Source organism: Cyprinus carpio, chromosome B3 (genome assembly GCF_018340385.1).
Source record: "Cyprinus carpio isolate SPL01 chromosome B3, ASM1834038v1, whole genome shotgun sequence".
Lineage (NCBI taxonomy): Eukaryota > Metazoa > Chordata > Actinopteri > Cypriniformes > Cyprinidae > Cyprinus > Cyprinus carpio.
The window spans coordinates 25,478,423-25,594,661 of NC_056599.1; the positions used below are offsets into that span (position 1 = coordinate 25,478,423).

At 37.0% G+C, this 116,239-nt stretch overlaps 5 protein-coding genes and 1 long non-coding RNA gene across 7 annotated transcripts; 3 read left to right on the forward strand and 3 right to left on the reverse strand.

Annotated features, from left to right (window-relative positions):
* The first annotated feature begins 863 nt into the window (after window positions 1–863).
* LOC109102416 (cytosolic Fe-S cluster assembly factor nubp1-like) lies at window positions 864–31,286 on the forward strand. The gene is made up of 11 exons (XM_042720409.1): window positions 864–1,018; window positions 1,461–1,565; window positions 2,657–2,796; window positions 17,415–17,483; window positions 17,573–17,605; window positions 17,690–17,780; window positions 24,707–24,861; window positions 26,200–26,310; window positions 27,236–27,338; window positions 27,666–27,749; window positions 30,727–31,286. The coding sequence occupies exons 1-11, from the start codon at window positions 988–990 to the stop codon at window positions 30,774–30,776; spliced, it is 972 nt and encodes a 323-aa protein (XP_042576343.1). The 5' UTR covers window positions 864–987; the 3' UTR covers window positions 30,777–31,286.
* On the reverse strand, window positions 23,553–24,141 carry LOC109089686. Its single transcript, XR_006154228.1, has 2 exons — window positions 24,024–24,141; window positions 23,553–23,670 (listed from the first exon to the last, which is right to left on the reverse strand). It is a non-coding gene; the product is annotated as an uncharacterized LOC109089686 (long non-coding RNA).
* A 117-nt stretch (window positions 31,287–31,403) lies between the features above and the next one.
* LOC109060257 (MHC class II transactivator-like) lies at window positions 31,404–48,219 on the forward strand. 2 transcript variants are annotated; one of them, XM_042720407.1, is made up of 20 exons: window positions 31,404–32,669; window positions 37,762–37,812; window positions 37,917–37,970; window positions 38,060–38,086; window positions 38,807–38,884; window positions 38,972–39,022; window positions 39,129–39,263; window positions 39,344–39,436; window positions 39,536–39,586; window positions 39,672–39,785; window positions 43,517–43,582; window positions 43,664–45,347; window positions 46,083–46,262; window positions 46,414–46,479; window positions 46,563–46,643; window positions 46,769–46,852; window positions 46,969–47,052; window positions 47,164–47,247; window positions 47,440–47,523; window positions 47,857–48,219. In XM_042720407.1, the coding sequence occupies exons 1-20, from the start codon at window positions 32,348–32,350 to the stop codon at window positions 47,930–47,932; spliced, it is 3,465 nt and encodes a 1,154-aa protein (XP_042576341.1). In that variant the 5' UTR covers window positions 31,404–32,347; the 3' UTR covers window positions 47,933–48,219. The 2 variants fall into 2 exon arrangements, with proteins under 2 accessions (XP_042576341.1, XP_018932956.2); XM_019077411.2 differs by lacking the exon at window positions 31,404–32,669 and adding an exon at window positions 36,644–37,350.
* A 705-nt stretch (window positions 48,220–48,924) lies between these two features.
* On the reverse strand, window positions 48,925–50,327 carry LOC109060256 (dexamethasone-induced protein homolog). Its single transcript, XM_019077410.2, has 2 exons — window positions 49,455–50,327; window positions 48,925–49,381 (listed from the first exon to the last, which is right to left on the reverse strand). The coding sequence occupies exon 1, from the start codon at window positions 49,890–49,892 to the stop codon at window positions 49,623–49,625; it is 270 nt and encodes an 89-aa protein (XP_018932955.1). The 5' UTR covers window positions 49,893–50,327; the 3' UTR covers window positions 48,925–49,381; window positions 49,455–49,622.
* Window positions 50,328–50,421: 94 nt separating this feature from the next.
* Window positions 50,422–104,095, forward strand: LOC109053832 (protein CLEC16A-like). The gene is given in 25 exon segments (XM_042720408.1): window positions 50,422–50,627; window positions 51,295–51,423; window positions 51,514–51,647; window positions 51,740–51,888; window positions 54,061–54,166; window positions 55,821–55,826; window positions 56,599–56,722; window positions 56,863–57,037; window positions 57,657–57,707; window positions 57,818–57,931; window positions 67,774–68,005; window positions 69,260–69,380; window positions 75,179–75,279; window positions 75,655–75,774; window positions 77,826–77,935; window positions 78,796–78,840; window positions 80,371–80,421; window positions 81,204–81,292; window positions 81,294–81,330; window positions 82,344–82,464; window positions 92,391–92,542; window positions 93,642–93,846; window positions 94,206–94,343; window positions 96,252–96,392; window positions 102,129–104,095. Coding segments are annotated over 25 exon segments (3,171 nt in total). The 5' UTR covers window positions 50,422–50,553; the 3' UTR covers window positions 102,575–104,095.
* Window positions 104,096–110,765: 6,670 nt separating this feature from the next.
* LOC109056470 (suppressor of cytokine signaling 1-like) lies at window positions 110,766–112,168 on the reverse strand. The gene is made up of 2 exons (XM_019073674.2): window positions 111,986–112,168; window positions 110,766–111,723 (listed from the first exon to the last, which is right to left on the reverse strand). Exon 2 carries the CDS (start codon window positions 111,650–111,652, stop codon window positions 111,047–111,049), a length of 606 nt encoding a protein of 201 aa, XP_018929219.1. The 5' UTR covers window positions 111,653–111,723; window positions 111,986–112,168; the 3' UTR covers window positions 110,766–111,046.
* Between the last annotated feature and the right edge of the window lie 4,071 nt (window positions 112,169–116,239).

The window sequence follows — 116,239 nt, forward strand, 5'->3', positions numbered from 1 at the left end:
AGGAAATCCTAAATAAACAATCCTGCAGTTATATCATTCAATAACTTTCTCCAAAATACGTTCACACTGTTTTAAAACATAAATTACACACAATCATACCTCAAACATGAGTTTTAAAGCTGCTTTATTTATTTTTATTTTATTTTATTATTATTATTTTATTCATTAAGTAAATATTAATAATAATTAAATGTTAATATTTTATATGATTGTTAAATAGTTAATTATATACAGGCTATATAAGCTTTATTTTTATATTTATATGTTAAAGACTATTAATTTGAGATAAATCAGACATCCACTGCAGGCTATGTAACAGTTTGTTAAAAAAGTTGCTAAATTCATTTTTTTGGTATTGTTGATAAGTTCATGGTAGTCTTATTACTTATGTATTTTACTCATAAATCGAAAAATAATATTCTAAAAAACCCACAGAATATTAAACATATTTTGTGTGAAAATTATTTGGTGTAAAGTGGTCTACAGTGCGACTTGAGAACACACAGTCAAACGCTTATTTTTATCTGGAGTTAAATTTATAGTTTATCATTATGAATGCATCTATAATAGTAAAATAGTTCAAACAGACTTTAATATTTTAGGGGAAAAACAGGGGCACATAAAACAATAAAAGAAGAAATAAAAAGCAGTTTAAAAGAAAGAGATAATTGCTATGTTGCTCATAAGGTATTTACCTTCATTCAGTCATTTATGTGTAAGGTAAGTGCCAGTATATGTGTATTTTGTATGGTATTTACCTTCATTCAGTCATTTATGTGTAAGGTAAGTTGTGTGTGTGTACTTTTGGCCGCCACAGAAACCAAAGCCACACTGTGTGTAAAATGTATGACTATTAGTTATTATGAGCCTAACCAAATTTACCGCAATGCCCTAAACAGTGTCTGCGCGGAACCTCCGACACGCAGCATCATCCGGGGAAGTTCATTGTCATTGCACCAGTGTCAGGAAGTGCGCATGGTTTGAAAGATGGCGGACGTTCCCAATGATGCACCAGAACGTAAGTTCTATGAATGTTAATACATGTTCACATTAAGCGTCTAGAACCCACAGTTTCCTAGACTGCCATCTGTGTACAGTTTAAATGACGCTTTCGCCAACTCTACACATATCCGACACGTTTCGCTGCGCCTCTCTGATGTTTATGTCATGTTTCAAATCAGAGAGTCTGTCACAACAGCTGCTTGTGACAGCTGCCTAGACCTTTACATTACTGTTTACGTTAACATCCATAAATACAGTTACACTTACAATATGCTGTCAAGCTAAGTGTGGGAAGTTAGTTGTGGTCTTTCTCTGTGTCCCCCTGTCTTTCTTTGTGTTTATTATTTATGTTTGTTGGAGGAAGAGGGGGGGTGGTAGATAATGAGGAGTCTTTTGTTATGATACACACTATATATTTCTGTTTATTAATCGGTTAAATCTGTTGTCATTCTCTCCAGACTGTCCAGGCACGAGCAGTGACCAGGCTGGTAAATCATCAGCATGTCAAGGATGCCCAAACCAAAACATATGTGCCTCTGGTGCTGCCAAAGCTCCCGATCCAGGTATTTATACATGCGTACATACATAAATATTAAACTACCAAGAACCGAACCCCTCAGCCAGCTGGTCTCAGAACTGACTTTGCAATCCGAAACCCCAGCTAGACTAATTCAGATCATTAAAACACAGAAAGAGAAATAGCTGAAACACTGGACAGATGCAACAGCTCAACAAAGTAGATTAGAATGCTATCTGTGTCTAAACAGAGAATATAAATTGGCAGAATACCTAAACACAGTGGCAGACCCTAAACTAAGAAAAGTCCTGAGCATGTCCAGACTGAGTGACCGTAACCTCACTATAGAGACAGGCAGACACAGACAGACCCGGCCACCAAACGAAGACAGATTGTGTCCACACTGCACACAACATGAAGTGGAAACAGAACTGCACTTTTTAACAACAAGCCCTAATTATACACAAATTAGGGGAACTTTCTTCCCCCGATTCACAAACCAGCACAAAGACTTCAACCAGATACAACAAAAGGACAAACTGCAGTACATTCTGGGAGAAACCTCAGCAAGCTCTAACCTGGCTGCAAGGTACGTCAAGTCCTGCCACGATAAAAGGACAAGCAGCAGAACAGAAGCACAAGTCACAGCCGGAAGAAAACACTGTACAACACACATAAACTGACATAACCAGATCCAGTCCTTCTCCTGTCTCTTTACTGGAATTTTTATTAGTACTTCCGTTTTACTGTATACAGATATATAGACTCTATATGCTGTATACTTCTATTCTTATGTATATTTTGTTCTAAATGTCTATTTAAATGTTTCTATGCTTTAGCAATGTAAAGATACTTTCTTACCATGCCAATAAAGCTACTTGAATCTGAGTCTGAATCTAAATATAATAAAATTAGTCGGCTCTGTGTGAGCAGTTTCCTCCAAGATGCTTTGAATGTTGATAAAGAAAGAAAAAAATTGAATTAAATTAAAATTCAGGTTGATGGCATGTCATACCATGACTTGTCCTTTAGATTTGTTAACAGATGACGATGTACAACGCTGTTCTTTTTCTATTAAAATAGCTTGCTGGCTCTATCTAAATCTGAAGTGTGTGACTTTGTTTTCTCGCATTGCAGCCATAGAGGAAATCAGACAGAAATTGACCTCTGTGAAGCACAAGATTCTGGTTTTGTTTTTGTATGGAAGGGGGTGTTTTGGGAAGAGCACGTTCAGCGCACATTTGTCTCATGCACTGGCTAGTGATGACTCCAAAGAGGTAAGACCAAAGGATGCTGCAACTTTGTACTATGCTGCAGATTTTTTTTAAAACACTGAGTAATGCAGAACTGCAGTAGCTTTATACAGTTATCACTTGTTAACTGTAATATATATATTTATTTGTACCATGGTCTGTTTGAATAGTACAAATCGGTTTAATCACCGTTCTGTATTAATGTGCTGCTTTAATTGATGCACACAAGCACACACACATCATTAGCACACAAACAAACACACATAGAGAGAGAGAGAGAGATCGCAGATTGCATTGCGCACGCACAGAAACATTTAGTAGCACAGAGACTTGTCAATGCTACCCCATGACTTTTAGTAATAAAATTGCCTTGATATTGGATCGCTACATTATATTCCTCAGCAACAAGGTGGTAAAATTGCTGTATTTTAAGTAACAAAATACAGTGTCATTGTTTGTAGAGAGAGACGCACAGATGCAGGTGATTCACACACACAGCTGTCTTCTCTCTCTCGATAGATTGATAATTAATAAAAAAAAAAATGGTGTAATTCATTCAAATAAATGTGGTCTTACTGCTAGTGGTCGACCGATATTTCACCAAGGCTGATATCGGCTGATATTTGGCTTTTTTTAATATCCGCATCAGCCGATAAGTTTTCCTGTTTAGCCGATGCGTTCAAGGCGGGACTTTTATTTTGATGGCGCTGAGAGCGGCAGCCAGCACCTGAACACAGTGCTTATGGTGCGTTCAAGTCCTCCTGGGAATTTCGTACGTACGTGGAGGGAAGTCGTGCTGACGACGTGAGGTGCGTTCAAGTCAGTTTCGTCGGAGCAAGATGGCGCTGTACCTTCTTTTAATGAATATCAAGAAATTACAGCAAGGTTTAATAACTCTGCTTATAGAAAAATGCTAAACGGAGAGATAAAAAAATAATGTTAAAGCCATGTGCAATGTTGCGAATCAAACCATTTCTCATCTAAAGGTGCATGTGCATTCAACTCGTAAATACGATCGATACGAGATGACTTGAACGCACCATTACATTCTCCCTCTTGTTCACTGTCATTGTTAACAGTTCTGTCCACGGACAGAAGTCTGTCTAATCAGGGCTCACAAAATTGCTAGCCTGACGTCCCGGGGCTATTGTGTTTTCTAGTCGGGCTACCAGAATGTATCAGCACTCTGCCCGACGGGCTACCTTAAAAAAAAAAAACTCCTAAAGTGAGTAGTTTCAAACTTAAGGCCATAAAAGTTTTAAATACGTTAAATGGTATAAAAAATGTCTTAATTATAATTTCAAGAGGTCTTACAGTTGGGGACAGAAAGGCGGTTCGAGATACGGCTGGATTAAACTTCAAAAGGCAACAATGTCATTCAATAAATATGAGTGCTGGACATTTCAAGTCATGAGGTCTTACAGTTGGGGACAGAAAGGCGGTTCGAGATGGAACCAACTGTCCTCAGAAACATGTCGTTGGCGTTTTAATTTCATTTTACCTATAATTCCTGATAAAGCATAATTTATGAGTGCAGCGCTTCTTTGTGTACAGTAGTTACCGGTGAAACTGCAATATTTCAGCACTCCTAAAGGGCCACCTCCTGGCAGAGAATGAATTTGCATTTTCAACAAGCCTTTTATGGTCAGATCAATGCAAATATCAACTAACTTTTTTGCAGCAAACACACAGAGTTGTAAAGGAGAAAGAAGTTAATGTGCCCCCTAAAAACGAAACAATTAAGACAATAATATTAATACGTTTTAAATTTACAGTTTATATGGTTGTTTTTTAGCTTTTCTTGAGAGTGGTCTAGTGGCTGTGATTGTGTTTTATTTTGTTTTAGTTTTTGTGAAAACCTGTATCTGAACTGTAAATCATGTAATTTTATGGCTCAATACTGTATTTTACCATAGACATTGTCCCCAGCACCACTCATACGGTGTTTATTTTACTTGTGGAGCTCTTAAAATGGGTCATACATTGTCTTAAATTAAATAAATTTTCGGGCTACCAAAATCTGAAGAGAACCTGGCCGAGGGCTACCAGGGATTTTGAAATTTTGCTAATAATCAGAACTGTTAAACAAAGAAATTAAAATGTATACAAAAAAGTATTATAACGATTGCTTTTATATTGTTAGTAATAGAAAGGCAAACATTATGATACTTTCTCGTTTAACGTCAGCATTGAGCAAATACGCATTTATATCATTTAAACAAATCTCTGAATGACTTATGAACATCTAATTTTAAAAACCTTGCAAACTTAGTCGAATCCAGCTGTGAGATCTTATGAAGTGTGGATATGTGTCCTGCACGATTGTGTGCCCTCTGCGTGACAGTCGGTCCGTGCAAATTGAATACTGTACGTACAGGAAGAGAGTTCAGCTTTATTGAGACGCATGATCGACAAACTTTAAACTCGTGATATCAAATTATACTGCGCTTCATGCTTTTGCCCAATGTCATATTCATGTCATTTTCATTGTGTGCTGTATGTAAAATGAGTGTTACCTTTACCTTTATTTGAAAAAAATATGATTCCCAATGCACACAAACTTCCTAGAATACTGAGTGCCCTGTTGGTTACAGTGTTTACTTCCTTTTAATTATATTTTTATTAAATATTTATTTATTTGTGAAAAATACATTGTCATTTTAAGTATAAGCATGTTTATTTTACACATTTATGTATTCGAAATGATTTCAAATTTCTTAAATATCAAATAAAATATATAAAATTATATCGGCCACCCTGCTTTGCAAGATATCGGCTGTCAAAAAAACAATATCGGTCGACCACTACTTACTGCATTATTTCATCTCTGTGTCTGATTTGAAGCGGGCAGAATGCTAGCACCAATGAGCCATAACAGATGAAAATAACCATCATTTTTACCCTTCCAGTCAAATATTGCACTGTACAATAAATTGCAAATATTGTTTGTACAGTCTTGTAGCAGATGAGTTTGTTGACCTCTTTAATCATGTGTTGTTGGTTGGTTTATCCAGAAATTCTTAAAGCTTACACAGAAGGAAAACATTTATGTTGGTGTTCAGTTGTTTTACTTAGTTCACTTGATGGTTCGTACAGATTTGGACTTCAGATTTTAACATATTTTGGATTTATTTGCTAGTTTATTTACATTTTGATTAGTGCTGTCAAACGATTAACTGCATCCAAAATAAAAGTTTTTGTCTACATAATATACGTGTGTGTACTGTGTATATTTATTATGTATATATAAATACACACACATAGTGTATATATTTAGAAAATATTTGCATGTATATGCATTTATATATTCTCATATTTTATATTATATATAAATATATAATATATAAATAACATATTTTTCTTAAATATATACATGCATGTGTTTGTCTTTATATATACATAATAAATATACACTGTACACACACGTATATTATGTAGACAAAAACACATGCACACACAAATTGTCAAATATTTCCAGTTTTTCTTCTTTAAGTACAATCCTTATTAGAAATAAAGTCTATTGATTCATAGAAGTAAAATATGTACAAAAAATGTTAATTAAATGTTAATTAAAATGAAACATTTTAATTTTTTCAGCCAACTAGGTCTACACATAGGACTGTGGCATGTCAAATGGTACATTTACACTGCCTTTGACTAAACTGACTAAATTATAGAGTGTTAGTAGAAAGGATGCTAATTCTGGCATAGCTTGATGTCTTCCTTCCTCTGCCAGAAAAGTTAGCATTGTTTAGGTATCAGACACAGCTATTGTTTTGTCCAATATTTGTCTCACTATTATTGTGATACCAGTCAATGTTTTTCTATCAAGACTCAATCATGACCTGCCCTTTTTGATTAAAAATGCCTTTTTGCACTCATTGTAATATGTAATGCCACAACTAATTTAGATGTGCTGCAAGCCCTGTTCATATTGTCATATTGAATTTTTCTTTTTTTATATATATATATATAAAGCACTTCATTTTGATTAATTTTCATCATAGCTTGTTGTTCAAGTGGATTGTTTTTGCCTTACAGCACTATGAATGTTAAATCACATCGCTCAGAAAAGATCCTGAAATCATATCAGACATTTTAAGTGCACTGCCTTTAGCAAAACGTTATCATATTAATCAGAACAGGAAAACCAACCATTTACTTCTGCTTTCGAACTTGGATAAATCACTACAAGAGAGCAGTGAACAGGAAAAGCTTCTGTTTGTATATCAGCATCCGAGCCAAGCGCTTCACAAAAATGTTTCTCCATCTGAGACTGCTGGCTATTTTTAGTGCATTGTAGAGCTCTGCGGCAGAAAGAGCTGTGTTTACCGGGTTCATTGAGAAGAGCACGGCTCTGACTGGGACTCTTTCTGAGCCAGTGCACTAGGGAGAGCTGTATTGATCTCGTCTCAACAAACCGCGGCCACAATAGTGCAGTCAGCGTGCAGACTGCGGCCGCTGTTTACCCTTTGGCAGCTCACTGACTGAAATAATCTTCAATCCCTAAAACAATTTAAATCGCACAGCTTGAGGACTACCACAATGTGAAGCGCTCCATTGTTGGCAGACGTCTAAAACGAGAGGAATCGAGTCCCATGCTGTCTGTTTCCAGTATTCAGAAGTGGCTTTAAAAGGTCTCACTGGGAAATTATGGGTCATGTCTTTTTTCTCTTACATATCACTCTCTTTCCATTGTTAAATGGCAGATTGTGCAACTGTGTATTTTTCTCTTTAATGATTTTTTATTTTTTTTTTCTAGGGGCTGTTATAATTTTTCGAGCACATGGTATACGTAGTATAAAAATTGAAGTGGTCTCTTTTTTTGTGCTCATCTTGGGTGAGAGTGAGAATATGTTCACCCTGGCTGACGGTGTTGACAGTTGAAACCCTTTGTGTGTGTGTCAGTATGATCTCCAAACAGCACCTTCCCCTCAGGCCTGTGTGTACTGATAGCTCCCTCTTATCTGCTGTGTCGAAAGTCCCTCTTCTGATTCCGGAAGGGCTGTGAGCTTGAGTGAGAATATCCTGTTGAATGCCTTGCGTTGTGTCCACACTTCCTGAGAACTAAAAGTATGAGGAAAGCATTGAGAGGCTCCTTTAGTGCGACCCAACCCACACACATGGTCAGTCATAACGAGTTTTTCACATGGAGGGAACTAGATATGGAACAGAAAAATAAATATTGCATACACTGCCTGGCAAAAAAAAAACAAATTTGCTGTTTGGATTTAAATAAGTAAATACATAAGATTTTGGGGTTGAAACTAGAGGTCCGATAGTGGATTTTGCCGATACCAATAGATAGGTTGGACCACACTGGCCGATACTGATTAATTAACCGATAGTTTTTAAAATGGATACTGAACAAAAACTAAAATAGTGCTTTATTTACAAAAAATAAGCAAATAAAAAACAGTACTGAACTATACTAGTAGTAGTAGTAGTAGTAATAAAAGTAATAATAATAATACTAATAACAGAAATAGTAATAGTAAATGTTTAATTTTAAATGTTGTAATTGGGACATTTTAATTGTGTTTTATTTTTTCTTTTTTTTTATTTTTATTTATTATTTATTTTCTCCACTCCTTCTTAATAGTTAAAATTAAAGTTTATTAATCATAAAGCCGGTCTTATTAATTAAAATCATGAAACTTATACATTTTCACATTAATTTAATAAAAGTTTAACAAAAATTACATGTTTAGGGCCCTATGAAATGTTTTATTTTTTTCTCATATTTTTTATTGTTACCAAATTCTGTTTTAGCATGTCTAATTATTTGAACACATAAAACAACTTAATTTTTTTCTTAAAGAAGCCTAATGATTTTTTTCCCCTCAAAAATTCTGTATTTTAATTTTTATTGTTATCAAATCAAGGCATGAAACATTAATTTCATTTATCTTTTAATTACTGAAAATTAAGCAACAAAGGGGATTTACTATTAAAATTAAAACATGGAAGAAATGCTGTCTGATTATTCCTTAAAAAATAATGTTTGTTTCATTTTAGTAGTAGTAGTAGGCTATGTACATTCTGCTGAACAATAGACTTCAAATCGGACTTTTATTTTGACAGGTTACCTTTACAATTCTGTGCATATGATATGATGCTTTTGCTCAAATCAAACGGTCAAATGCTCATGAAGTGACTCTCAGAGCAGTTCTGTAGATGTTCTTCATGTGTTTTTGTCCTCATTTAGTGAGACGGCAGACGCTGAAATCACCGCGAGCGTCACATGCGCTAAACTGTGAATTCTGTTTTTATTAATGGATTCCGCGATTACGTCCGCATTTTCCGCATCGCAGAAAACATGGGGCCCTACAATTATACCAGCACAATGTATACTCTCACACTTTAACTGTTTCTAAAATAAAAGAGCAGCGCTGAGTCTAGGAGAACTCACCGGTATCACACACACTCTGGACGCGTCGCATTCAACTCGAGCAGCAGTCTAAAACCAAACATTTATTTATTCACCAAACGGACACAAGTTTACTTCAATAATGAACAATGAGGCATAGATAAGTTTGAAGTTTGCTTTTTTAAAAATGGAGCAAACGGAAATAGCGATCTATATTATAGCTCTATAAATGAAGCATACAGACTTTATTAGTGCCACAGAAAGACAAATGTTTCAATGAAAATGCTCAATATACAATTCATTATGTACATAAACAATGATTCAGGGTGAATATAATGTAATTTAATGGAAAACTATGTGAATGGCGCTCTGAGGCACGGCAGGATTTTCTGTCAGCTGCATTTAAATCCGGGTCTGAAGTTTCTCGCTCTGTTCAGTGTGCAGCATCACGTTTGTATTGTGTGTATAAATGATGTCAGTGATTTCAATCACTTAGAGGCTGCTCTCACACTGTTTAATGAAAACCGACCCTTCTCAGCCGCTCCAGCAACGGACGCAACCCGGAAAACTATCGGCATGGATTTTTGCCGATAACAAATTGTTCCAGCAATTTGTTATCGGTGCCGATTAATCGGCAAAACCGATACATCGGTCGACCTCTAGTTGAAACATTATTGCAGTGATGAATGTGTTTCTGGCATGTTGTATGTTTGGTAAAAATTCTTTTAACCCTAACTGATGAATTTTATTTTGGCTTTTTATTTCTCAAACAAATATGTCAGAAGATGCACCCATGTCCTTATTCCAAGATGACAATGCCAAGCCATTCATCAGGCTCAAATTGTGAAAAACTGGCCAAAACCATTGAAAACTTTGGGATATGTTGGAGTCAACTTTACACTGCCTCTCCAAAAAAAGTCGCAAACTCAACACATTTTTTTGGATCGCCTTTAGCTTTAAAAACATTAAGCTTTCATTGTGGCATTGTTTTGACTACATAATGGAACATCAAAGCATTTATTTCCATCAAGAGTTTCATTCATTTTTGGCAGAGATCTTGTATTGACCATAGGAGAGTCAAACCACACTGTTAAGTTGATTCTAGCATCAAAATTTTCAGTGGGGTTAAAGGGGTCATGAATAGAGAAAAAAAAAATTCCCTTGATCTTTTGACATGTAAGAGGTCATTGTACTATAAAAACATCCAAAAATCTGCCAAAAAAACAGCTTGTGGAATGTGCCACTCTATGATGTAATAGTGTGGATAAACTCCACCTCCATAGAAGATCAACGCCTGCTTCTACATTACTGCCTGTTTAGCCCCGCCCACTTATTCCTGCATGTAATGTAAATAACGAGAGAGGCAAACATAGGTCTGAGCAGAAACCAAATGATAACCTTCATTTAATGAATTTCCAGACTGCGTCAGTATGCTGTCATACTCCACTATTGAGGGGGAAGTCGTGGCCTAATGGTTAGAGAGTTTGACTCCTAACCCTAAGGTTGTGGGTTCAAGTCTCGGGCTGCCAATACCACGACTGAGGTGCCTTGAGCAAGGCACCGAACCCCAAACTGCTCCCCGGGCGCCGCAGCATGAATGGCTGCCCACTGCTCCGGGTGTGTGTTCACTGCTGTGTGTGTGTTCACTGCTGTGTGTGTGCACTTTGGATGGGTTAAATGCAGAGCATGAATTCTGAGTATGGGTCACCATACTTGGCTGTATGTAACGTTACTTTTTCACTTTCACTATTAGCCAATCATAGCAGTGGGTGTTTACTTCTGAGTCTACAATCTGCCACCCCGATTCAAACAGAGTGTTCTCATGAGGGGGTCAAAAACAGGACAGAAAATAGCCTATTACTTACAAGTTAACAAAAGGCAGATCATGACCCCTTTAAGGCCAACTAATTTGTGTAAATGATAGCGATGGGTCTTTCTTGAATGATTCCTTCATTTTGAATTGAATCTTTATTGTGACTCAGGAAGAACGAGTCATCTCAGGGAGTGATTCGTTCAGTCGCGCATGCGCAACATCCTATAGGTTCTGAACTGGAATTAATTCACCTGTTTCAAGATTTCAGGTTTTTCCGAGTCGTTTTGGGGCTGTCATGTGATGAACGTATGACTCAAACCTGAAACCTCGAAAGGTGAACTAATCAATTCTCTTTCTGGCTCAGACTGCATAGGTATGGCTTGTGGGGCTGTCACATGATGAAAGAATGACTCAAGCCCTGAAGACTTGCTAAAATGAATGAAATGACTTGAAAAAAAGATTCGGTAAAATGATCCAAACTTCCCTTCACTAAAAAATGTTTCCTCATGCTTGCTAAATTACTCTTTGAGTCTGATGAATCTTGGCATGGTCATCCTGGAATATGCAAATGGATACATAATCCAACACAGTTGTTGAAAAATAATAAGCTACACACTGCATCAGTTAGGATTAAAAGAATTGGTGCCAGACACACAACATGCCAGCTTTAAGCAGAAAGCAGGCAAATCAAGTGGCACATCCTGACTTCCTCTGGTAGGGTTCAGAGAAGCATCTCTGTATTCTCAAGAAACTATTTTCTGTATTTGTTGTTTCCATGCTCAGTGGCAGCGTTCAGTGAACCTAGATCCTTTACATTTACGCTGACTATGTTTATCACCACTGTTTTTCTAGCATGTCCTCTGGAGTGTGTACTACAGCAGACCCAACCACCTCCTCTTGTCATTTTGGTTTTCTACAGTAAACGCTAAAGGTCATACTGTTAAACTTTGTAGACCGCCATCATGAATTACAAAAATGCTTCCCAGTGTTGATGATTATGGTAAACATATTGTTTGCCCTTAGAAACATTTCTTGCTAATAAGCATCTATGTAATTAATTTACTCAATTTACATTTTAATGTAGGTTAAGTGCTGCGGGGTTTGACTGAAGGTGCATGCGAGTTGGATAAGTAGAGTAATTTACAGGTGCGGCATTCACTCACAGTAACTGGAGCGGTAAGGGGATGAGGTCATCACTACAGCATAATGACAAGCATTATGCAGCTGTTAATGAGAAAGTTTGTGTGTTAATGGTGATAACTGGATAAACCTGCTCTAGTGTAATCAGATGCGGTTCACACATTTTGCTGAAATACACAATGTTTAGTTTTATAGTTATACTTTATGCTGAAACTGAATTAAATTGTGATTAAACATAATTTTATCATCAAATTATTATATATTACACGTTTGTACCAAAAAAACAAAGGCTGTAACAGATGTGCTTTTGAACAATTGTGAGGTTTTTTGTTTCCATATGGAGTCTGTCTCATAGTTTTGATTACAGGGGAATACTCCGCCCAGCTGAAACTGGGAAAAGACTTGTGTTTGACCCAAGAATGTCTTGTTCTTCTGCCATTTTAAGTGCTTTAGGCTGTTGCAAACACCCTCTTTTGGTTCTCAGAATGGAAGCCACACGTTTTGATTTTTTTTTCTCAGACATTTCTATTAAATCTCTTTCTGTTGGTCTGTAGAGATATGGTGACATATTTTCATAACTTGTCTCTAGACGTGTGAAGAAATAAGAAAGACTTTCCCTTTGGATGAACTCTGTCCTCCTCCTCCTCTTCTTTAACAGAGGATAAATACCCTTTATGAGAGAACTGTGCCTATATCTTAAACTTTTTCACATTTTTCTTGTGTGTCCCAAGCTGCTTTCTAAGGAAATACTGGTCGTTTAGTAGCTGTCTGCAGAATCCTGATGAACAGCCACTTGTTTTGATGGTTGAAAATAATTGCCTGCAGCTGGGCAGCTAAAAAAAAACAGTTCTTCAACAGTATTGTTGTTGTTGTTTTGAATGTTTTTTTTTTCCATTAATAGCATGTGAACTTAATTGGAAGGCAAATTTGATCAGTCTTTAGGTGTTCATTTATGGTGACGTGCCAGTCATCAGAAGGTCTGTGTATGGTTTATTATTCCTTCCTTTTGGGCCTCGAACCAACAACATTTGGTTTATGATTCCAAAAACCCCAGAAGTGAACAAACTATTCAGCACTCATTAGCTAGTTTTTCCATCCAAATATTGTTATGCAATTGTTGCAATATTTGGGGTATCCTTTATTGGTGATAAACTCTGATTCTTCTTTTGATCCTTTTTTTCTCTGCATAGTCAAGTATTAAGAAAGTATATATTTATTTTGAAATTCTGGAAAGCTATACATGTAGTATAACTTGAAATGGGTCAGTAGTTGTTGCTAAAAAGAGCATTATTTTGTGTATTTGGTTTAATGCAATGTGTTAATGCGGTTTAAGGTTCAAAAACCATTATTTTCCATATACCATACCATTTATTATGTGTGATGGAAATGTTATGGCCCTTACCATATTTGGAAACACACAGCGTCTCCATGACTTGGGTGCGGCGGTGGCAACAATACTACAGCGAGAATCAAAGTTACGCCTTCTTTCTTTGCGTGAACATTTGGGCGGAGTTATGCAAATCTTCCAACACAGTGATGTAGACATGAGGGTGTGTTTAAACGAGGCGTATTAGGAGGGTGTGGACGAGTCTTAACTTTTAGAAAGAATATCTCTTTGGGTTTGAGACTTTAATCTTTGCGACTTAACGCATCTTATATATGCACAAACAGCTCGTAACACTCCAAAGATAAAAGAAAACCTGAAATTGTGTCATATGACACCTTTAATATGTAACTTCACCTGTAGAAATGTATATAAATTGTGTAAAAAAAATATGATATTTCCTGAAAAAAGTTGTATGCATTTGGAAAATTTGCATAAAAATTTATACGCTCCCTTAAGGTGGATAATATTTTTTGAAATATTAAATATCAGTTGATAAATATCAATTGGAAGGCATAAACCAGCAAGTAATGTATGATGTTTAACAACCATTTCCATTTTGCACCAGTTTTCTCAGAAGTGAACTTTTTTCTTTTAACAACATGGGATGTAAGCCCTTTATTCGCAAATAAAAAAAGTTTATTTATTTATTTATTTATTTGATAAATTCAGAATTTGAATGAAAGCAAGGCCAATGTCTCTTTGCTTTTCTAGGAGGAGCGTGCAGGTAAAATCTGCTTCTGGTCCCAGACAGGCTCTTTTGTGGATGTTCCATATTCTCTCAAGAGGTCTGTGGGATTCCTTACATTTTTGTAAGGTTAAGATGTGCTTTTCCACTTCTCGCTCATCATATATTTGATGAGCCCTGAGGGTTTCAGACATTGATTTAAGAAGGCCAAATAAGACAGAGAAGCATGTACATTTGTGTTTTTAGCCCAAGAAAGAGGGAAGTACTGGAAAAGGAGAGCGTTTGCCAGAAGAAAAGTATTCAGACTCTGGGAGGAAGTGGTGTGACTTCCCCTTTCACTCGGTGGAGAATCTCTGATTTTTGCCACTATAGTCTTAGCCTCCCTACAACCCTGTTCATTTCCTGAGAGAGCGCGAAAGGGAGAGCGAGGGAACCTGCTCGATTCCTGTGGGACTATTAAGTGGCGTTCTGTGCTCCTCCTCGTTTGCAGCTTTCACTCCAATGTTTGCTTTCAGTAAATTTCCTTCAGGAAGCAGAAGAACAGGGAGGGAGAAATAAACAGTGTGACTCTACAGAGGGTGTGTTTTAAGTGTGTCCTTCTTAATTCAGCCGTCGACAAATAACATTTAACACAAGCCAGGGGCAAGAAGGTCATACATTTAATTAGACTCTATATTTATTTTTAAACCAAATGCATTTTAAATTTTAAACAAGTGCTTTTAATAACATTGTTTATATTTCTGATCCGTTTTGGTGCATGTCATGTCTTTGCTGCATCAAAAGAAAGGGCTTTCATGGATCCAAAAAGTCAAATCATCAGCACATCTGGAATTTTTATCAGTTCCTATCATGTCCACAGATCAGTCACACTAACAAACGCTTCCTCTGGTGTGATTATCTAAACACATGCTGCAGTATAATCCAGTGAGCATGCAACAGCTCTCCGGAGGTCTATTGTAAGAGAAGAAAAAGAGTTTTGATGGTCTTCTATACAAAAGCCAGGCCTCTAAAAGATTCCCAGTTTTTTTCCCCCTTGTGCCTAATGACATTTGCATCTGTTTCTGTGAGGCCCTGTTGAGGTGTATGCAGTGATAGATAGATAGATAGATAGATAGATAGATAGATAGATAGATAGATAGATAGATAGATAGATAGATAGATAGATGCTTATTTTTCACACTTATAATGCTGCTTTCAGTACAATGTGGTCCAGTTTTTTGGCAAACTCAGATAGTTGTGTTTGCTGTATAATAACCTTTAATGAATAGTTTGTAACTCAAATACATTTAATTCCCCGTCCTGCTCTAGTAGAAGTTTTCTGCATCTGTTGTCACGCATGCTGACTCACATTGAGCGCCTGTTCTTATGTCATGCACATCTGTCCCAGAGTTCAGATATAACTATTAGGTCTTGTATACACTCAACCCACACCAAATCATGGATGTACACTCAGAAATGAGACCACAGACATGATGTTTTCATTCAAACCACATAGGCAATGGAAAGGTTATGTTTCCCGGCCACAGCAGGGTAGAAGTGACATTCAGAGATGAGTTTAAAAAGCCCAAAGGTGTGTTGGAGGTGGTTGTGGTCTGTGTGTACAGAGCTGGAACTGAAGTGATGACCTTATGTAATGACTGAGTCAGTGCCGGTCAGACTGAAGCTGTATGTGTGTCTGTGTGAGTTGCTGACTCACTAAGCTATGCCATGCTGACATCTTGTGTTAACTTCATTGTATTGCGGTGGTGCAATTTTCATTTGTCTTTAGGAAATGGAACCTGGGTTCAAATCCCAACTGTTTTGTTTTTCACTTCGTTTTGTTTTGCTATGCTTAATACTGTAAATAATATGAGTAAGGTACTTATATGAACTGACCAAATTTTCATATTTGTTTGGTGATTTTTGCCACAGGTTTTTATATACAGTAATTATTCGACTTAAAGGGTTACTTCACAGCAAAATGAATATTTTGTCATTAATCACTTACCCCCATGTCGTTCCAAACCTGTAAAAGCTTAGTTTGTCTTTGGAACACAATTTAAGATATTTTGGATGAAAACAGGGAGGCTTGAGACTGTCCCATAGACTGCCAAATAAATAACAGTGTCAAGGTCCAGGAAAATATGAAAAGCATCGTCAGAATACTCCATCTGCCATCAGTGATTCAACCGTAACGTTATGAAGCGTCAAGAATACTTTTTGTACGTGAAGAAAACAAAAATAATGACTTTATTCAACAATTCGTCTCCTCTGTGTCTCTCCAAATGACACAGAAGAGCGTATGCTACCTGCATACTGCTCAGAATTGCCAAAATGGCACTACGATGTTTTAGAGAGACAGAGGAGAGTTGTTGTTGATTTTGTTTTATTCGCGTACAAAAAGTATTGTCGTCGCTTCATAACGTTACGGTTGAATCACTGATGGCAGATGGACTATTCTGATGAACCTTTTCATGCTTTCCTGGACCTTGACACTGTTATTTATTTGGCAGTCTATGGGACAGTCACAAGCCTCCAGGTTTTCATCCAAAATATCTTAAATTGTGTTCTGAAGACGAACAAAGCTTTTATGGGTTTGGAACGACATGGGGTTAATGACAAAGTGATTAATGACAATTTTCATTTTGGGGTGGAGTATCCCTTTAATTATTAGAGTCCATATAAAGGCAATTCAGAGAATTGTTTCTAAGCATATTATAAATGTTAGAAATGTATTGCTGAAAACTCATTACAAAGACTGTGAGTGTGAATTATGTAGTACTGTATTATGTGGTTAGACGGTTAAACGGTTGGGATTTTTTGGGCTAGCCTGAAATTGTCTCGATGCACTGGAGCCACTGAGCATGGGCCTTCCCCTAACACTATAATAACTAGAGAGCACATTAGCATCGGTGGTTCACCCGCTCAAACGCGAGTTACTGTAAGCCTTCAGTTTGTTAGCTAGCTGTCCCTTAATAACGTAAATGCATATTTCATGTATGACTGTGCAAATCCAATTAAGTTGCTAGAGGGAGCATCCATTCAGGTTTTAGCGGTATTTGACAGTTGAAAGAGGTGGCAGGTTGCCTTTTTTTCTTTATTCAGATTTGGCTGAGTAGTTAATAACACTTTTTTGTGGCGTTACAAACTCAGAACACATTTAATTTTGCTTTACACAGACTTTCACTGTCTGGGTAAAAGGCACATCCTTATTAATCCTTATTAAAGTAATTGTGCTTGATTTTTTTTTCTCTCTTTCCTCTTCCAGATTGCACTGCTAGATGTGGACATCTGTGGGCCATCTATACCAAAAATAATGGGGTTAGAGGGGGAGCAGGTATGTCGTATATCTCTGGTTTCATTGTGCTTCTTGCTTGTGTCAGAAAGCTGATTGGGAATCTCATTCTTTGATTCTTTTCTCTGTAGGTTCATCAGAGCGGCTCAGGCTGGTCCCCAGTGGTGAGATCTTTAAAATCTCAACTCTTTGGTTTGTATTTCTCAACCATTTGTCATTCTTACATACAGATATCTTCTCTCTGTCAATATGTTGAGGACAACTTGGCCGTCATGTCCATTGGCTTCCTGCTCAGTAGTCCAGATGATGCTGTTATCTGGAGAGGCCCCAAAAAGAATGGTTGGTACTTAATTTTAGCCCTGTCTTCTGTTGAACACATCAGGAATATTAAATTTTTCATTTAATTAAGTAGTTTAAATGGCCTTCCTCAAAGTCATGCAGTCTTATTTAGATGTGAGTTGTATTGGAAGCCAAACATGGCAAAAGTTTGACAGTATGTGTTATTTTTGAATCTAGAAATCTGTTCACATGCACCCCTGATAGTGAATGTCAAAACAAGCAGGGCAGCCTGCACAATCCCACAAAACCAAATGACCTATTTGAATTCTACCCAGAATGCTCTACTTCAGAGTTCTAGGGGAATTCAGCCACCTGATAAATAGGCACTCATTAAAGACACATTAAACAGCCCTGACCATCTAAACAAAGTAGAATTTGTTAATTATTAATGAGCTAGATGAGTGAGAGATTGACAGTGTTACTGATCAGTACATTTGTAGTGGCGGGGAAAAAATACAAAAAATATTGTCATGCAAATATATGAACATTGTTCTAATCTGTTGATTTTTATTTATTTTTATGTAGTGTCATAGTTAAACGTACTGCCCTGGTATGATTATAACCATTTATAAGAATTAAAAATATCAAATGGAACTTTAAATAAAAAAAGCCCCTACTAAATATATGACCTCCAACATGATAAATGAATGATTAATCATAAAGAAATAGTAGTGCTAAATATTGCCTACTTTCCAGATCAGGTCTGATCACATCCCCAGTGTAAAAGACAATAGCTAGTGGGTGCATGTGGTGTGGGCAGCAATCATGTGATTGTTGGTTTGATGGTTAAGTATATCGTCGTGATGCATGTTTGGTTTCATGCAGCTGTTTTTAAGTGACATGTTTCCACTTGGTTAGTCTGGTTAAGCTTTGTTAAATGTCATTTCAGCAAGCAGGGTTGTTAATCTCTGCCAGCTGGTGTACAATAACTGGTGGTGCTTAACAATTCCATCGTGATTAACACTAAGTGTTCCAGTGGTAGCTAAAATAAGGGCAGTGTTTGCTTCCTGCCACAATAAAACTCTACGAAGCAGAAGTACCACTTTCAAAATTAAAAAAAGGGTTCCGTTCTGACAGGACAACACAATGCACATATGACTATTAGCGGAACTTGGATCCAGTGTTGAACAACAAAAAAATGCATTTTATGACATTCATCTTTCTTTCTGCACCAGACCTAAAAGTATTACTTTTTAAATGTGTTTTATACTTTATAAAACACAAGGGAACAGAAAAACGGGTGTCGTGTTCCACGATGAGATGCTCAGATGCAATGAGAGCACGTGGCTCTGTTTATCTCAAGCACTAAGTTAAGTTTCGACCGGATGGGTTTCACTTCCTTAACTCTGTATTTTAACCACTGTCTGATATCTAAGTGTCTCATCTGTGATGAGAACTGGTTTCCTTTACTGTGTTTCACAGGTGCCTTGTATATAGCTTCCTTCAGAGTTGAGATAGAGTATTGAACAAGGTGTTAAGTGGCTTCATTGATATATATACGGGAGCTGAATGACTTTTGCTGTTGAACTTCAGCTACACAGAAATAATATATATGGCAAATAATAGCCGTTTTCACCCACATTCATGTGATAAACTTAATAAATCAGGTGGGAGGAGCTATTGTTATTTTTCTTTTTTAATTTCAGGAAGTAACACTGTGTGATTCAAGGGAAGTTGACGTGATGTCTAATGTTTTGTGAACTTCAAATCAAATGCACAGCTCGCTTTTGGTAGTTTTGGGGATGCACCTGAATACAAATGGACAGAAAAGTAAAGGAAAGGTCATAAGGCTTCAAGTGCAGGACATTTTTGTTTAAAAATAAAATAAACTTTTTTTTAATAAAATGTAAACAAATAAATGCAAATTGACAGTGATATTTACAAATTATAATTTGCATATAATATATATATATAAAAAAATGTTTTCCACATTTTGACCCGAGTGTTCTTTTTTTGGAAGACTGTAACTATGTGTGGTCATTTAGCATGGGTGGAGGGTTTGGCAGGACAATGATTGTTATGCAACATGAATGCCTTTGTGTGAATATGTTTGGTTTGGTGTCATACAATATGTATAATATTGCAATGTTTTTTTCTGTTGTTATCTGTGTGTTTACTCTTTTAGGTACTCTTTACTTTAGAGTTGTGAGAAAGGCTTATTGTAAGTTACACTGGCCTTGTCTGCCAGGAACAGGCATCAAAAAATCAGGATTATACTCTATAGCTCAAGGCCATGATTAAAGGGCTTATTGTAAGTTACACTGGCCTTGTCTGCCAGGAACAGGCATGATGAAATCAGTGATTGTCTGATTCATAAACAGCTGACTCTTGTGAACAGGTACTTTTTAATGTGTCAAGCCAAAAAATCCACGCAACTGCCTCACAAGAGAGTTAATGGAATTAATCTGGCTCATTCAGTCAATTCACAAGTTCACATTTACTTATAATTAAATAAAGGTAATGCGTATTTGGCGTGCTGTCCGGGGAGAGAGCTCCGAGCCCGGCAAGGCACCACCCCCCACCCGGGGAGAGGGGTCTGAGCTCGGAGTCCGGCCCAGCCCAAAGTGCTTCTACCTGAGCTGGGGTAGAAACTTGGCTGAAGGTGCGAGATCGGGGTGGCGGAGGGATTCTGAAAGTCAAGAGATAACGAAGGTAGGACGTACTTGATTATTTATAGGTGTTTTCTCTTGAGCTGATTGGTAAAAGTGTAATCACTAATGATGAACTGGCCGTGTTAATTATCCATGCATGCTCCTCCCGAAATTTATGAAACATCACTTCACGAGTTCACATTTACTTATAATTAAATAAAGATTATGCGTATTTGGTGTGCTGTCCGGGGAGAGAGCTCCGAGCCCGGCAAGACTCCCGAGCCTGGGGCACCCCCCCCCCACCCCTGTCCGGGGAGAGGGGTCTGAGCTCGGAGTCCGGCCCAGCCCAAAGAACTACCCAAAAAGCAATTAGAACAGGACAGCAGCCAGATACGCACATTTACGACTCCCCAAAAAGCCGGGCTTAATGTTAGATGGGTGCTGGACGTCCTTTGGTATATAATTGTTGTTGCAGTGTCTAGGAAGAGAATTTGACTTCCGTGGAAGCATCCACTTGAAAGAGAGAGATGACAACTCCTGCTGAAGATGCGATTATTGCGGCAATAGGGAAGATAGAAAAGGCTCCTGCGGGAGCTGACAGTGCTGCGGCAGTGGGGAAATATGGAAGAGCTCCTGTGGGAGCAGGCACTGCTACGGCAGTGGAGATATATGGATGGAGGCTACTGCGGGAGCGGCTTCTGCTGCGGCAGTGGGAAAAAACAGATAAGGCTCCTGCGGGAGCAGACACTGCTGCGGCAGTGGGGGAAACCAATAAGGCTCCAGCAGTAGCAGACACTGTTGCGGAAGAGGGGGAAACCAATAAGGCTCCAGCGGGAGCAGACACTGCTGCGGCAATAGAGAAATACAGATAGAGGCTCCTGTGGGAGCAGAAACTGCTGCGGCAGTGGGGGAAACCAATAAGGCTCCAGCAGTAGCAGACACTGTTGCGGAAGAGGGGGAAACCAATAAGGCTCCAGCGGGAGCAGACACTGCTGCGGCAATAGAGAAATACAGATAGAGGCTCCTGTGGGAGCAGAAACTGCTGCGGCAGTGGGAGAGAGATGAAGGCTCCTGCGGGAGCAGAGAAATACAGAAAAGACTTCTGCAGAAGCGGGCACTGCTGCGGAATCTGAAAAGAGAAATTGGCTTCTGCGGAAGCGGGCGCTGCTGTGGCATCTGAAAAGAAAACTCCTGCGGGAGTGGGAACTGCTACGGCATCTGAAGAGAAAAGGCTCCTGTGGGAGCGGATACTGCTGCGGCAGTGGGGAATACAGAAAAAAAGGGGCTCCTGCGGGAGCAGACACTGCTGCGGCGGTGAAGAAATACAGAAAGGCTCCTGCGGGAGCTGACACTGCTGTGGCAGTGGGGAAATACGGAAAGGCTCCTGCGGGAGCATACACTGCTGCCGCAGTGGGGAAATGGAGAAAACGGCTCCTGCGGGAGCGGGAACTGCTGTGGCAGTGTGGGAATTAGGTAAGGCTCCTTCGGGAGTGGGAACTGTGTGTTAATTGGGTAAGGCTCCTGCCCGAGCTGCAGTGGCAGTGGGGAAAATGGTAAGCTCCTGTGGAAGCGAGGACTGGGGAAAATATGGAAGACCACCTGCAGGAGCGGGAACTGCTGTGGCAGTGTAGGAAAGCAGGTAAGGCTCCTGCAGGAGCAGCATTGGCAGTTGGGAAATTTGGAAATGCTCCTGCTGGAGCGGGCACTGCTGCAGCAGTGGGGAAAACGGAAAGGCTCCTGTGGGAGAGGGTATTGCTGTGGCAATGGGAAAAATAGGGAAAAGGTTCCTGCAGGAGCAGAGACTGCTGCTGCAGTGGGGAAATAAGGAAAAGCTCCTGCTGGAGCGGGCACTGCTGGGGCAGTGTAGGAATTAGGTAAGGCTCCTGCGGGAGCTGGAACTGCTGCGGCAATGGGAAAAAATAGGGAAAAAGTTCCTCCAGGAGCAGAGACTGCTGCAGTGGGGAAATAAGGAAAAGCTCCTGCAGGAGTGGGGACTGCTGTGGCAGTGGGGAAAACGGAAAGGCTCCTTTGGGAGAGGTCATTGCTACGCCAGTGTGGAAATTAGGCAAGGCTCCTGCGGGAGTGGGAACTGTTGCGACAATGTGGGAATTGGGTGGGGCCCCTGCGGGAGTGGGGAGCTGCTGGGACAGCTGGAGTGGGGATGGGCCGTTATAGATGGATTAGGTGGATTAGCTCTTGGTGAATAAAGAAGATCTGTGAAGTTGCAAAGACTAAAGTCTCAAATCCAAAGAGATATTCTTTATAAATGTTAACACTCATCCACACCCCCCTGAAACATCTCATTCTAACACGCCCCCACATGTCTACGTCACTATGTGGAAAGATTTGCATAACTCCGCCCAGATGATCACGCAAAGAAAGAAGGCGTAACTTTTATTCTCGTTGTAGTATTGTTGTTGCCGCCGCCGCCATGTCGTATAGACGCAGTGTGTTTCACTGTAAAAGCTAAATTACTTTGTTTGGCCTTCCAAAAGAGTATGATATCCGCTTCGTCATGCCTGGAGCTGATCTGTGCTGGTCGCTGAGGAAATACATCAACTTTGCACTGTGGCTCGCTTGATAGGCTTTCACCGTGGACAAAGCGGCATCCAGCCCGGGGTCATCACGTGTGGTTGCTGCAAGACCAAGGTACGCTCCTTCGTAGAATCCGCCTGCCGCACCATTCTGAAGCTGCCCGCCTCTGCTCATTCAAGCCGGCCGTGGCTCACACTAGGCCTCCGGCCTCTGCTCACTCAAGGCGGGGGTGTGTGACGCTGTTCCATTGAGAAAGCAAAACTACTTTGTTTTTGCCTTCCAAAAGAAAACACAACTAGAAATCATGTTTATATCACGTTTATAATGGGTTTTATGTTTATGTCTCGTCGCTCTGGCCAGACAAGACATCACAGTATGTTAAGAGGCATAACATTTCCGTCTCACGGTTGAGGCATTCGGCCAATCACAACGCGCTGGATAGCTGGCCAATCACAGCACACCTCGCTTTTCAGAGATGAACTTTGTAAAAATCAACGCATTTCAGAAAAGCGGGGCATAGAGGAGAAACAATAATGTACAGTGTTGCAGGGTACCACCTCTGTCAACCTTGTTAAATTTTCAGTTCTACTGGCGAACAAATATGGACATTGATTCCGGTCAGAGAATCAGGCATGGTCGATGTGAATCCTTTCAAGCTTTTCTTTAATAGTACTTTTCAGGTAATCAGTGATATCCATTACAACATCATCTGAAGATGTGATGGATCAAATGGCAGTATTTGACACAGGTTATTGTGTTGTGGTCTGTGAAACAGATAAAGAATACAATATGAATACAACATCTGTATATATTCACTGCAAATGAACTCACAAAATATCAATAACATTAAATTACTCATCACAAACGAATACTTAACTATCATATAATATATGAATATTATGTAACAAAGTAAACTCCAATACACGGCATGACGCAGCATGAAATACAACAACACTTGTGAGTTCAATGTGATCAGACTAACGCAGCTTATGGAATTAGCGCCTATCCGCAATCACATCACGATCGTCATTACACATCTCAAAAACATTCCACAGATCGCCAGACATTCACAAATATAACTACAAAGTGTTAATTAAATATTTACATGATTACTCACATTTGTTTGCATAAACGCACAACACTGAACAATAATGGAGAGCGCATGTCTGGAGCTGGCTATTGCATCAGTCTACTGGAAGTAGCAACTACAATATCGGTCCGCCAGAAACCGTTTCTTAATTTCCGTTCTGGTGGTCTTTCTGACATACAGTATGTGGAATATAATGTGTGTTTTTTTAACCTTAAACCGCATAAACACATTTCATTACACCAAATACACAACATAATGTTATTTTTAGCAAAACCATATGACCCCTTTAAGAGCCAATGGATCCTTAGTTGTAGTTTGTTTTTTTGTAGGAAGTAAATTCCTGTGGGAGACTGGGAGTACTGAATATCTGCACAATAGTTATGTAGACAGTTTTGGCACACAAACATAATTAATTTTTAATTGTGGCATTCATTGTGGTGCACATCAAGCATCAAAACACTAGTGTACAAAAAGAAGGATTTTAGGTTCAGAATCATCTTGAGTGGCAAAGCTGTTTGCATTTCTGATTTTCACAGAGACTGCATCTGACATAAGACTGGAGTGCTAAACAGTGCAGGTTTTTTGCAACATGATATTTTAATTTCCTACGAAGCTGCTTTGCCTATACAAACAAATGGGAGCCAAATTTAATTCAGTGACATGTTTGTTATGGTGCACTGTTACATTTTTAGTCTTTTGTTAATGTTTAGGCATGATAAAACAGTTTCTGAGGGATGTGGACTGGGGAGAAGTGGACTATCTGATCGTAGACACGCCTCCAGGAACATCTGATGAGCATTTGTCCATCGTGCAGTATCTCAGCGGCGCTGGCATCGATGGAGCCGTCATCATCACCACCCCGCAGGTGAAAAGCAACACAAAGACATGTGAAACGCTGTGCATGTTCCAGGAAGTTGCTTTTATATTTTGTGATCTGCTTTGCATTATAAAAATAAAATATTAAAAAAAGATTCAAATAAAAAGATTTGCATTAAAAAAAAAACATTTTATTTTAATCATGAGTTCAGATGTATTGACGTGAGGAACAAGAGGCTTTCACACTTAACTGAAAGTAAAAAAAAAAATTGTTGATTTCCTGCACGCTAACAGTGAAGTGGAACTCAGTGGTGTGAAAAATTTATAAAAAATAAAAAAGTTATTTATGTCTTCACACGAGTTGCACTTCTTAACTGTGCACATGCTGAAAGAATCCATCAACACATTTCTCAGAACTAAGCATTTGAGCTGTGCAGTTAATTTTTAATTGAAGAGGATTAGTGTTTAGAGGCTTTCACTGAAACTCTGTGATAGGACACATAAATGCACTAACACTTCCTTAAAGAGATAGTTCACCCAAAAATGAAAATTTAATGTCTATCTGCTTACCCCCAAGGTATCCAAGATGTAGGTGACTGTTTTATCAGTAGAATACAAACTGAGATTTTTAACTCAAACCGTTGCAGTCTGTCAGTCCTGTATTGTCAGTGGATGGGAATCACGGCTTTGAGAGTCATAAAACATACACAAACAAAACCAAATTAAACCTTGCGGCTCGTGACGATACATGGATGTGTAAAGACATAAAACAGTCGGTCTGTGCAAGAAACTGAACAGTATTTATATCGTTTTTTTACCTCTGATATTTACCGCAATGTCTGAACTTTCCTGAGTGCATCAACGTCATCTTCTTCAGCCTGCATGTGAGGCATTGTTCTCTTCTTCTTGCTTTACGGCGGATCGCAGACTTATAAGTGCATTACCGCTACCTATCTCTCAAATGGACCACTGACACTCTATCTACAATCTCAATTAAGAGTGTCAGTGGTCCATTTGAGAGATATGTGGCGGTAATGCACTTATAAGTCTGCGATCCGCCGTACAGCAAGAAAAAGAAGGCACTTCACGAGCAGACTGAAGAAGACGCGGACGCGCTCAGGACAGTTCAGACATTGCTATGAATCAGAGGTAAAAAACAATATAAATACTGTTCAGTTTAATGTTTGTAGGTGTTAGGGTCACCCTTGTTGTGGCACTATGCTTCCACCACTGCACATGAAAAGAAAAGTATCAGCCAACTTAAACAATTTTGCTGCATTTGTACTGCGTTTATAGGAATACCATGTAATAATCCTTATTAATCTGAACTGTATGTTTTGACTGCTGCATAATTTTTATTTTATTTTATTGTTCCCTTCTCAAATAGGAAGTATCTTTGCAGGATGTGAGAAAAGAGATACGATTCTGTAAAAAGGTCAAAATACCCATCATAGGTGTGATTGAAAACATGAGTGGCTTTGTTTGTCCTAAATGCAAGGTACAGTATACATGTTTAAACGCATTACCTTACAGCAAAAAACATCATACTTCACTCTTGACATTTTCTTTATGTTAACAGTGTTGCGAGTGACTTTTGTGTAAAGAAGTTTGAGATTTTCATCTTTTTGTTTTACTTTTATTGACATTATTTTCTCACAAATTGAGAAATTTTAAAGATTGTCCTATTTATTTATTTATTTATTTATTTTACCAGCCAGATACAATTAATGGGGACTAGAGCTATTAAGCTTCAAAGAGGATGCGAAAGCACCATTAAGTATCAGGAGAGAAGTCAGTAGGAGTCAATAGATATTATGATGATTTGTGACTAAATTTTATACTTAGTTTGCAGTCAGTAAGATATTTTATTGAAAACAGTACTTTCATTCATCAAGGATGCATTAAATTGGTTGAAAGACATTTATAATGTTAAAAACGATTACTATTTCAAATAAATGCTGTTCTTTTGAGCTTTCCATTCTTTAAAGAATACAAAAAAATAAATATAGTTTCTACAGAAATATTAAGCGGCACAACTGATTTGAACATCGCTAATGATAAGAAATGTTTCCTGAAGGATCACGTGACACTGAAGACTGAAGCAATGATGCTGAAGCATCAGCTTTGCCATCACAGGAATAATTGACATTTTTAAAATAAACAACGATAGAAACGTTATTTTAATTTGTCATATTTCAGAATATTTTTTACTGGGTTTTTGATCAAACAAATGCATAAGAGACTATTTTCAAGAACATTTCGAAAAATCTTACAGACCCCAGACCTTTATATGTGATTATAAGATATTTACAAATATTATAGTAATTATTCTTTTTGTAGCATCCTTAAAATGAATCTGTTTTTACAGTTCATAAAAACACTCTGTACTGTTTTTTGAGTACCCCTTCTCTTTCTGTTGACAGAATACATCACAGATATTTCCTCCGACTACAGGAGGAGCACAGAGAATGTGTGAAGAGTTAAATCTCCCTCTTTTGGGCAGAGTCCCCCTGGATCCACGGATAGGTACAAAGAGCTTTAATCTTTTACCATTCACAAGGAAGTGAATGTTTTAAACCAGATTAAATACAACAGCAAAATATCATTCTACATTTGTTCCGCATTAAGTGGTCAGGACACTAGGAAGTTAAAACAATTCACATCGTAGCACTGTGGTGCAATGCATTTCTTTATTTTGTGAGAGTGTTTCCTTGTTTTTATAGTATTTACAGCGTGTAGTCAGTGAATCAAGTATCAAAAACTCCCTACGGTGGTTCTTATAAAGCATCTAAAGGAAAGTCAGCAGCCAGCAGTTTCTAGTTCTCTAAATGCACTTCTGTATTTTGCTTTTAGGGAGAAGCTGTGACGAGGGAAGATCTTTCCTAACTGAAGTCCCAGACTCTCCTGCTGCAGTGGCCTATCAGAATATTGTCCAGAGTAAGTCATCCAAACCCCAGCAGGCATCTCTAAAACAGACACATAAGCTGATAAACTGCCATTACTAACCATTCTGGTAATGCTGCTTTAGTGTGTTACCTAACAGTCTCAAGTACTGGTGTTGACAAACCAAGAATGGCATGCTTTTCCAGGGGTGAAAAGACAGTGTGCACTAAATAGATTAGGAGACACCTGACACTGAAGGAAAACAACTGCAAAGACAGCAGATGTAAAGACATTAAATATTTTTACACTTTGATTGAGCTTAATGATTTCCCCATTCCTTTTATAAAGAACCGGTTTTTTATTGTTTTCAGTGAATCAAGAAACTCATTGGGCATAAGATATTTAATCTTGATTTGAGTGTCAAGAATACCCAAAATAGCTTTCTGAGAACTTCTGTATACAGATCCTTTCTTCCCCTTTTTTGTTCCTTAAAAGGTTAGTTCACCCAAAAATGTTTTACTCACCCTAGAGGCATCCTAGGTGTATATGACTTTCTTCTTTCAGACGAATCTTCAGTCGGAGTTATATTAAAAATTGCCTTTGATCTTTCAAGCTCTATCTTTGCAGTCAGCTGGTGTTGCAGTGCTTCAGTCCAAAAGAAGTTAAATAAAAAGCACCCATCCATTAAAAAAAAAAGTGTCTTACACGGCTCTGAGGGGGTGAACAAAGGCCTCCTGTAGCGAATCGATGTGTTTTTGTAAGAAAAATATCCATATTCAAAATGTAATAATCAATTTAATCTAGCTTGCGTTCACTGTTGTAAACGAACAGAATTGACGCACCCTGGAAACGCAGCGGAGAGATCAAAACAAAACAACGGTGACTAATTAGAAGTACAAAACGATGATTTGTAAAGAAGAATGTGGGAGGATTTTGATATAAGCCAAGAGGAGACGGGTTTTCCTTTGCTAGAGTAAGGAAACTTGCTTGCTTTGATCCTGTGAACAAACGTTGGTTGGTTTTCTTACAAAAATGCATCAATTTGCTACAGGAGGACTTTGTTCACCCCCCCCCCCCCGAGCCATGTGAGACACTTTTTGTTATGGATGGGCGCTTTTTATTTAACTTCTTTTGGACTGAAGCACTGCAACACCAGCTGACTGCAATGATAGAGCTTGAAAGATCAAAGATAATTTTCAATATAACTCCGACTGAAGATTCGTCTGAAAGAAGAAAGTCATATACACCTAGGATGCCTCTGGGGTGAGTAAAACAGCCTAATTTTCATTTTTGGGTGAACTAACCCTTTAAAGACATTGGATATTGGCACTTGGTATATTTCTCTTTATTCATACACACTGATCTGCCACTAGGTGTATTTGCTTGTTTAATGACATCTTTAGATCATGTGGTATAAACTCAATTCATTCATATAGCTGCTTCAAGGAGTAAGGAACTGAGAAATAAAAATTTCCTATTTATAAATAAACATCAGAACTTCAGAACTGCAAGGTTCAGAACTTAAAGCTTTCTCATTAGTCTAAAAATAGCTTATGTTGAAGGCAGTCTGTCAAATGACAGTTTGTGGAATGTACCACTTTATGACGTAATGGTGAATATTTTTAAGAATAAGAATAAGAGTATATTTGTTGAATATTGGTTCAATGTTGAACTCAAATGCAGCAACATAAAATTTGTGGAAAAAAGGGGCAGTTTATTTTTGTGCTGATGTAAAAGTATTAAATATCACTTTTCATGCTAGGTTAATTGTTAATAAAATTATGTGTAGCCAGGTTTTGTAAATTTTGTCCTTTTGCTGGGTGACCAGGTACTATTAGTAACTATAGTGGTATGAGGAAAATCCTGCTAGATGTGTGCTGAAGTACTTGCAGATTTCTTCACAGACATATTTAACACATCCTTCAACCAAGCCACTAAGTGTGTATCTCATAAGAGAACAATTGTTGAAATATAGACAAAATACTACACTACTGGTCAAAAGTTCTGGAATTTAATTGTTTTTAATTTCTTAATAATTGTACTAAAGATGCATTAATTTTCTATTGTGATTACTTTTTGTTTTTTAATAATTTTTATTTTCTTAGTTTTTATTATGATTTATAATTTAATTTTTATTATTTTATATTTTTTTAATTTTATTTTATTCTTGTTTTGTACAGTATAAATTGTCACATGATCTTCAGAAAGCATTCTAATATGCTGATTTATAATGAATGCTGGAAACTGTTGTGCTGCTTAATATTTTTTTGGAACCTGTGATACATTTTTTTTCATGATTCTTTGATGAATAAAAAGTTAAAAAGAAGAGCATTTAAAAAAAAAAAGAAAGAAAACTTTTCTAACAATATACACTACCTTTCAAAGGTTTGGGGTCAGTAAATTTTATTCATTCTTTTTTTGAAAGAAATTAAATGTGTTAAATTGTTAAGAAGTGATAGCAAAGATTTATATTGTTAGAAAAGATTTATATTTTGAATAAATGCTGTTCTTTTTAACTTTTTATTCATCAAAGAATCCTGAAAAAAGTATTGCAGTTTCCAAAAAAATATTTGGAAGCACAACTATTGCCAACATTGATAAAAGGATCATGTGACACTTTATACTGGAGTAATGGCTGATGGAAATTCAGCTTTGCATCACAGAAATATTTTAAAGTATATTAAATTATTATATATAAAGTATATTAATTATTTTATATTGTAATAACATTTTGCAAGATTACTTTTTTTCTGTATTTTTGATCAAATAAATGCAGCCTTGATGAGCAGAAGAGACTTCTTTTGAATGGAAGTGTATGTTCACAATAATCTAATCTTGAGGAAATAATGCGTAGCTTGTAAGAATCCAAACCCCCCACACCCCCCTTATTTTAATTGGAAGCAGATTACAGAAGTGAGTATTCGGTAGAATCCGGATATCTTGTTATTTTGACTCAATGTCGTCACACAAAATGGAGTGTGGCCTTCACTTGTGCTGACAATAACAAAAATATTTTCCTTTTTTTTCACAGAAATCAGAGATTACTGTTCTTCCCACTCTACACCAGATGATCCTTGTTGATGCAGAAATGTACATCACATCTTTGTCCAGCCAGCTGGGATGTCCTATGAATTCAGACAGCAGTCATGTGATTAATCAGTCACAAAAGAAAGGTCATTATGAATTGTGCACTCCTGTTCACCTTTATAAACTCAATTACAGAGCCAATGGAAAATATTATCTGAATTCCTGGGTTCCCTTCAAATCACAGATTTTGAAAATATATGGTTTTTTTTAGATTCGAAAAATAGTTTGTTATAATACATCAAAAATGATTTCATGTTGTCCGTTAGAAGTACAGATCACAAGACACAATCCAATCCAAGAATCCAAATTTGTAAATTGTAAACTGAAACCAAAATATAATTATTACTATAATGACAATGGGCATGTTTCAGCAGGCCAGGAGAAATAGTTTATTATCAGAAAAGGTGATGTGTGCCATATAGTGGCTTTCTCTGTCAATGAGATGTAATGGTTATATAATGTTTAATTTTGCTAATAAATTTCTTAAGATAACAATTAAATAAATCTCTGTTTTTTTTTTTTTATGTTTTTTGATAAATAACAAGCAAAAACACCTGTTTCATATGTTACACATATACACTTGAACCTCTTTTGCATTGTTCCTTGGTATATTGTAGGTCAAACCAACGAATACTTCATCCTTTCTGATATACTTAAGAGTATTTATATGATTCTTCATAAAATATTCAAATTGTTACCGTAAGCACTTTATCTAAATTTCAGGGGATTTCCACTTTCAGTTTATGAAGGCGTTTGTCTGCCAGAGCAGAGTCATTGTGAGGTTTTCAGGGGTCTTTATACAGGATCAGAAATGATTTTGAACTGAATCCAAACGCAAAGGCTGCTGCCTTAAGAACAATGTGGTAGTGTTTTGTTTTGTTTTGTTTTGATTTGGCTGCAGAACTTACTTTCACTATTAGACGAGTCACTGGCACAGTTCACCTCAAAGCATCGGCCACGCTTTACCTCACAGCTGCCATTTTGGGCAAATTAATTGACATTTATAAATTAAATTCTCTTTTCAGCTGCTCCATCGCCTGCATGTTTCAATAACTTCAGAACTGCATACTCAGTAGACAGTTGTTATGCAAATGTTGTATTCGGCTGTGTCTTGGTGTCTTCCTACCTCCATATACTGCTTGCAAAATCAATGTTTTTCTTTTTTCAGATGTATGTCAAAATATACATTTAATTTGTGAAGAGTAGAACACACTGTGCTCATTCATTTATGGTAGTATACTAGTGGTAGGGGTTGGGATCTGTTAATGGCATGTGTGTGTATATATATATGTAATCTCTTCCATATTATTTCCTAGTAACAAAGGAGAAGTGAGATGGAGATGTGGTCTCTTGATTTGTCCATGCACAGCACATTAGCGCCATTAGTTTTCTTCTGGAAAATTACATGTGAAACTGTCCTCACCTGACCTGGGTAAAACTGGTTGTCCTTAATCACAGTGTAGTATTAAACAGACAAATGGAGTCTGTAGAGGGGACTTTTTTATCCAGGAACAAAAGCACAGATAATTGGCTTTGGTGTGACAAGGAGGAAATGAAGCATTGAAATGAGCTGGTCTCGCGGCTACTGTCCAGTCATGGTTCCATTTGAGGAGGTATTGTTTCAGGTGAGAAAAGCTTTACAGGTCAGCCCTATCCTACTGCACGAGCTTCTCAGAGAGCTGCACGAGGCCAACGTCTTCTCTACCCAGTATTACCAGTCTCTCTTCAAGGATGGGAAAATTGGAGAGCAGCGTTTATGTGAAGTCTTTTGTAACGATGGAGAAGATCTGGCGAGAAGACTCTCTTTGCCTATCTGGCAAAACTGGGACATCAGCCAAAGCATCTTGGATTTGGCACTCTCCAAAGAGGAAGATTTGGTTCCTTCTGGTGAGTTAAATATCTTTATTTACTTTAAATATCTTTTATTTATTCTTTGTCTACTTACGGAGTATGTATAATATTTTACACTAACTTATTATAAGTTTTAGTGGCATTTATTGTTCTGTCAATCTGTGGATGCTTTTCATTCCACAATATTTTCTTTATAGTGGAAAAAGGTTCTTTAGACGGTTAAAATGTTCTTAACACTAAGAAAACCCGTTTTAAGAACTGTTCACTGAAAGGTACTTTGCAGAACCAAAAATAGTTCCTCCATGGCATCGCCGCAAAAAGCCACTTTTGGAAACGTCATTTTTGGCAAGGAGGAAAGAGACTAATTTCATTATATTTATATGTTAAGTATCAAATAAAATTTCAGTTGGCCATGGAGTGAATAAGTAATGATAATAATAATAATAAAAAAAGTGGTTACGTGACAATGTAAGACAATGTTATTGAGAAATACATGAACATTTAGCTTTTCAGACAACAATATGAGCATAAATTAGTTGTTTGTATTAAATCAAACATATTACTAATGCATTTTAGTCTTATTTTGCTGCACATTAGTCACTGCTCATCCTGAAGTGTTTGACACAGTTTTATAAATGAAGAATTTGCCATCATTCACTCCAAAAAAAAAAAAAAATCTGTAAAAATGGTCGGCGCCGATAGCCTCGTGTTTAGCGTGCTGTCATACAGCGCAACTTCGCTAGTGGCGACCCGAGTTCGAATCCCGTCTCATGGTCCTTCTCTGATCACGCTCCCCTCTCTCTCCACTCAATGATTTCCTGTCTGCTCTCTACTGTCCTGTCCCAATTAAGGCATAAAAAAGGCCAAAAATAAAACTTTAATAAAAGAGCACAGTGTACTGTATTAATATGAAGGAATTTTCCATTTTGATTTTTTTTAATAGGTGTTTTTCCTGTATTTTGAATTTTGCACTGCATTGTGTTGTTCTTTAGCATTAACAGAAATGTTAATGTGTATTTTTCATGTGTATTATATTATGAAGTGTAAATATGCTCATCGTCTGCCATTTAAAATTTACTTTATGTTTTTAGTATTAAAATGCAGATCACTTTCTCATGTGCATTTTTTCAGTCACAGACAGATGCACATTATTCACAGTGTTCATCCTCACAAACAGTTTGTCAGAACACTGCCCACAGAAACAGTGCACAATAGTTTCATTGACCAAGGCGTGACCCATCTTACCCCAGTCTCAGCACAGATTCCCAACTTCAGTGCCAGTTCTGCCAATGTAAAGACTATATAAAATGCATCAAATGTCTTGCAGTATGAGAACTTGAGGATAATAATGCTTGATTAATTTCTATGAATAATAATTCAGTTAAAGAAATAGTTCAATCAAAAATGAAAATTTGTTCAAATGTATTCATTCTTAGGCCATCCGAGATGTAGATGGGTTTGCTTCTTCACTGATTTAGTGTTATGCTCATCAAAGGATCCTCTGCAGTGAATGGGTGCCGTCAGATCAATGGATCAAATAACTGATAAAAACATCAAGTAATCCATGTGACTTGAGTCCATCAATGAACGTCCTGTGAAGTGAAAAGCTGTGTGTTTGTAAGAAACAGATTCATCAAGGAGTTTAACTTTAAACCGTCGCTTTTGGCCAAAATACCAGTCCAGAATCATAATAACACTTCCTCCAGTGAAAGGTTCCTCCTTTAGTCCTCTCATCAAAATCCACCTTCATATTTGTTTAGGACTTTTTTGAACTTTTATTGTGTAATCTGTGCATATTTCTCTCCTGATTCAGATGAGATGGCTTTTTCACTGGAGAGGCAATGTTATTAATAGAGGACTCATTTTTAGCCAGTAGCAATGTTTGTTAGTAAAAAACATCTTAATGATGGATTTGCATATTAAGGACAGGCAGCTTTTGGCTTCATTTAAGTACCCTCTTTTAACCCTTTGCACAAAGAATGACATTTCTACAACAAGAGAGTGTGAAATATAACATTTAAAACAACACTGCAAACTCAAATATAGGTAAATACTGTCCACATTTACTTTACCTGCTTAATATTGCTGTGTTGCAGCTCACAAACCACATGTCCGTAACACTGCCTGACAGAACACACCTGTAATTAGATCTCTCACAGACACTAGAGTTGCTTTCTAAGCACGCTGTGTTAGTTTCTGAAGTTTCTTTTTTTCTTTCGGTGGGGATTGCTGATCAAAATGCAAGTGGACACTGAACGATGTCAGGGTGAAACCCAAAAGGTGCCACTAAAACTTCTGATGGTAGACGCCCTTCTTCTGTAGAACAACTGACTTGACTGTGAGATATTCTGTGGTAAATTAGGGTAAATGTGATGTCACCAGCAAGCCAGGCCAGTTAGCAAGACAGTTTATGGTTTGGGCAATGATAATAAAAATCTTAAAATAAACAAAGTATGTGTCATACCAGTCTGTTGATACTTGCACAATATTCTTGTTTCTCTTTAGGAGGAGGCAGGGTGGCATCAGATGTTTGGGGGGTTTTTTGTTTTTGTTTTTTGGAGCTAACTTGTGTAAATGACTTATTTTAGGATTTGCAAAGAGTTTTATTTTCGCTTCTTTCTTTCTTTCTGGCTGGTTGATTTTGGAAAGTCAAATAATAATTTACATTATGAAAGCATAAATGTGTGTATTATATAACACCAGTCTGTTAAAAAGAAAGGGCACAGTAGAAAATGGAAAATACCCGCGACTCCTAGGTAGGGCATTTCCGCATAGGAGTGCCAAGCTCCTAAATAAAATTCGGGTCAACATAATTTTATTTTATTTTATTTCCAGCTTCTTTAAAAAAAAAAAAAAAAAACTATATATTTTAGAGTTCCTTACTGTTAGATTATATCAGGGGTCGGCCTTTTAGACATGACGTGCCATTTTTTTTCTTTTTTTTTTTTTCTTCTGGTTAACCCCCCATGCACACCACCCCCCCCCCCCCCACAACCTACCCTTAATCTTTTCAAAAGTTAAGTTTCTTGAATAACAGATAAACAGTGTAAACATCACTGTGTGTGTGTGTGTGTGTGTGTTTGTGCGTGCGTGCGTGCGTGTTTGTGTGTGTGAGAGACAAGGCCAATGCATTAAAACCTTCAGTTAAATCACCGTTCTATATTAATTAATCTGCTTTAATTGATGCGCGTACACACACACACACAGCGCTCGCACACACACAGCGCTCGCACACAGAGATCTGAGACCGCGCTGTGCAAAAAGTAACATTCAGAAGCTCATAAACTTGTTTTCAGGCCGCTACGCGACTTTTATTAATCGATACTGAATCGCTACATTATATTTCTCAGCAAGGAGGGGGGGTAAAATCGCTGTTTTTAAGTGACTTAACTCATTGTTTGTAGGGAGAGACAATTTACACATCTCTCTCTCTCTCTCAAAATGGCCATATTTGAGAAAAAATAAATAATTCTAGTCGTTTGCATCACTGGATATAGCTGTCGGTAACATTTCTATCGTAAACGTATCGTTAAAAGTTGACTAATATTGAATGATTTGCAGCTTTATCTTACTTCGCCCTCTTTAAAGTTGAACTGAGGCTTCGCGCTCTGTGAGCAGTAAACCCCGCCTACTTTGATTTGATTGGCCACCTCAGTCATCTTGATATTGAGCGCTGTTAGAGAACTGAGGCTTCGCGCTCTGTGAGCAGTTTATGACCTCTGTGGGTGTTTTCAAACTGCTGGGGTGTTTCTAAATCATGCAATCAAAAGGATCCCCTTTACCTAAAACCCACCCCTAAACACTACCACATCACTATGACGTCAGTCAATCAGGTATCATGGTCTAAAAAACACCCTGATCTGGTAACTCCCATTACTTTCCTGCAGAGACCTATACTTGATTGAGCGCTGTTAGACCGATCTGAAGCGCCAGTATGTGCAGAGGTCGCGCGCGTCCTTAGACTAGCGCAAGTTAATTCTCACACTTTAATAGTATTTATAGCTCCTAACAGGCTGTGTGACTATGATAAGCTATTACCTCAAAATGTACGTCAGTATGCAGTTTTCCCTAATGCTTATGTGCCAGCGCTTATCCCTCTGCGTGCCGCAGGTTGCCGACCCCTGGATTATATAATATAATGTAGGCTACTGACATTAAGTCATCATGACCCTCTATTTCACCAAGAGTTAATCACATGGCGATTCAGTAAACATTAACTTTTTTTTCTTTATAATAATTTACTATAAAAATACATATATTGTCTTTTTAAAATAATTTAAAATACTTTATATTAGCTGCCAGCATTTGAATAAGACAAGAGCAGGAAAAAAAGAGATAATAATACAAATAAATAAACAATTCTAATAATATAGCCTATGTAATGTGTCAGTTCATTATCTCCATCATCTCAAAAATATGCAAAATTATCCACACGACACAGGATGCATGTCCTTTGTGAGAGATCAGATTTGCTAAACGACCGAGGCTGACAGAGTTTGGTTTTTGCCGTGCCAAACCAACTCCCTTCACATACTGAAAGTAAAAGTAAGCGGTGAAGTGTAACTAGTTTTGGTGTTTGCCAGACAGACAGAATGCCTGAACCTGCCTGATCTGAGGACGCGTCGAGCGCTTATTACAGGATAAAACTTTTTATGCTTTAATGTAGCCTAATGGATTAATAATTCTTCAGTAAACATGGAATATCAATGTGAAACAGGTAATGTACAAAGAAGTTTTAATTTATTAGACCGTTTTATATTTGTAATGCGTTTTGCGTCATAATAGCTGCAACTTATTTTACTTTGATGGTGCATAAAACCAGGCATTTATATAAAATGTCCAAAAGAACATTATAATTGAATAGTCAGATAATTGTTTGTATATCAGAAACGGGATTTATATATATATATATATATATTGTATTTTATGTAAAATGTCCAAAAGAACATTATAATTGAAACGGGATTTATATATATATATATATATATTTCCTCACAGCAAGGGAGCGCGCGCTTCACAGCATCTTGCGCGTCCCCGCTATAAGCGGTTACTAACAACACTATTTGTTTTCACTTTTATGCCTCGAATAAAACATTATTTAATGTCATGTGTCACTTTGTTAAAACAGATGCCGAATGGCAAGATATTGCCCCAGACTTAATGTCTGAACTCTTACCTGGTGAGTAATAGATGCACAGTACTACTTTGTAAACAAACGTAGCTCTGTATTTGGCACTTGAGTTTTCAACTGGAAGATTTACCTTCTGTTCCTATTTTTCACAGATAATATCATCTCAAAATATCTCGAGTCACCCGAGTCTATTGAAGATGATTTCGGTCAGTTTCACTCATTTTTTCCTATTTATTGCTTTATTTAATGTGTTAAAGTCATGAAGGCTATAAATGATTTTCTTATGTCTTGGCAGATCCCACCGTCCTTGATAACTTTCCAGGTAAGACTGTAAATTAATATATAATAATATTATTAATAAATATTCAATAGAATCACACTTGAATCCCATATGACATTAACATTTTTGAAGATAAAGGGGAACCAGTGACTGTTTGATAATGCATTTGCATATTTTTTCATGCGTATTTCACCTCCTAAATTACTACACTACTTGTGGAGTCACAATTCTATAATAATACAATTTACTCAGGTCCATGACTTTTTTTTTTTGGTATGACATTAAAATTCATTTTAGAATAGGTAATTGTACATAAGTAGGTTAAGCAAAACAAAATGTGATTATTTCAGAGAACTTTTTAGGCAGACATTATGGTACAGTACAAATATTTTGAGCTTCCCTTATTCTATCCCTTATTTTCTTAGAAAGAATCACAATTGTCCCTTATTTTCCATTTCTGAAGTTAACTGGCAGCCCTAATGATGACGTAATTATCTTTTAACTCCCCTGACAGAGGAACCTTGCTAAAAAAACATCAGTTGTTGAAAATATGTGAGCAAAAATACAATGAATTACAAGGATGTAGGGAACAGTTCACTATTGCAGATGTAGGTCTATATACTGAGGTTTTAATTACATTACTTTAATAGGCCTATAGTCATTCGTGAACTAAAGTGTGCTGGTCTAAGGCATGAAACTCAAGGGATGAAAATGAGTCCCACTATGACTCTGAGTCTTTCATGTCTGCTTTGCAAACAACAGGTGACATAAGTACAACCTGCATGCCAATACCAGAAGATGCTACTTTCCTAGATGGAGTGCCAGCCAAAAAGCCAAAAGGTAATGCTATTTTCTCTTAGATGTTCTCTAATAAAAGATCTGCATTGAATTCAGTAAGTAACAGGAGTGTTTTCTATCTGTCAATAGTTGTACACAAACGCCGCAGAAAACGAGGTAATTCAACTGCTAATAGAAAAGGTAATAGAACTGTCTACTTATTTAAAAAAAAAAGGAACAAAGCATATATTTGTGATAACGCAGTTTAATAAACCAAAAGTAAAATGAATTGCCTAATGTATTGCAGCAACAGTGTGCCCTGAAAGTCCCTCAAACGGAAGTACGCCCACCATTGCCCCTGAGAGTAGTTTCCATCTGAGCCCAACCCCATTCCAGCATGTATTGCGTATTCCTTTCAGCCCCCCTCTTCTGCCCCCTAGTGGTGAGTAGCTGTTTCCATACTGTATTTCAAGGAACTATGCCTTGGCTTGACCTTTGACTATGAGTCTTTAAATATCTCAGGAGGTTCACCACTACAAATCATCCAGACAATCGGCCCTTATACGCCGCCTCTATTCGGCACTGTGGTTCCAACAGGGCCTACATACGTGATTGGTGAGTAAACTGTAAAAGTATCATTAAACAGCTGCATGCGCCTGCATGTTCTTTTAATGTTATGCACTGTATCTCTAATTTCACATTTAATATCTGCAGTGTCACCCCAGTGTGTGAGTCCGGGAGCTCAGATATTTCCTCTTTCACCTGGTAAGATAAAAATAGATCATGACTAGTTATGCTTTTAGTGTTAGCAGTATTGTGGTGTGTGTTAACTGAAATCTTCATCTTCCAGCCACTGGCACAGTTGCCCCGCCAGAACTCACTGGTTCTGTACTTCCTGTTGGCTCATCCTCAGACAGCGCATGCCAGGGTTCGCCAACAGTAGACACACTCTCCCCTACAAAAGGTGAACTCAGGGTTTGATGACAGCAAATATGTGTCTGTGGTAGGTTTTAACCAAGTGTATATATCTATTAAAGATACAAGGTCTACAAACAATAGAATCAATTTTTTTAGTGCCTCTATTATTAAAGTATGTTTTTTTGCGGCACTAGTGTCATCAGACGGAATAGTAACAATATGGCAGATTTGTACAGAGCCCCTAAGGAGACAAAAATATGAGATGGGGGAAGTTATATTCAGGATCAGTTTCAATGCTTTTGTGTTAAAAAACTATATTTCAGTGCTTTTGTGAGCGAACGCAAAGTTTCTCAGGGGAAATGCAAAGGTTTTACGAGCGAACAATACAATCCAAAAACTTTGAAACATAATTTTTCCTCCCATCTCTCTCTCTTTTTTTACCATCAGAATGTCCATAGATATGCACTTTTGGGGCAAATTATTCTATAAATGGATTACTTCTGAAACAGAAAAAGAAAAAACAAATACACATATCACCATATAACCATCCTTACAAAGGATTACACACATCCAAACAGGATTGTGCAAGACTAATTATTTTGCTTTGAACACTTTTAGAGTAGAGGTTGTTAAAAACGGGTTTTTAAATGGCCAATGTGGGTATCTAGAAAGAAAGCGGGTCAATATAATGATTATAGATGAGGTCCCCTTATAATGTTATCAAGATTTTTACATCAAAAAACATTATAATTTAGGAGTAATAGGCTATTTTCTGTTCTGGATTCAGAAGTAAACACCCACTGATATGATTGGCTAACAGTTGTGTATGTTTGACAGCCTACATCCTTCACAGATGGACGCTGCTGTGATTTAGGTCAAAACTTGTGTGTTGCGGCATTACTGTTGGATCCAATATAGTTGGCACAGAATCACCTTTTAGTTTCAGTCTTTCTGAAAATCCTGCATCAGATTATGCCTTGTTTGTAAACGAATTTGCGGTAAAATGAAGTGAACAAAAGACATAGGTGTAACAAAAATATGTTGTGTGAGTGCGTGAGGCACCAGTGCGATCACTGCATTGTTTTCCCAACTCTTCTATGCTCATACCAATGCTGGTTGGTCATACAGATAGAAGCAAGTCATCGTTCAAAACTGTAGCTTTTGAAAAAATAAAGAAAACTGTAAAGCTTTTATTTGTTTTATTTGTTTATCTGTTAAGATATTATTATCATTATTATAGGCAAAGGAAATGTAAAAAAAAAATGGTATTAACTGGTACTTTTTGGTAGGAAAAAAAAAATCAGTTGTATTAAATTTCAGATTATAGTGAATCTACCTCAGAAGGTCTGGTATTTACATTTAAGTCCAGCTACATTTTCATATTTTAATCCTATCTTGCTTTCAGAGTTGCTGGATATTGTCTCCAGTTTAAGATCTAGCACTTGCTCTCTTCATGTTATTTCAGCTATATTGCATAAGGAAGTGTCTGACTCTGCACCTAATATTGTCTCTGATATCAATAGTTCTCTACAAACAAGTTCTGTTCCATCCTGTTTTAAACACATGGTGGTTCATCCAATGCTTTAAAAAGCAAATCTGGATCCATCTGACCTTAACAATTATAGACCCTTTTCATATTTGCCATTTTTATCAAAAGTATTGGAGAAGGCCATTTTAAATCAGTCGCTCGTTGATTTTATTTGCCTTATCCTATCCACTACATTTAGGAATCTCTGAAGATTGCAGATTACACCTAATTATACATGCTGATAAAACCTGGGTCAAAGTCCTTATCTGATTTGCTCGCTTTTGTAAATAACACCAAAAGTTGGGTGGGTGATCATTTCCTTCTTCTTTTTTTTTTTTTGTATGACTGCCATCTTTTTATTTTTTGTTTTTTGTTTTTTTTCACTGTGAAGCACCTTGGTCTGCATTTACATTGTTTTAAGGTGCTATATAAATAAAGATGACCTTGACCTTCAGATTCAGTTATATGATCTTAATATAACAGCCACATTAGTGACTTTTTAGGCCAATATTTTGTTTTATTTTATTGTTATTGTTACTTTATTAGAAACATTGTATTTTTAAACAAAAAACAATTGAGTGAACAGAAATTCAAATGTTTATCTGTGTAGAAGGTTTGTCACTTTATTTTAAGGTCCAATTTTCACTATATTCTAACTATTAACTACTTGTCTCCTCAGTAAAATCTAAGTTGTTAAGTTTTGTTATAGGGTAGGATTAAGAGATCTAAAATAAGGTCATGCAGAGTAAGATATTAATATGTGCTTTATGAGTACTAATAAACAGCCAATATGGTAGTACTATGGTTGCTAGTTAATAGTGAGAATTGGTCTCTAAACTAAAGTGTTACCAGTTGTTTTAAACAAAATGTGAATGATCTATTGACTGTAGGTGTCTATTTATTTCAGACATGACACAAGTTAGCAATTTACCAGCTAATTGAGCATGATCTCAAAAGGCCTATTAGCCTAATAATTAACCACATGACTAGTATATCAGTTATTCTTATACAGGGCCGGAGTGGGACTCATTTTCAGCCCTGGAGCCTTAGACACTTTAGTTCACGACTGACTATAGGCCTATTAAAGTAATTTAATTAAAACCTCAGTATATAGACCTACGTTTGCAGTAGTGAACTGTTCCCTACATCCTTGTAATTCATTGAATTTTTGCTCTCATATCTTCAACAACTGATGTTTTTTTAGCAAGGTGCCTCTGTCGGGGGAGTCAAAAGATAATTATGTCATCATTAGGGCTGCCAATTAACTTTAGAAATGGGAAATAAGGGACAATTGTGATTCTTTCTAAGAAAATAAGGGACAGAATAAGGGAAGCTCAAAATATTTGTACTGTACCATAATGTCTGCCTAAAAAGTTCTCGGAAATAATCACATTTGTTTTGCTTAACCTACTTATGTACAATTACCTATTCTAAAAAATAACTGCACAAGTAGTGTAGTAATTTAGGAGGTGAAAATACTGTGAAATTACATACATACAAATGGTTATGAAATCTGAAACCATAACAACTGAATGTCTATGAAACATCAGTCAATGAAGCATTTTTTTTTTAAACAACGGCACTTAAATTTATGACCTAAATATTGCAACCATATAGCCTATGAATGAAAGAAAATGCGTATTTTTCAATTAAAGTAAACTTAGAGAGTGGGCTTCTTCTTGTCCTTGGATTTGTACTTGGGTCCAGCTTTACGAATACACTAGAAGTTCATTTTTAGTCTATTTTTTCTCTGTTCAACAGTTATTACTTACAATAAAAGGTTTTCCTGCCTTGCTGGATGTTGGGCTAATGATCTATAAGTTGTTTGCATTCACCCAAACTGATTTGGCAAAATCAAAACGCAGATGGTGGAAGGGAATTGCTGTAAGTCCCGCTTGCTGTGAAGCGGAAACAGCCGGCAGAGAATTTCACTTGCAAATACGAGACAAACTGCGTTCCATAAACTATAGCTTTCATACGGGACGCTTGTTTGATGCCTTAAATATGGGACAATTCCGTATATTATACAGAACGACTGGCAATCCTGCAAGTGGGGCTGTGAGAAAATAATAAATAAAAAGAGTTGGGCTGCTGTGAGTGGATGCTTAGGACAGCATATCTCAACCCCAGTGGCATGACAACAAGTGTTATATTATTAAATTTGTATGGTAGTGCTCTGCATATACTAACAATTGTGAAAAGGAGCATATAGTCACAGAATGACTGCTTGTTTGTTTTGCAAATTACAGACCTACAAAAACACAATGATTCCACATCTCCAAAAGCAGAAAAGAAAATCCGCCCGGAAGCACCAGGTAAGAAACCAATTTAAACATTGTGTAAGCTTAAATTACTTTATTAGACCGTGTGAAACATGATAAATGTTTGTTTTACAGAATGTGTTAAGGACTACATACATCACACACAGTCCTACATGAGAGATGTCTGCTGCTCAATGCGTGGGGGAATGGGAATGGAATCACACTACGTGGACGCACATCTGGTCCAGAGAAAACTCCTTATCAAATCCGGCAAGAATGCAAACAAGTGTCTGGAGAAAGAACTGGTCGTCCTTAGTGATTCAGAGCGAAAGAAAGCAAAGCTGGACAGAAGCCAGTTGTTTCATAACAGTGATTCCAAACCAAAACAGTCATTCGCTCTCCTTGGAAAAGCCGGAGCGGGGAAAACCACGTTCATTCAGCGTTTATGCTTGGACTGGGCGAGCGGCAGCCTGCCTCAATTTCAGTTTGTTTTTTTGTTGAACTGTAAAATTTTAGACCTCACACAATCTAACTGCAGCTTGAAAGGTTTACTGTTGGATTTGTCTATGTCTCCTCGCTGCGAGGACTCAGACTCTGTGTTCAAACACATTCTGTCCTGCCCTGATGAAGTTCTCATTATCTTCGACAGCTTTGATCACATTAAAGACTTTGAAGGGCTTCTCCAGTCCCCTGCTAAATCACACACAAACACTAAATACACAATCAAACAGCTATTTTCTGGTTTGTTCCAAAAGGAAATCCTCTCAGGCTGCACGCTTCTCATCGCCACAAGGCCGAAAGACGTTTTAAATCAGGTGCTGCGAAAAATGGACAGCCTTTTGGAGCTTTGTGGCTTCTCTCCTGAGGACATTGAGTTGTATACGTCAAAATATTTCGGGGATAACACTTCCCTCCAAGAAAGTGCACTAAAACAGATTAAGAATGACAGATACATATTCAGTTTATGCTCCAACCCGCTGCTTTGTTGGACTACCTGCTTCCTGCTCGAGCACCAAGAGAGCGGCAATGATTTGCCTTCAACCCTCACGGATTTGTACCAAAGAGCGACCTCAAAGCACCTGCAACTAGCTAGCCTTGAAAATAGCTCATTGTGTAAAAACAGAAAACTGCTGGACATCCCACAATTGTGCAAAATGGCATGGGAGGGATTCAAGAATCATGATACACATGTAAACCCTGCCAGTTCTACAGAGCTGCTGGACTGCGCTCTTAAAAGTGGCATACTTACATCCTTCAAAACATCTGAGTGTCAGAAAAACCACTTTGCAGACCTTTTCACTCAGAACCTCCTGAGCGCTGTGCATCTGGTACAGTCTAAACAGGTGAACGAAAAAATGGTGGTGGCAAACAGCGTAGTCCATCAGAAGAAACGAAAGGTTCAGGGAGAGTCGCAGGACGTGCTGCAAAGGTTTGTCACGGGCTTGGTCTTCCAGAAGGCCCCTGATGGAGTCAGCATCCTGGACAGCAGTGTCAACATAAAAGCCAAAAGAAAGGCTGTCGAAACCCATCTGGAGAGCATGAAGCCTAATGATTTGCTTCCTGCAAGGTTGCTAGAACTGTTTCATTGTGTTTACGAGACCAGCAGCGCCAAATTTGCCAAACTGCTGTTGAAGAACCTGCCTGACAATCTGTCATTCTATGGGACGCAGCTTTGCCCATCGGACGTGTACGTGATATGCCACCTCCTTCAGTATGCCAGCACGCTGAAGCGGACCTTCTCCATTAACCTGCAAGATACATGCATTCCCATCAGTGGCCTGAAAGAGCTTGTGGGACTCCAATGTATCAAAGCATTTTGGTGAGAAGCTGTCAAAGTGCATTGCTCAAAGAATAGCTCACTTAAAAATTGTCATCATTTAATCGTCATAACACTGAGTTCATAATAACCTGAATGACTTATATAATTGACTTTTTTCAGTGAAATACAAAAATTGAATTTTTGAAGACTTTTTAAATTCCTGTGCAATTACAGTGTAGGGAAGCTTATGAGCATCAAAAAAGATGTAAAGGCGTCATGAAAGTAGTCTACTGTGTGATGATCAAAACTAAATTTAAATAGTTATTCACTGAGCAAATGATTCATGTGAAAGATTTGACTAATTAACGAACCAGATCAAGTGACTCCAAATAATGGTTAGTTCATAATTCATACATTGATGAATGAATCATTCTTTTGAGCTGTTTATCATCTAATTGATTAGCAGGAAGACTAATCAGATTCATTAGTTCACTACTTTTTTTTTCTTTAACATGGAAATGAAAGCTAAGACGGATGTCAAGACTGTCAGTAAATAATGATGATTCTGGAAAATTGTATTTACAACTTTTATGATAATTTGTGTCCTTTTTTAAAATGAATTGTAATTGCATGGAAATAAGCATGAAAAAAATGACTTCTGCTTTCGTGTTTTACTAACAGAATTGTGGAACTAGCAGAATTTTAATTTTTGAATGAACTATTGCTTTAAGCATAAGATTTTGATTTATATATCATGTTGTTTGTTTACCATATTATTGTTTGTTTTCCCATTAGGGCACATACAGCAGACACCATTGGCTTATGGGAGGACTTGCATCGAAGCAATGATGAACTGAACCTGAAAAGTGCCATTGAGAAATTCACCTTGCACCCATTCAAGGCAACGGAAGGGTATCACATAGAGAGCCTGCCTGTCCTTGTCCAAATTCACAGAGAGAAGAAGCTACCAATGAGGTACACCATCAAATCTGTGTTTGATAGGAAGTCTGATGACTATAAAAATAAAGCTAATATTTATAGCTGACCAATGCCATTCTCATTCATATTCTTCACTTCAAATAGCATAAAATGATGCTGTTGATAAGGAGTATGATTGTACTTTCAGTGAACCTGTGTCTGCACTGGATGAAGGTGTGCCAGCCCTCCGGCATCTTCAGAGACTGGAATTTGAGTAAGGGTCCTGTTTCGATTCTCTCTGTGTCCTTGTATACATTGTGTTGTTTTTATAATAAGTGCTTGTGTTCTGCATTGCAGACTTGGAGTCCAGAATGGTCCTGAACTTTTCCCTAAACTGGTAGAGGCCCTGCCTTCTCTTGAGTCTCTCCAACATCTGGAGTGAGTATTCATTTGTGGATATCATATGGTTTCACAACTATGATTGGATTGAAAAAAAAAAAAAAAAGAATCCTTCAGTGTTTTTAAGATTTAAAAATGTTCTTGATTCTTTGTTTGTCTTTTAGCCTTGAGAAAAACCAAATAGGAGACTCTGGGGCTGAGAAGCTAGCTGGCGTTTTACATTATTTGAAATGTCTGAAATTGCTAAAGTAGGTTTTGAAACATCTATATCCTTAAATATCAAAACTGTGTTTTCCAAAGTAAATTAAACTTGTAAAGGTACAACTGTGTCGCAACTGAACTGTCCAATGTTTCCACCACACAGTCTGTCTCAAAACCTCATTGGAGATGCAGGAGTGGAGAAACTAGCTAAAGCTTTGGCATCAGTCCCTTCTCTACAGAGCCTCAGGTACAGACACCCTCAAAATATATTTACCATCATTAAGTAAAATGTGAATATTGGAAGTGTTTATAAGACCTCACTGTTTTATCAAAATTATTCCACATTCCTCACTTCTAGCCTTTACGGAAATGCAATTGCTGACATTGGAGCTGAACATCTGGCCTTGGCTTTACCAGACATGAATTTTCTGCTGGACCTGAAGTAAGTATTTATTAAAATCATGTTAAATCTTCTTAAAAAGATTTAAATAACAAGATTCATTTTGGGTGAACTAACCCTTTAAGTACATACATTTTCACTTCTATTCTCTTCTAATGCTCATTTAAAAAAAAAAATACAAGTTATTATATAATATTATATTATATCAATGCATTTCTTGTTATTTACTTTCAGCATTGCGTTCAACAAGTTCACAGACCTTGGAGCTAAAAAGCTTGGTGCTGCTCTGAAAAACTGCACAGGAATGAAGTCCTTGGAGTGAGTCTCCTTTTTTATTTTTTTTATTTCGCATCTACTCTCCTTTTGGACATGTAATGTAGTGGTCTGATATGCCAGCACATCAGCTTTTACTTGGATAACTTTTTCTTGTAATTAGGTATCAGATACTAGCATCTCAAGACTGTGTACAACATTTGAGCTAGTTTAAACACAGAAAATAAGAGATCTTGCTACAGTTAGCCAATACAGTTTATCTCCATAATTTGACCACAGTCACCAAGAATATGCGTTGGCCATTTTTGTTCATGCATTTAGTATCATTACATAACTCCTGATATGCAAATTTTCTTGTTTTCCTTTCTTCCTTATTAGGCTGTGGAATGATTGCATTCCATATGGAGTTTTTGAACACCTCCGTCTTCAAGATCCACGGATAAGATCACTTTGACGCACATTATAAAATGGCCACATACTGAATACTGTTACAAGTTTTTTTTTTTGTTGTTTTTACAAAAGCATAATTAACCATAAAATTCAAAAGTTCATCAACATTTGTCAACAAGGACACTAAACTGCTTTAAAATGTGGTTTCACTTTCTCATTGAAATGACTGTACATGTGACCGCTGTTATGACTGACTCGCACTTTCTGACACTTTTGTGGATATACTCTTCCTCAGCACTAAAAATACTTTTTATACTGTATTTTTTTTTATAATAAATACAAGTTCTTTGAGTCTGCTTTTTTGATTGTGACAGTTACAGATGTCAGATACATCAGATGTGTAGTTGCTTATATAATTCATTATAATTTGAATTAAACATTAGTTAATACTGCTGCTTTGATTATCTGTTCAGTTGCAGTTTTCAGGGGCTGGAAAAAATCTGTACAATAAAATGAAATGCATACATACAATGACTTGAATACACCTCTCAGCTTTTCTATGATGAGCATGTTTTAAATTTCTTGATTTATATAGTGTAAATCAAAATTACAGAACAACCTATAATATCCTAAATTTCAAGGCCACTGCTTAGCCCTATTTGAAGTTAGCCTAACAGGAGTAGAAGCATACTTTGAAGATAGATTAAAGGTTTTTGAAGCATATTTCATAAATTAATTCCAATCTGAAGCATGAAGGCCCAGACTATCCAACACATGTGCATTAATTTTTACTTGATGAACGCATGCCACATGATTCACTAAACTGAAACCTTTCTTAAAAATGGGACAAATGTTTTTCGAAACCATACGAAACTAACATAATTCTAAATAGCACATTTCTAAGAAATCGGCACGTGTTTTAAATTAGATTTTGGTCACTGACTTTATCTTTTAAGCAAACAACTGTGATTTCATAGTCAGTTGTTGTGATACAAGTCAGTTGTTACACACGAAGGCATATTTGAAAGTCAAAAATGACACCATGGCAACACAAAGTGAAAGTAATCATTTATTAAATATATATTGAGTGGATAAACGAACCTCAGTCAAATATATCATTCTCAGGCTGTCGCAAATATGCGATTCCTAAGTGAGAAAAAACCCAGAACACTTATTCAGACACCAAGTTTGTCTCATGACGTATTGCTCATTTAAATTAGTATTAAAGGAAGTGAAAACATGCCGAGGCTAACCACGTATAAGGGTTCTGCCTACAGAGTAATAGCAAGCCCTTGCAGAGCTGACACAGAATCCTACATGAGTGCTGAACGGCAAACTAAAAATAAATAGGCTACTGTAATATTTATATCCACGGTAGTGGTTAGTGCCTGAATTTGATCTCTGAAGAGACAGTGGAAAACCCCACTGTCCGTTTTTGGCTTATCTGTTCCAGGTAAATATTCCATGTGGCACAATGGCTTGCTTGCAGGTCAGTCCTCTGAGCCTGGACAGCCTGTGGACACACGACACTTAATGCACATGTATTTTTTTTAGTATGAATCATCATTTAAAAACGGACTACTTACTTATTCATGAAAGTCACTTTTATATAAGGTGACCTTTGCAGCATCTTTTTATGTCTGCAGAGATCATATGCAGTTCCCTTTGACGATGGTTCTCCAGTAACCGAATGAATCGGCCAGAGGACAACTTCCCCACGAAAGCTTCGGCTGGAAGTGTCAGTCATGGTTGGTTTATTCCAGATATCCGTCAAAACCATCCAGCTCTGTGTCTGTGTCGTATGGAATTGAGGCTGGGTCAGAAAGCACACCCAAATCCACCAGTGCCTGGTCCATATCCTCTGGCAAGAACACTATCCCTACATTAAGGACTATGTATTCCATTAAGAAGGCATAGTAGAGAATTAAGACATTGACAAAAAACAGGCCGAGATAAAACATATATGGAAGCTCGTTGATTAGCGATTCCACTGAATCTAAGCGAGAGGAAACTGAGTGTGTCATAGACTCCAGAACATATGTTTCAGTCTCACTGAGCGAATTAAAAGCATTTAACCACACTTTATATGAGACAGGTCAGTTTGGAAGCGTCTATCCATCCATTTCACTCAAACTCGGTGAATGCCGCTCTCTTTTCAGCAGGATTTTCCCTGCAATCCGTTCAACGTAAGTAACGTTAACGTTATGTTTCCACTGACTCATACAGCAAATAAGTTAGTGAAGAAAGGCATGTTTGATTTTTACAAGGGCAAAGCGCTGCAATTTGACTTAAGGACTATCCCGTGTCCCTCTTAAAAGCCCGGCGACGAATAAAAGGCATAAATAAAAATCATCTGAAGGCTCGGAGGAGATTTATAACGCGTGAAAAACAAAAACAAACGGCGCTTTCTCATGACTTCACCAAAGCCGTTGCATTCGCACGGAACTCTGGGAAAGTTGAGTCCGAGATGGTCGGGTGACTTGGTTCGAACGCACTGTAATGACTTCCATAATAAACTACAATTCCCATAATGGCTTCGCGCTGGGGTTTGGGCTGCCGTGAGCGAAAGGACGACAGCTATGTTTTCATGTGAGGATTCTGGGCCTTCTCTTCGGCGGATATGGATCCATTCGCCTAGCAAATTGTGTTAAAAACATACATAGTGCGAAACAGAAGAACCGAAAAATGTTCGGCCGTTCAAGGAGCTGGGTCGGAGGGCAGGGGAAGTCCAAAAACATTCATTCTTTGGACCATTTGAAGTAAGCTTTTATAGACCTTTTGCAGCTAATTCGCTAGCCAGCTCAGCTCGTGCAGTTTAAGCTTTTTAAACTCAGTCGGTGTTTGTCATGAATGTGGAAAGCCACCAATAGTCAGTTTAAAAATGTTAACATTTATATTACTCACGGCAGGATTTATTTGCGATGTAAAACTGAGAACACAAGAGCAAAACTGTATGTGAAGCAGTAGGCTGGGTGTCAAAACCTAGTGACCTGCCTACCAAGACAGCATTTTTGTGGACATATACATACATTCGGACATATGATGCCCAAAAAATGCTGCCTAGGTGGTCAGTTTACTTTGTTTTTAGCCACGTTAACATATAGTTGAGTGAAAATGCTGGGTTTATATCTTAAAAGCAGCGACAGTGTCTAATTAAATATGTCACTTACACTAATTTCTAATATGCAGAAAGCATTTATGGTCGTTACGATCTCAAATAAATTATAATTAATTATAAGTTGCGCTCTTAATATGAAATGTATTGTGTCATTTAAGAAGTATTTCTTCTCTATCATTATATATATATATATATGTAGATATATATATATATATATATATATATATATATATATATTTCTTCTCTATCATTATATATATATATATAATTTATTCATTTATTTATTTATTTTTTATTTATTTTTTTAGGTACATGTACCATGTCCTGACAAAGAACACAACAGTGACTGATCACAACAGAAATCTTCTGGTGGAAACTATCCGGTCCATCACTGAGATTCTCATCTGGGGTGATCAGAATGACAGCTCTGTCTTTGAGTGAGTTTCACCTTCAGTTTTGACAGTTTCCACACGTTAAGAAAATATGCAAAACCAAAGTCTCGCCCTCTCGCTCTCTCTTTTTTGTAGCTTCTTTTTGGAAAAGAACATGTTTGCGTTTTTCCTCAACATACTTCGGCAGAAATCCGGACGGTATGTGTGTGTCCAGCTTCTGCAAACGCTCAACATCCTTTTCGAGAACATCAGTCATGAGACTTCTCTCTGTGAGTACACCCCCGGACAAAGTTCAAATGTTATGCTTTTTAATTTCATGTTTATGTCCTGAGCATATTATATGTTGTCTTTCCTTTTCTAGATTATTTGCTGTCCAATAATCACGTTAATTCCATCATTGTGCACAAGTTTGACTTCTCTGATGAGGAAATCATGGCCTACTATATCTCCTTTTTGAAAACTTTGTCTCTGAAACTCAACAACCACACAGTGCACTTCTTCTACAATGAGGTAAGGTGCACTAACTAGGGCAACTGTCATTTTTCACATGACAGTTTATCGACTAAAAGCAGAAGGGGGCTTTTATTTGTGGGCTCGCATTCATTCTCAGTGTAACAGACCGTAGCGCACTTTCAGGAAGAGCTGACAGCTCACTGTGACTTCGTAAAACCGTGTTTCCTGTGTGTTCTTGCAACTTGAGCAGTTATTTTTCTTTCATTTTGGACAAATGTAGTCCAGCTGTAAGTTTACAACTGTTTTATGTGGATTGGAAGGTGACGGAGATGTTTGGGGGCTCCTTTGTATAGGGGGAAGTTATTGGTGTACTGTCAATGGTTGTATTTAACCGTCGTGTGTTCTTTATTCCGTGGCACCTGTGATGCTGTTAATCATAGGTGTCAGGAATAGAGAGGGCCTGCATGGAAGGATTTGCTCTATGAGAGATCTGATGCTGCACTGATTGACTTTCTCTTAATGTAAAATGTAAACCAGTGCATATTAAGACAAGCTTTTTACAGAAATATACTAAAACTACTGTTTAATCTGTTAAAGACTTAAGAAATCGGCTTTTGCCTTGACAGTGTAAACCAAGGTCAGAGTAATGTAACTGAATGAGATGAGATGAATTAGTTTTATAGACACATTAACAAAGTGACGTTTTGGGCGTGACAGCCGCATTGCTTGAGGAGACACATGAGTCTCATATGAACTCATTATAATTGTTATAGTAATAACCGTAGTAACATTTTGGAACCTTGTGGTACACAAAAAAGATTGTAGGTGTTTAACTAGAATTGCTGACCGAACTAATATTAGCAAATGTAGACATATGCTTAGTAGATGAATTATCTAAATCTTATATCACAGCATAAATAATTTTATATCACTTAATAAAGGAGTGACAATGAATAGGTCCAACTCTAAATTATTATTGGATGAGCCACATTGAAAATTGTTCTGCAAATATAGATATAAATAAATAAATTAACTAATAAATAAATAATACAATTGCATGGCTAGTTTGTATTTTGTCTATATTTTCAGATTACTCCGTATTTCTTCTTTATTCTTATGTTTAACATACGGAGCCACTGATAGCTATGAATATATTTTTACCACAGCATAATAACAAAATATATATAATATATGGGGGTAATTTTTGGAAGAAGTTATTTTGTTCATTATTGGTGCATTAAATTTATCAAAAGTGACAGTAAATGCTTTTACATTACAACTTTCTATTCATCAAAGAATCCTGAAAAAAATGTATCATAGTTTCCACAAAAATATTAATTGATAATAGTGAGAAATGTTTCTTGAGCAGCAAATCAGCATATGATTTCTGAAGGACTGTGTGACACTGAAGACTGCTGACAATTCAGCTTCACTTCCATCACAGGAATGAATTGCAATTTTAAAAATATATAAAAATAAATGATTGTTATTTATTTTAAATTGTAATGATATTTCACCATATTACTGTTTGTGTTTTTGATCAAATACAGCAGCCTAGGTAAACATAAGACACTTCTTTACATTTAAAAAAAAACCTACCTACCTCAAACTTTTGAACAGTACTGTACATACAAAATAAATACACCCGCAGTTTGCATTACAGAAAAAAGGAGGAGAAGAGTGACAACATTATTGAGGTGCGGTGTGTGTATGAACTATATATAACAAAAATTTATTAGATACCCATTTTAATTTGATTACCCCAGTTACACTCTTAAAAATAAAGGTGCTTCAAAAGGTTCTTCAAGCGATGCCATAGATGAACTGTTTTTGGTTCCACAAAGAACCATTCAGTCATACGTAGGTTGTTTAAAGAACCATCTCTTTCTTACCTTTTTATAATCTGAAGAACCTTCTTTCGCCACAAAGAACCTTTTGTCAAACAGAAAGGTTCTTCAGATGTTAAAGGTTCTTTATAGAACCATTTAGACAAAAGGTTCTTCTATGGCATCGTGAAGCAACTTTATTTTTAAGAGTGTAGCATTGCATTCACGACACTTTTCAGTGTCAGTGATGTTATGTGGCTATTTCTTCTGCTCTGTAGACATTCTGGATTCACATAAGAGAATACAAGTGCAGGGATTTTTTTACGTCACCAATTGCAGCTCTCCTCTCTCTGAGCTAATCCTCCTCGCTGACGGCCTCACTCTCTGTCTCCCATGCTTCTAGCACACTAATGATTTTGCCCTGTACACGGAGGCCATTAAGTTTTTCAACCACCCAGAGAGCATGGTCAGGATCGCGGTCAGGACTATCACACTCAATGTGTACAAAGGTGAGTAGAGCCCTGACTCAGCTGCTGCTGCCGCCTGATCCTCCTCTCTTCTGTCAATCGCTCTGTCATGCCTCTGATGCATGGGCATGCTGACGCTGTTCTGCCATCCGTGAGTAGCACACACTTACATTTAGTGATCGCTGCTGACTCCAACCGCATGCACGGGCAGACTGGGGTTTCACTTGGGTATGGTCACATGCTGAAGACTGAAGGGCTTTTGCTGATCTGTTTCTCTGGCTTGAGCTTGTATAGAAATCCTTCTTCCTCTTGTATAACTGACTTAACCTTTCTTACCATCTGCTTGGCACTTGCCCTTGAATTGCGGTCAGTCTTATAGCTAATCAGCTGTTCCCTACAGAGATCATTAAAGTTGTTGAAGTCAAACTGCCGTAGGTGCATGTTACAGATGTTAATGTGCATTCAGTGGCCCTAAATAATATTTGGAGATGCAAACAACACTTAAAAGTTTTTAAATGTCATTGCATTGAATAAACAACCTTTTACAAGTCTTTTTTTTTTTTTTTAAACAAGCCAGTTGGTGTAATATTTTATAGGGATGCTCCTACATGGATAATATGTCTACATATGAAAATTAAATTAATAATATTTTCAATAACCGCTATATATATATATTATATATATATATATATATATATATATATATATATATATATATATATATATATATATATATATATATATTGGATATGATTAGATATCAGTCTACATTTTGCCAGACTGATTACAAAAAAAGTACTCATCTTAAAAGTTCAGATCAGCAGTGGGACATTGCATCATTTAACTAATGTAGACTTGTTATGGATCATTTGTAAACAGGTTGTACATACCTACAATACAATACAGTACACATTTTATTTCTGTAGAACATTTAAAGTGCTTTCCAGCATAAAGCCAATAGACAGTTTGGCTACATACATTCACCCAAACGCAAAAAAAAATCTTGTTTACTTACTGCCAACTTACTTTTATCAATGTTAAAAAGAAAATATAACTTATAAAATAAAGATAAAAAAATAATAAAGAAAAAGTGTCTTAAAAAATCTTGTAGTAACATCCAAACCATCTATTTTATTTTATATTATTTTTAATAATATGTAGGCTAAATATAAACAACGTGGTCACCCATAATATTTTGTATGATTATTATAAACGTGGTCGGTCAATGTGGATAAATTAAAAAAACTTAAGTATGTGTCGTCTGAGTCCTTTGTGACTGCAGTGCACCATGTGTCTTCAAGATTTTATGTAATGCAATAACATTCATACATTTTTAAGTGTTAAATGTACTATCTGTGGTTTCTTGATATGGCAGATCACATGGCTAATTACATTATAAATGCACTGAATTAACTGCAAAAATGCAGTTAAAATCCCTGATTGTCAGAAAAAGTAGTTGGGTGGTATGCTTTGCTTTTTAGCATGGATCTGGTTGATATATCTAGTGTTTTAGGCTGTTCTTGGTTCCAGATGCTCTTTTGTGCAGGTTTAGTACCAGCCACTAAGGTGGTGTGATGGTTTCATCTTTTGGCCTCTAGGGCCCAGAGCTCCACTAGCTCAGTCCCTTCATCCTGTTTAATCCTTTGTCTGTTCTTCCCCTCTCCCTCTATGGTGACTCCTGTGTGCCTTATTCCAGTGTCATGTAAGTTGGTTAAATTCAGAACTTTGTACTTGTATTTTTTTTTCTTTCTCACAGATGCTTCTTTTGTCTGTGTGTACACAAGTGTACAATTCACACCCTGATAGTAGTTAACAAATACACTCATTTGCACTGTCGCACATTGGTGCATTCATTTAAACCCTCTTGTTTGGCTTGATTTTTGGCAGTATCAGTTGTATGTGTGTGTTTTAGTTTAATTTCTTTTTTAAAAAGATCCTGGAGGTTCATTGAGCATTGATTATTATAATATCTACAGTGCTAGATGCATATCAACCTACATTATAATCCACCCATCAACTCCTAAATTATTCCTTACCTGACAAGACAAACATAAACAGGCCCATTTTTTGTTTATATTCAGTTTATTAGCGGCACATGCAAAGGACTTTTGAGCAGTTAGACCCCTATTTATTTGTTACTATTTATTACATAGTGAGCCTTTATAAGTTTAGATACATTTCACAGGATCTAATACACTCAGCATGCTTAGTAAAGGACTTTTTATATTGCTTAGGATCAAATATACTGCAGCCTAGCTTCGTTTAGCGACTTATTTAACATAACCCTCCAACATCTGACCACTCACATTGCACATTGCTCTGTAATTAACTATTGCTTTTTAAAGACCACTTGCCGTCAGTAAGTCTGCCACTGTTGTGTTATTAGTTACAGTAAACCTAATGTCACTGTGGCTGTTTCCTGTCTCTCTGTCTGTTTGTGAGTAACCGTGTTTCATTTTGGTCCTGCTCCGCAGTAGACAACCAGCACATGCTACACTACATCCGGGACAAAACAGCCGTGCCGTACTTCTCCAATTTGGTCTGGTTCATAGGCAGCCATGTCATCGAGCTGGACAAGTGTGTGCAGACTGATGAAGAGTAAGGTTTTCGTGACACCTTCTTATGTGTAGTTCACCTCCGCACCAATAGGTGTCACTACAGACCACATCTGAGCACTGAAAATCTGAATTCACAGAATAGCCTGCTCATTATTTTTTTTCTGATTAAATTCTCATCAGACATAAAAACAGAGGAAAACTCAGCGATCTGGTAGCTGAGCACCTGGACCATCTTCACTATCTGAACGACATCCTCATCATCAACTGTGAGTTTCTCAGTGACGTGCTGACCGACCACCTGCTCAACCGCCTCTTCCTTCCCCTCTACGTGTACTCTCTGGTCAGTCAAGAGCAGGTGAGGACACAACCGCACTTGTCTGGAAAACAACTAGCATACATCTAGTAGGCTAGTCTTTATTCCAGGCTAACTTTGCATAACCATTGGAGCTGAGGGAACAAAATCTATACGCCACTTTATTGCAAAACCCTTTCAATATTGACTCGAGTTATTCTTTTTCTTACTCCTGTTGTGCTTTTATGACACTTTTTTTTTTTAATACCATGTATAATGGCTTCCAAAGTATGTTGAATAGAAAAATAAACTTAATGCAGTCTTCAGTGTCACATGATCTTTCAGAAATCATTCTGATATGCTGATTTCCTGCTAAAGAAACATTTCTTATTTTTATTATCAGTGTTTAAAACAGGCTTTGTGGAAACCATCTTTTGTTTTTTTTGTTATTTCAGAAATCATTCTGATAGGTAAATTTGCCATATATATATATATATATATATATATATATATATATATATATATATATATATATATATATATATATATATATATATATATATATATATATATTACTGACTCCAAACTTTTGAATGGTAGTGTATGCATATGATAGTGATCCAAGCATAGTTGTGAAGATGTCATTTTCACCCCACATGATAACAATCTTTTTTTTTTCCAGTCTGAAGACCGCAAGATCAACCCTCAGGTGTCTCTCTACCTGCTGTCACAGGTACAGTGCTTCAGTTTTGTTGAAACTTGCAGTGAGTAGAATAGCCACCAAACATACACACGGTGTGAGCTGTGGTCAGGTGACAACATGTGCTGTCCCGCTGTCTCTAGGTGTTTCTAATCATCCACTACCAGCCGCTTGTCCACTCTCTGGCTGATGTCATTCTGAACGGAGACCTGTCAGTGTTCACCCTGCAGACCGAGCAGAGCGCTCACAAGAGTTCAGTGAGTACATTCGCCAGTTGGCCTCTTCAGTTGGATGTGCATGCAGTAGGGAACCAGAAGGATGCTGGATTGATCCCCAGAAGGAGCCATGAACCATTTATTAGGGTTTTATGAGAACAAGTGGCTCTTAGTCGATAAAAATGTTGTTCCAAATGGCCTTTCACATGACCTTGACAATGTGTTGTGTCGTCATGCTTAAAGTTACATCAAACCAAAGTAATATCATTGTGTTTGCAGTTGTTATTTTTACCAATAATTTTGCACAATTTCTGCTTTCTTGTGTACTAGCAACCTTGTTTGCTGTCACGTCAAAAGTGTGGTAAAGTCCTTATGTGAAAGGTCTTTTGGTTTAAAGGGCATTTATTTCTGTTCCACAGTTACAGGTACTTGGTAGATCTCTCTCTCTCTCTTGAGGTTTATTGGCCTCTATTTGATATTTACTTGATGTCAAATGTGTTGTCATGGCTACATCAAGCTGGCCAAACTTTCCCCTACCTCAAGGAAGATTCAATCAATGTGACAGTTTTACAGTGACGCATGTGTCCAATTAGCTTGCCAAATGTTATCACGTCTGTTGATCACCTAAAAGATGTCAGTCGAGCGCTACAGTCTCACCGTGCCCTTTTTTTAATATAAGATGCGTATCGGCCACAAATAAATTTCTCAGAAAAGAGGTAGTTACGAAACACCACTGCTCCAGTCTGTGGATGAGATTGTTGAAGAGGAGTATTCTTCTTTGCGGTTTGCCTCTGCCCTTGTTATTTTCATGAGGGTATTTACACTGAGGTAAGGCAGACAGATAAGAGCACTGCGATATCAGTGGTGTTAATGGGCTGCTTTGATGTTTTTTCTCCACAGCAGACAGCACTGCAGCATGTAGGTGGATGTGAGACTTGATTGTGTAGTGCAGCTTGTAGCACATAACTTGTTTTTGGTTTTTTTTTTTTGCTTTTTTTCTGGATGTCAGAATCCGGGCCAGGCCGTGCATTTGCACTTATGCAAATATTTTGCAATGAAAGCGTCCCGAATTTTTGTCAGGTTGAGTCGTTAGCTTGCACCTGGCAAAAACAAAATCACGTAAATGTCAGATTTGTTTCTGAGAGAGGAGAACGTCATGAATGCTTGAACTGTAGGTTTCCACTCATTTGAGACTGTTATCATGTGAGAAGTATCTCAGTTAGTAGTATTTATATGTTTTTGCGATGACATAAAAGTTGCAACATGAACTAGGCAATGGCAGCAGTTGGCAGATTAATTTTTGCCATTGCTCATACTTTGATGTGTAATACTCTAGCAACCTATCAACGTGCACTTTGAATATCTTAGCAACAACCTGACAACAATCTATGACGTCATTTCCTATGTAAAAGTAAGTATTATATATATATATATATATATATATATATATAGATATATATATATATATATATATATATATATATATATATATATATATATATATATATATATATATATATATATATATATATATATATAGATAGATATAGATATGGCTGATTCAAAAAAAAACTGTTTGAAATTAACAACAGTTGGCGTGAAAATCCGTTTCACTATAATTTACATCACAACATAGAAGAAAAGATGTTGCTACTTCCACTTCATTGTGACTTTAATGTGCATTTACATTTATGCGTTTGGTAAATGCATACATCTATTAAAGGTATGTATTGTATTGGTTCATGCATTCCCTAGGAATCGAACCTATGTCCTTGGTGTTGCTTGCGTCATGCATACATACATACATATACATATATATATATATATATATATATATATATATATTATATATCATATTATATATATAGAAATATATATATAGTTATATATATATATATAAATATCATTTTTTGTCAAATTGAGTTATATTCTTATCTTATTCTGTGACAACTTATTTACCTTTACCTTTAATGTTGTGTACATTTCGGGACTTTTATATAAAAAAACAAAAAGGTTCTATCTACACAGTCGAATGGAATTGTGTGTGTGACCCTGGACCACAGTTGCAGTCTTTTCATTGTATGGGTCAAAATTATTTATTTTCTTCTTTTATGCCAAAAATCATTAGGATATTAAATAAAGATCATGTTCCATCAAGATATTTTGTAAATTTCCTACCGTTAATATAAAAATCTGGAATCTGAGGATGCAAAAAAATCTAAATATTGAAAAAATCGCCAAGTTGTCCAAATTAAAGGGATAGTTCACCCAAAAATGAAAATTCTGTCACTAATTACTCACCCTCATGTCGTTCCATGTGTAATGAGTGTTTTTACATTCAGCATGTGTGCGCTGTCTACTGAACGTAAACAACGCTCATTATGTTGATTACGTGCTGAGATACTCTCCAAAATGGTGGAAGACGTTAACTCGGGGAGAAGAATAGCTGCATAAATTGTTATTATTGTTTTCTTCGCGCAAAAAAAGTATTCTTGTAGCTTCATAAAATTGCAGTTGAATCCCTGATGTCACATGGACTATTTTAACGATGTCTTTGCTACATTTCTGTGCGTTGATTGTGGTAATATCCATGCTGTCTATGGAGGGTCAGACAGCTCACAGATTCCATAAAAAATATCTTAATCTGTATTCAGAAGATGAACAAAGGTCTTACGGGTTTGGAATGACATGAGGGTGAGTAACTAATGACAGAATTTAAATTTTTGGGTGAGCTATCCCTTTAATTTGGACAACTTGGCGATTTTCTCAATATTTAGATTTTTTTTGCATCCTCAGATTCCAGATTTTCTAATAGTTGTATCTCAGCCAAATATTCCCTATCCTAACAAACCACACATCAATAGAAAGCTTATTTATTTAGCTTTCAGATGATTCATAAATCTCAGTTTTAAAAAATGTATCCTTATGACCCCATGGTCCAGGGTCACATATATTTTTCTTATTTAAAAAAATATATATATTTTTGTTTGCTTCAAAAACTAGACAGTTAATTAAAATAATTCTAATTTTGGCAGTTGATGTTATCACAAATATATCCCTAGAGTATTTATTAATAAGTGTTCTGGTAACAGGAGACTGGCTTCAGTACACCATCCTGTATTATTCTGATAAACGTATGTTTATCATCAGCAAAAAAAACTAAATAATGAAAGGGGCAGTCCGGCAGCCTTTTCAGGGAAACGATCTGTGTTCTCATATGTGTCAGAATTATCAAAAGCCATTTCCTCTTTCCCATTCTCTGGCTCTTTCTGTGGTCTGTTTCTGTGTCTCACCTCTCAGGCTTAACCACATCTTGCTCTACTAGACCCCTTTTTACAAGCTGACGGTAATCTGTTAAACCCATCTTCCCTAAACCAGTGCGACTTGTGTGACTGCAATTTCAGATCAGTTTAAGAAAAAGTTACATTTAAACAAAAATGCTGTGTTCAATACAACAACACAAATTGCAAAACTTGAAGTTCTAAATGAAACAACTGAATATGTAAACACATTCTGTAGATCATGTAAACTGCACTGTGTTGACGATAAATAGACCATGACAGCGACATTAAGTTGGGATTTAGTGCTGATATGATATGAAGTAATTTTGCTGACTGCTACATTTGCTTTGGTTTGCACGAAACTGTTGACGGCATGCATATCCGTGCAGCCATGTACTGTAAACAAAACTCTGTCTGCCTCTGCAAAACTCAGCGCATCATTATGCTGTAAGGTCCTGGTATGTTTTGTATTTAATGGGAGAAAATGTTGTTTATAGCATATAATGAATGTAATGAGAAATATGTATGTGTACGTATTGATATGCATAAGCGTGTGGATTTAGTTAGCTTCAAATGGTTAAAAACGCTATTCAGAATTATTTGCCTAATTGTTTAAAGGGGTCATGAACTGCCTTTTTTATTATTTTGTGCTGTTCTCTGAGGACCCCTTATAATGTTAGATTTTTACATCAAAAACATAAAAATATTGAAGTTATAGGCCATTTTCTGTCCTATTTTGACCCCCTCATCAGAACACTCTGTTTGAATTGGCATAGTGGATTGTAGACTTGGAAGTTGGGATGTCCCAGCTCCCGAGCCAATGGGAGCTCAATGATCGGAATTGGGGCCGCTCTCCTAAACCCAATCCTTATTTTATGTTAGCTATCATGCTGTAGGTGGCAGTATTTACCTTCCAGTCGATTTGCTAATGGCCATTAAAAGGAAAAGAAGATGCACAAATGTTTATATTCGTGTTCAGCTGCCATTAAAAACAACAACAACAACATAAGAAATGTGCGTGCTTGACACACGAGAACCAGTGAGCTCTGTTCTAGCACCTCACACACAAGTTTGAGCTTCCTCGTTCGGTGTATTTGATGCCATCTTTTATAACGATCGCTCATTCATTTATCGGTTATATTTATCTGCTGTCAGACTCGTCATCTTGAGACGTCATTGCCATAACGCATTGCTATGGGCTGCGTGTTTGCTTTGGATTTGACTGACAAACTGCCATTCTGACACTGCGAATGTCATGCTTTCTAACCATATCTCCACTTTTTTACCTTTAAGTTGCAATTATTTTCCTAATTTTATATATAAAATACAAGAAGTTTACATAGTCGGCACAGCATTGCCTTTTAGTTTCAATCTTTCTGAAAATCCCATGTTTAATTGTGCTTTGTTTGTAAACGAATAAAAGGTAAAGTGAAGTGAACAAAGTTCTTACTGACGCATTCTGAAACTAAAAATAAAGTTCATCCACTCTTTCCTAACGTTGGGATCGGAGGGAGGGCAATGCAATGACTGTTTTTCCACAACTTGGTACTGCGCAGCATCTTGTTGTCTTCAGCGCCATCTTTATCGCTTGATTTCTGTGTAGACCTGCGTTTTTCTCTTTTTATTTGCACTACTTGCGTGATTTGGTGGGCGGGGCTAAACAGGCAAAGATGCAGAAGCAGGCGTCGATCTTCTCCTGTGGAGGCGGAGTCTAGCCACATTGTTACATCATAGAGTAGATCATTCCACAACCTGTTATTTTGGCAGATTTGCTTTAAGCTGTTTTCAGACTAATGAGAAAGTTCTGAGTTCTGAAACTTACAGGATGTTTTTATAGTACAATGATCACTTATATGCCAAAAGATCAAAGGAATTCTGGTTTCTCAGTTCATGACCCCTTTAAATATGTTGTTTAAATGCATTACATTTGCTAGTGTTACTGATTCATTCTGTAATCTATCAATACATCAAATCCAGATGGGTAGTGTTTTGCAAAAGTAAAGTCATTTACTCTCTTTGAATGGCAGAATTCTATTATTAAATCTCAGTAAGTACAAAAAAATAAAACAATGAATATAATGAATACCATCAGATGACAGTGGCAATAACATCTGACAAAATCTCTCCCACTGCAAAGACTGCACTGTTTAGGAAACACTGATATGCAATATCAAGATTTCAAATTGAGGCTCTTTATTGACTTTGTACTGGTATGACAAGTTTTGTTGCACATATATTTCACTATGCAAGCCAACACCTTTTTTTCCCCTGATGATCTGAATGCATCACCAACAAAATAGTTATGATATTAATCACAAATTATTAATATTAAATTATTGAAACTGCACTAGTTTCATGTTTATCTTTCCAATTCTTGCAAAAGTTCTGAATTAATGCCAAAACTGAGGTTAGCCGAAGTTTGGTTATTGAACAAACATCAGTATTTCAATTTATAGTAAGCACGCAGTCTGTTGTAGGACTGTGTTGTGTTGTGAAGAGCTCGGTTGAGGAAGCCAGTGGGAATCCTTATGTAAATGCAAAGTTCTGGTCTATCTTTTGTTGTGGCTCTCGTTGCTCTGATGTACAGCGATTTGCCTTACACCATCACCGCACCGCCTCTAACCTACTTTCCCTTTCCCGTAAAGCCTGTGAAATAGATGCTAGTACCTGAGTGTTACCAGCAAGCCTCTGCCACCCAAACACACACGTACACGTACACGCACATCACATGACCTTCCTTCACCACAAGCCACAGATAGAGGATGAGCACAGAAGGGACCATGCAGAGATGGCGGATGCGTAGATCAGGATTTCAAACAGGTCCTTGCGCAGATGACAGGAAGTATGAAGTTTATGTAGTGCAGAGATGAAGGGTGAAACCGCCACCGTATTAGAAGCTTCCCCTGTTTTCTCATTATACGATTTACATACTGCACAACGAGCAGGCTGCATGTGTTAGCAGACGCACACCTGCTACGCAGTTTGCTGGAAACGCACCTGTAGCCTGGTGGCACGCTTTAGCGACCCCATTTCGGGAGATTAAACGAGCACAATGCAGCATTTCGGCAAATGCAACTTGGTCATTTGGGTGGGCTGAGGTGACGGGTACGCTCACATCAGTGCAACATACATCAGCCTGATGTCACAAATCTGTTGTTTTGATTCATAAAATGATGTCACACATTTATGATGGGATGCAATGCATGTCAGATGACCACACTTTAGCCTTTAGTAAACCTCCTAGATGTGTTTTTTATATATATATTTGGCTCATCTTGACAGCAGAGGCAGTGAGTGAGATCATCACAAATGCAGATCAGCTGCCTTTTATCTCTTTGGTCCTTTCTCGTAAGTAGCTCGGTCTTGACGATATACTTTGCACTTTGAATAGAATTTACTCATTAAGCCTGTGACCACAAGCAAGACCACAGATGACTGTTTTTTTTGCAAGTGTGGCGTCCTACTGAGTGCTCCACTTCTCAGCTGCGAGCACAGTTGTCACTGTGACCTGTTGTGGCCCTGTTTTTTTGTCGAGAGACGTTTTTAACTCTTGTGCTACCTTAGGTTCCTTAAAGCTGCTTTCTGAACTTAAAGAGAAACTTTAGATGGAGAACATCATTTCACGTATCGAAACAGTAGAGGTGGGTTCTTTGAATCCTCGCAGGCGTTCTTTGAAAAGCAGGCCGAGTGGTTCAGAGTGCAATAGTGCAACTGTGAGACCACGAGCAGGTGATTGTTCACAGTGTTTTCCTGCTGTTCTAAGAATGAACGTCTTATCTCTTGTGTGGTTGTTGAAAATGAGGTTAGGGGTCCTTTAGTGCCATGCCCAAAAGCACTACCTAGTGCTTGTCATGTTGTGTGAGTTATTGGAGCTCCTTGCAAACATCACCTCTGTCCGTGCTGCAGTTACCATGTGTGTCCTTGACTGTTTGGCAGCTGTTTCCTGTCTTAGCGGGTTCTTGTTTCTGAGAAGCCAGAGACTGTTTTCCTTTCACTGCTTCTTTTAGTTCTGCAGACGCTGTAAAAGCAGCTATTGCTGTTATCTGAGATGGTTTATGTGTGAATATGTTGTGCCAGTACCAAGCAGCAATAGGTTTATTATATTTATATATGTTTTATAAGGAAATATTTGAAAACATTTATTGAATTATTTAAATAGAAAAGTTATAGATTGTTTTATTCTTATTTAAATATCCATTAAAGCTTAGTAATGTTTGAAAGACAGTTTCTGTTTTCCTCCAAATTGTGCATGTGCATTTTATGTACTTTCTCTAGTTGGCCTAGAAAAAGTAAAAATTAAAAAATAAATAAAATTAAATATTATAAATAAAAAAAATAAAATCTAAGAAATAAACATAATTAATAATGTAATTGTAATGTGATAATGTTAACAAATAAGATTAAGAATCATGATAATAATGGTAGTGCTATTATTGGTGTTGTTATTAGGGATCGACCGATATGCATTTTTCAGGGCCGATGCCGATACCGATTATTACAGATCAAGGAGACCGATAACCGATATTTTGAACCGATATGTGTCTAGTGTAAAAATGAAAATTAATGTCAAAATTAAGAATAAAAAGGCCTCTGACAAAGACTCTCTTTAAATTATTTTAACACATCTTTAATTCTGAGAACTGTTCATAATAACAACATTAATATTAATAATAACAACAAACATAAAAAGTGCTGGGAGCATCCATCAGCAGCATTCTGTAAAACTAAGTAAAACTTAAAGCAAATTTAAACAGCAAACAAATGAACAAATAATGGAAAATAAATGTAATCTCTCTCTCTCTCTCTCTATATATATATGTATGTGTGTGTGTGTTATATTTAGCATTTTATTTGCAACCCAGAATTGCATTAAAATCACACACAACCCATATTGTAATAGTGTTTTATTTTTATTTTTGATTTGTAAAATGTTAGTTTGACTGTTTATCACGGCGATACAAACTAGGAAGTATACAGGACAGCGTCATCCAGAATACGTGCAATGTGAGATTATTGACAATTTAAGTTATTAGCATAGGGTTATTAGCAGGGTGCGATTTGTGAAATAAACAGAGGTGGGGGGGGGGGGCTTTTTTGAAAAATTTTATGAAATGTTTTTTAATACGACGGAAAATTGTATTTAGTGTGATCTCAGTTTAATAAAAACCATTGTAAGCCTACGTTAGGCCTATTAATTGTAATGATTTAATGTCCCGGTTATTCAAAACAACAAATTACATCGACGGAAAGCGAGCAAAGAACACAACGGAGCTTTTTGAAACCTCCGAATCAGTTAAACCATTGCGTCGCAAAATGATTTCACTGTTTCGATGCGCTTCAATCGGATCGCGTATCGCGAATCATTTGATTCAGATCTGGACGTCAGAGCGGGTTTGCATGATGAAATTTTTTATCCCCACCGGGGATAAAAGTTATTCAGCAGAGGCAGGGATGCATAGCTCACCAGAAGGGGGAAATCCCCCCCTACCCCCCCTCAATCGAACTCTGCAAATCGCACCCTGGTTATTAGCCCAGACTCAAATAATGAGAGAGCGCGGCCGCGGAGATAACTAAATCAGAAATAGGGAGCTCGCGTCGCGTCAGGGCGTCAGAGCTCGCGCTTGATGCCCTTTCAGCTCTTCAAAATTGCATAATGGTAATTCTGTATCTGTATGATAGAAACCGCTCTCCAGTGGCTTAACTCCTAACCTTTCTGATATTTGCAATCATGTTAGAATAAAGCAATATTCTCCAAATATGCGCAATTTTTTTGACTAAGAGCCCTAACGGAACACCGTGTACTAAGCCTGAACGCTGGTGGTTCAGTAACCCACGCTGTTCAACTTGTCTTACATCTGAAGCTATGTGAACTAGGAGTTGTGACACACAAAAAAAAAAAACCGCAGCAGACGTGAGTGTTCTTAATTCGTGTTGATAATCCATTCACAATATAACGTTAAGTTGGCCGAATGGTGAGAGAAGTAGGTTTTAGTTTCACTATCTCAGCACTGATGTGATGATCCGTTAAAGCATATCACTGCAATGACGGACATTGACCGGGAATTCCACAGTATAATAACTGAACGGGGCTTGTCATCATAAATCGATTATTCTTTAGGTGTTTTGCAACTTCAGTGTAGTGATTTATTGCAACTTCAGGAACGTTTACTGCATTCTTACCTTCGAGAGATAACTTATTGATGTGTGATCACTGAAGCAGCTCCTGTGCTTTCGGTGTGAGAGCGGAACATTTTCCAGCCGCGCCAGCCGTATTGATTGGCCAGGCTCGTGACTCCCAACAAATCAGACGGACGATGGGCGGGGCTTAGTCTAGGCCACAGAGCGGTGTGCTCTGACTGAGGTGGCTGGATCAGTGCCAGATCGCGCATTTCAAAAATAAAATGATTTTATCGGCAAATCGGTTTTGAAAATGGCCGATGCCAATAACAATAAAAATCCTTAATATCGGCGCCGATAATCGGCCACGCCGATAATCGGTCGACCCCTAGTTGTTATTGTTGTTATTATTATTAACAAGAAGATACCTTTTCATGACCCTCAAAAAGTGTACATACGCCTCATCCATTGGCAATTTTATTTCAGAGCAATGCTGGTGTTCGTCGCTTCACCAAGCCCCCAGAAAGTCTGGAGCGTTCCTTGGAGATGAGTCGTCACCGTGGGAGGAAGAGGACCCAGAAAAGACCCAACTACAAGAATGTGGGCGAGGAAGAGGAGGAGGAGCGCGGATCAGAGGAAGGGCCGGATGAAGAGAAGGAAAAGGCTAAAGGTACAGAGGCTAGTTCAAAGGCCAGCAGGACAAGTGGGGACAAGGAAGGTGAGTAGCACTAGATGAATGTCCCAGCATGACTGACTGACCCTCCATTCTTTGGATCATACCACACTTCGGCTGTGGCTCTGCTCTCAAAACTGACCGAACAGCTGCACCCATTTGAGTTTGCAGAAAGTTTCACCTAAAAATGAGAACTGTGTCATCGTGTACTGGCCCTCATGTTCTTCCAAACCCATATGACTGACTTCTTTCGTGGAAAACAAATGGATACATTTTATTGTGATTTACCCAAGTAAGACATATGGACTGGAGCAATAATCCCATCAAACAATCAGATTTTAGGTTTAGACTGGGGTTAATGATTTGAACAATGTTCTAATAATTTTAGATATGGGCTTGGTCTTTGGATTGTTTCTTAGCATTGTTGTTCCAGGACCAATAATGATGATAGTGTTGACCCAGCAACACGTCCTACTTGGCTAAATCATGTTTTGCCAGTTGCGAGAGCACTCCACATTCTCACGTCATTTCTGTGTTATGACACGGTCACTTTGGTCCACATTCATTCTGTGCTCCCCACCTCTCCGATTGGGCAAAACCTCACCCCCACCCTCTCCCTCTCCTACCATGGGAGACATTTTTGTGTCGCCTTAATTTTGCTGGGAGTTGTCAGACTTGAGAGGGAAAGTGAGCTAAGCCCTGTCTCCTGTCGTATTCACTCCTCTGTGTGATTCATTCTTTCAGTCGTCCTTCCCCACGTCTGACACACAGACAGTTATATGATGTTCACTTAAGTAACTTTTAAACTTTTTGCAGGTTTGCAAGTTCATAAGGTGTTCAGGCATTAGAATAGTTTCATTTTTTACAATTGTTTTTTCCACCTTGTGGTCTCTCAACCAACCAACCAGTTGTGTAAACAGTTGTATAAATGTTTATTTACATAAATTATATATAATCTGTTCTGTGGAACTCTGCAGATTTTCCTCTTACAATCACTGTTAAATATGTTTTAAATATTTATTTAATCCAGCGGTCACTACAATAAAATTCTAGAAAACATTCCCTTGTGGCTTGGGTTGTTAGGTTCAGTTCTGAAAGTTATTAAATGCAACCAAGTGGTTTCCCTTTTTGAGATAAATGTCTGCTGGCATATAATCATTTCAAGGGAAATCCATTAGTGTAACTTTAGACAGCTTAGATCAGTGTAATGCAGGGATCTTCCACGGCTGACATCTAACATAGACAATGCCAAAATCCAGCTTTGCTGTTATACTCTCGGTATTGTGTTTGTGTTTGCAGAAATTGAGATGGTGGTAATGGAAAAATGTAGGATCTCTGAAGGGTCCACTTTGACGGAACAGAACATTACCGATGAGGAGAAGAGCGCGGCTGCGGCACGATCTGAAGGACAGAAGAGCAGGTACACAAGCAACCACAGCCTTAACCACAGACCCTAGAAGAAAACATGTAGCTCTTTTTAGGCTTAGAAAACACATTTACAAAAAATTGTACAATTTTAAGAATGTCCACAAATTTTTTTGTCAGGTTAAGCTAACCTCCTGTGTAGGGGTGGGCGATATGACCAAAATCTTATATCATGATATGAGGAATTTTATTTCACGGTAACAATATATATTCCAATTATAGTTATTTTTGCATTAAATAAGGTCTTTATGATATCAAAGTTTTCAGTAAGATTAAATAATAATAAGAAACTAATTACAAGCAATGGGAAAAAAACTACAGTAAAACAAATAAATTAGAAATGCTACATGCATTGTATAAAGTAGTCACATGTATAAAACACTGCATATTCTTTACTGTGTAAATTATATATACTGTGTACAGTGCCCTCCACTACTGTTGGCACCCTTGGTAAATATGAGTAAAATTGGCTGTGAAAATAAATCTGCATTGTTTATATTTTTTTCTTTATTCACAAAATTTCACTTTCATTGATGTAAAACAACTGAAAGTTGGGGGGAAACTTGCATTATGAAATGAATGTTTTTCCCCAAATCATGTTGGCCACAATTATTGGCACCCCTAGAAATTGTTATGAGTAAAACATTTCTGAAGTATATATTCCCATTAGTATTTTTTTTTTTTTAGCACACCAGGGTGACTAGGAGCATGAAATTGTCCAGCCATGACTTTCTGTTACACTAGATTATAAATATGAGGAACACAAAAGGGAAAATTTCCTTAATCATCCACCACAAGGAGTAAAACCAAAGAATATAGTTCTAATGTGCAGAGCAAGATTGTTGAGCTTCACAAAATAGAAAGTGTTACAGAGCTGCCTGGAAGAGGACATGTGTCTGTATTTTCCTAATGCACGGTGAGGAGGAGAGTTTAAGTGGCCAAAGACTCTCCAAGGATCACAGCTGGAGAAAATCAAACAGCCCCTACATCACCACATGTTGTTCGGGAGGATTTCAAGAAAAATTCTCCTCGCTCATCCAAAACAAACATATTCAGTTGTCAGAAACGACTAGAACTTCAAATGGCACTGGCTTCTATGGTCACATGAAACTAAAAAATAGCTTTTTGAAAGATAGATTTTTGGGATGGGATTTAGTAGATGGGTTTATTAAAGGTAGTGAATGTCCACGGTTAAATATAGTGCTGGATCTTTTAATGTTGTGGGCCTGTTTTTCTGCCGGAGGTCCTGAACATCATGTTCAAATGCATGGCATCATCAAAAAGATAGATAATGCAAATTTATTTTCACAGCTGCCTTTGCTCATATTTGCCAAGGGTGCCAATATTATTAGAGGTCACTGTATATGTTAGTGCTGGGCAACAATTTTTTTTTTTTTAATCGTGATTAATCGCATGGTTGTTTAAAATTAATCACATTGTTATGCACAAAATTCAATAATGCATTAAAAAGTGTATTGTGCACTTTTTTCTTTTACAAGTACTGCTATATGAACAAAAGTACAATAACTTTTGGTTTGCAAACACTTGATGGGTGAGTGCGTGGCAGGTAGAGACTCATGTGCTGAGCGAGAGCGCTTCTCTGCTGTCCCAATTATGAAGTCATGATTACGAGCACGTTGCATTCTTTTCTGTTAAAAATAACAGTGAACAGTGGTTTGTGAATGTTGATGCTTAGCCTAAATAATTTTATCGGGAGCATTTGTGTGAGCACTGCTGCAGTCTTAGGCCCACCCCAAATGCTCTCATTGGTTGAGATGCGTGATAACACCCCTCCCAAGCCAGTACTGATCAACATCCCACCCCTCCTGTAACCCATGGTTTGTCTGTATGTGTAAAGCAGGTGTAAAGGAGCAAAGGACTTTCATAATAAAAAAAACTGCATTAATGCGTGATAAAATAATCGTCGGCGTTAATCAATTAATGTGTTAATGCGATAATACCACAAATATTCTATCTAAATACAAGCAACAGCAAATAAATACAGTAGAGTGAAGATACAAATAAAATAAAAAGTGATTTTCAGATTTTTTTTTAGGTAGGTCTGTCATTAGTTTTAAGTTACAGAAATTGAATAAACTAATCAAATGTTAAACAGCATTGCATATTTGACTGTATAAATTAAAGATTAATCTTTATTAAAGTTATAAAGCTATTCAGTCAAGAGCAGTGAGTGATTTCTTTGTTGTTGCTGTTCAATTAATATTAAGATTGTCACTTTAAGAGAACGCACTGATCCAGTGCACTGATACAGTATGTTCAGCCGGCTATGTCTGTATGGCGTTATTTTTTAGTCAAAAGTTATGAGCGTGTAAGACATGCTCACGAGCACATTGTTATTTCACACACGCAAAAATGAACCTTCAGCTGGCATGATAAAAGTACTCGCGCACAAATTCAACAACCGAGAGGTGTAAATGTAGCTGCGAGCGAGCGCCTGGCATACTCTCTCATAGGTTATTGTATTACTTGTTGCTCAAAAATATGTAACGTTAATGTTAACTTACTTAACAAAACGTAGAGAGCTGTCAATCAACGTACAAGGATGTCCCTGTGTGAAGAGTGACCAATCATAAGAGGGGTCAGTGCCCTCCTTGGTTTCCGCCCCCAAATTGTCAAAATCATGTAGACTCGAGGGAGCAGAAATCAGCTGAGCGAGCAGAACTCCACTGCGCGAGCAAAACAGCACTCCGCGAGCAGAAGCCCGCTCTGCGCGAGCAGGATTCCACCGTACAAGCAGAGTTAACCTATGAGGAGTATGCCAGGCGCTCGCTCGCAGCTACATGTACACCTCTCGGTTTGTTGAATTTGTTGCCGCGCGAGTACTTTTATCATGCCAGCTGAAGGTTAATTTTTGCGCGTGTGAAATAACATAATGTGCTCGTGAGCATGTCTTACACGCTCAAAACTTTTGACTAAAAAATAACGCCATATGTCTGCTATTGGATAATTACCAAGACGGGCATCTTGACATAATTTTTGTGTGAATCTGTCCATTCAAACACAATACTTCAGAGAGAGCTTAATATTTGTGCGTGTTTTGAGACGCGGGTTTGCACGCTTCGGATGAGCGCACGCACAAATCTTCCCACTGCTCGTGTGAGCTCGCTTCCTCTGGCTCTTAAATGTTTTAACTGGCAAAACTTAAATGAGTTTAGTTTAAACACAGATATCAGTGTGTGCTGTTCGGATCTCATCTGTGTGCACGCGAGGTATCAGCACCCGGGTGATAAATGACTGCTAATATTCCAGCATACGGCATTCGCATTGATCAAGAGTGTATGGTTTGTCCGGGTTTTTTTTTTTTTTTTTCATCACTGTTGTTGTAATGTATTGGGAAGCCAGAATGCGCATCCATCAACAGAAACATACATTAGCCGAACCCTGTTATTTTTACATAAGAAACCATATTGCAGATGTGTTGTCAGATTTAAGTTGAACCGCAGTCCTAGTGCGTGCCAAAACCGTGTGTGGAGAATTTTTTGGTTAGATTTTTTTTTTCCTTTATATGTATATATATATATATATATATATATATATATATATATATATATATATATATATATACACATATATATATATATATTATATATATATACACAGTACAGACCAAAAGTTTGGAAAACATTACTATTTTTAATGTTTTTGAAAGAAGTTTCTTCTGCTCATCAAGCCTGCATTTATTTGATCAAAAATACTGAAAAAAAATTAATATTGTGATATATTATTACAATTTAAAATATTTTTTTTAATTTATTATACTTTAAATTATCATTTATTTCTGTGATGCAAAGCTGAATTTTTAGGATCATTATCACATGATCCTTTAGAAATCATTCTGATAGGATGATTCATTATCAAAGTTGGAAACAGTTCTGCTGCTTAATACTTTTTCAGAACATGTGATACTTTTTTAGGATACTTTGATGAATAAAAAGTTAAAAAAAAAAAAAAAAAAGAATCTATGTTTTTAAAATATAAATATTTTGTAATAACAATACACACTACTGGTCAGTAATTTGGGGTCAGTAATTCTTTTTCTTTTTTTTAAAATAAAATCAATACTTTTATTCAGCAAGGATGTGTTAAATTGATAAAAAGTGATAGTAAAGAAAATATATTATTAGAATAATATATTATTAGATTTTTTTGGGAATAAATGCAGTTCTTTTTAACCTTTTATTCATCAAATATATTAGACAGCAGAACTGTTTCCCACCACTCATAATAAATCAGAATATTAGAATGATTTTCTAAATGATCATGTGATAGACTGGATGTTACATGTGACACTGAAGGCTGGAGTAATGATGATGAAAATTCAGCTTTGCATCACAGGGATAAAATTTTTTTTTTTTAAAGTATATTCAAATAGAAAACTATTATTTTAAGTTGTAATAATATTTCACAATTTTATTTTTTTTTTTTGTATTTTAGAAGACCATTATTTTAAATTTTAATAATATTACTGTTTGATATTACAATATTAGAGTTAGTAATGTTTCCAAACTTTTGGTCTGTACTGCATATATATATATATATATATATATATATATATATATTATATATATATATATATATATATATATATATATATATATATATATGATATATATATATATATATTCTTATTAAAGTTACAAAAGTGATTTAGTTAAGAGCAGTGAGAGATTTTGTCTCTTTTGTTGTTTGATTAACATGAATGACAGACAGCAGGAAAATTAGACTGCTATCACTTTAAGAGCTTCCCTGATCCGGTATACTGTTACACGTTTTCTTTTTCAGCTGTTTGTTTTCACTTAAGACCTAAATTACTGTTTATGACAATTCTTGCAAAGACGAGTGTTTTTTTACATACAAGTGTGTGTATTGTACAATTCAAGGCCTACAATTCGGCAAAAATAACTTTAATACTCCCACGCTCTGTGAGCACCGTCTTCAGACTCTGCTCTCGGACAGCACACACAATTAGTTTTCATGACCACATAGCACAGCAATTTCACATTAGCGTGTAACCGCAACGGAGACACTACTCCAGAATCTTTACCAGTTGACAAATTTCTAAAGGTTAATTGTGTTGACTGGTAAATCACCCACCCCTACTTCTGTGACATTTTCATAAAGGGTCAGATGCGTCTACAATATACTTCTCCACCTTTTAGTTTAGAATCAACAGTTCAGTACTTCCATTAAAACTGCATTGTAGTCCAAAATTGTGCTTTATGAACCATTAGGTATTGTCAGCATTGTTAAAGGGTGTTAAGGTTTAACCAATGACCATGCAATTGGCTTTTTATGCTCCGTTCACTAAAGTGCAGCAAAGCTCCCATATTTAGATTGGTGTGTTCCAGAGAAAGAGGGCCCAGGACATGTTCAGACTGTTCCTCAAGCATTTCCAAAGCAATATTTGTGTTTTCGCTATCCCAAGAATTGCATGCATGTGAAAAAGCAGTGTTCTAAGGAATACTCTGCATGGACACGATTTGATATTTAAGAAGTGTTTACAGATGTGGAGAATATTTTTAGTTTGAGAGAGAGGGAGGTAACTACAGTTTAGTCTGGATATAAGTGTTTCTCAAGGCCAGTCTAAGTTCGGCATGATTTATAAACAATAGCTCACGTAGTAAAAGCCATTTGCAACACTCAAACCATGCAGTATGTGCTCAGAAACTGCGCAATGCACATTGCACACATTGTTCTGTTGTTCATATTTTTGCATGATTTCCAGAAAGTAGAATGAAAGAATAGCTGTTATCATCTTGTTTGTTGTTCTAGGCCCTTCCTGGACATGTTGTATAACGCACTGGACTGTGACACAGAGGATTACCAGGCTCTGTTTGTGCTTTGTCTCCTGTATGCCGTGTCTCACAGTAAAGGTATCTGATCTGTCTCGAACAAAGCATTTAAAATAAATGGATAATAAAGGATCATGTGACAGACTAAAGTATTGATGCTGAAAATTCAGCTTTGCCATCAGATTTATTTAAAAAGAGAGCAGGAATTGTACAATTTTGAATATTTCACAATATTTTTTTACTATATTTTAAAAACATTGTCCAACCATTCAGAATGCTTACATATAACATGTTTGCTTACTTGAGTAAATGTATTACAGTACTTAATACAATTTAACAATGGTTATATGGTAACATGATTTAGAATATTTTAGACAGCTTTATAGTGTCAACAGCATACTCCAGCATTCTGTTTCTTTATCTCTTGTTGGTATATGTGTGTGTGTTCATGTGCAGGTATAAACCCGGAGCTCTTAGAGAGGATCCAGCTACCTGTGCCAAATCAAGAGAGGAGCTCTTACAGTCAGGTGTTGGTGGAAAGAGTGATCCGAATCATTAGCCAGGCTGCTCAGCCAGGTACACACACACACATGGCACATTCTCACCCTACTGTACTCTACAGACAGATTCCAAATATAATCCTTCACCTGCTTAGACATGCTCATTAAATATTACACACTTCAGATTCCATTGGTGTGCCTGAACTTGATCGTGTAGACCAAAGCACTCACTGTTTATTGAGGGTAGTCATTTACTCGTATTTTAATAAAGTGATTGTGCAGCATTTTTATGTGCACATACACTTTCTTTTTTGAGGTACTACATAAATATACCTGATTTCAATGTGTGTGATTCATCAGTACAAATTATTCTAGATTGTTTCTTTTCATAATCAAATAATGACTTTCTCTGACTCTGAAACAGTGTAATTTTATTATTCAATTTTTGACTTTTCATTTTAACTTCAGTTTGCTTTTGTGCTTTTAGAATAGGAAGTTTTCCCTGAAAAAAAAAAAAAACTCCTAATTTGCGGTCTATTAATAGGAGTGCTAAGATAAAAATCCACCCTCTATTCAATATCCTGTTTCACTTGGAAATATGTCACCATAGTGGAATACAGTCGGCAGCAACTTCTGGTTCACGTGGACTTTAAGTTTAGGTATAGGGTAGGATTAAGGGATCTAAAATATGATCATGCAGAATAAAGGCATTAATATGTGGTTTATAAATACAGTACTACCAAACAGCCAATATGTTAGTGATATGCATGCTAATAAGCAGCTATTTAAAGGGATACTCCACCCCGAAATGAAAATTTTGTCATTAATCTCTTACCCCCATGTCGTTCCAAACCTGTAAAAGCTTTGTTCGTCTTTTGAACACAATTTAAGATATTTTGGATGAAAACCGGGAGGCCTGTGACTGTCCCATAGACTGCCAAATAAATAACAGTGTCAAGGTCCAGAAAAGGTAATATCTTAAATTGTGTTCTGAAGACGAACGAAGCTTTTACGGGTTTGGAACGACACGGGGGTAAGTGATTAATGACAACATTTCCATTTTGGGGTGGAGTATCCCTTTAATAGTGAGAATTGATCCTTAAAATAAATTGTACCGTTCTTTTTTGTTTAAATTTTCTTATTAATTTGAGTTATTTATTTTATCTCAGTTATTTGCCAATTTAACATTTAAATTTTTCGTCATAAAATGTTTAGATTTAATTTCATTTCAACTTTTGATTAAATTATGATTTTTCATTGTTTTAATTTTAAATGACTTTTCTTTCTGCTGAAAATAATCTTAACTAATCATTTCAAGAAAAAGAAAAGGCTTTTTTGCAACACAGTTTTTTCCAGCTCATGTCAGAATAACGTTAATTAATAAATAACAGAATTTACTAAAAATCTTGCTGTTTGCAGAAATCTCCAGTTTATTGCTATTGGATTTAGCAACAGTTTTTGTGAGTAACCGTAACCAAGGGGGCTAAAGCGCAGTGAAGTGTCACTAGTTATTGATGCACGTTTCTTTAGCTCTGTACCATTTACCACAGCCTTGAGTAACACAAATTGCAACCGATTTCCTCTGACCGTTGATCTCTCTTTCACCTTTGTTTAGAGGAATTGTAGCTGATTTTTTCTTTCAGGGCTCCTGTAATTGTTGTGACATTTGAATGCTGACTTGCTTCACATACGCACTATACTTAGGATTAAAATATCGAACTGATTGAGTCCACAATATACACAATGAGCTGTTATCCTCATGTTTTATGATTCATTCTGCATCGTGACACTAGCATGACAAGAAGCGAAACTCCTCTTTCTCCAAGATCTACAAGTTTTCCTCTTCATTTGTGACATTTTTGTCTGCTAACATGGTTGTTTGGCAGTTGCCGTGATTAATCATGACACATCTGAGCTATTCTAATGTCACACATTTCCCAATTTAAGTCATGTTTGCATTTTTCTCGTCTTGAGAGTCCGAATTGAATTGCCTAATATGAACTGTCACATGTTTGGTCGACTTTTACATAATACCACTTAGATTCAGTTTTAAAATTAGCACAATGGCACCTTATGTGTTTGATCTACATCATCACAACTTAGCGTGTGTGTGTGTGTGTGTTTCAGATGGAAAGGTGCGTCTTGCCACTTTGGAGTTAAGCTGTCTGCTTCTGAAACAGTCTGTGCTGTCTGGCTCTCAATGCATTATAAAGGACATTCATTTAGCCTGTTTGGAGGTAAGAGTCTCAACACAGAACCAAAAGCACTTCACTTTACTATTACACGTTATGCATTCTATATATGCCAGCAACTGTCATATCTTTGCCAGAATTATTTTTTTTAAGCTCATGTTGCATAAGATTCAAGTTTACCAAATGGGACTGGTGAAATCCATTCATATTTGTATATATATATAAAGTGTTAGGAAAAAAAATTGTGAAAAAAAAAAAAATGAAGCGAACTGGAATAAGGTGATACAATAAATGAGATAAATTATGATCAAAGACATTTATTGACATCAAAGAATATGAATCATTTATTTGTATAAATGAAAAAAATTATAATTTTCTTCCATAAATATGAATATTAAATTATGATAGACAATGTTTGCAAACTTATAAGACAAATTAAAGAGCCATCAAATTTAAATAATTAAGAATGAAGTTGGTTTTATTGCCAAATCCATGATAGCATTGCACTGTTTCAGCAATGAATATACATACTTCTTCTTATAGCCTGCTCAATTGTCACTGAAGTGAGGACTTGGAAATTTATTATCTTTCACAATAATTGAAAAGAATTACTTTTGACACCAAGTTAAAAAAAAACATGAAATGATTAATGCTGTTTTGCTTATAAGCCATTGCAAAGGAGATGATTTAAAACTGGTTGCAACATAATTCTAATTAATCAGTTGTTTCTTAATACATGCAATATGCACACTTAGGTTTTTCCCAGTAATTTTTATTGCATTGGCTAACGGTACCTTTCATTCTTATTTTGAAACTAGACAGATTTACAGGAAGTAGGAGATTTTACTCGTTTATATTGCGCAACCCAATCATACCATTGCTGTGATGATATTTTCTTTTTTTAGGGTGCCCGAGAAGAGAGTCTTCACCTTCTGAGGCGGTTTTATAAGGCAAGCTGGTCTTTTATTTTATTTCGGATCACATGAAAGTCACCAGTTGGTTCAGGTGCTTACTGGAACCCAGAGAGTTCAAGGCAGCAGAGCTTCATACTAATAATTCACATAATTATCACCTATTGTATTTGATTTCCTTTAAAGCTCAGACAGCTCATCCTAAAGACTTTGTTGTTTTGATATTTAGGAAAATCCCAGCAGCTACCTGTTGAAACTTGTAAGCGCTCTTGGTGGCTTATTAACATCGAGACATTTCTGTGAAAGCAAATTACAATTAAACAGAATAGAGTACACAGATTCCTGCAAGATAACAAAGTACACTAGTGCGTTCAACTTTTGCTTTGGCCACTCTTTGGTCATTTATCTTTACATTGAAGTACATGTTTTCCAGCTTTCACTGCAGCCTGCAGCACTTTTTTTGTTTGTTTGTTTTCCCTGAAGTCATTTTCACTTGTGTAATTTGAGGGCTCTGGCGTGATTCTGTTTAACGTACATGAAAACAGCAGCCAGTTTTGCTTTCACAATTTAAAGAAAGATCTCTTTCAGAATGCATTATGCAGGCTGCACATCATCCAAAACCTTTGTTACTGTGTGTGAAGACTGTATGTAAATAATCACTGTACTGAATGTTCTGTTCTGGGATTATGGAGGGCCCTGGGAGGACCCATGTTTTGGTAACTTATCTGCATTTCCTGTGTGCATAATTGATCAGTGTGTCCCAGCTCTTCCAAGAAACTGGGCAGTCACGGGTTTAGACACACCTACTGTTTCTTTATCGCTTCTGTTGTCTACACTGTAGCATAATAGTGAAGTCAAAACTATGAAATAACAGAAGTGAAAGCATGGGAATTATGCAGTGACCAAAAATGACTTGTACTGTATAGGTGAAAGAGTCAGACTGTTCTGAATAATTTAACTCACTTTAGCTCATTTTCTCTTTAATTCTGTATATTACAACCTTTTCTCATAATGTCCCTCCCTTCATCCTTCCCGTGGGGATTTTCATGGAGTGTTCTTGCTGATTCATGTTAACAGCTGCTCTTTTGACTGTGCCGGTGTCAGATGGTAACACAAGTCGAATAACTTAATGATAAAAATAATTTTTTTTTTTTTTTTTTTTAGTTCAAGAAATAAGTCACTCGAGCTTACCGAGGCTGCATTTATTTAAACAAAAATACAGTAAAAACAGTGAAATAATGTAAAATATTTAAATGTGGTTTAAAAATGTTTTTTTATTTTTTATTCCAGAATATTTTTAAAATGTGATTTTTTTGATGAATAGACAGTTCTAAATTTAAATAAACAGCATTTATTTGAAATTCTAAACCTTTTTAACATTGTAAATGTCTTTGTGGTCACTTTTGATCAATTTAATATGTCCTTCATAAAAGTATTAATTTCTTTTAAAACCTTTTTATTTTATTTTAATCCGATTCTTACTGACCCCAATCTTTTGAAGGGTAGTGTATCATGTGTCTTGTTTTCTGTTATGGTAATTTTTTCCATGTCATCTTCCTCTTCCTGCAGGGGGAGGAGATTTTCCTGGACATGTTTGAGGATGAGTATAGGAGCATGATGGTAAGCTGCTTTACTAAACACACAAATGTTGTCTTTTTTGCAACCTCACTGTTATTCTCAGTTATAACCTGATGATACAGCAACACATTCTGCTTCTGGGTGAGAGGAAATCTCTCTTATCTATCAGACATTTACTGGATAAGGAGTGGCTAATGCACCCATACGTTTGTTCTACTTCCTCTTACAAAACATCATTTCCTGGGAGTACTGTTATTCTTAACAAATTACCTTTGCTAGAATGAAAATATTGCCATTTATTCATGCTCATTTCATCCTTCCATCGAACACAAAGGAATAAAAAAAATGTAGTTGCTCACTCAATTGTAAATTATAAATAATGTGGGCTTGAGCTTTCAACATAATAGCCAACATGACTCCTCTATATAAATTTCTAGAAGTCGTATGCTTTGTGGAAAACAGACCATATGGACCATAAAATAGTTTGGATTCCAAGTCATACTGTCCAATTTTATATATTTTTTGATGTGTAGCTTGTCTTGTAGCTTATATTAAAAAGAGTGGCCAGGATATTCTTTAAAAATGAACCTTTTTAGTGTTGTTTTTTAACAGAAAAAAGACAGTCATTTGTTTTTGGAAAGACATGAGAATGAGTAAATGACTGTGAAACTTAACCATCATGTTCACACTGAACCAACGACAAATGCCAAGAAGCTGTTTGTCCAGCAAAATAAATGTTTGTGTTTGTTGGACCAGGACAACAAGCTCATAGAGTGATTAATGTGTTTGCATTTTTTCTTTGTTTATGTGTACTGTGTGTATAGAATAAGCCCCTAAACGTGGAGTATCTTATGATGGATGCATCCATTTTACTTCCTCCAACTGGCACCCCACTTACCGGCATTGATTTTGTGGCGATTGCCCTGTGGAGATGTCGAGAGGACACGCAGGGTCAGTGATGAACATATATACTCCTGCTGAAAGATCTCAGATTGTTTTATATGAGTAGGTCTTGATCTGTCTAACATTTTGGCTTTTCTTTGTCAAACATCCTTCCAAACCTTTTCTCATGATCTGTGAAAATGTGTTTCTTGGCCAGTGTGTTCACGGTTTGTCTTCTGGGAAACCATCCAAAGTTTTTAGAAATGGATTTCATGTGCTTCAGAAACATAACAATGCCAGGCTTTCTGCTATATTGGTAATATAGAGTATCGACTTAATTTGTTCTGAATGACAAGCAGTTGATTTTGAATAGACATATGCTTATTTGGTGATGCATGTGTGCACATGAATGGTCAAATGCATTTATTGGTTACACGTGAACACAAATTTAGGCCTGAAGAAAAAAAAGAAGTGATTGCCTTTATTTACAGAGCAAGTTCTCTGGAAAACTTCCTGTGGCTCAGTGGTAGAGCATTGCGTTAGCAGCGCAAAAGGTCGTAGGTTCAATTCCCAGGGAACAAACATACTGGTAAAAAAAAAAATGTGTAGCCTGAATGCACTGTAAGTTGCTTTGGATAAAAGCGTCTTCTAAATGCATAAATGTAAATGTAAAACTTTAATTAGTACTTTTATATGCATGTATAATCATTCAGTGAAGACTGTAGCAGGACTTTAATTAATGTTATTTTATATTTGATATGTACATAGAAAACATTAAACACTGTTTACTAAAGTGAGCAGGTGTTTTACTATTTTATGTTTCATTAATATTTAACTTTCTACATAAAGGATTGTGTTTAATATTGTATTAGTTTTGAAAGTGGTGCCAAGAGTTGTAAAATTTCACAGGTGTCGGTACTGAAACGTTGATGTCATGACACTCAAGACACTCGGTTACATTGAAAATATTTGAAAGAATATTTAGATCTTTTAGCACTCATGTAGGACATAAATTCCAGGAAGATTCATTGATGTTGCATGTGTGTTTGTGTGTGTGTGTGTGTGTGTGTGTGTCCCTGCAGGCTATCCGTGTGTTCTTCATGCTGCGCTCGCTGTCCCTACAGCTGCAAGGAGAACCAGAAACTCAACTTCCTCTCACCCGACCAGAAGATCTCATCAAGACTGATGATGTGCTTGACCTCAGTAAGGCCTTTACAGTCACATAAACCTAATGCTGAATAAGTTGGTTTTGCAAACCAAACAGTTTCCAGTTTTCAAATTTCAACTGTAAGGATTTTTTTTTGCTCGTTCAGGTTTTTGTTTGCTTTGCCAACATTTTTTCCCCTCACCGTTAAGTTGTTTCAAACCTGTATACATTTGTTCTGATGAACACAAGATATTTTGAAGAATGTTGGTGACCAAACAGTTTCTGGTCCCCACTGATTTTCATAGTATTTTTCTTTCAATTCTATGGACTGTTGGTAACCAACATTCTTCAAAATATTTTATTCAACATAAGAAAGAAGGTCATAAGTGTTTGGAACAACTTGAGGGTGTGGAAAGGACAACAGATTTTTTAATTTTTGGCTGTACTCACTACAAAAAACAATACATTTAAGGACAGATGAATGTTATTAGTATATTTAGTATGTTTTATGTGTGCCAGAAAATAGATATTTTTCATTTTTAATTTAAATTGTCATAATACCTGGGTATTGCAACTGTTATGCACTACCTGTATAATTACTGTAATGTAACTCACAGTTACATTACAATTTTGATGTCAAAAATAAGGGATGGCATATGATCCAGTGATTTTTCACATGACAACAATGTTCAATAAATCACAGAAAACCAATGTTAAGGACTACAAGGATTAAAAGGGTCATATTATATCCTATTACAAAGTCTTGATTTAGTTTTTAGTGTGTACTAGAATTTATTTTCATCCTTGATTGTTCCAAAAACGTATAATTTTTCACATATTTTACGTTATTGCAGCACCTCACTTCCCAGTCTGTCTCGAATGTGCTGGTTAGTTCCTGTTTCAATGAAACCCCTCCTTCCGAAATACAAAAAGTGCTCTGATTGGTTAGCTGGCCCAGTGCTTTGTGATTGAATTGCTGAGAGCCTGTTCTGGAAAACTCACTCCCCTTACCATAACTGTGAGTTTCCATCTGCTCAACTGTAAATATTAACAATGGTATTGGTTTTGTATTTTTTGTTTTTGTTTTTTTTTTCAATTTTGCCATACCAATTCAATTTATTTATTTTTTTTAGTCTATGGTCTCTAGCATACCTCAACCAGGCCTTACCTGGTTTTTTGCATATTCCATGAGCAGAAGTTATTTAAATTACTTAATTTGTGACTTCACAATATCTGGAAAAAGCACACTGTAGTCTGAACTTTTGTAGTTCTAAGAGAATACCTCCCTTTGGAGTGGACTTTGACCTTGCAGATCTTTTTTTTTATATTTAAACAGCAACATTACACTTTAACTGAAGCTGAAAAAGTGAAAAAGAATAATAGGACCACTTTATAATTGATGTGCATGTCCAATAAATGTAAGATTCAGTGACCTCACATCCCCCAACATGACCAGATGATGTTGTTGTTGAGTCCTGGTTTTCTTAGCATTTATGCTCTTATAGCTGAAATCTTATAAATCCTACCTTGCTCATCACATCCTGCCTTATCATCAAAAGGACTACTATTCAGTTTCATGTGAATCTTTGCGATAACTTGATAACAAACATCTACAGCTGAGTGATTCACATACACTGAGTTGTGTGCTAGCTCTTGTTTCTGTGGTATCAGATAAAGTGAAGTTAGATAAAGATGAAACTGCAGCCCTTCGGTTGAGTTTTAATAGAAAAAGTAAAAAAAAAAAAAATGTCGAATCGATATACTTCTCATGAACTGCGACCATCTCCTTGGTTTTGAGTTCCATGTTAAGACCTTCCTCGTTGTATCTCGCACTCAGTCACGAAGTCTTTACCACACATGACGAAATCGCTCTCTCGTCGCCTGTGCAGCTCTTTTATGCAATCTGTGGGTTTGCACTGTTAACCGATTCTCACTTCACCCCTGATGTGTTGCATGGAGGCCCTTGGTCTCAGCACCTCCAGCTCAGTTCTTGTGTCCAGGTGTCCTGGTTAACTCAGGTCGTCTCACTTTGACAGGTAAGAGGGGGTGTGTGCAGAGACAACTGACTCAGACCTTCCACTGTCGCTGAGGCCTTTGCTAGAGCTGGTGGAGCTGTTGTGGGCAGCAGCCTTGAGCTCTTCCAGTATATCTCATGTCTAACAGTAAGGCTGCTTGAGAAGCACCTACAGCCTTGGTCAGAGAGTGGGCAGAATGAGCTCTGGAAGTGTGAGCAGGTGGGAGGAAGCTCAGATTTTGCTGCCAAAATCAACCCACTGTAGCTTCCTGTCTCACAGCCGTTTGTGCATGAAAGGGTTAAGGCACAAGGCATGACATCGGCTGACTGTTTTTGCTCTGGGTTTGAACCGGTTTCCTTTGTGAAAAGCCATATTTTCGATAAAGTTGATAAAGATTTAAGTCTGTTAGTCTGGCATTAAATTTAGTTTTACAAGATTACATTATAAGTACAGTAGGGTCCAAATGTTTAAAGGAGTCGTAGGATGCCACATGCACTTTTACAAGTTGTTTGAACTGAAATGTGTGTTGGCAGTGTGTGTACACAACCACCCTATGATGAGAAAAATCCACCCAGTGTTTTTTTATTTTTTTTAAAGGGGTCATGAAATGAGAAACCAAATTTGCCTTGATCTTTTGGAATATAAGAGGTCTTTGTACCATTAAAACGTCCTGCAAGTTTCATAGCTTAAGACGTCCTCCCCATTATAAACGAGCCATTTATTTAATCAAGCTCTAAATACAGCTCGTTCTGGATCCATGGTAAGAAGTGACGTCACGGTGCGAAGTGACGTTCCAACCATTTGCATATGACCGCCTCCAGCACAAGACAACTACGCTCATTTCGTATCGTTGTTGCGCCGCGCGCCTCACAAGTTTTCAGTCGACAGACAGAGAGTGGGTCTGTGTACAGGAAAATTACAATGCCACGCAGTATGGCGTTATTTCCCTGTCAAATGTTGAGAGCGCATTATTGTAGCGCGAAAGTACATTAATATAATGTGCGAGCGCGAATCTCTCTGCTCGCGCGCGCTCTCAGATACACGTTGCTCTTGTAAGAATTTTCTCTGGGCTCGCTCAGAGAGTATGCCTGCACTTAAAACGTGTTCAGTGCAATCGCGAATCTCTCCTCTTCGCTTGAAGTAGCGTGTATGTGCTTAGACTGTGTCCCGTGCGTTCACGCATGGCCAAGTACTCTTCTCTTCGAATTCTTTCTTTTGGCTCTTGGCATAAACGCTGTCAAAACGAAAACAACCAATCAGAAATAGGCTTCAACGACTGACCAATGATAATTTAATAATTTATCCATAGGCACTGTCGTTAGCCAATCATAACAGTGGGCGTTAACACTGAGCTCTTAAAGGGGAAACAACCCCAAAAACAGACTGTTTGAATCAAAGGATGAGAAACAGGGTGGGAAAATGTCATAATTCACTACATTTTAAATGTTGTTTTTTTTAAAAAAAACTATAGTAATACTATAATTGCACCTAGGGGACCATAATAATAAAATAAAAAAACCCATGTCATGACCCCTTTAATCTACTGAAATCTTTACCCCTTTCTCAAATGGAGCCGATCTCAGATGCCTGTCTTTGTGACGTCACACAGACAGGCCCCTCCCACTATAGTTTGATTGACAGTAGCGTTTCAGCACAGACTGGACTGGCGTCTTCCCTTAGACCCGCCCACCCGTCATCAGTCCACCATTGTTTCACCGCCGGAGCAGATGTAGACAAGAATGTCTCCAAAGTTATGGTGTCATCGCTTATTCGATTAGCGTCTTCCTTTCGTTATGAGTTGAAATCGATTAAGGCTGTCGATGGTCGGTTAACCGATTTAATGTTGGGCTGCGTGCGGCTCATGCGCAAAACACGTGAGAGCGGCTGTGAGTGACGGAGACCGTATATAAACGCACCATCATTCATTCACAATGTACAAATTAAGCTTTTAATGTGATTTAAACTTTAAAGTACATTAAAATAGAAATAACATAAAAGTTCTTCAACATAAAAAGCTATATAGAAATGTAGTAACTATCATTTCATCAGATAATTTCATATCGTGCGCTTTCCAGGGCTGCGGGACACAGTGACAGGTAGTCTATTCATTCCTACAACTTGTTAATTCGTTCCTATGACTTATTAATTTGTGGCAACTGTCCATGTTTCATTAATTTTGTTCCCTAAATAACCCATGATTTAAGTGAAATAAGGGAACAAATTAATTAAATCGAACGATTTCTTATTCTTGAAATCTTTAATTTCCCTTCCCGTGTTTACCACAGTAAAGAGATGCGAAAAAGTGATTAAAAGTGAAAGATAATAAATAAACCCTGCGAAATTAGAGGGTTAGACCTGTGAAGATTTAGGAAAAGAAAGAATGGCTATATGTTTATTGAATTGTGGAAATTCGTGAGCAACCGGCAAACCAGAACAAAGCCGCGTAAATGAAGGCTTGAGCGCATCCAGAGGCATGGTCGCGATCTAAGAGTTTCCTATTATTCCTCTAATAAACAAAGCTTTTATAGGTACCACACTTGGCATAACCAGAGCTTTAATTTGTAAATAAATAATTGCTGGATTTCAAACAGCGATTAACTAGGCGCTGTGTGACCGACACAGACAATACGTTTTTCCCCGGAGCGTTCACTGATGTTCACAAGTTTCTGCATGGACCTACAGTAACCAGGGCACAGGTTCTCAAGCCCTGGGACAAAATGGGATGCTTTAAGGAAAATGTATAGCCTATGTAGCCTAAAGTAATAGGCCCAACATAAAAATTACAATTTGTTTTCATACCTTTTTTTTTTTTTTTTAAATATGCGCAATATACTTTTGACTTAAATAATTAAGATAACGGATTTAAAACAAAAGTGTGGCGGCGCTCCAAAAGTTCACGGAAAGAAAAGAAAAAGGATGACAACGCATTCTGTTTTGTTTGCTTTATTTTACAAGAGCACAAATCTTCTGTTTTATTGTGTGCGCACAATTGAAAGTAAACACTTTTGCGGAAAACGTTTTTTTTTTAATGTCTCAGCTGTTTCGATCGCGCCGGAGCCTGCTGTACACATATATTCTAGCGATTCAAACTTACATCGCAGTCTGTTCATTATCTAAATAAAATAGCCAAATGTTACACTGGTCAGTTTAAATAGACCCCCAAGGACGTTTTTGTTCATATGAAGAGGATGATCTTTTCGTCTATATGCGAATTTCGTGTAAAGTAAAAGCCTAGTTTACATATATATAATGTTTAAACATTCAAATGCATTGCGAATATGGAAACATTTGGATTTGTGCCTAATGAGACATGAGCAATAGGCTAACCTCCGAATAAATCTAGCCAAACGCTCGTCCTCATATGCACGCACATACGCACTGTCACGATCTAATGCACTATATGCCGGATATTTAAAAACAAATAGGCCTAACGGAACGCAAAAATTAAAAATCTGACATTTTTCTAGGACAGAATCCAGCAGGATCAAATTCATATGTGCACAACAGTGTGTTTTGGTTGCAGCAGCGCTGATGAGTTCACTTTACTGCGCAGCGCAGCCACACGCGTGCCATAGTTATGTTTGGGATAATTTTATTTTAAATACCATTTATTTTAAATACCATAATGTCAATTGAAAACATTGCAATTGTGTTTTAAAATACAACAATGAGCACCACAAAACCATTTAAAGAGGCGCATTCAGCGGTCTCCGTGCAGGGAAACAGTCAACAAACTAAAATGATCTCAAATGTATGGCGCGCTCTCTTCATTTTATCAAATGATCATAATCACATCTATTCATTTTACAGTCCTGCTACTAGCATTTTATTCAGACTAAAACCCCTTTAATTCAAGTGAGAAAGCGTTTTGTGTGTGTGTGTGGCTTTTGCACATCCTGTCATGTCGGTGACTGCGTGCCTGCAATAGACGCATTTTGCAGCATTATGGTTAACGATTAATCGATTAATTGATCGTTAATTTAAACGACGATCGATCCATGGAAATAATCGAAATTTGACATCCCTACTCCTAAGTGATCTAGGTGTTCTGTTGTTGGATGTAATAATGAACATAATTTACTCGCGACATCTGAGCCACTAAATACGCAGTGGATTACACGTGTTTCTGAAGGGAATGCACCCCCGATCTACGTAAATGCATCTATGTTCGCGCAAATCATTCGTTGCCCAGCTTCACCTACAGAAGTACAAGTTTTTTTTTTTTTTATGAATCTTTGCAAATTGCCTTTCCTTACAATGTGCTAATTAGCAAGTTTCACGATGAATGCAGCTAAAGTAAACAGTCTCTCTGATAACAGCTCTGAAGAGACGGGGTGGGGTCAGCAGAGCTCATTAACATTTAAAGGTAAATGCTACAAAACGGCTTGCTCTGAAAAGAGGTGTTTTTGTCAGGGTAAAAAAGGTTTTTTTTACGCTACCATTGAGAAATTTTAACCAAACTATGTCTTTTTCATTAAGACCCTAAAGAATCATATCAACATTTCTGTGTTTTGAAAATGTCTGAATCCAAAAAATGAACCATTTTGAATCTGAACAAATCCAATGAATCATTCATATGAATTTGTGAACCATTTCTTCGGCTTAAAATTTTCAAAATACTAAAAATGTTATGACATAAGATTATTTTTTGCTGGATAACGAGATCATCAGATTTTATACAAATTTATGGAGTTCATGGAGCTCAGATCCTCGTGTAAATAAAGCAAAATGGGGACAAACCAAATATTCAAATTAATTATTTTTTAAATTTAACTTTTCACCCAAATTATTGTGCTGGTAATATAATTTATAATGAAACAGTGTATTAAAATAAAATAAAATAAATAATGCTAATGATTTTCTTTTGTGGTTTTAGACTTTTGTACCCCACTATATCTCTGCAAAGCATTTTAACATAAAATCATCTTGCACCATCATAATTTGTGATAACATTGGCCTTTTATGTTCTTTTTTTATTGTGCATCCTGGAATGGCTCATCAGTGAGTTGATGGAACATGCACCTCGCTATCAAATGACGAGAGAGACAGTCAGACAGATAGACAGACAGATCGACCTGAGAACCTGACGTGCCACTGATCTGTGTTATTTTTAGATGTGCAGGAAATGATGCATGCGCACAACACAGTAGACACATCACAGTGCATATTGTGAACTTTGTGTGAACATGAATTCTTGCTGAATATTTTCCACTCTTTGCTGTCGTTTTTGTTTTTTCAGAACACATTAACTGAAACATTGAGCTGAGTTGCAACTACATGTTTAAATGTATTTTGTGCACTTCTTCCCTTTTTTGTATGCATATACATAATTAATGCACATGGCATGTGCACACTTTCTGAGGAAGTTCTCAGAAAAAGTTTCTCACCTTAAACACTTAGTCACATGGTACTTTTGCATGTAACACCTCACCCCCACTTTGGTTGAGAGCTGAAATCTCTTCTGTTAATTGGGGTTTGTTAAAATAGACATGCACTTTACAATTTCTCATAAAATTACACAGGATGTAACTGTATATTGATTTAGCTGGTGGTGTCTTATTCAGTTACTCATCCAGGGTTAGAGTGAGCAATTTGTGCTAAGTTATTGTTCAGTTGACTCTTGCTACAGGATTCCCAAAGTCATGAATAACCTGGAATATGAGGGAATTTTTTTGTAATATTTTTCTGGCAATGACATCTTAAAGGGATAGTTCACCCAAAAATTAGTAATTCTGTCATAGTTTACTGATCCGTAAGTTTCTCCAAACCTGTATGAGGTTTGTTATTCTATTTTTAAAAGATATTTTTAAGAATATTTCTAACCAAACAGTTGACGGTAGCCATTGACTTCTATAATATTTTTTGCCATGCAGTGGAAGTCAGTGACGACCATCAGCTGTTTGGTTACCACCATTCTTCAAAACAATCTCCTCTTGCGTTAAACAGAGAGAAAAAAAAAGAAATTTGGTTTGGTAAGTTTTTTTTTTGGTTGGTTGTTTTTTTTTTTTTTTTTTTTTTCAGTCAATCAGTTCAATTAAACAAATTGATTATTCAGAGCAGTATACTGCAGTATACGTTTCAGCACTGGTCTTTCACACCTTAGATTTGGAAAAGACTTCAGAAATGGGCATGTAAAGCTGTGGAAAAGTGAAAGTGTAGACTGTGGGAAGAGGGGAGAAAACAACCAATAATACACAGGACTACAACACTCATTACACAGACAAATGAATATTATAATGCATTTAAAATAGAGAGAATAAAGGCATTGTTACTTTTTGTTTACTCTTCTTTGAATTCCCGGTCTCTATCATTGTTTGCTGTTCATCACAATAATCTGTCTTGTCATCGCGTTCATGATCAGACGCTGTATCAGTGCCCTTATTTGCGTGTATTTTACTCGAAGAATACATGATATGTGCGCATACATGGTGCTAGTTCATGTTTGGAGCACATGAACATATCATACTTTCAGAGAATATGAAATGTTTACAAAAACTTGAAACACGTTTGCTCTGATCCATATGTGAACTGCGATCTGCAAAGCAAGTTTTGTTGCAGAAACTGCTCTCTCATGCACGCTCCACGTGTTTACATATTAAATATTGTTACGGTTATGTTTACAGAGGTAAACTGACAGCGCTAAAGCTCTTTAATGAGATTTGAGTTCTCCGCTGTGAGATAATGTCATGTATAATACAGCACAGTGATTGGATCATAAGAGTTCATTCTCATGAATAATACTGAGAAAAGCTCTGAAAACTGATGACATAGACGCATACTCTCCGGTCACGGCCGCCAATCACCACTCCAAATTAATGCATATACGTCACTTTATATTAAGAATATTCTTAAGATAGATTTTTGGGAATACAAAATATTCGTAACTTTTTTTCTAAAGTTAAAAAATAAGAAGAAAACGGCAGTCAAACTGGTTCACAAGTATGAATGATTCATTACATTCATTGGAATGAAGTCATCCAGCTTCCACATAAACCCACTGCCATTTATAGACACTGAAGTGAAGGATCTTTGTCCTGTTTCCTTTTTTTAAATACAACTTTATCATGAATCAACCAACATAACCACATGTAACCACCCTGAAGTGTATCCTGTTTGCCCATAGGATACGAGATTCCACAGAGCTGGTGTGCATCATGGTATTTGTGGCTACTGTGCCTCAGCTGTCTGGTTAACTAGTCAGACGGTGTGAATTCTTTGGTATAAGAGCAGATCATTTTCCCCAGAGGCAACACAATTCTCTGTCACCACTGTTGACTGCGAGTTAAAAGGAAGAGCAGCGCTTGCTCTTTCAGTTCTGAAGTAAACCCATCAGTGTGACTTCTTAGGAAGTTCAGAGAGAAACTGGTACAAAGTCATAGTACCTCAGTTGTGACGATGCTGTTTCTGTTATTAGTTTAGTTGGTCTACCTGAAACCAACTTCAAATGTTCATGACCTACCTCTTATTTACCCCTCCCCTTCTTCCCCCACCCCCCTCTCCACCCACCTGCGAGTAGCTGTGATGTACTCTGTAGGTCATGACTCACTGGAGTGTTTTTAAAAACGCCCGCATGTCTGAGTACAATCTGATTTCATGCCAGTTTAACACTCACTCAGTTACTGAGTCTTTAATGTGATTGAATTCACCCTGCACTGACATTTTCTCAACGCTTTATAATAGGAAGTGCATGACTATATTTAGTTGTGCAAGGCCTACTGTTTCTTTGGAAATAGATTAGGTGGTTGAATTGAAATTTTAATGCTAAATTTCCTGATGCATGTTATCAGAGGCTACTAATGCAATGTAGTAATGTCGAAATCCTAATTCAGTGGTCAGATCTGGACTTGCAAATCTGTACAAATTTTTCACTTGGGTTTGTTTTGAATGAAGTTGTTACACAGTGTTCCCACCCACAGTCTGAACTTGGAGTTAACGATCAATTATTCAACGTTATTCTTCCCTTGTAGATAACAGTGATCTTATTGCTTGCATGGTGGTGAGTAAAGACGGGGTTCAAGCTCAGCGCTTCCTGGCTGTGGATGTGTACCAGATGAGTCTTGTGGAGCCGGATTCAAAACGTCTCGGCTGGGGTGTTGTCAAGTTTGCTGGCCTTCTACAGGTCTGCTTCATTCCCACTCCTACACTGCAAACATGACACTCAAACTAAAAAAAAGTACACTTTGACAACATTCTTGACTGTGATCTTCAGCTCAGAAGTGAAGTCCTCTGTCAGATTTTAAAGTTAATTTATGTAACAAAGGAGGGTATTTAAAGGCTTCGGCCACCTGAGCAAAAACATTCTTTAAACCCAAGCCTGTACAGTGCATTATCAGTCTATTAAAAATCATTAAAAGAATCTCATGCTTCTTTATAATAATATAATATATAGCTAATATGAAAAAAAAAATGAAGCAGTTATTGTGCATGAATACTGCAACTGTAAATGTCTTGAGATTTGTTACTGTTCTGCTCCCATCAGCTGCTGTTTGCACCACTTAATCAAGCCACTCTTCTTTCAAACATGACGTTTTATTTCACCTGCTATATGTTTGTATTGGCGCTTGTGTCAATGCTCGTGTATTTCGTTCGCAGCCATTAAAGTATTAGATTTCCACATTTGGCGCACAGCATCCTCTTTCCATGAAACCTGTATACTACCTTCACCAGTTCTAACACTAGAGCAGCAATTATTTGCAATTATTTCACATTTACTAGAATTTCAAGCAAATGGCATTACAAACTCCTGTGCGTGGCATATTATTTCCTGTGTGGCTGCATACAAGGGAACATTGTTTGGTAATGTGTTGCTTCGAAACCCTCTGTAAGCATCTGGTTAACTTAAGATTCATGAGCAAATCTAATAAGATATTTAAATTACCACACGAAACACATTTGCCAACATATTTGCACAAAATGAATCATAGTTAGGCAGTTTACAAATCATTCTCTTTAGTCAAACTTGGTCTTAAGTGATTCCTTTCAGCTACTTGGCAGCACAACAGTCAAGTCCTTAGGTGCAGCTATTTGATGAAAGTAATTATTAGTATTATTATGGGGAATGATTTTTCAGAAGACATTTCCCTAAAGACACTGAACGTGCTATAGGAAAGAATAAAAAAGGAAACCAAATTAATTCTTAAAAAATAAATAAAATAAAAATTTGTTGCACTTTAAGTCTGAGAAACCGGCAGATTTTAATCTAATGCTTATGTTCACAGGACATGCAGGTTTCAGGTGTAGAAGACGACAGCAGGGCCCTGAACATCATCATACACAAGCCCACGTCTAACCCTCACGCCAAGCCTGTGCCCATCCTGCAGGCTAATTTCATTTTTGCAGACCATATTCGCTGCATCATCGCCAAACAGCGACTAGCCAAAGGCCGCATCCAGGCCAGACGTATGAAAATGCAGCGGATAGCAGGTCAGGTCTTAGCAGTTGTAGATTGCCTTGAAGCCAATGTTTTTACAGCAGCTTGTAATCTTCTGTTTATAAATGATATATTCTCAGACCTCCCAGCTGTTGTGCAACATTGGGGGGAGGGGTTGAATTTGAGTTGGACTTTAGTTATACTTTAACTGCCAGAACATTTTTAAATTAATGGATACCAGGTGCAATAAGTTTAATTGTACTGATTCCCAGAGACATGGAATTTTCCTTTTTTATCCTGCTACGATTTAGTGTTAATGTGTAGCTGGAAAAATGAATTCATATTTCTGTCACACATTATTTTTGCTCATGTTATCTTTTTTTCCCGTCTTCCATAAATATTCATCCTGCAGCTCTATTGGACCTTCCTGTTCAGCCTTGCACAGAGGTGCTGGGCTTCAGCCAACCGTCTGTTACTTCATCTCTGCCGTTTCGCTTCTATGACCAGTCCAGACGCGGCCCAGCCTTCGCCTCTGTAGATAAAGTTCCAGGTAAATGTGTGAACGGAGGAGGAAATCACAGGAGATTAAAGGGATGCTTCACTCCAAAATGAACATTTTGTCATTAATCACGTAAAAGCTTCGTTTGTCATCGTAACACAATTTAAGATATTTTGAATGAAAACCGGGAGGCTTGTGACAGTTCCATTGACCATAGCTCCGTTTTGTAGAATATCCGCTGGACGCAAGCAGCATACACTCTTCTGTGTCAGCCGCGCTACACAGATGCGCTGTTTTCATTCAAATATTAAGCGTAAATACACGTAGAAAATGTATTCTTGTGTCGCGGCTGACACAGAAGAGCGTAAGTTGCTTGCGTTCAGCGGATGTTCTCCAAAATGATGTGGAGTGACACAGAGGAGAGGAATTGCTGAATAAAGTCGTTATATATGTTTTCTTTGTGTACAAAAAGTATTCTTGTCGCTTCATAACGTTACGGTTGAATCACTGACGGCAGATGGAGTATTCTGATGATGCTTTTCATACTTTCCTGGACCTTGACACTGTTATTTATTTGTCAGTCTATGGGACAGTCTCAAGCCCCTTGGTTTTCATCCAAAATATCTTAAATTGTGTTCCGAAGATGAACTAAGCTTTTACGGGTTTGGAACGACATGGGGTGGAGTAACCCTTTAAGGTGCCAGTTGTTTTTAAATGCTTCTTGCTTTTTTAATTTAAGCTTCTCAAGGTTTTTTGAGCAAGCTGTTGCATACTTTCTTATGGTGATGATTTGGTGGTAGATGAGTTCTGTGGTGCAGTCTTATTGTAAGATTTCTGTTTTAAAGGAAAGTGCTCACAACATTAGAGGTTCCTGTTTCTGTTGCGGTATAAGATGTATTTCATATATGTTTTGAAACATTTACCTTTTTTTTGCATTTTTTTATTTCTGAAAGGGACTTGCTCACTAACTTCTCTCTGTGGAGATTTGCACAGTCTTATTCTCAACTGTTGCACATCCTAATTTGGTTTTCCCCAGAATTTCTCCAGTGCTCTTCTAAGTTACAGTTCTGTTTTGTCTGAAACAGGTTTCTAGGTAATGCTTCCTCTGTACCAGCTGTGATTCTGAGCAGTCATGGTATTCAACCCTTATTTAGACTTTTGGTTCCAGACCAGTGGGTCATTTACAAAGTAATGTGTTTTAATGTGCTTTTAAGTGTGTGTGTATGTATGTATATATATATATATATATATATATATATATATATATATATATATATATATGTGTTTGTGTGTGTATGTTGTGTTTATTGTGTGTTTATTTTTTTTTTTTTTTTTTTTTTTTTTTTTTTTGTTTTTTTTTTTTGTTTGTATTTATTTTTTTTTATCTATATTTTTTTGTTTTTATAATTTTTTAGTGCTATATAAACCACTGCTTAGCCAAATACAGCAAAATCTAACAAGCCTCATCACAAAAAAAAAAAAAAAACTCCAAATCTCTCAATATTTACAAAATGTATCGATACTTTCAGATTTCAGTAGTTCTTAATTTCACAAAAGTGAGTTCTCTGTATAGGGAAATGGATGACTAATAGCTGTCTCTCAGTCCCTTTTGATGACATGTTGTTGGTTCAGGTAAAAGAGATTGTGGTTCCCAGAACTCTTGGTTTGATGCCAGGTGCTTTGAAAAGCCTGGTGTGTTCATTGCTTGCCATTGGATCACATTAAAGTCATTTGGTAATTAAGATTATTTGTACCAAAATGTAGGAATGCAATGAATTAGTGTTTCAGTAATCTGCAAGTAAGGGTGTGTATTTGTGAGCGTATATGGGACCTCTTTATTTTTATTATTTTCTATTTCTATTTTCAGTTCCAGCTTGCTTTTGTTATGGCGGGACATTCAGTGATACCAGGTCTGTCAGTGTCTAAGTGATTTGCATGTGCCGTGTGTTTGCTTTCCAGGTTTTGCAGTTGCTCGCGTTACTCAGCACAACCCCACATCAGCCTCCTCCACCTCACCCCCTTCCAGTGGCCCCACCGGCCCCGCTGACTCTGTCACAGCCAGCAGCGCATCCACACACACCATCACACAGAGTCAAACAGGTAACAAACACACACACACACACACATATGCAACTCCCTCCTGTACATTTGCTTAACCACCCTTCTTTACTACCAACTGAAACACCAAAAGCCTTCATACGCGCTGCTAGAAAAACACCCCCTTTGCAAAGAAGCAGATTGTGCAATCCTTTTTATTTTTTCTCACAGTAAATCAGGCTGTGATATCCAGGGTCCAAGATTAATTTGTTTGCCACACTTGTCAATGACAAATATATGTTTTACTCATCATGCTGCCCATGAAAAATATTTTTGATCATTTTTCTTTGTATATTTGCAGCAAACAATGCAGGTCATTGTCTCTTGCATTATTGTGTGTCTTTCTGTGTGTCTGTCAGTTGCCAAACAGTGATTTTGTTCCCTGTATTTTTCTATCTGTTTTTTCTGCATTTCCACAGATCTGGAATCAGATCGGACGTTTTATTAATGATTGCATTGTGATTTACATTTATACGTTTGGCAGATGCTATTATCTGGAGCGACTTACATTGCATTCAAGGTATACATTTTAGCAGTTCATGCATTCCCTGGGAATCGAACCCCTGACTTTAGTATTGCTAGCGCATGCTTTACTGTTCGCTTTACATGCAACACCTTTTTATTAAATCTTCTAAGCCAATTTGTACTTTGTTTTAGCGCTTGGCAAGTGTTCATTATGGATCCTGCCAATATCACAGTCCCACTTTTACAGTGTCAGTTTTATTGTCGCAGCCATATAAATGCTTATTGCGAACTGCTGCTGCAGTATTACAGCTATAGTACATGATTATACGTAGATTAAAGACCAGTACACACTAGGGATGATATTTGCAGTAATTGCAGTAACTATGAATATAACATTTTAACAATCCTTCTAATTCTAGAGAAAAGGGAAGTCGACTCCACAATTATAACAGTAATGATACAGAGAAACAATATCGTTGGAATTACTTTCATAATGCTTTTTTCCAACTAAACAATTTAAAAAAAAAAAAAAGTGTTTACTTAACTTAATGTTATCATCCGTTGTTATAAACACCACTTGTGTTAAGATCATGTTTCTTTTACTAAGAGCTCAAAGCCTCACAGCTCATACACTTCAGTTTTTTTTTTTCATCTTTTTTTTAAGTGCATGTAAACGTGGTTGAATTTGTGAGTTCATGTCCTCGTTTTGAGCACTTGTCAGGCAGCCAGTTCTATCAAAATTAGCAAGACAAATTCCCTGGTAAGCTGAGGTCAAGTAGTTGTTTAAATGGAAGACTATTTTATGACTACCAGCTAAATATTCCTCCAAAAGGCCTCTTAAGAATTGATTGCTGGGTAGAACAGCGCAGCCCCTGACCTCTAAAGGACTGCATAGCCTATGGCTGCTCTGTCTATCTCTGCCTCCTTCATTGCATCTGTTAGCAGTGATCAGTGGTGGTCAGGTGTGGTTTTGGAAAAACCTGAGAGCTCAAGAAGTCTTCACACCACAGGAGCCCAGGAACCAATCTGGTGGCTGATTCTCTGAATAGAGCAGTGGAGTCTTGTGGCCTCTGTGAAGTCTCCTACAGATTTCTGTTTTGTGGCGGGGGCGTTTAACTAATACGGTCATGGGCTTTTTTTTGTTTCTTTCATTATGTATCTTAGTTCCTTCTATTCTCTGAATCACTATGATGATCTATTTTGAAATACAGTGACCTTTTAGGGTTGTCTGAGGTGAAACGGTCCATATCATTTAATAATCTCTTAGATTTTTTTATTTATTTTTTTTGGACAAAGAGTCTTCTGAATTCACTCAAGTTGTTTGAATAAGGGCACTGTAACAAACACCCGAGTGCAGCAGTCTGAGCTGACCACATTCATTGTTAGTTAATGCATTGTGGGGCGGCACATCTTTGTAGAGAAGTTCTTAGAAACAGCAGCGGTAGTAGCAGATGACGTATTGTTTTGAAGGTGTGGATTTGTGGTGAGACATCCATTTCTCCTTCGGTCTCTGTCATAACAGACATGTACCACATAGTGGTTGCATGTATTCGACCTGCATAGTGTTAAAGTCAACAGGAAATCCATCTGTCCCTTTTTATCTTCTAAAAGCACATTACTAGTCTCATAAAATTCAACAGTAGGGTTCCAGTAGTAAAAACTTATAAGCCTTTAAAGACAGACCTAGATGTTAATCAGTGGTACATGCTTTTATTGAAGCTATCTGTTTGCATTATTTCAACTTATTTTTAAAATAACTCTGTTTAACAGTTGAATTTGTGGTTTAAAACTACATTACCCATTATTATGCAAAGAAAATTTTGCTTATATTTCTGCATAGTTTTTAATTAGATAGTCATTCGCAGTGCTTCATGGGTTTGTAGTGCTTTGCTTCAAATTAAAGTTTTTAATGTTGTGACTGTGAGATGGTTGGTTTGGTTCATGGCTTATAATGCTTTAACAAAAGCTGTTATGAAATCCCTTTGGGAAAAATGAATCTTGAAGCAGTGCTGCTGAAAAAGTGGGTGGACGCTAATGTACTATGTTGTGCATGATTTATGAGTTCATGTAATTTCAAACTTGAAAAAAAAAAAAAGATTCTCTTTGTAGTTAAAAAAATAAATAAACATGCTCCGCCTCTCAAACGTCTAGTCCCACCTTGCTTTATGTCCCATTAGAGAAGTAAAATGGGTTGAGGGAATAGGAGGAGTAAGATCAAGATATTTTGCAGTCTAGACTCAAACCCAGATCACTGGTATAAGCATCAGTGCTCAACATGTCAGGTAGCTAGCCATTGCACTTCAGTGAACTGTTGTGTTTAAATCAAGCCGTCACCATAATCCTGCTTTGGTATTTTTCTGTGTAGATAAAAAAATAGTGTGCTTTGCATGTTTAGCTAATTGATAATATCCTTTGGCTGTAGGTTTTGCTTCATGTATGCTTCAGATTAGATGCTAAATGCATTTGTGTCAGTAGGATGCGTTCTGATCTGTTCCTCTGTTCCCTAGTCAGGTCGGGCAGGGAAGGCCGAAGGTGCGTGTTTTCTCTGTCAGAGGATGACAGGCACGGTGGAGAGTGGGTTTAGAGCTCCATGCACATGAAACAGGCATGTCCGTGTGACGTTTTTACATAGATGATGCAGAGTGGTAGTTTCCAGTGACTTGCATTGTGCTACTAAAAACTAAAGCTTTGTGTGTGTGTGTGTAATTGGTAAACCTAATTTAATCCAACTGCTCAGGAAATGATTGAGATTAGTTGATAATCAAAAATAGCTGATTAATTCATTTTTATGTCTGTATGAGTCAAAGTGTTGCAGTTAAAGAGCAATAAAATTAGAAAAATTTAATCTTTGGAATGCATTTATCTGAAGTGACTAGTGAAGTGATGAGTATTTATAAATGTATACATCATTGTAGAAACTGTGAAACCTTACTCTAAAAGTGCATGGTATTAGCAAGAGTGGCTTAGCTGAGGAAACCCAAAGGCTTTGTGAATTAATGCCACCCCAAATTGAGAAAGCACTGTATCCTGTTTTTCTGCTTCACCCTTTTTTATCTTCATCCTTTCACTTCCATGGCTCTCTGCCATTCCGGTTCCTCCATGGACATTCATACTCGTATTCTTGGCAGAGAGCTTCTTAATAGAGGCCTTTCACACGTCTGACTCACTGTCTCACGTGTCTGATGCCCTCCCACTTCCCTCCTTGCCTTAATCCATAAGCATTGTAGCATGAATTCAGTTATCTACACACCTCACATTATTATCTACACACCTCACATTGTCAGTTATTACCTTATCTATTATCTTTCCATATATATATATATATATATATATATATAATATATATATATATATAAATAAAATCAATCAAATATTAGTGCTAAACGATTAATCGTGATTCTTTAAATTCAATATGTATGTATATAGAATTAATTTTCTTTATATATCCATTTCTACCTCCATAAAATCCAACCATTCAAAATTCTAAATAAAAAATAAAAAAATCTACCTCTGCTGTAAACTATAGGGAGCCCTTTTACATTAGGCCTACTATAAGGTTACAGTTAACAACAGAGCCCAAACTTAAATTTAATGACTATTTATTTTTAACTATAATAATCGAGACTCAAATTTAAAAAAAAAAATTATACAAACATGTTTGGCTTTACTGACAAGATGTGCATGAAAATCGCATTTGATTTTTTGCCCAGCCCTAGCCTGAGGTAATGAAATGCTACATAACATTTTGTTTACAAGAAATTTTTGTTTAGTATTTACTTTTGTTCAAGTATTTATTGTGGTGTTACACGAGGCATGAGATGTTAATTCATGTTCATTTTATAATAAAACTAGTAAAGCTGCCATCAGAGCTGTATGAGGCGTAAACACAGCGATCTGTCACACTACATCAAAGAGCACCAAAACGGCATTTATTGTCTGAATTTCCTGAAACAAATGTAATAATTTTAGTACACATGTACCAAACCGAAAACCCGTACCGAAAATTTTACGTGAATACATGTACCGTTACACCCCTATTTCTGACAAATGGTTAGAGAACTATTAATAAAACATAACTAATTCTGTAACTGGGCAAATAAACCAACTGTAAACAGCCATTAACAGAAGCCAGAGACGCTGAAGACGAACGCAAAGAGGAGAAAATACTGCATCAGCCACAGCAAGATCATTCTTCACGATGCGCAAAATATTGGAAGAAAATCCTAAACACTGAATTGGGGTGGGGGTTTATATGAATGCATCTCCAAGGGAAACTGACTGTCTTCAGAAAAGTTTAGATGGTGTTTTCTTTTTATCTTACCTCCATATAATGCATATTAATGTGCAGTGCTGCTTTGATTACAGCAGTAACCAAGGAAGCGTTCTATTGCTGCTGTTCCATAAGCGCCATCTGCTGCCAGAGAATGAATTTGAGTTTAATGCACCCCACCTGCTGTTTCTGTTTCATGCAGATATGTTTTATTTAGCATCATTTCACAAAGCTGAGGTCAGACCATTTTCTTTTTGCTTTAAAGGTCAAAATAAACACTTTCATTATCTTATAATATGCATTTATTTTTACCTTACTTGCTCAACGACTCCCAAACAATTCGCTCAACGATTAATTTTTCCAAACCCCTCATTTGCCTGATGCTAAACTTTTTACCCATATTATTTTAATGCATCTTAATTAATTAATTATGAACATACTGGTTTGTAGTGCAAACAGTTTTACCATTTACTGCACGTTGTTATTCTACTCATTACTTCCCTATAGCGGCTAATGAACCGGAAGTCTCACCCATAGGCTTACTTCCGCGTTGAAGAAAAAGGTGGATAGTGTAGAATGTTTGTTTGGATTGTGATTAAAATGCAGTGGATCTGCAACCATTTCAGGCAATCAGATTCATATAAAGGCTCAGCCAGGGGGAAAAAAACATGCTAAACCACCAGAATCCTAAAAAAACGTGATACAGATTTTTGGTCAAACTGGCCAGCACTAGTATCTAGACATCTATCAATCCACTCTATCCGTCTGCCAAACATCTCTGCAAAACTAATAAACTCTCAGATTTATTGCACACATTTGTCTATGTCTCACAAGAACACACAAAGTAACAAAGCTGACCTTCTCCACCTCGGCACTGAGTGCAGTTCTCCCTTTGTCTGGTTTGTATGTTCAGTATGAATAATCGTTTCTGCATGTGTGTAATTCCCACCCCCTTTTCCATAAGTCATGTGCAGAACTCACCGGCCCTGCTCTCTCTGTTTCAGGACTTGCCCTGGCGCCTAGCCTCACCCCTGCACCGCAACCCACCATCTCCCTCCTGTCTGACAATAACGCCGAAACACTGAGCGTGGACTCCCTGACCCTGCTGCCCCCCGCTGACCCGCCTCGCCTGCGCTCCTTCAGCACCCAGTCCTCCATCCAAGATGACGCCTCTGCAGACGGAGAAGAGACAGCGGTTGCCAGCCGAAAGGAAGACGACGACACAGGGGCGAGGGATGCACAGACTCGAGACGACAGGAAGGATATTTCAATTATTCCAGAGGAAGATGAGCCGTCTTCAGAGTCTGTGCCATTGCTTACTGCAGAAACTGAGGATCTGATGCAGATTCAGAGGGAGGAACCTGTGACTCAGTTCAAGACAGACTCTATAGGCGTCATGGCCGACCAAGAGGACAACCCAGACCTGGAGGAGGAAACCGCAATAGACTGATACATCTAAACTGAAATGTACCAAAAAAATTAGGGCCAGGTTACTAAAGCAAGAACGCTTGTTAATGTTGATTACTCAATGTGAGCATGACCGATTCTGGTTTTGCACAAGCTACTTAAGCAAGTTGGCATATGCTTTCAGCTTTAGTGATTCAGGCCCTCAGTTGTATCTGTGTCTATTTGCGAACAGTGTCAACACAGAGGTTACCAGTACTTTTCCTTATATCAAGACCATGATGCATTTCATAGGAAAATGGCACACTTAGAACAATGGCATAATTGTTTGTCATGAGTAAGTGCTGCTTAAAGCACAGTCTTTTTCTGTGTCGTGCGTGAGTTGATCCAGCTGTTTCTCTGCATGTGCGTCTGTTTTGTGATTGTGTGCGACTGTTGGAGTGTGCGCGCGAATGGTTTTATGATACCGAGCAGATGGAGAGGAGGAGAGGGCGTGTTTGTATAAATCTGTATCTGAGTGGGTTAGTGGGGAAAGCCCGCTTGATTCTACCAGTCTTAACACTGAGGAATGTACAAAGACTTCTGGGTCTATCCAGCGGTGCTCTTTTCTGAAGGTACATTTAGTTTTGGCTGAACATTAGTTTTCACTTCATCGTTTTGAAAAAAAGCCCTTTTGTGTCATTCTGTGGAGATTGTAAGGAACCGATATGAGCTTGAAGTAACCCGTTTTAATTAGTTGCTGCATTTAAGATCATCCATCCGGTGACCTCTTGCACCATCAAGCCTTTTTGTACAAAAACCGCTGACTCACTTATATCAGTCACGTTATTTCATCAGGTGAACAAACCTGATGTCACTGAGTTTCATTCCTAAGCGATTAATTCACTGCCGTACCTGCACTCATTTGTTTTCTTTCTGAAACAGTTTGAAATCTGGATGAATTTAGCCGTTTCCATTCATGTAGTTACTGCTTTAGGTACCACAAAAGTGGTCTCTTCCCTTTTTAAAGCTGAGGCAACATATCAGTATTTTAAGGTGCATTTTAATGTTCTTTAACACTTAATATTCTAGAGGTCATCAAGAGCTTGTGCTGGACACATGTAATCAAAGCTGGGTGTGATGTATTTGTGGTTTGTTTTACTTTGGTGTGCAATAACAGTAATTCAAGACTCATTTATTTCATTTACAGATTTAAGTAGTTGGACTACTGTCACTAATGGACTGAAGTGGAAAATTAATTTTCGGTTTATAGACTGCAGCACATAGAAGGGATCCACACACTCTTGCGGTGTGGCACAGATGCAAAAGTGTGGCAACCGTGACTGGGCGCTTTTCTTTCCAAAGAAAAGCACTCCTATTTAAGCTTTATCGGAGCGGAGATTGTAAAGCATTACCTTTTAAAGCAATATGATTAATTCTGCGTATATCAGTATTTCGAGGATAAATTCATTGTGGAGAAGGGGGGCATCATAGTTTGTACACAGTGTAAAGATTTGTTTTGATCTAATGTTATAATTAATTGACCAACTGGAGCTATCAAAGTCATGCAATAAATTATTCTGATGTACATTTTGGTCGTCTTACCTTTTTTATAAACCATTTATAATGAAGCGTCATCGTATTAAACATTGTTCTGCTGTAAAATCTTTCCTCTCACACTGTTTATATGTAGATAGTCTATCAAAATAAGTTTGCAAGTTTCCTGTTCTTGTGAAAAATCAACAAGTCTATTAATTCCCGATAGTCATCGTTTCCTAGAATAGGTGGGTTTCTCAGTGTTTGGGTCTCTTGATGATTAAGGGGAACTCTGGCTGAGTCCAGTTCTGCTTCTTGTGATTGGTTAAAACCTTGTTTTCAATTAAAAACAAACTGTATAATATCAGTTTTGTAACTAACACATGCAAATATTATTACTGTGATGACAAAGCCGCATTGCTGTGGGAGGGGACATTGCAAATATAAAAATTAAATTTTTTAGGTAATTTTCTTTCTTACTGTGTAAAGTGGGCTGCTTATTCAGAAGTAATTTCTCTTAGTCAATTTTCCATGCTAAACAACCCCATAATATGGAAGGGGATTTTTTTTTAAATTGCTTTTCCAGAAACCAGTGGTGGATCTGTGTGATACTGAGAAAATGTGATTTATATACTAATACAACTAAAAAATTACCAATGGATAAATGGGAAAATGACTTGGCTTTCCAGGGCTCCAAACTGCGACTAAAAATATTAAATTGCGAGTGAAGTTTTTGCTGAGGTCTATGTATTTACGTTATAACATAAAAATTCGCATGTAATTCCTTTTTTCCTTATTGTTTTGCGATCGCATCATTTCTATGCGCTTCAAAGTTTTAGTGGAAAAAAAAGAGTTTCAAACTGTCCTCATCTCTGCAGCGCAGCAGCGCTAGTGCGTGCACAACTTGAACAAACTACAACTGGTAAAGCTGTCAGCTGTGTGGATATTGGCAATATCGTTGACAATTCTCGTTTATAATCATTAATAATATGGCTTCTTATCAAGATCTTAGTCTGTCCTGTATTCTGTTAATGCGTAAACTTCATTATTTGAAGATCACTTGCCGTCCAGTAATCGCAAAAAGCGTTGTTGCTTTTTAATAAACAAAATATCAGCTTTAAAATTATTCAAAATTCATAACGAAATACAGTTTTGGCGCTCTTTTAATGCGGCATGCACGTTCGCTTTAGCGCCTCAGTTCAAGGGCAAGTAGTAAGTACAACTTTTAAAAGCTTATTCGGTGTTTCAAACAGCAGAAAACGTGTAAAGCTTGTAAACTTTGTAAGATACATTTACCTCACAATAACCATTTGGCGTTCATAAGCTCATCATTTAGCTAGAAAAATAACTATAAAGAGGAGCATTTTGCTATATTTATGCACTATTGCATTTTAATACTTAACGTGATGATTCAACTCCTCCTATAAAATTGCATTTTACTAATTAAGAAAAACAGACTGAAAGTGTGAAAGACATACACACTTAAAAATAAAGCTGCTTAAAAAGTTCTTCACAGAACCATTTTTTGGTTCCACAAAGAACCATTCAGTCAAAGGTTCTTTAAAGAACCATCTCTTTCTCAGCTTTTTACAATCTGAAGAACCTTCTTTCGCCACAAAGGACCTTTTGTGAAACGTAAAGGTTCTTCAGATGTTAAAGGTTCTTTTGTGAAACCATTTAGACAAAAAAAAGGTTATTCTATGACATCATGAAGTACCTTTATTTTTAAGAGTGTATGACAACATTTCCAGGATGCATTGAGGAGGAGCCCAAACTACACTCAGTAGCCAAGAGATGCTTATGGTCCATGATATTGGTACAGATAATGAACGATTCTTTGTGACTGTATATTTCAAGTTGGAAAAGACATTTAGTTACAAGACAAGATGGATTAAAATGCTGATACAGTCAAGAAAAGATGAGACATAAACACATGACAGTGTGACTGAAATGTTAAAATGTAAAAAAAAAAAAAAAAAAGATAATAATAATAAAATAACACCTAAAAAGTAATTTGGCGCCTAAGTTTTTTTTCTTATAGAAGCCAATGGCTCCATACTCGATTTATTTTGTTTGGAGCCCTGAACTTTCTCCCCCAACACTGACTTCTGGAAAGAAATCTGTGGTAATATCTTTTCTATGACTAGCAATACAAACCTACAACTAATTCAGTACAAGATAATTGACAGGACTCACATTACTCAAAGGACAAAAAAATAAAAAATTCAAATGGGTCTAAGTGGCATTTGCTCACACTGGGCAGCACCGATCACTATTTGCATGCCACATGGACTTGCCAACCTTTTGCTCATTTTGGATATCAGTGACCGATAAACTTTCTATCATTATTGGCTGTAGGATTCCTCCGTCTCCATCACTCTGTTTACTGTGTAATACCACAGAAATTGATAATCATCTGATTAAATATAAAAATCCCCTCCTTATCTCTCTTAACTATCAGCAAAAATAATAATTCTGTTAAACTAGTAATCAAAAAAGTATACACATCAACCACTGGACTAACCTTGTTATAGAATATATTTCATTAGAAAAAATAATACACACAAATAAGAAATATATATTATATTTACGGACATCTGAAATTTCAATATACATCAGAAACCTGGCACTCTCCCAACAACAACTTTACAAACATATAGTAAGAAAGAAATAATAATGTATAGACCTAGGAGCAGATATAGAAATATTTGTATGTATGTGTACATGTTTATGCATTTGTATATGTACTAATGCATGTGTATATGTTTAGGTATGTCTACTTGTACTGATGTATTCTATTGATTATATTGTGTGTTTTTTTTTTTTTATATTTTTTTTTTATTATTTTATGAGTATAACTGATTATTTTATTAATTATTATTTTCATATGTTTGTTCTTTTCCTACGCCTCCCCTTTCATTCATTCATGTTCTTATTTATTTATTCATTCCCATTTATTTATTTTATTTTTCTTTCTTTATTATTATTTTTCTCCTTCTTTTACTTTATTATTTTTATTATTATTATTATTATTATTACTCTTTTTTTATGTGGAGGGGGGGTACAAGCTACAAGATTCGACAACATCAATAGGGCCGTTTTTGAATGAGTGAACATGTCAAAGTGGATTGAATGCACATGCAACCCCCCTCAGGGCATGGGAAAGGTTTGGAAGAAGACCTCCCTGTTAAGAGTGAATGGATTCTCTCTGGTGCACCATACTCTCATTAAAATATGCTTAAGCCAAGCATTCCTGACTGTTCCACTCTGAGGCCCATCTATGCAGTCTTACTCTCATACCACACACCAACCGTGTTTTTTTTTTCTTAGATGATTTTTTTATTTTATTTCTACTCATTCTAATATCTCTCTCTCTTTTTCTTTCGATTCACTATCAGAGAATCACTTTCTGTGAAAAATTAGGCTGTGTCGTCAGTCTCAAGTATGTCGGTTTGGATAAGAGCATCTGTTAAATGAACAAACTCGACCTTTATCTTCTGTGTTCAGTTTGTTTGGTCTGTGTAGAAGGAGGTTGATACCAAGCTTATTGAGAAGCGATATGGGTGTGTGTGCCAGTCTCATGAGAGACTCATTGGCGTGTTCTCTAGAGGTCTCGTTCCAGGAGCCTGTGCTGTGCTGTGCTGTGTCTCATGCCTTCTGCTGAAAGATGCATCACAAGGGTGTTATTTCTGAAGAACACACTCACTAGCTTGTGGTTTGCATTATGCGGCATTTACCTGAGAACAGCCATATGACTTGCCACAATACAGCACCCTGTATTTCTTTTGGGGATTTAACTGAGTAGATTCTGTTAATTGGTGAGATTGTTGCACCTTTTATGTTGCTATGTTTTGAAGATTTTGTTAGTTTTTTTGTTTTTAGCTGTATTTTTTTAATTTTAATTTTTATATATGAATTTTTTATTTATTTTTGTTTTATTTTTGTTATAGTTGTTATTTTTGTTTTTTTTGACTCTATGTAGTACCTATGGGGAGACAATATGGTGATAGGGACCTTACGTGTGAATTACTAAATTTTTTTTTTTTTACTAATACTCAAACCATCTAAAACCCACCAGTTTATGTATGGAAAAGGGGGTGAGGAGATGACAGAATGGTGGTCTTTGTGTTCTGTTAGCGTGAAACACATTTATCTTTGTGAATCAGTGAATTGGAAGTCCTGCCCACATATTCTCAGTGGAGGCCATGGGGACCTTCTACCTTGATGTGGGATGGCAAGAGATGAGTGTTGTCATAGTAACCATCAAGTGGGTAGCCCTATCACTTGCCTTCCTGGAATATAGCTTTGTGGTCTGAAACATTGTCAATTTACAAAAACCACTCCCTGGGGGCTTCAGCATCATAACTATAAATAAATAAATAAAAAAATTAAAGTTTGATCACGACTAATGATTTTCCAGACCAACATCTAGTTAGTCACTGAGTTAGCTACTTGCCTTTTTATTTAGAATTTTTTTTTTTTCAAAAATGTATTATTTGCCACAAATGATTTTTGTTTTATTGTTTTTTCCCCCATTTTATTTTTATAAAAAAACCTGTAACTTTTTATTTTATTTACAGAATCTGCATTATTTGCCACAAATATGAACTTTATTTTATTTACTATATATATATATATATATATATTTTTTTATGTGTGTGTGTGTGTGTGTGTTCTGTGTGTGTGTGTGTATATATATATATATATATATGTATATATATATATATATATAGTAAATAAAATAAAGTTCATATTTGTGTATATATATATAATATATATATTGTTTGCCACAGCTATGCCACATATATTCCTTTTTTATTACCAAAAGACTCTAAAAACTGTATTTTGTTTTTTATTTTATTAAAAAAAAAAATTATTATTATTATTATTTTAATTATTATCCACAAATGTAAACTCTTTTTTTAAAATGTATTAGCCTACTATTTACCTTTTTTCTTTATTATTATTATTTTCATTTATTTTATTTTAGTCTTTGAAAGTCAGCTCAGCTCAGTGCAACTGTTCTGCATGGATGGGTTGAGTTTGAGCACTCAAAGCACAAACCAGGGCCGTTTCTATGACAGATTAGATTACACACACACACAGCCTTGTGTGTATATCTGTCATTTTGGAGGGGAGCGTTGTGGTTCCAAAAGGAAATACACAGCTCAGGAGTGTGTACACATGTATGTTTGTGTAAGTTGAGGCCAGATGCAGTGGAGATTAGGGGCTCTTCAGGGAAACACAACTGTCTCTTTTCCTGGAAGTGACTGCGCTTTCATGTGTATTAATCACTACAGGCGAGCGAGGGAAGATCGACCGATTAACCCTCCACCACATCGACCAGTTCACGCAGTCAACCTCAGCGACCTATCTAACCTTATCAAACGAGGCTTCTCCGTTCCATTTTCTGAGTAAATAGTTTCCTATTTGTGTCAGATTCACATGTGAATTAAATGTACAAAGTTAATCGATAATCTGCGTTGAGAGTGGTGAAGGGAAATCCCTTGATAAATACACCAGTCAGGCGCATCGAATGATTTCCCCCTCACTTCCACATTATGATAACATGAATTCATTAGAATCAGAAGCCCCCTCCCCCCACCAAAGATAAGCTTACTTGTAACAAAGCTCTTCCTTTTGACCTTTGACATGTTTATATCTGCTATTTGGCTAATGATTGATGTGAATCTCTACATGTAGCCAGAGAAAAGCTCATTCCTATTGTTCTGTCGGGGAGGATAACTCAGAACAGGGTCTGACACAGAATAAAACACAATCGGAGTGTTTCGACATCTCGTCATAGTCTTATCTGATGACTGAACAGTGCAGATCACTTCCTTCAGCCTCGAATGGAATTCCAAGCAGTGATCTAAAGTTTACGTGAACCCTAATGCCAAGTATTGTTTTGTTCTTAGTCATTTTTCTGCGTAAGCATGTCAGATGTGTCGCAGAGTTTTATTGATACCGTGTACGCGCGTCTCTGGAGATCACAGGCTCCTCCCCGTCACACTCCATCAGTCCTCACAACCCACTTCATTTCTTGTAAATGTCTGTCTGAGCCATAAGCAGTTTACGGTCACCACAGCTCCGCCCCTCAACCACGCTACTACCTAGATTAATCAGCCTGGTTCAGTGCAGAATGTCTGGCCTGACCTTCCTATAAGTCCCTGTTTGTATGTCATTTCAGGAATCCAGGTACACAAAGCCCGTAATCTAGTAAAATACACCATACCTTAAACATGACCTGTCAGATTCTGAGAAAAAGGCGGGTTGCATGAGCTGGGATTAAGCTGAGATATGAATCTTGAATCTTGTTAGACAAGGGTGAGGCTCAATTTGGAAACTTCTCGCCTGTAGTCTATTTAAGCACTTTTGAATATCATTTGAAATCTCATCTGGCCGTTATTTAGTGTGTGTTGTTTAGATAAAAACTAATAACAATATTGTAAAGAGAAGTTCTTGCCTACATAGTTTAATTGTATTATTCTTTTTTAGATATGTAAAACTTCATTTGAATATAATTTAAAAACTTTTTATTTAAATATAACTAGTATTTTTTGTAGCCATTCACTAAGCCTTTCATTGAAATGTGATAGTTTAAAACAACTCCATTTTGATCTGCCTTTTTCTGAATCTAATAATAAAAACAGTAATCAAGCATTGCCATTCAGGTGTCTGAGTGCATGGATCCCCCAACACATAAAGTAAAAATTGAGATGTTTTAAGTTGTTTACAAATACATTTATTATTTTTATAAAAAGTATTATCTTTAAAAATAAATCTTTCTGCATAACAGAAATATAATCGAAGGAACAAAATATTCCCGTATAGTGTAAACATTCACAAACAATGTAAACTTTCATTGTGCAGTGTTCAAGACTGATATTCCAGAATGTGCTACAGTATGATTCCTGCGTCCTAAAACAGAGCAGGACCACGAGGAGTCCATCAAGTATCTCCAGAATATTCCAGCAGCGCTTTAATGCAATGAGTCTGGTCTTCATAGCGGATGAGGGAAGGCATGGAGGAAGTCTTTGAGGATCGGGTGCACAGGGATGCGGTCGATGTCTTTTCCGCCGCATGTTTCAATAATCCGTCTGCGGCACAGCTGCTGCAGGGACTGCACCGGTTCTTTCCTGTAGGGCCTGACGAGACCCTTCTTCGGGGAACTGATGTAGTGCTCCAGCAGTTTGAAAAGACAGTCAAAAGATTGCTTGCTGCCAGTCAGACTGAATTTGGTATTCTTGAAAGTAATCCGGACGCTGACGGGACCGCTTTGTGCTGTGTAACTCAGTGTAAAGAATACGTCGCTCTGACGACTGTCCCGGATCAGGAAAGTTCCCACTGGCTCCTTCTTCAGCTTCTGATGTGCTTCCTCCACAGTCATGGGTCCCCAATAGAAGCCGCTCTCCTCTAGCATTGAGGTGGTCTTCGCGATGGTCTTGAAGTCCCTGGCATAGTTGAAGGGCCTGAAATGTGTCTGGATAACCGCTGCCAGTTGGCCTGGCCTGGGTGTTTGGGATTGGGAGAACTTTGGGGAGGCTTCTGTCCTCGCTTGGGGTTCTTCTGTGCCTTGATTCCCTTCCACTGAACTGTGCGCCACCATCCTACAGGAAAGACCAACCGGTGTGGTCTTCCATGCCGTACCACAGGAAGCTCATCTAGAGACTCATCTGTCTGTAGAAGAGCAAGTGAAGAACACAGTTAGTCAGTGGCCTTTCCGAATCTACTCCAAGTCAATCACATGGTGTACTGATAAACGGCTTCTTATTTTAACATTAGGCTATACAAAATAATTTACAATTCTGAAGTTTACTTGATACGTGTTATTATAAGCGCTGCATTATAACGTAGCTAACTAAACTAAACAAAACAAAACGCACAGTCGAAAACACTCCGTTAAACTGCTTTAACAGTAGCCTTAAAACTCGAATCTTACCGTTTTAGCGGATGTGAACTCCAAGAGCAGTCAGTACAACTTTGCCTTTGACAAACTCTCGTCGCCGTTTCCAAAAGCAGGCGTTTTTGAACTCCCATTGATTTATTCCACCGTTATATCTCGATAGAGATTTCCTCAGCGCGAGACAGACACTCCGCTCGTTCTAATGTCAGAATGAACTGACAGCGCTTTGAAAGCACCTACATATAGTGCGAACAGCTCCGCCCATTTCCCCGAAGCCTTTCACTTTCAGGTTTTCTCTGAAATCAATTCAGGATAAGACACTCCTCCCCGAACAAGATCATAGTAACGCGTATTCTTTCACTTCTCTTTTAAAAATTTAAGCATTTCCAAATAAAGGTCCTTTTTTTAACCAAAGAATACCAAGAAAATTATTTGAGTGAACAATGATCAACTAGGGTTTAGGGACACATGAATATCCTAATGTCATTGCGCGTTTCTAGTCTGATTCAGTGTTGGTATCATATATCAGTATTAGTAGGCTTAGTGTGTGTGGGTGTGGGTGGGTGTTTTCTTTATGATAAATTCAAAATCGCAGAATAGTTACAACAATTTGTGATTGCAATTGGCAGATTTGGAACTAAATATTAAAAGACAAGAACATTGAGGACATCAGAACAAAGAGGAGGTTTATATATATATATATATATATATATATATATATATATAAAAGTTCAAAATGTTAAGGTTAAAAATGCTTGTCTTACTGTTACGGTTGTTGTGAATTATGCATGTCTGCATTTGTCCTGTTAATGTCACACTGTGTTAAAGCTGACAGATCAGTTTAGATCCACAGTGGGTTGGATCTGTAAAGCATTAGCCGTAAATGAAACTCACTTTAGGCCAATAAACCCACATCTGCGGACCATGCAAAAATGTATCCATGAGTTACGTATTCTTGTCCATGAGTTTCCATTTCTTACAAACCGTGATTGATGGATTTTAGGTTGCAAGACAGCATGCATCACATGCATGTAAAACACTCAGACATGCACTGCACAAAAAGGTCTGCTTATTAAACATAGCATTTGGGCCAAAGTTATTATAAAAAAGCAAAATAAAAAAATCAGCCTACAGAATGTGTTTTAAAGTTTTGCATGCAATTTCAGGGGAATCAAAAATCTATTGTCTGCATGAGCTTTTAGTCTTTATGGCCTAGTCAATGAGATTTACATGTGAATAAGCCATACCCTGAAAGCCCATTTAACAAGAAGAATGACATCAGCGTACAACAAAATACCTTTTAAGTGAAATGAACTCTTCTGACTCTGTGATTCGTTTAAATGATATCATTGTGAAACTGAAATTCCACTCATGCAAATTAGAGGGTGTATTTTCTTTACAATGAGATGTTTGCCTTTCAGTTACTGCTTATACTTTCGTTTCTCTTGTATTTCTCAGAAAGGCACATATTTACAGTAGGAGGACCACTAGCGGAGAATAACGTGCTTGCACTTCCACACATAAGGAAGAGAATCTAAACAAACCGGCATGTGTCAATTATCAGAGCTTTTCCCTGAAACAGCCTTGTTTATCATATGGAGGAACTGCTTGAACATGTTAGGCGCATTTTTATTCAGTGACATTCTGGTACAATGCCATCATCATCGTCATCACCACCATCTGTCTGGGTTCATGCCTTCTCTAGATTTCTCTGCAGATATTTGCGATAACAGGTCTAATTTTTTTTTTTATTAATTTCATCATACACGCAAATGCATAATTCCAAAAGCGGACTGTGCTGTGGATGCAGCCACCAGAAATCAATTGCATATTTTTGCATATCTGTTTCATTCACAAAACCAGATTAATAATCATAATAAAAAAGGCCAGATTCATAAAATCTGACTCAATCAGCCATCTCTCTCTTATACAGCAAAGTCACAGCACAGGAGAAATCTATAAAATGCTTGCATCATTAGGCTACTATCCGTTTACATAATAACGTGCATGAAAAGGATCCTTACCTTGTTCCTTTACGGCTGAAATGCATTGTTTGCTTTTCAAACACATCTGTCTGTTTCATCTTTGCTGCATAATCCAGTGCTTTACGAGAAAACGAAAGTGAAAGCAAGTGACCTGCTCCCACAGTATAATTTCCTTTAGATGGTGCTGTTTCTCCTCAACTGCAATTGTTCGAGGCACCCTATGCTATTTATGGAAAATAGGGAATAGGCCTACTTCTTGAAATAGTGAATCCAAAAATACAATACAATCACCTAATTCTCAAACATGTAGAAACGATATGTTAAGATGAGCTGAACCCCACTTTCTCATCCCTTGCCTCAGAATTTCACCTGTCCTCCCTACTTCTTGTATCGTTTTATCAGAGGAGATGATTTTTGTTATAAGTCAGATAAAGAAGAAAAACTCTGGTCACTTTCATTTAGAAACTTGTTTTTGTAAGTCACGTGATCCAGAGGCCACATCACTGAATTCCAAACCACATAAACAAAGCCTCGTGTGGTTTCCATGAATAGTAGCCGATGTTTAGAAACGCTTCTTCCCTTGCGTTAGTATTCTTTTTTTATGTATTTTTCTTGTTTTATTATTTGTTTTTGAGTCAATATTTCAATATTACGCTCTGCATCAATATATATTTTTCCAGTTTTATTTATTTTATTTTTTTGCACACAGTTTACATAGCGACTTACAAATAACCTTTAATAAACAAACGTTTCAGCTACTTCTAAATCTTCAGTGCTTTTTATAAATAATAATAATAAACCTTATAAATAACAACAACAATAATGATCATGATGATGCGTGTAATAGGAATGAATCATTATGAAGTTATTGGGAATTTATGAAAACTATACAAAAAAAACCCCTTGCATTCAGAAGTAGGCATTCACGTGACTGGCCGGCGCCAGCTGCAGGACAGATCTTTACCTGAAGACGTCTTTGTGCTGTTCACTGAAGAGGCGTGAATATAGGGCAAAGGTATACTGTTACATAATCAGGAGCCAGGTTTTTGGACAGGTGCGACCGGATTACTCTTAACTGAAATAATAGAAATGTATTTTTTATGGAACATTGTTGAAGTGCTTTAATCAAATTTTGAAAACAATTGTTATTCTATATATGAACAAGACGCAATACACATTGTGGTAGGCTACTGTATAGCACAATTTAACAGTTCCGAGTCCCATTGACTGTATGTATTTGTCCATACAATGGCAGTCAATATTTAATATATTCTCTTATCAATTTATGACGACTATCCCTTCAAAAAGCTGCCTGCTAAGGTTAACTCTATTGAACTGTACTGAACTAAACGTCTGATTTACATTACAGCTGTAGGAAATAAAGGAACGGTTTTCCTGTAAATCCTTTTCTCCTCCACGGATGTTTGTACCTTGATAAGCAAATGGTGATAAATCATGTGAGTATGTTTTGTCTTGAAGTTTTTGTGTTTCTGTATTGAATTTCCTTTAATTGCGGTTAAGCAAACTCCTCCTGTTATTCCTGTTATTCCCATTTAAGTGTCATTTCAACATCCTGAATATTGAAGGTGAATATTTCATGCATTTTCATGACTTCGTCATCGTTAATGCAACTCTAGCGCCATCTTCTGGAAAATACTATGTCTACCTCTATCACTCCAAAAATGCCATTTATCACTCATTACTAGTTACTCCTTTCAAAAGTAATATTATTACTTTATTAATTACTTTCTGGCAACACTAATTAGTTACACTACATTACTTTTCCTTTATGCCCCCACGTAAACGTATGTATCTTCCACACAAAATTCTTCTAAAATGTAAAACAATATATTTCTGCCTCATCATTTGACCAAAATCCACATTGGATCGCAGTCAAATGTTATTACAAACACTCTTTTATAATTTCTCTTTACCCATATATGATTATATTTCATGATGTATTTATTCAAAAGAAATGGCATATGTTTGTAAGATTTCTATTCATATAATTTGTATCAGGATCAAAGGAATGTGTGTGGCCAAGCCATGCAATGCCAGAGTAATGCAACAACTTACACATCGGTGTTTAAAGCATATTTTTTTGTCCTGACAAAATCAATGCAATGGCAATATTTCCATCTGCTGAATGTAAGCTTTTTCATATTTCAAGCTTGCTTGATGCACTACTGACTTCATGTGAATCATGAAAATAAATGTAGGTATTATTGTATTGTTGGATTACAAATCAGCAGGGGTTAAGGCATCAAAATAATAACTAAAAAACTATGGGGGGTAACTGTAATAT

Excerpts from the sequence above, each read along its gene's own strand:
- LOC109060257 (XM_042720407.1), top strand. The coding sequence starts at position 32,348 with ATGAGCTGGTCTCGCGGCTACTGTCCAGTCATGGTTCCATTTGAGGAG. Across the intron at positions 38,087-38,806 it reads CGTCCTTGATAACTTTCCAG|GTGACATAAGTACAACCTGC; the intron begins GTAAGACTGTAA and ends TGCAAACAACAG. Across the intron at positions 43,583-43,663 it reads AATCCGCCCGGAAGCACCAG|AATGTGTTAAGGACTACATA; the intron begins GTAAGAAACCAA and ends TTTGTTTTACAG.
- LOC109060256 (XM_019077410.2), bottom strand. The coding sequence starts at position 49,892 with ATGACACACTCAGTTTCCTCTCGCTTAGATTCAGTGGAATCGCTAATC.
- LOC109056470 (XM_019073674.2), bottom strand. The coding sequence starts at position 111,652 with ATGGTGGCGCACAGTTCAGTGGAAGGGAATCAAGGCACAGAAGAACCC.
- LOC109102416 (XM_042720409.1), top strand. The coding sequence starts at position 988 with ATGGCGGACGTTCCCAATGATGCACCAGAAC. Across the intron at positions 27,339-27,665 it reads CCCCCTGGATCCACGGATAG|GGAGAAGCTGTGACGAGGGA; the intron begins GTACAAAGAGCT and ends TTTTGCTTTTAG. Across the intron at positions 27,750-30,726 it reads CTATCAGAATATTGTCCAGA|AAATCAGAGATTACTGTTCT; the intron begins GTAAGTCATCCA and ends TTTTTTTCACAG.